The 144,179-nt window shown below is 42.2% G+C and overlaps 1 protein-coding gene and 1 long non-coding RNA gene across 4 annotated transcripts; both read right to left on the bottom strand.

Moving 5' to 3' along the window:
- Positions 1 to 19,994: 19,994 nt before the first annotated feature.
- On the bottom strand, positions 19,995 to 21,859 carry LOC108961518 (uncharacterized). Its single transcript, XR_001989841.3, has 3 exons — positions 21,775 to 21,859; positions 21,295 to 21,395; positions 19,995 to 20,750 (listed from the first exon to the last, which is right to left on the bottom strand). It is a non-coding gene; the product is annotated as an uncharacterized LOC108961518 (long non-coding RNA).
- Positions 21,860 to 83,654: 61,795 nt separating this feature from the next.
- Positions 83,655 to 141,530, bottom strand: DNAJB6 (DnaJ heat shock protein family (Hsp40) member B6). Of its 3 annotated transcripts, XM_030236849.2 has the most exons (10): positions 141,391 to 141,481; positions 132,583 to 132,691; positions 131,773 to 131,882; positions 129,031 to 129,090; positions 128,551 to 128,661; positions 117,218 to 117,352; positions 116,298 to 116,442; positions 114,780 to 114,850; positions 93,165 to 93,371; positions 83,655 to 85,275 (listed from the first exon to the last, which is right to left on the bottom strand). In XM_030236849.2, exons 2-10 carry the CDS (start codon positions 132,645 to 132,647, stop codon positions 85,193 to 85,195), a joined length of 987 nt encoding a protein of 328 aa, XP_030092709.1. In that variant the 5' UTR covers positions 132,648 to 132,691; positions 141,391 to 141,481; the 3' UTR covers positions 83,655 to 85,192. The 3 variants fall into 3 exon arrangements, with proteins under 3 accessions (XP_030092709.1, XP_030092699.1, XP_018764731.1); XM_030236839.2 differs by lacking the exon at positions 83,655 to 85,275 and having other exon boundaries at positions 85,282 to 93,371; positions 141,391 to 141,530; XM_018909186.3 differs by lacking the exons at positions 83,655 to 85,275; positions 141,391 to 141,481 and adding an exon at positions 140,439 to 140,624 and having other exon boundaries at positions 85,282 to 93,371.
- Between the last annotated feature and the right edge of the window lie 2,649 nt (positions 141,531 to 144,179).

Genomic DNA, 144,179 nt, shown 5'->3' with positions numbered 1-144,179 from the left:
AATACTATTCCCAGGGGAAAACACAGGCTGGGCATTAGGTAGGCAGGACATTACTGAATAGCCTCCCTCGCAGGAGGAAAGCATCATGAGATGTGGAAGGACTCCCACCTGGCCAGGGGCTTTAGGTCTCCCCTGAAAGCTGCCATTCCCAGCGTGTTCAGGGCTCTGAGCAGGGACACTTATCCCTTGTGGGAACATGGCACTGCCAACAGGCAGCTGCTAGACCCAGCTCCCACAAATCCTCACTGGTGTGCCAGCAGGACTGCAGCACAAAGCTGAGAGGGAGGATTGCCCTGCACAGGCCAGATTTGTGTGAGGATTACGAAGAACTGGCACTTTGGATTTAGGGGGAAAAAAGACATCTGTTTTTCTTTTTTAGCTAGGGACTATAAAACCAATACCAGATAGTGTTCCAGGACTTAGGTCTGCCCCTTGTACTGTGACACAGGTTTGCTCCTCAGCCATCTTCACCCTTAAATTCACCAGGTACCCACAGTGAGGGTGAAGGTGCTAGGCAGCAACTCTGGATCCTGAACCAGAGGGACAAGCTGCCCTGGCATGGTGTGAAGTGGCTCAGGAATAGATGGGGATGGAAGGCAAACTGTCTTCAGCAAAGTTTGAAGCCATCTGGGGGGTTTTGTTGCCATATGGGTTAACACTGTGTCCATGCCAGAGATGCAGAATCACCTCCTGGCCCACAGTCCAGCCTTCTTTTCACTGTGTTTTGGCCAAAATCTCACTCTTCTTCAACCTTTTGGTGAAGGATAGGGGAATGTGTTCCACTCACTCTCTGAGTGGAACAAGTTGAGCCAATGAAGGAGCTTTTGTGCAGTACCAGAATAAGCAGCTCCTGGTGTGAGAAGGGACAAAGGTGTGAGGTTTTCCATTGCACACTGTGGTCTCTCCTGACGCCAAAGGCTCTGAGACCAGACAGCAGCCTTTGACCTGAGGGTTGGAGCTGAGCAATGGTTTGCCCTCTTACAGCACCAAACACAGGAGGAAGGAGAGACCAGCACCAAGGAAGCTGAGCAGGGATTTGTTTCCCTGCCTCACCTCAGCATGAGATATGCTGACAGTGGCATCATTTTGTAAATAAGATCTTCTTCCCCTGGAGACAGGGGCATAAATTCATTAGCCAAGCAAAGGGCTCAGAGGTAAATCATGACAGGCTTGGTAATCTGATAAAAAGAAATGTTTCCTTATTAAAATACAAATGGAAAGCTTTGCTATTGTTATTTAAAACTCCTGTCCATCCCACTGAAAGGCCAGCAGGTAGAGAATATGGTACACATATTTTTTGTTGGCTCTGGGGAAAAGTGAGCTATGGACAGAGGGGACAGGGCAGGTTTGCACTTTTCACCTGGCTGGTCTGGAGATTTTATTGCTCCTATTCCTTAAGTTCCTTCACATCTGCCAGGCTACAAAAATCCCATCTACTTTCCTTTCATATTTGACTTATCATCAGAAGCTCTGCTGTCTCTGAACATCTTCTGGCACTTGAAGGGCAACCAAATGAGTTTGTAGTGCCTTGCTAACTTTCTCTCTGATATTTTTTCCCCTAAGCTTTGTTTATTTTTGGAAATGCATTCTGTTGACCAGTTGCAGCTAATAGGCCCATGCCTATTTTGTGTTGGTTTCTCTGCTAACACAGTATTTTCTCTCTGTGGACCATACCTTGCAACAGATGTTTATCTGCGCAACTATCTCTGGAGCTGTTTTAGAGAGATATACATCTCTTACAGATCTAGACATAAATAAACAACAGCAGGGAAAAAAAAAAAAGAATAAATAAGAGCACAGCTATGTGGACAGCCAACAGATGGATAAATGTCCCTCCAGACATTTGGATAAAATAGCACAGAAAATAGCTGATAAAATAGCATCACAGCACTCCTACCAGGCACATGTTCACTTACTCATGGTTGGACATCTGTAATTTTAGGTGTAGGAGACATCCAACCCTTCACTATCACATTGGCTCTGCTGGGATCTGGGAGTTATTCTGGATCTGCTGGCATCCCCACACCTGGTTGGCAGCAGTGTCTCTCCCACCAGTCCCCTCCAGTGATTCCACCAACACAAGGTGGTTCTAACTGGTAGGAAACTGAAAATCTGATAGGAGGGTAAAAGCTGGCAAAGTCATAGGTTGAGATAAAGACATTTCAACTGGCAAAGCAAAAGCTACACCATGTGCAGAGCAATTCAAAGAATTCATTTACCACTTCCCATGGGCAGGCAGGTGTTCAGCCATTCCCAGGAAAGCAGGGCTCCAGCACACACAGCAATGACTTGGGAGGAAAAACACCATCACTCCAAATGTTCTCCACTCCCTCCTATTCCCCCCTCTTTATGTACTGAGCATGATGCCATATGGTGTGGGAGACCCCTTGGCCCAGCTGGGGTCAGCTGTCCTGGCTGTGTTTCCTTCAATATCTTGTGCAGCTCCAGCCACCTTTGCTGGCAGGATGATATCAGAAGCAGAAAAGGCCCTGGCTCTTTGTTTGGCCCTGCTCAGCAATGACAAAAACCATCTCTACATTACCAAAGCTCTTTTCAGCACAAATCCAAAACACAGCCTCATACTGTAAACTGCGAAGAAAATTAACTCTATCCCAGACAAAACCAGCACGGTGATACACCTCACACCATCCTCCCTTTAACTCATTGTCTGACAGATACATTTACTGGGCATTTATATGTATTTCCTTGTTTTTCTGAACATTTAATAGAAGATTTGGGTCTGACTACAGTACTCACTGCCTTTGGAGCAGGCAGGACAAAGGGCTTTATTATTCCACATCCAATCCTGACACTGCCTAGTCCCACAAAAGGGTGGTTAAGGGTTCTATCCCTACACAGCCATTCCACATAAGAGAGCAGGTTTGGGACTCTGAACTCTTCTGTCCCACCAGCTTCTGCCTGGGCCAACATCCCACCTGCTTCAGTCACTAGGGAAAGGGCAGTCCTTTCCATGGACAGCCTGGGCTTGCACATGCTACTTCTTTTGCAGCCAACACTTGGAAAGACACCCCTGCTAGCTCCAGGGAGCAAAGTCCTCCTCCTGCAGCACGGGGAAGGGAGCACTTTTAATAAGGCTGACAGGACACTGCCCTGACAGTGGATTGCCCTATCTCCAAGGGCAATGTACTCTCCTTCACTGACTGTTCTGTGGGAGGTGTTCCCACCAGCTTCTTCCCAGGTCTAAAGTAGCAGCCTGAAGTTATTCACTCATCAGTAGTGAAATGCTGGACCCTGTGACAAAGCCCACCTGCTCCCATGGCAGCAGAGGGAGCTGAGATCTCGCCTGCAGTATTTAACCCAGACATCAAATTTTGTGGGAACACTGCTCCTCTCTCAGAGGGAGGTGAGCCTGGGCATGTCCCTGCCAAACCCCTGACCAGGTCATATTGGCTTGGCCAGCCTCAGTCCATCCCCAGGGAGTGCAGGAGCAAAGCAAGCTACACTGCTGGTTATTAGAGTGGGAGAATGAATAATTTTCACAGGTTCAGTTAGGAGATTTCAGACAAATTGCTGAGACATATCAAGTGTACGTGATGGAAGACTAAAAGGTGAAACTCTGAAAACATGAAATTATTCTTGCTCTAAGCTCCCCTGGGCCTTATCCAGAAAATGCTTAACTTGGCTTTTCTGTCTAGCACTATTCAGGAACGATGTTCACAGCGTGTTGTATAGAGCTGGGCCTTTATTTTATCCATCTGCATTTTCTCCTCTAATTTATTGACTTCTCCAGTTCTGATGATTAGGTCAGGCAGTGTCACATGCTTCAAGTACTGAGGCCAATTAACACTCTTTCTGGGTGACCAGGATTGCTGATCGATTAAGCTGCTCCATCCCACTGAGATTCCTTGCTGTTGCAAAGGCAGGCACACGGTCACATAAAATACATTGAAATAGAATTAATGAAAAGGCAGGCCTGAATGACAGCCAAGATGGGTTTTTTATTTTATTTCTGGAAGGAACCTAAGGAAGGGTTTATTGGACTCCTCTTCCCAGCTGTTGCAAAGAAAAAACAACTGTTATTAAAAGAAAGCTTTCTGGGGAGGGGGGGAAAGAAAATGGATAGAACCAGCTAAAATAATCTTTGAACAAAATAACCCTGTCCCTCCCAGAAAATAGTGAAAGTGGGAAATCATAGCAATAATAAAATTGAGGCTTTTTCCAAAAGATATACACATTCAGCATACTCCCATCTACCCAGGAAAGATGTATTTTTAAACTATATTCAAAATCTGTATAGCTCATGTTCCTCAAATCTTTTACATATCCAAATGAAAACGAAATTAACTGGGTACAGCAAGATACTCGACCTTGAAGTGCTGTGCTAACAATATTTGTTTTTTGGACAAAAAACATTCCAGCTTGCATGATGTTAAAGGGGCAAGAGTCTGCTGGATATCCTTGCACTAGGTAATGAGGGTGGGGTAGAAATGGAGAGGGGGCTTTGCTGCTGGAGGTGACTCTCTGCCCACATGGCACTGTCTGGCAGTGGATCAGACCAGCCTGATCAACCACCAGAGACACCCCTTGGACATTGATTCCATTTTTTCTCACTCCCAGACAGAACAGCTTAAAAAAAAATCCACATCATTGCATCAAAAGCAAACTCTTATCATTTTCTCTGACTGAATACATCAGAAGAGCACTGGGCATTTGCAGAACTAACACTTCAATGCAAGTGAAACTTGAATGAATAGCAGCACTAACTATAAGCCTGCATCAGAATCACTGGCTTGTCAAACAGTCTGTGTTGGAAAGAGCCTTTAAAAGCCTATCCCCACTGCAGTAAGCGGGATAACTTCAACTGGATCAGGTAGCTCTGAAAGCCTGTACAACCTGACCTTTAATGTTTCCAGGCATGGGGCATCTACCACATCTCTAAGCAACCTGTGCCAGTGTTTCTCCACACTTACCATAAAAAAATTCTTCCTTATATCAAATCTAAACTTATCCTTGTTTTTTTAAAACCATAACCTCCTGTCCTGTCCCTGCAAACCCTGATAAACCTCTGTCCTCATCTTTCTTACACACCCCTTTAGGTACTGAGAGGAGCTCCAAAGTCCTCCTGAAGCTTTCTCTTCTCCAGGCTGATCAACCCCAGCTCTCTCAGCCTTTGTAGGAGAGGTGTTCCAACCCTCTGATCACTTTTGCGGCCCCCTCTGGACTGACTCCAACAGGTCCATGTCTTTCCAAGGCTGGGAACCCCCGAACTGGACACAGCACTCCAAGGGAAATCTCATCAGAGCAGAGTAGAGGTGTTTACCCAAGGGCAGCCATGATGATGTCCCAGCTCAGGTTAGCACCCTCTGTACCAGGGACAAACCCACCACAAGCTTTCTCCAAAGAGTAAAGCCTAACTGCACAAGAGGCATGAAAGTTAACAACGGAAGGAGGCAAATTATTGCTTTAGTTAAGGTAATATACAAAACCCAAAGAGGTTCCTGGGCTGATAGACTGGCTTTGTGTGGCAGAACATCTTTCTGTGGGACAAGGTCCTGTTTCTAGTCTTGACCCCTCATCCTGGAATTTTCATGCATGGCAAATCCTGTCTCAGTCTGGCTGAAGATCTGACAGGCTGTGCATATACAGAATATCCTGTTAGCATCACTAAAGGTTTGGATACAACAGACCCACAGAGGACATTGTGAAAATGGGATTGCACTCTCTCCAAACCTTCTCTTGGGTATGTGCATGATTTCCCCTGTGATCTGTACCTTCTGGCTCCTTGGGCTGGATGGTCTCTAATGCCAGTCAATTCATCAGCTTTCTGCAAAAAGAGAGTAATTTTGGAAAGCTGAAACATGGTCTTAATTAACACGCTATTGTGGTTAATCTGTTTTACCAATCCCTTAATGCAGAGAATCAATAGTTACAGACATCAAAGTTGATGAGTTTCCTCACAGGAAAAGAAAAATCTATAAAACATAGATGGTTACACTTCTCAAAGCTGCAAATTAAAAACAATGAGTTTAGTTTCACTAAACCTTACACCAAGGTGAAAGTTGCTGATATTTTAAATAAGCCTACAGCTGGCTCCTGGGCCAAAATTATTGCACAGCCCTTTGAGCAGCAGAAAGACTGGGACAACTGCCTTCATAACCTTCCTAGCCTAAATGGCACCTCAGTACATGACTTGGTGGATTTGCAAAAGTAATATTTTTCTTAGTACATGCCAACCAAATGGCTGTGGTATTGATCTAAATACAACAAATCTTCCAGACTTGTTGAGAAAATTTACCAGGCACAGTATTTAATGGTCTTACAGAACTACAGTTATTGATGAAGGCCAACTGTGAATAATAAGATACTTAACTGCCAGAAAAATTCTATGTCATGGAGTATAATATTGTTTAGTTTCAAAGCATGCAAGACAGTTTTATCTTTGCAACATTTTTCATCTTCTTTAATATTCTACAGACTGAAAAAACCACAGAGACCTGGCTAAATTCCACCTACCCTGGAGGAGTGGAAACCCAGCCCTTGGAGGCAAGAGCTTAGTCCATCTTTGCAGTTGGTTGTTATGGTCTAGCCAAGATAAATGGCTCTCAAATTCATCGTCGGGATAGGGTTTGCTCCTTTGCCTCTGGCAGCTATGGCCACATTACTTGTGAAATGTTTTAAAATGTTTTCTCATAGCAGATTTTATGCAAAAAAAAACTTCCTTCAACCTTCACAAAATATGCAGGAATTGAGGTTTACTATCTGTGTGTAATCACATATAATTTTACACTTATAATTTATTTAAATATTTTACACTTTAGCTATTTTATTAAAAAAAAAAAAAAACCCACCAACCAATAAAACAATACCCATACTCCTCAGATAACCTGAATATTGGAGCATTTCCTGTAGGGAGGAGTTGTAGTTCTGGATCTGGGGAGACAAACAGCCATTGAAAAGAAACGTGTATTTTCAATGCCAAGGTTTTGCTGGATTCCTTATAACCTTCCTATGCTAAAAGGCATTTCCATTAGGTATTTACAGCTTAGAAAAGAAGACTTAATCTAGTAGGGGTTTTTTATGGGTATTCAGTGGGACACAAGGAGATTTATGGTGCCTTTCCTTGGACATTTGGCAGTGGCATGAATCCCTTTTGGTGTGAAATCACAAGATCAGAGCACATTTACCATAAATATCTGGGTTGTAGCAAGCAGAGGTTTTTCTTATGTTAGATACTTCTCACACAGAAATTCTGAAATTTTCTAGCCTTTAAAGATTTTATCTTTTCCTTGGAGAATAAATTTTACAGAGCTGCCTAAAAGCTAACCAAGAACTGAGTACAGAGCTCTGGGTAAGTGTAGTAGTCAATCCCTGCTCAGAAGAGCTTTTGCAATTTCAAATACCTTGTTTAAGCATTTTTTTTTTCCCAGCTATTGCTGTTTGAACACGGCTTTCAGTGAGGAATTTAAGCAAACAAGTACCTTCTCTGCAAAAGAACAGCAGTTTTGGGGGTCTCAGAACCTCTGGGCAAATAGCAGAGTTCATGGCTGGAATTCTTGCTGGTGCCCCTGGGGCATTCAAGTAACAAAGCTTTTGGTGCCTGGGAGGTGCTCAGGGTGAGTGAGGTGCAGCACCACAAATCCAGGTATCAAAGTAGACCCCTCATTGCACATCTGCTGTTATGGCAGCTTCTGTGTCAGAAACATTCTCTCCCAATTTTCCAGTGAATCCTGACTGCTCTCGGCCTGAGTTGGTGATTTTTCAGATTTTTTTCAGATTTCAGATTTTTTCACTGGGAGTAGGACCTTCCCAGGGTGGTCATTTTTACTGGACTCATATAAACACTCTGGTTTTGGTGAATCTCCAGCCTGGTGTGCCTTGATCCACAATGATATTTCCTGTGCTCCCACCAAGACTGATGTCATCATGACAGCATCTGAACAGGGAGTCCCAATGGTCTAGCTCAAGGGACTGTGTAGTCACTGCGGGAATTACAGATGTTCAAATTGAAAAAAAAAAGACAAAAAAAAAGTTAAGTACCATTCCTTCTGGTACTAAGCAACAAAATTCCCAAAGGATTTTTTTAAAACATCCCTCCTAATATCCATCTCTTCATCTGAATAAAACCCCTTCTTTGTTTAAAAATAAGTCTTGAATCCTTTCAGTTTTCTAAAAATATTCACAATTTTAGCTGAGATGCTGCTAATTGGTGACAACTTTGTATTCTGAGTCTTACTCATTTCTCATCAAATGTAAGAGTCAGGCTTCACTGATTCTTTATGCTGGTGTTAAAAGCTTTACACACTGGATGCACCTTCCCTGCTTTATGGAAAACAGAGCTTGTTTGAGTTTTTTTTCCCTTAATGTGCATGAAATTTTGAAGGTCATCTCCTTCTAAGGCTTCTGACCTGTGTAACTATTGCAGTTTTCATATGTTTCTGTTCTCTTTCTCTGGCATCCTCTTTATAACAGCTGAGAGAAGACGCTGGGTCTTTTTAAGGTCTGCTGGTGAAACAAAGTCACGTCCATGAATAATTGAGCCCAAATCCAGTGCTATAATCTATGTGGGCAGAATGCAGATCCATTAATTCCATTAGGAGTCTGTGTGTAGGACAATCCTGTGAACAAACCCAGGGAAATCAATGATTTCTGGTGAGTTAAATTCATTGACAGGAAGAGGACTTGCATATGGAATGGAAGTGACAGCACATATAGGATGAGATCCTCGCACTGTCCATGGCAGGGATGGGAGTTTTGAGTCAGTAGTTTAGGTTCCACACATGGCTTGCTGTTTTCCTCCCTCCAAGTTTTACAGATATGCAATTATTTGCACAAGTAGGACAGGGCTGGCAAATTCAATAAGGCAAGTTTTTGATAAAGGTCTTTGGCTAATTTAGTGCCAGACTTTGAAAAAAAAATATAGCCTTAGGTTGTTGAGATTAATGAAGTGCATTTTGGAGATGTCCTGAACTGGATGCATTAGCAAATAAGCCAAGAAAGCACCAGCAGACAAATCAAGCAAAATGCTTGACTTAGGGACTCCAGCAACTAAAGAGCTCACTGAGGAGCCAGAAGTAAATAAAGCTACAGTACAATAGGGATGCAATGGGCTTCTAATTGCTCTGGGCTGAGCAGATACAGAGCACCCTACATGGAAAGAGAGAGAAAATGGGAAATCCCTCTAGAAGGTGCCAGGCTGACGTTGTCCCTGTACAGCAGAGCAAGCCATCTCTTATTATCACTTCCATCTCTCATGCTGTGTTTTTTAGTGTGATAAAGAATTAGGTTTAGCAAATTAGGTAAGGGAAAGGGAATTTGGAAATGACATCCCCAGTGATTGATGATACTAATAAGTGTTGTGTCAAGGAGATCCCCTTCCCCCCTCACACAGGGCACATCCACACACAGCCTTGCACACTGCCTGAACACAAACGTCACTGCATTCCACATATATCGAGCTATTTAGAGAGGGGGGAAAAAAAATGTACACAACAATATTTATGCATGCAAAGTCTGTGCAATGCTGCTAAGTATACACACACCATTCATCCAAGTAGAAGAACGCAAAGAGGGACACAATTTATATGCACAGAAATACGTATATTTTAAAAATCCCCCTGCGTACATATCTCCCTTTACAAAAAGATAATGGAACCAAACCATGACAGATGATTGTTAATCTTGTGCTGCAGGAAACTCCAGCTCAGTTCCCTGGTTTTGCTTCATTTGAGGCAAAATTTGAACCATTCCCCTGAGGGGAAGGTGTTCTGCAGAGGAAATTTTTTTGCTTGAGCATGTTCATTCAAACAGGGAGAGCTGGCAGGAGGGTTATAGTAGGATGTGGGAGAGGAGTCATATTTCTCTGCATCAAATGATTCAGAGCAAAATTTGAACCCACCTGTCACAGATCAGTTCTTTAACCAGCAAGCTGGAGGGGGCTGCCAGGGTGGCAAGAGTGGCAGAGGTAAAAATGAATATAGGGCCATATTTGTCCCTAGGCCGTTCACTGGGTGAACCACAGCTCATTTAATCATCTTCCCAGGGTTTCAAAGGTACTGGATGGTGAAGTGAGGAAATTCTGCATTTGGGGATCTTTAAGTCTTGTTTCAGCTTGAACTGGAACATTTAGCATATTCTCAGCTATGGGCAGAACCTGTATCCAGGAACTTTGTATAAACACAGGAGTGTGTACAAGCTTAATAATCTTTTTGTGACTGCAATAGCACCCAGCTGACAGATTTGGGTGCTGAAGGATACCTAAATTCCATTTAAAGAGCTGGACCTCTGTTGCTATGGTGATGGGAACTGTATAAAAAGCTACACAGAATGGAATAAAATATTGTATTTAAATAGACCCATGGAGATCTACAAGTTTATTTCTTTTTTAGGTTTCATACACATGCACACTGCTGTGTGCCTGCCATAGCTGCAATTTCCTTCTTCAGTTTGACGCACAGGATTAGGTGACATGGAGTGCACTCTGTGCTACCTGTGTAGCTGCCTGCCCAGACAAAGACTTGGAGTACAGCAAAAACTGGAAATGTTACTTTTGCCTACTCAACAGGAATGTGTTCATCACACAGGAACTATGTGGTGAGTGGTGCTAAAGGGTATTTGAAAGACGTGTTTTTGTGTGTGTGTGTGTGTGTGTGTGTGTGTGTGTGTACAGCAGACTTCTTTGTGGCAGACTAAATTGGGGGCTATCATCACACCTGAAAGCCTAAGACTTCAGTATTGCAAGCTCCAAAACACAGTGACAGTAAAATTAATGCTGACTTCTCTCCTCAAGGTATTTCCTTCTCTCTCCCCAACATTTTATTCCAGAGCACAACCACTGTCAAGAGATAGAAGGGGCCCCACACACACTCGCTCCTTGGTCTCTGTGAGAATCATTTTAGAGCATAGAAAGACTTTGTTCTGCTGTCAGCTGAGAGGCAGCTTTTCACTTCAGCAAGCAGAGTTTCCTTCCAGCAGGCTCCTTCTGAAGTTATCCCTAACTCTTCACATCATGATGAGAAACTCACAGCCAGCCCATTCAATGTAATGGCAAACACACCTCTCCTCAGATTACAATAGCATATGGATACAATTCCTTCAATATTCTGCTGCATTGGTTTTCAGAGCAAAACTTGTGCTCTCCTTTCTTTGTGTTCTAGTCTCCTGCTCTGACTTAGTCTCACTTGAAAAGTCTGGAACTGCATTTCAGCTACAAAATGTGCTAAAAAATCTTCTAGATCATAGAATCACAGAAATGCTGGTTGCAATGGACATCAGGAGATCTCTAGTCTCCATCATCCTACTCATCACCCAAAAGGGACCAGCCTGTGGCTTTTTGTAGCTGAGATGTGCAAACTTCAAAATATGGAGGTTGAACAACCTTTCTGGTGAGCCTGGTGGCACTGCTGTGCCTCCTGCTGAAATCTTTTCTTAATGTTCAGACTAAAACCCCAAATCTCATTTTGTGGTCCTAGTGCTTCTTATAGTGCCTGGAACTACTAAGAAGGGTTTGAGTCTTCTGTCTTTGCAGCTGCCCATCAAGTCCTTTTAGTTACAAGTTTGTCCCTTAGCCTTGTCTCCACAAAGGCAGGACAGAGTCAACTCTCTTGGCCTCTTCTTGTGAGCCATGAGCTCCCAACCTTGTGCCATTTTGGTAGTCCCCCATTACACCTGCTGCTGTTTCTTCCTATCCTTCTTCAGCTGGAGCCCAAACCAGACACAAAATCATAGATGGGATTTCATGAGAGTCAAGTGCTCTGTTCACTGCCAGCTATCAGCCAGACATCAAACCACAGATTTCTCCCCATCTCTTCATGAAATCAAGGGCAACCAAAAAATCTGCAGGCACCACAGCTTCAAACACCAGTGTTCCTGAGGCAATTCATGTTGTATTTTCAGCTGTGCCCAGAAGTTTCTCAGTTTTAACAGAACTGAGCAGTTCAACATTCATCTTAGACATGACTCCTGTTGGTACCCACAAATGAGGCATCTGCCTTGCATGCAGGGAAGCCTAAGCCTGTGATCAAGGAGCAAAAGACCAGATGATTCACAGAAAGACAGCAAATAACCAGTGAAGTCTACTGTGACAACCCACTGCCAGTCTGCTGTCAGTGACCCAACAGATCTTCTCCTTTCCAGCATACTGGCTGCCTGTGACATTTTTTCTTCATCCAACACTCAAATTAGAATGATCAGAGGCTGACCCACAGAGTCTAGCTCATCATGAATTTTTTTCTTACTGATTGCATAAATAATCACAAGCAGGAAAGTGCCTTTTACATCAGTACACAATTGCATAAGTGTGGGTGCAACTGAGGGTTGCACGGCCGGGACGGACGGAGACGAGAGATTTTTGAAGTTAGGTCGTGGAACTTGCGGTTTATTGCAAAGGGTGTGGGTACAGGGCCCTGCTGGGAGCTGCCAGCTGCAGCTCGGAGCAGGCCCGAGAGAAGAGAGAGGATGAGAGGGTAACAACGTAAAAGGCAAGAGCTAAGAGCATAGAAAAGTAAGAGCAAGAGCAAAAGCAAGAGAACAAGAGAGTGAAGTTCTCATTACAATACAATAAATCATCTTTTGTGTTGAATATTTTGATTCTTGCTAACCAATCTAGTAGAGCATACAAATCTTATAGTATTTACATACAGCCTATAAGAATCACTATATTACTATATTGTGCTACATTTTAAACTCTAAATCTACTCTTCGGACCCCTTCTGCCAAGCTGGCAGGGTCTGCTCTGACCCTTGGACTTGCCTGCTTGCAGAAGGTATTGTTTCATCAAGAGGGGATTACTTTCAGATGGCCAGACTATTGTTTTCTCATTGTTCAGCAACTAAGGGATGTCAAAGCTTGCTTTCATTTTAATTTCGCTTATAGTTTCTATATTTTCAAAATCTCTTGCTAGGCAATCATATTTGTAAGGCTTTCCTGTTTCATCTTCCCCAACACATAAGCTTTTGTAAGAACATAAGGAGGAGTATGTTGAGTGGTAAAAGCATGCTTGAATTGTCTTATTTATCTTGTAAGTCTAAAGGCCTGTCATCTGCAAAGTGACAAAGCTGTCCGTTTAACCTAGACTCATCTCCATTTTCTAACCTATTATTGCATTTGGAGTGCATGGGTAAACAACAGTATTCAACACTGATGTTCTTTGGGATACTCTTTTCTCTGGGTTCCGAGAGATTTTGTCTATTTCACACTTTTTTTTTTCTTTGTGGGATTAATGGCAGAATCACGGGCAAATTCAAGGGATTAGGATGGGATTCTTTCTTAAACAAAAGAAATGTGCAAAAGCAAAGGAATAGGCAACCTGCTATGCAAATCAAAACTATGAGGTTAAGTACAAAATAGACACGGAATTGCCTGGAGGAATATGATGAAAAGAGGCACAGATCTGTGAAAACATGACAAGGATAAGGTTATCAGCTTCCTGCATTCAACAAAATACGGAGACTGTACTGTGAGGTCAGACTGATGGAAAAATCTGCCTTTTGTGTGACCCACCTCATCTTTGGTCTTCAAGGAGAGATGGACAAATGCAGCACAGAGGTTGCTTCATCTCAGTTAGTGAAATTTCTGAATTAATTCTCTCGGTTTCATCCGAGTGATGTGTCTTTCCAACAGATGATTGAAGGTCATAGGAAGGAAGATTGGAGACTCTGTTTGGTTATGCAGTTGGGGTAGCAAATAGAGAAAATGAGTCACAAGCTCTAATATTAAACATAGATGTCTTTCCATTTCCCAGAAAGTGGTCTTTATAAGCAGGCTCTGCAGCCACTCAGCCAGCTGGCACAGGAGCCTGAGACACCTTCTGAGCATTCTTTCATGTCACTGTGGCAGAATTTTCCTCTGTTCCCTTCTTTTCTGGCACAGCTATGGAGCCTGCTTGTGGCTGGCCAGTCCCTTCAAGCTTCAGATCTGTGCTCAGCATCACAGCTGGGCCCTGCTGCTACCAGAGCTAATTAGAGTCCTGCAGGTCACTGCCTTCATGAAGATGTTTTTGTTGTTTTTTACCAAGTACCCCATTCCCTGGCTACTGGCACTTATCCTGCTTTCAGCATTGAGCCCCAAAGCTCTAAAACACCAGAGAAGCCAGATTCTCACTACAATAATTAGGCTGAAATACAGAAGAAAAGCAATCCATTTTCTCCTGTCACAGTTAGCATCACATCTCAGGTCCTCTCTCCCACTCCCTCCCAGATTGCTGTGTGCTGTGTGCAATGGTAGCATGATCTAATTAATGCATGCTAGATAGGGAGCTGTGCTGGAAGGCTTGTGAGGTGGATCTTACAGAGGAATGACTTGTTCACCTCTAAGGGGGAAGTTTCACAGGCAGGGATGGCAAGTTCACAGCTCACTTCTCTGGGGTACAGCCCCTATCCCTGCACATCCCCTGCTGCTGGCAGTGCTGGCCCATCATAGGCTCAACTAGGACAGTAAACATCCACTTCTGCTTTTCTTCCAGTATGTTAATTTTTATTTTTTTTTCTCTGTAGTGATACAGACCGCTTGCTAAAAGGTCCAAAGATCAGAGTAAATGCAAGGGAAGTTGTTAAACCACAGGATCCGTATGGAAGGAAATAAAATTTTTGCAGACTGTGAACTGAAGGCTGAGCTGCTTCACAAAATCTTATTCTAAGTACCTGGGCTGTGATCAATTGGTGGAAAACAAACAAAAACTGACTCTGGTCTTAACCTTTTCTTGGGAATATTTAACATTGAAAATGTGTATGTACTAAGCAAAGACCAGCCCAAGAGAGAGATGCTATACCTCTCCATAAAGTATTTGTGGCATTCTCTTAAGGGTGCTACACTTATATGCCATATCTTATGCCAAGAAAATCACAGACTCATCACAGAATCAAAGGATAGTCTGGGTTGGGAAGGACCTTAAAGACCATTTAGTTCCAAATCCTTGCTCTAGGCTGGGACACCTTTCACTTGACCTGGTTGCCCAGAGCTTCATCCAACATGGCCTGAAAAACCTCCAGGGATGGGAAATGATCATCTTGAGCACAGGTAACATCAGTAAAAGACTAACAAGGGAAGAGTAGCTCTTAATTTTTTTGTATAAACTGTGGAGCCTTCACATATGAATGGAATGTCTGAAGAGGAAATGCTGTGGCAATGGTAAAGCAAGAGACACTTTCTTATGCAGGTGTATGGATCAGTCTGATGACAACTATCTGGTTAGGTGTGGAACAAATCCCATTGTCAAAGAGGCAAAAGTGAAACACTGTTTTCCTGATCACCTTCAATGATAGTTGCCAAGGGTTATATCCATGCAACATCCAGAATTAGGCCCTTTGTGATTAATTTCCAGGCAAGGTAAAAACCTTTTTGAATAATGAAAATATGTGAATATGGATTGCATACTGTGCTGAAGCCTCTGGGGCTTGATTCACTGGGGTGCTGGAGGTGTCTAACTGCTGGTCTATGTGCTAACTTCCAAACCAGCCATCTTCCAGACCTCCTTGGTACCTAAATTATACAGATACCATGGCTCTCCTCCTATACAGAAATCCCTGTGGCACCTGAATTTCAACTACTGCTGCTCCCTATCTCAGGCTCACAAATCAAACATTTCCCTGCTTGCTGTGCTCATGGGACCTGAGCTATTCCATGCTGCAATAAAAACATACATATTCATTAAGGCACAGGAACAAGAAGCTGTAAAGAGTTGATTCTGCAGCCTTGAGGGTTGGATCCTTACCTGCACTGGAGGAGAGGCAGGGCTGGCTGCCTTAGTCTCTACATACTGAGTTGCAAATGCAAAGGAAAAGGCTTCTATTACATTGAGAATAATTTATGGGATTGACTGAGATAGCCACATCCTATCTCAGTCAGGACCCCAGTGGCAGAAAGTTTCCACAAAGAGGGGAGAACTAGCTGTGGGTTTCTGTCCCAAAACACACCAAGCAGGGATTTCGTCTCAGGGATACTCAGAAGAGCTGGGGTTTGCATGTGTAGCAGGGAGGAGTGTTTGGCTGTGTTTTGTGAGAAGATGCAGGGATATGGAGGAAAAGGATGGCTTCAGGATTTGGTACTCTGAGAAAGAGAGAAAATTTGTTAGTGAAACAGATGTCAAGCACGTCAGAGTCACCAAATTGCAGGTGAAGGTCTATCTGTGCAGGCACAATCCATAGCACCTGGAAAACTGTCCAGTGGAAACATTTATATTTAGGGAATTAAATATTTCCTAAATGTTTAATTAAATTTAATTAAAGGGAAGAGAAGAGAGTTTAAAAATTTACATTTAGACTTAGAACATAAAATGACTGGCAGTATCCTGATCTTGTAAATCCGGCCCCAAAGCTTTTACTCACTTTTTTATTTTAAGTTAGTATTTATAACAACTTGTTCCTTCTCTACAGAATTTTCCAAAAATAGCAAGGATAATAATATGGGTGGAAAAACCATAAAATCTAAAGACCCTAAGGGGCAGAGCCAACAGCACACAAATGATCACCCTCTCCCCTGAGTGCATGGCAGGCAGTTATCAGTGCCAGCCTAATTCCCTGTCTCCACTCTTGTGATATCAGCAAAACAAAAGGGCCAAGCAAATCCCTGGTGTCACTCCAGGAAGTTGCTGAGCTCCCTCAGGCCTGGGTTTGCCCAGCACATTTAGCAGAGTGATGTATGCTAATGTGCAGGCATCTCCCCTGTGCATCTGCACCTGGCCTCGGGTCCACACCAACTATCTGTCCCTCACTGCATTTCTCTACTTGTGTTTTGGATTCCTGCGAAAAATATATTCTTGCCTTTTTTGTTTAACCTTTGTCTTCCAGTTTTTGTCTGCCTGGTGAGTTTTGCCTAATTAGGAACCTTTCAAATTCCCTTGTGGCCTTGAGTTTTCTCATGCAGAATTTGGAATTAGTGTGTTATTTTGTGGCTAGTTTTCAGGGCCAGGTTCATGCTTTTAAAGTGCTAAAATAACAATTAACAATACTTTGCACTTCCATAAATTTTTTTTTTCCCTCTGGGAATCTGAAAGCACTTTTTAAGCAGAAATTAATTAAGATTCGACATTATGAGGGGAGGAATGTATAGGGACACCTTTCTACTGTAGGAATGCAGCCATTTCTGGGGTAGCTAGTAATAACTAGCTTAAGAGAGTTATTACAACATATTCAATACCAGACAGCAGTTTTTAGACTGTAAAGTAAAAAACTAATGCAATACCTATCTGAATTTTAAAAAGACATTTGTAGAATCAGAATGAAACTACAGAAGTTAAATTTGGCTACGATGTCAAAGGCAAGAGCCTTATCACCCATGGCCAGAAGTACTGCTCCATGTCCTGCACAGAAGCAACCAGCCCTAATAACTGACTCAAACTGGGCCTTAAGGCTCCTACACATGGTGCTGGGATTCAGCTTTGGTCCTAAATCCAGAGGAAATAGTGCCACCTACTGAGCCAGCGCCCCACCAAGGACCAGTGCTCAGGGTGAGTTACTGTAATGAGTGATATCCACACCCAATATGTAAAATCCAGCCTATTTTCTGAGTGCTGTATATACAGCACATATACAGATAGACAGGGAGACAGCAGAACAGTCAATATGCTAGAGAAGATGCAAATTTGGGCTTGTGTGATTATATCACTTTTTTAAGACAGCAAGGAGAAAAGACCTGAGCATGGACTGAAGCACCAGTTGGGAGCTGCGTATTTGGAGGCCCCACAGTAACTAGCAGTCATGTCTTGCTTTTGCTTCCACAGCCTTCAGCATGTTAATGAAGGAAAGAGTGTTTATTATTTTCAACACTCCTCCTCCCTACAAGGATAGTATTAATGATGTAAGGAAGTAAACAACTCACTGAGCCACAAAGCTCTAACAGTTATTAATTTCCAAGGAACTATCCTCACACCAATCTAGGAAGTGGAGCATTGAAGAATGGTGTGAATAAATATGAACACAGACACATGCTGGTTTACAAATATCAGACACTGGTCCAGTTTGTCAAAACTGCTCCTTTTCAACAGTTTCATATTTGGATGATGACAGCTAAATCCACAGTGGTTTAGCCTCAGTTTTGCCCACACTCTTTGCTGCAGTGGCTGGTGCAAGCAGCATGGTTGAGGCTACTGATCCTAAAGCAACCCAAGCACAGACCAACAGGCACCTGCACCCTCTCTCAGCTTCCACATGAGCCAGGACTTCCCATACCACCAGGGTGGGTTCTGCAACCCTTTCCCTGTTGCTGCTGTGGTTGCACCATGCTGGGGCAGATCTGCTGGTGGAGTTCAGAGTGACTGGATAAAAACTAGGAGAAAGCCATGGTAAAACTTGTGCATTCCTGATGACTGACCATGCATGGTTGCCCCCTGCTTGCTGTCTCTTATATGTAACTCTTCACAGCTTGGCTGTACCCTGGTGTGGCTTGGAAAGAAGAGTTGGTGATTGCTCTCATCCAGGATACAGTAAATCAGGGCTGGGATCTGGGAAATGAGAGAACATTTTTTCCTGCATCAGGGGAAAGCTGAGAGCTAGATAATCCCCATCTGAAATCAGTGCTCTAACTGCTGCCAGACAGTTCATAACATAACAAATGGCACCATCCAGTACTAGAATGAATCCTGCCTTTCTAGAAAGGGGTGATGGAGCAGATTTCAAAGGCATGAAAACAACTAACATTTCCAGTGAGTTCATTCTTCCTTCCTCACACATCACCAATATGGGAGACAGAAACAACCTTTGGAAGTCTTCTTTATCACTGTTTACTGTTCACTTCTTTATCACTGTTCACCTTTGCATTGACTGCAATTAAAAAAAAAAAAAAATCGAGAAAGATTTAGGTAGCTGCATCCATCTCCTTTTCCTTCTGCCCAGGTCCCTAAAATTTCAACCATACATGCAAGCTAGAGCAGCTGGATTCAGGCCTCTTTCAGATTCATAAAATCACAGTATAGTTTGGATTAGAAGGGACCTTTAAAGTTCATCTAATCCAACCCCCTTGGAATAAGAAAGGATATCTTCCCCTAAATCAAGTTGCTCAGAGCCCTGTCAGCATTCTTATTTCCAGGGATGGGGCCTCTACCACCTTTCCAGGCAGTAGTGCTCATTACCCCTTTGTGGTACCACTTCAGGGCTTTCTGTGCAGTGTCAGGAGGTCTAGACCTCAGAGAACTCTGCAAAATTCAGGCCAAATCTGCAATTCAGGATCAGCTCTCAGCAGAGCTTAAGAGTGCAAAGTCAGCTAAACACAGATCCTTACTACAGGTAAAATTCAATTCTGCAAAACAAAACAAAAAAAAAATATATATAGAGAGAGAGAGGAAGACTATAGGAAAAGCTAGGAGACACCAGTTTGGGGGAAGATTGCATTTCTAAGTTGTCTCTGAGTTATCTACCTGAACACTTTGTGAGTGGGAACAGGAGATCAGGTGAGAAGGGGAAGGGACAAGCCTGGGAAGGAGAACCAGACTTGCTTCTTTAGTTGTTGCTGAGGAGGAAGAAATAGATTAATAATCATTGTCTCTAACAGTATCTGCCAGCATCTGTGCAATAGAGACTGGCCAGGCAGGGACTGGGGACCAAGAACTGGGGAGGCTTTGCCACGTGCCTTGTCCAAGCAAGGCAGTCTGCCAGCCGCGGCTGCCACAGGAACCACCAACTCTGCCTGTCTGCAAAGGCAGTGCTGGAGGAATGAAGACAGAGCAGTAAGTTTCTATCTTGGAGCACATTTTTCCCCCAAAGCTCTGTGTTACTGCAGGGAGTCTTTTAGAGATATAGGATCCTCATCAGGAAGCTCTGCTGCACACTGTGGCACCTGTCTCTTCTTTTCAACCACCTCTGTCTGAGGTCACTTATTGACCTGTTGGGAAAGGAATGCAATTTTTCTGAAAGGGAGTAGTTTCATCTTCTTATATATGAATCCACATTTATTTGCAAGCTTTTTGTAACATGGTACTGAGCACAGAGACCCTAATCTTCACCAAAGCCCTTGGGTATGTGTTCACTAAAGGAACAAACAAAAATAGTGATTGCATTAGTTACCCACTCAGCAAACCTGGCTGCCATTTAAAGATGCTGCTTCTTGCTGTCCTTCTGCAGAGCACTATCCTCAAAAATTAAAATAATTTCAAATAATCATTTCAGTTTCAGGTTGCTCAAAGCCAGGCACTTGTAAGGGCAGGCTGTCAACTTTCCTGCACCAATTAATGTATTGATAAAGCTTCTGGAGTAGTGACATTAACAGCATTATCTTACAAAGATACCTGCAGGTAATATCAACACAATTACTATTGAATCTGAAGTGGGGAAACTGGTGAGCCTGCCTTAACAGAATTACCAAGATACATTGAATTATTTCTACCAATATGGAAACTTATATAAGAACAAAGCACCGAGTGAGACGTATTTGTCTTTGTTGAGCAAAGCTGAAGCACAGATGTTCTCCAGGCCATTCTGGCCCATGCTGGTGATATATTCAGAGCTCTGGATGTTTCAAGTAAATACATCTTTAGCTACACTCCCTCCACTGTTCCTACTGCTTTTGCTTAAAGGAACAGACCCATAAAGCAAAGGTTTAGCCAGCTACAAAAGGTGATTTATATTTTTAGCACCAGAGCCAGGGGAGCAGGCTTAGCCCCAAGGTGGGATGTCAGAAGAAGGAGCTCTTAGCAAGGTATGGATGGGCACAAGGCATTCATCCACTTTCACTCCTGCAGCAAAACCCAGCAGCCAGACCAGTGTTTAACAACCTTTGGACTTGCTCCAGCCAGTGCAGAGATGTTAGCTTCAGGGTGAGGAGAGCGGGGAATGTGATCAGACAGGAACAGTCACAGGGCATCTCTGTGAAAACAAAGGAAAGGATGCCAGATAAGAGAGAGCTGGGATATGTCCATCTTAGCCCTACATCACAAATGCCTCTACTCTCAAAATTTGAGCGTGCCTTTATAAAATTTTAATGTGCCCTAGGCATGATCTGTCCCTTTTTCATTTAACCCATGTATGTATGCATGTACATATACAAACATATAATTTTAATATATAAGAAGTGACCCATTGGAGAAACAAAGGAGCAAACACTACACAGGGTAAGCAATCCTACTCAGAGACATTGCTTTCCCTGTTTCACTTGCTTTGGGTAGATTGCTATATTGTGCAGAGATATCTCCTCACTGTTTCCTCTTAATTATCCTTAATTCTATTAAACAGACAAACATCAACTGCAAATAATGCATGCTTAATTATGCAGTGTTGGTGGTTGATACTGTATTATCACCAGCTTTTCTTTTAATATTTTGGCAACACTCAAATGAAACTGCTACACTATGCTTGAATAGCCTCTATCAGAGTGATGGTCATGAATCCACTGCATGCACAGCAACCTCACCTCTGCCCACAGAAGGCCAGCAGGGATGGTGAAAGGGAGCAGTTTCCATCCCAAACAAGCTTCCAGATGCCCTTGCTTGATATGGAGCTGATGGCAGGAGGCTAGCAAATGGTTGCCAGGCGACCCCAGAGAGAGGCAGGAAGCACCACCATGCAACACAAAACAATCATTTTCAAAATAAAGCAAAAATTCTCTGGGTTTTGTCATCATTATTATTTGTAATTGCTTCTGAGGATGGAGAAGGCTTGTCAGACCAGATGGGACCAGAATATATAATGAAGGACACAGTACATTGCACAGGAGCCAGAGGTAGCTGAGAGCAATAGGGCCCCAGGACTGTCACTATTGCATTAGGGACAAACAAAACCACAGGGACACCAGTAAAGGATGCATCTATTTGCACAATGACATTGCAAAGATGCCATATGACAGACAGCATTTTTAATCACTAAATAATCATCTCATATAGACACTCTTTACCTGTCATGGTAGACTTGGTCTGGGCCTTCAAGGGTCTCGATCTTCCTGGGTTTCACTCTGTGTGTCATATTTGCCACAGAATCTGTAATTCAAACCAAAATTATTTGTTTTCTATGTTGAATACCTGCAGGAACAAGATGTAAAAAACTTGGTGAAGTGGGATTTCTTTTGCTAGGTGCTTCACTTTGCTTTCTTGTCTCTTCCACCTATGTACTGCCCAAGCAGAAGTTATACATTTTCCTGCTGTTACACAGGAGCTTAAATAGATCCATGAGCCACCTCCCCATTTCAGAGGACACAAAACATCTGAGGCATGGCCCTGTGCCAGCATCCAGGTAATGACAAGAGCTGAAGGCCCAAAGGAGGGTTTGGAAGAATTTAGATAGAACAGTCATTTTACAGTGAATTGTTGAAACTGTTTCAAGTAGATATATCCTCATGGTAATTTATAGGAGTCCTGCTCAGAGACACTGCATCTGCCCAGAATGAGGCTGTAAAGAGGATCTGGCCCTTGATAAGTATACACCATTCCAAACATAACAAGCCAGGTGCAGCTCTCCTTCCAGACCTCTCCTAAATACTTGAAATGGGTTGGGTAAAATAGGTCTCAAGCCAGTGCTTGAAATTGGAGTTTGGACTGAGTAGTGTCCCAAGGCACTTTTGGTGTGAACAGTGCTGGAGTGGTGCAGTGATGAGGAGGAAACCTGGGTACTGGGAAGCCCCTTCAGAGCCCTTGAAGCATCCTAAATTCATACTGGCAGAAGTGCAAGGAGTTGAGATTCCTTGCTTTGCTGAATCAGTCAAGTGCCTGAAACACCTTTAGGGTGCAGAACAGCTCCTGCATTCACATGGCTGAGTCACACAGGCCAGAGACAGCCTTGTGCCAACGTGGGATTGGCACAAAAGCTGAATAATGAAGAGATGTTTACACTGCTGCTGCTGCTACTGCTGCTGCCTTTACTCAGGGACTGGTTTTATTCTTGCAGGCTCTCAGGCAGTCACCATTCATGCACAGGTGCAACCATAAAGGGGCCAAATGTGGAAGGCAGGCTGTGACTAAGCCCAAAAATGAGCGACACAAATGCATTATTCATGCAGAAAGCTTACAATGCTCCACAATTCCTTTCTTCAGAGCAGATCACTCCACTATCAACGTCAGCTGCACAATTCTTCATTTCTGACACCTGCCTTTGTTCCTTTTCTACCTCAGAAGTGAGGTGACCTGGGTGTTTGCCTGAAATGGCTGCTCAGTACAAATTTTCCAGCAATGCTGGGTAACAGCCTGAGACATTTAGGGGGTAGAAGCAACACAAGTGACGACAGGGTCCTGCCCTCTTATGCTGTCTGCCCCTCTGAGCACAGGAGTCTGCGTGATGTCAGGAACTTTGCTAGAGAAATGCATTAGAGGAAAAGAAGGGTTTAAAAAAGCGAGAGGAAGAGACCAGAGAAAGCAAAAGGGAAGTTGAGGATGGGAAGAGAGAGAAACTTCCAATCAACATTAAAAAAAGATGGAAACTTGACTATATTGTTGAAAATAATAGGGGTTTTAACAGTTAAAAGGTTTTAAAAGGTCATTATGCATTTAGCAGCAAAAGAGAAATATGAATTTCTAAGCAGCAACATCTGGAAGATCAAAAGAAATCATACTTCAATCAACATGAAAATCTCTGCTCATTACACACAATCATATTTAGTTATTAATAGACACAGGCTAGACACTGACATTTTACACATTTCATCCTATGATGCGCCAGGGACACTTCTGGCATTTAGTTTATCATTTTCATCAGTGTCATGGAAAGAGTGACCGATATGACCCCAAAAAAATCTCACACTGTCAGTCATCGTAAGTGAATTTATCAACACATACGAAATCAGAACCCACATGAGAGTTTTAACTGTTTGCATACTAAATTACTTCATTCTTCACGCTTCAAAAAAAAAAAAAAATCAGTTTTGCATAATAAATAATGATAAGGGCCAGTGGACAATTATATAGGTGGAAACAGTATGCAAAATACTTGGAATTCAAATTTGACGTGTGAATATACCCAGAAGTTGCTTAAGTAATCAGCTCAGCAGCTGTATTAGCCATTGTTAGAGCTTAATACAAAAGCTCTTCAGCTTATATTAAAAGCAGCCCAACTTAAACTGCAGTTGGCACATGTCCTATTAGTATTTTTGTTTTATTAGACAGCTTCCAATGGATTCAGATGTGCAATTAGGTCAATATTAAAATTAAATGATCTGTTGTTTTAAGTCAGAATACAAAGAGGTCTTTGGAAGGAAGGAGTCAGTCCAAAAATAATGTTGACTCCAACATGAGCACAAAAACAAAGTGCTGTAAGCCAGCAGTGCCAGCCTAAATCTGTACCTTGTGGTGTGAGAGGGAAGGCTCTTAGCTGAGAATCGTTTGCTAAACTGGCATATTCGATTTCATGACTGATTTTTGTGTGCAATAATTGCATTAGAAAAATAATGAGAGTGGGTTTCTTTCTAGTTTTAGCAATCACTATGGCAAACATGCTGAGATGCTTCAGACAGAAATGTGATTTTACTTCTAATGACAATTATTTTTGGACTGAATTGTAATTTAGTTCGTTAATTAGATCTGTCACTGCATTTTCTAACTCGGTTATTGCATCCTTTGATGATTTTACGAGAATTATACTTCTATTTCTGCCACTTTGCATTCTATGCTTTAATAATTCTTCAGACAAGTATGCTAGGCAGTTGATTACATTTTGTGGCAGCAGTAATGTAAACCCTCTCCTGTGTTACATTGATTCAAAAATCACACTGGTCACTGAACCAACGCACCAAGCCAATGCTGCTCTGAACGAGTGAACCATTCAGAGGAATTCAGCCAGGGACAGATTGTGGACATGCTTTTTTAGTCATTAAATGGACATAAACAGTTACGAGGAATTGTAAATGTAACCAAAATTTTTTTTAAAAAAACACTGAATGCTCTGAAACTCATTTAGTTATCAGCAAAATGAGATTATACCTACTAAATAATTTCAGGCCAAGCTGGCGTAGGTTTATTATATATTAATGAACTGACAGTTTTTAAAGATCTTGCCATTTCAACAACTTTAGAAAATTGATTGTTTTTATGCAAGGTCTGGCTTTTTATTCACCCAGAACTGTGGGTGTCGTTAGAAATTCACTTTTGGAATAAAGACAATATGATCAAAATAGTCACATCCAAAAAAACTTCAGCACTCCCAAACTACTGATTCCCCCCACCCTCCCTGTGTACCCAGACATCTGCCAGTCAGGTGCAGTGTGACGTGGATTACAAGACAAAATCCTGCTGCCGAAAATACCCACCACTAAACATAGCTGGTAGGGCAGTGAGTAGCCCACTGGACTATGCTGGCTATAATTCCGCTGTCTGCCCTGCACAGGAGACAGCTTGGAGCTGCCCTGCAGCCCAGGCAGAGCAGGGGATGATCACAGTTTCCCTCTTCTCTTTGCTTGCTCAAAGGAGAAACATTTCCTCTGCTTACTTTCCTGGAATTAAACTGCTTCTGTCGTCTCTCTTTTAAGAGAGGGATCACAGAGCCAGAATTCCAGAAATTACCTAGTTCTGCCTGACATGTCCTTACTCAGTTCTGTCCCACTCCTAAAAGAATGCATTTGATGGAAGATTTTTATTTAACACATTCAGTGATATTTTTAATGCCAGTTTAAGAGCATTTTCATGCTTACTGTACAGCTGGATTTTTTTCAAAGTAGCTGTGCAGGCTCTAGGAAGATATCCTGTGAATCCAGTATTTGGTTACTTGGCTTTAGGGGTGCTATGAATTTCCTAGCAGTGACTAACCAGACTTCCAGGACACAGGGACCAGCTAATCACTTCCCAACAGTCTTCTTCCCACATTTCATTTAATTCGTCCAAGTGGGCTCAGTTTTCAATCCACTAAGCAACAGCACAGGGTAAAAATATTTGTAATTCTAATAGTTGATTTGTAATTATTTCTTAACCTCCATGGACTTCTTTTCACTTCTTGAAATGTTGGGCTGCAGAACAGAAATGGGTATTGCTTTAAAAGGTTCTATAAGCCTGGAAAATGGAGCAAAGCTCACGTACCAGGCTGGTGGTCAGAAAGGCCTTACTAGGGTATGAAGGAAACACTGAATCAACAGTGTTCAGCCCCATGAAGAGCCTGTCCATTATTCCACAGACCAGCCCAACTGAGCTCTAATTTTCTTTCTTTAAATGCTCTCCCATATGGTTTTTCATCATAAAAAGTGCACCTTAAAATAACCAGGCTTAATAATACACCATTTGAATCTCAATTGTTAAAATTTCTAAGGATTCTACTAAAAATAATCAATTATTCCTCATGAAGGTGCTTTCCAGTCTCAGAAATACATCCCAAGCTGGTGGGAATGAGTTCATGGCTTGGAAGTGGAGTTGCAAGAGAGGATGTCTAGGAATTTCTGCCTTATCATCTCCATGGGCTTTTGTCATGTTATCATGGTTTAATTTTGGCAATTTACCTCCTCCACTATATAAATACAGTTTAAAAACCTAAGAGGCAGTTCACTCATGGCTTTTCTGAACCAGTTTTTGTTGTTTTTTTTAATCTGCTAAGTAAAAATACTTGAATGTCTACAATGCTTTCTAAAGAGGCAAGACAGAGAAAGATAAAGCACATGGGCATGAGGAAGAGGTGGGATATTTGGCCAATTGCTGCAAAATTAGACACTTTGAACAAAACAAAGCTGTTTAAAGTATAAAGCTGTAGGAGCACCATATGAGCAGGGCAGGAGGAGGGTGGATTTGAAGGGCAAGAGCAAAAAAAATAATCACTTATCTTTTAACAACCACTACTTATAACTATTTAAGACTTGGAAAAAACATGTGCACAACTTTGGGTGGAGGGAGTAGCAAGAGAGCATCTTTATATCGCAGTAAAGCCACACGTGTTCCTTGGATGCAGTAGGGTGTTGGCCCTTGTCCCCACAAGTGCTTTTCTCCTGCCTGCTCTGCCCCAGACACTGAGAGGTCACAGCTAAGAACAGATCCAGTGAGGACTGGACATGCTCTTTTTCTGGGAGAGAAAAAAGCCCTGAAAAATCTTGAGGCATGACATCCACACTGGGTCAGTAATTGAATGGAAGAGGGGAGGAGGGGGAAAAGGAGCAAGAGGGTTGTCAGGCAAGTGGAAAAGCAAAGAAGCAAAAGCAAAAAAGGTTTTCTCTTGTCATGAAAAGTGCCCTGTGACATCTGGTCAGGATGCTTGTGGAGCAGTAGGATTCATGCAGGTAAAAAACCTATCCTGATGCAGGCCTGAAGCAAGGCAAGGTGGGCTAGCTGTGGGAGGACTGTCAGAAGGGATGTAGTCACTCTGAAACAAAGATGCCTCTGCACAAGACTTGTACCAGTGCAACTCATTCCAAAACAGAGTCATGCTGCTTCCAAAGTGGTTTAATTAAGGCAGAATCAAAATGTCAGCTTAAAATAAAGGAAAAAAGAAAAAGAAAAGAACATTTGTATGAAGACACAAGGCATCTGATGCCAAAAGAGGCACAAAATTACAGAGGAGGAGAAAAAACATCTCAACATTTCCATCTTGCCAAAGACCTTTCTCAGTGGAGGGAATTTCAGTTGAATTGTTGCCACTGTGAGCAGCTGGAGTTTCAAACTGAGCAGGGGAGCAGCAGGGTTCTCATTCTCTTGCCTTGCTGACCAAGGACTCTGACAATCCAGCTCATTATTTTCAAAAGCTCAGCTCAAAGCAGCAGTCCCAGCACTTACTGGGCCCACATTAGTCCATTTACAGCATTTGTACCATCCAGTGACAGGGATTCTGGCAAGAACAGAGATAAAAACCATCTTGGAAAAGAGGTTTGGTGAATGGCAGCACTAAAAAACACTTCTGGTTTTTCTGTGCAAGAGGAAATTCAGTGAGAAATCCAGCACAATGCTGCAACCAGATGCAGTTTTGGGGGAGCAGTGTAAAGAATGGGAAGCAAGAGCTTTATTCCAAGTGGAGTAGCCTTAGGTGCCCTTCTTCCATTGAATGTTTGCTGGAGGTTTATGAACCTCCACATGCACTTCAGAAGGGGAGTGAAGAAACTGAAACTGTGATTGCTGCTTTTGTTCCAGACTGGCTTGGGCATCTGGGTAGTTCCTCAGCTGCAAAGCAGCACCTGCCATTCCCTCATGCAAACCATAGGCAAAGGTCCAGGCAGCAGCTCCAGAGATGGTTTTGGAAATGGTACCCCAATGCCATATTGGACCAAACCAGTTCACAACAGAGACAGACTCAGAACACCTGCAACAAAGGTGGTTATTGTTGTTGGATGTTGTTTCAGCTTTCCTAATCTAAAAACAACAGTTAATAAAACCTAGCAAAATCTTCTCTGAGAAATTTCACCATTGTGCAAATTCTTATGCCTGAGTTGTAAGCCCAAGTAATTAACAGCACTCCAATGAAAATGATAGTAAAGACCATACTACAGTAATTCTATGGGGAATGCTTTCCCTCTGTCTTGTTACAGTTCTTTTTTCACAAGTTGGAAATAAATGTATAAGTTAAACAAAATTAAAATCCCCACCTAATTGTGCAGATGCATAGTTAATTAGTCACTTAATTTAACCCACTTAGTTTCAATGGGAAAGAAATGCAATCTGACAGTCAAGGCAATATTTTACCATTCATTCTAGTGTTTGAAAACATCTACTTTATTTTAATAGCACCTGAATTCAATGGATTGATGCTAATGTTTTTGCTGAATTTGGTTTTAGAAAGGTTGTATAACATTAAATAGGTAAAGAACATACCATGGGTAAAAATAACTGTCATTATATTTCTGGCAAATATTAAAAAACATTATTAAAAATAAATATATATACATTTGTTAATAGATTGATTAAAGAGGTACTTAGCTGGCAAAATTTGCTTTGAGATGAAAGTTGATTAAAAAAGAAATCATGTGCTTACGGCTCCAAAGAAGACACTGCTAGAAAACATTGAAGTGTGTGGTTTGTTATATTTGCAATCCGAGATTCCTGTGTTAATGGCTCCCCGGTATTCATTACCATAATGCAGCATTAAACAAGCTATGCTACACTGCCTCCACAACACTCTGCTGTCCATCAGCAAGGAGCAGGGCACTGGGGACCTGATCTGCAGCTCTGTGCAGCCAAAGGCTGCTCTGTTTGTTTTCCCTGCCTTTCATTTCACCTACAGCACGAGGTGGCACCTGCGCCCCAGGAGCACTCACTCTGGGCATCGCTGAGGAGGCTGTGCTGCTCCTGCTGCACCTCTCACTCAATACACTCTGTCCATAGATAAAGGCAAAGGCAGCCCAACCTGACCCAGGAGGCAGGCAAAACTGAGATATAGCCCCAGGGTGAAGGATCAGGGCCAGGTTGCTGGATCCATGCCCACCATAGAAGGCTTGGAACTGAATTTACCTACCCTGATATTGCCAGGTATGGCAGCAAGAACACCTTCTCCAAGAGCTGCGTCACTACTGCCCTCAGCACCCTATGTACCACTGCCAGCACACACATAACATCACCATGGCTGCCAAAGCAAAAGAAAATGTGGGGATTGGAAGACTACTAAAAGTGTTAGTAAAAAAATCCCACACTCTGTATTCATGGGAGATTTTTTTGGGAAAGACTTAAGGAAAACTTTCCCGCAAAGCTCAGTGCAAGATGCACTCAAATATAACTGTGTGCTTAAGTCTTGGCCTGAGTCCAAAGCTCTAAAGAAATAATATCCACAATAATGCTGACTGCATGCCTCTCCATGAGCTATAAGGAGCAACTACATCTGAGGGCAAACCCCTGTGGCACAATGCCCTTGTTTACAAATATAGGCTCATGCTTTCATATGGGAGCATATATAAACACACATACACATATATATATGTGCCAGCATCTACCATCTAAAGATCACAAGATGCTTTCAACATAACTCTCATGACTTAGATTCTCTAGTCTGAGCTTTACAGATAATGAGTTTTTTATCTCACTAGTGACTCTGGAAAAATGATGTTGAAATGACTGTCTCATTTCAAACTACTTTGTTACTTATCTGCATACAGAAAAATATTTTAAAATCATTATATCAGGTAAAACAAAATGCTTCATGTTTGAAAATATTTTATTTTTCATCTGATGTTAAGAATTTAAAACTTTTTTGGAATAAATTTTCATGCCATTTTTTAGCTGCAATGTACTTTCCAATTTAAAAAACATCAAATATACCACCCTGATATTATTACAAAGAAGCTTACTTCCTATGAAATTAGAAAGCAACATTCACAGTGAGATAACATTTTTTTTTACAAGTAAATATTTAGTATCATGGAAACTTCTTGGTTCACCAGAAGTTTTGCATAAAATAGTTCATCCAGTTATGTATTTGGGCCCAGTTATGCATATGGTTCTTGGTTTTGAAGTTGTAGACAGACTGGAAGCAGTTTAAGGTATGTCCTTAGTCCTCCAGCCTTTTTTGTGAAATTCTATATTATGTGCTGTTAGGGTAAGAGACATTAGGGAAGGGAATATACATGTCCTTGGTTCTTGAGCTGCATTAGTACTTGGAAATGAAATATTTACTTTGGCAAAGAATACATTAACAGTAAAAAGGGAAAGGAGAGTCATTACTTGTCTACAGTGTAGCAAACTCTTTTGCTGAATCTGCTTCTGGTATGCATCATGGAAAACAAGTTCCTGTACTTTGTCTCCCTCCAGCTTTGCCTTTGTCCAGAAGGAAACAAAACAGAAACCCAGTGGGTGAGTGCATCCTCCTGCCTCTGTCCAAGGGCATGGCAAAGAGGCTGCTACCTACACACTGCCACATGAGTGCAGGCAAGGGGAGGATAAACAGATGTGGCCCAGCTCTCCCTGGGACGCTGCCCCTGCATCCAGCTCTTCTTCTCTCACCTTCACTGAACAGCCAGGGAAAAGGGAAAGGAAGGGAAGGGAAGGGAAGGGAAGGGAAGGGAAGGGAAGGGAAGGGAAGGGAAGGGAAGGGAAGGGAAGGGAAGGGAAGGGAAGGGAAGGGAAGGGAAGGGAAGGGAAGGGAAGGGAAGGGAAGGGAAGGGAAGGGAAGGGAAGGGAAGGGAAGGGAAGGGAAGGGAAGGGAAGGGAAGGGAAGGGAAGGGAAGGGAAGGGAAGGGAAGGGAAGGGAAGGGAAGGGAAGGGAAGGGAAGGGAAGGGAAGGGAAGGGAAGGGAAGGGAAGGGAAGGGAAGGGAAGGGAAGGGAAGGGAAGGGAAGGGAAGGGAAGGGAAGGGAAGGGAAGGGAAGGGAAGGGAAGGGAAGGGAAGGGAAGGGAAGGGAAGGGAAGGGAAGGGAAGGGAAGGGAAGGGAAGGGAAGGGAAGGGAAGGGAAGGGAAGGGAAGGGAAGGGAAGGGAAGGGAAGGGAAGGGAAGGGAAGGGAAGGGAAGGGAAGGGAAGGGAAGGGAAGGGAAGGGAAGGGAAGGGAAGGGAAGGGAAGGGAAGGGAAGGGAAGGGAAGGGAAGGGAAGGGAAGGGAAGGGAAGGGAAGGGAAGGGAAGGGAAGGGAAGGGAAGGGAAGGGAAGGGAAGGGAAGGGAAGGGAAGGGAAGGGAAGGGAAGGGAAGGGAAGGGAAGGGAAGGGAAGGGAAGGGAAGGGAAGGGAAGGGAAGGGAAGGGAAGGGAAGGGAAGGAAGAGGCTCAAAACCAAAACTCACTGCTGTGAGTACAGCAACATACAAAAAGCTGTTTATGTCCTGTCTCACACACACTGATGTCACATTTGTCAGGCATCCTTCTGGGACAAAACATAGGACCATGGTTACTCCTGGCACTCTTGAGGTCTCCCAGGGAGCTGAGAAGGAAACCAATCTTGAGTAGCTGGAGACAGGTAAAGGAAATAAAAAACCTGAAAATTGTTATTGCCATAATGCATAGCAATAGATTTTAATGACTATTCAGCTGAAAAGATAAGTATCAGCACGAGGAAGAAACCCTGAGCAGGAAATAACAAAAACGAAAGGCCAGATTATGCTATCATTTGTTTAATCATTAATATAATGGTTGATGGGGAAGGAAAAGGTCTTGCCAGCAATGCAGTTTAGTTGGATACTTAGTGAGGCATAAGCTTTGCTCTCAGAAAGTCTTTCTTGAAAAATAAATTCATATTGGCTTGAATACAGGCACTGTCACACAGAGTGACAACTGGCTGAGTGGCTGTAAACAAAAGGTAAAGATAAATGACACTGCATCAGGTTGGTGTGTCTGCATAGAAATGATGGCCAACGAGATACCATCGAGGAGAGGCTGGAGCTGTCAGAGAGCTACCCTGGCTTTATTTCACATCTTTGCTAATTATCTGCAAAAGGAAGGAGAAATGCGCTGCATTTACTTCATTTGATTTTCAAGAAAAGAGGCAAGACTCTCACCTGCTCCTGGGAGACCCCTAATACCAAAGCAGTGTCGGCAGGGAGATGGATTGCTCCGAGGCTGCTCAGGCAATTGTTTGGGAAAACGCCCGATGGTGGAGGTGGTGGCAGCAGTACAAAAGAATATGTAGCAATTATCTGCCTGGCGAGGGGGCTGTACAGGAGCAATCCAGCTCTTGACGTAAGCAAAATGCAGTAAAGCAGATAAATAAATCTCTGTGTGTTGAGGGGGGTGTTTTCAATAAACCTTCAGGGATTTTTGCTCCAAATTATTTTAAGTATCTGTGCTATTTCCATGGGGAATTTCTTATCTCCTCCTTCCATTGTGGGGGCATTCATTCACCTTGCAGGCAGATGAGTGAGGAGAAAGAGGTGAGACAGCATTCATTACTTGGATGTCGAGGTTTACATCACAAGGAGGGGGAAGAGTAGCAAGAGGAGTGTTGGAGTGGGCAGCCCAAAGGAGGAGCAGAAGCAGAGAAAGAGAATGGTGAGGATTAGGCAGCAATCTCACAAAGTATGTTAAAGCCAGAAGGAAAAGGACTCTTTTCTTTTTGCCTTTTAGATGAAGGCAGGCCTGGCTCAGTTGCGTCCTGCACTCCTTACTGCCAAAACCAGAGCAACACAGTTTAAATAAGAGAGGGAATAACTAAATAAGACAGGGAAAATAGAGTCAATAGTAGATGAAAAGAAGACAAAAATAACCCTTCATGCTGGAGGAAGGGATAATCCTTCCATAGGACAACAGGCCCAGGGGATAGAGATTGCTTTGGTCTCCTGTGGCTAGAGGAAAAAGGATGAAAAAAGCAAGCAAGCGCTGATGGATTTCTCCTACACTGCATCTGAATTTTCTCATTCAGAAGATTGTTCTTAGCAGGCTGCCCAAGAGGTAACCTAACCACTCCCCTGATTTCTTGATAATTTCTGCTGTATTGCATAGGTGGTTCTATTGTCAGATGCTGAAGAGAAGAGAGACAGAGCAAGGCTAGGAAAACAAAAACAAATTATTAGTAATCTCTTCAAAAATTCAGCAAGTGACTCTAGAAAATAGGTCTGCACTTACGTCCTGGTTTTAGCAAATTAAGTGTACTATTGCCTTTTCTCAATTTTGTCTTATTTTCCTATAGGTATTTTTAACAGTTATTTCTCCTATAAAACAGAATAATATCCCTCTAGAGAGGGGAGTTCTGAGATTTCATTACAATGTGCAGAGGGAAGTCTGCTGTTGCTCAAGGTCAATCTACTTGCAAAGCCTTGAATGTTGAAGCTGAGAGGCAGGGGATGTTCCCAATAGCCTGAGTCTCATCCTCAGGTTGCAAAGGTAGAGCAACAGCTGAAGTGAGCTGATGCTGCTTCATGGAAGTCAGCCTGGTTGCTCCCACACCTGCCCTGAAAGCTGGAAATTATGGGCTTTCAAGCAATGTCACTCTGTATGTTTGCACCAGACATGTGCATTAGTAGGTGCCATTGGAGAACAAATAATTAATAAATATGACCATGAGTGTGTCCAGTAACTGCTTCATCAAAGAACCTCAAGCATCAGTATCCAACAGCCTTTCAAACAAATCTTTCTACATTGCCATTATAAAGTGAAAGTGGCCCTTTACTCTTTAAAAGGTTTTTTCCCTCAGCTCTGAGTGGTATAAATGCAATATGATTTCATATGACTTTAGATATGTGATACTGTCCAGGGCAGGCTGCTCTGTATCACTGAGATGCCAACATTTGGCTAGCAGAAGTGGAAACACAGCAGGTAACAATCCAGCAGAGGCAGGCTGATGGAACTATTTTATTCTGTGCTGTGACCCATGTTACAACAGGAAAATATTGCTGGTCTCTCCTTGTGATCCAAAAGAAGGGAAAGTTGTCAAGACACAGTCACAACCCCAGGTCAAGAACTACTGACATGATGGTCTAATAAAACTTTCCTCTTTCCCTATGGCTATCAGGTCATGCTGGGAAACTTCCACCTCTCTTGTCATAAGAGATTCAACAGTCAGAATTCAATCCTATTCCTATTCAAGGGCAGAGATGCCACTGGCATCAATAGGAGCAGCACTGGTATGAAATAGTTGAAATGTCAAGTGTGTATTTGCAGAAACTGATTCTGCTGAAGACTATGCAGATATAATTATGCTGCTCTTTTCCTCATTGCTCTCCTTTTATATTATCTAAGGCAAAGTGCCCACAGAGGACACAGATGCACTCTATTAGATGTAGAGTGAGTATTGTTAAAAATATCCTCTCTAAAACCAACTAGATATTTACTCCTTTGTAACCTCATCAACTGTGACACAAGGTAATTACAGATTGTTCAAGAGCCTTGTCTGCCCACTCAGTGCCAGACTGAAAAACAACTAAAGAAAACATAAAAAGCAAACCAGACAACTGAGCATGTGCCCTCCACCATGTTCCCAGGAGGCTCAGTAACCAAGTATACACTACACATCTCAGGGAGGAGAGGGCCCATCTACAACATTCTTCTCCTCCACGAGGCACTTTTACAACACTAAAGTTGCTAACAGAAGAAACCAGCAACGTGTGGGAAAGTAAAGTTTAGACAGAATCAGTGTGGATGAGTCACTTTTGTTTTATTCTTGCTGCACTAGCTTTCAGAAAAAGTCTATGGTTATTTTCTGGGTAATGATTTCCTCTCTCTTGCTGTGCTGGTGTACCCAATGCTGTGCCAAGGCTCTGCCTAAAGGCCCCAAGGTCTGTCCCTGTAGCACAAACTTCAGTCCTTGTCCTGTAATCAGCCCTGCCTGGGCAGAGCCTCAGTACATGCAGAGCTCTGCTGAGTTTTGGGAGCTCTGCATAGATGAGACAATCTTCCCACGCAGATCAAGGATTGAGAGTGGGGCTTAAGAGAGAAAATAATAAACAAGAGGATAAAACCCACTGTGAAATACTGGGTAATTTTTTAAAATGTAATTTAGCAGGTGTTTTAGTGATTACCCTGAAAATAAGGCACAAACACTTTCATGACTCATATTTGTGCTTCAGTTGAATTCTCTCTTCCATGCTACAGCTGTAATTTAAAACATTTGCTTCATCCTGAGAGGAAAAATGAAGATGTTTGAAACAAAGCACTGCTGCAGAACTTACACCGGTAGGGTACACACAAAAACTTCACCACCAGCAAAGGCTGAATTCTAATCATGGCTCCTCCTTGGGGAAGAGCTGCATTCACCTTCTTATTTTGAATTCCTCTCTTTTTTTACACTAAATTCTTAGACCTGGTCAGCTATAAATAGTGAATATTACAGTATAAGTGGCTAATATTACAGATCAACATTTTGGTGTTATGGGGACTGCATCACATTTTTGTCCTAATTGAGTGATGTTCTGCAATGGCAGGTCTGTCCTAATGTTTTCATCATGTGAAAGGTAAATGCTGATTATACAAATTAATAACTGGAGGGGTAGAGTGACAAAAGACTTCTTGACAGCAAATTGGTAGTGAAATTGTAACTGTTCCTTTGTGTTTAATATGACTTGCTAAATCAAGTGGTTGGGGTTTGCTGTGATTTCACTGTGACTGCAGAGCACCACCCAGGTTATCCCTGCTTTAGCCAGTGCTCCTGAACCTAATGTGCTTCTCTGTAAAGCACTTTGTACATCCCCAAGTGCTATAAAGAGCAACAGCTCCCCAGACAGGAGCTGACCCCACCACTGGAGGTTGGCTGGTTTGTGCCAGGTGTGGTCTAGGACATGGCACTGCTTATCAGTATTGCAGAAATGAGTTGAAATCAAGAGAAAATGCCTCTTCCAAGCAATTCCTTTTGAACCTCTCCTCTTTCTTTTTTAGATAATTTCTTCATCTTTCCTCATCTCTTATTAGAGGACAGCACTGGTTTCTCACCATCCAGCATATAGTATGAAGAAATCTCTGGCAGGAAAATAAGGGGAAAGCAAGAGTTAGGAAGTGATTTTTAGAGGCAGAACGTCAGGTAAGTTATACAACGAGTCTATCAGTTTATATAGGTATTCCCTGGTGGAAGAGATACCTAATAAAGGGCTTTCAATCTTTGTTGACAAAAGCTTGAACAAGATTGAATGGCTGGAAGTTAGACAAATTCAACCTTGAAACAAGATGTAACTTTCTGGCTGACAGGATAATTAAACACTAAAAGATTACCAGTAAAGGTGAGGGTCTCTCTACTGACTGGAGGTTGCAAGGCAATACCACACACCTTCCTAAAAGATGTGGTTTCAAAACACCTTGAGAGCAAGCCTGGGCTCAAAGGATCCCCTCCCCCTCTCCCTCTCATGCTTAATTGGTCAGATGGAGATGACTGGGCATTTGGAGATTGGGATTTTTTTTTTATTTATTTGACTGTTTGAGGGTTGGGGTTTGTTTTCAAAATTACAAACTTGCTGTACCTGACATAAAGGCACCAAAGATCTGGCTTCTAACCAGACAGAGACAAATGTTCCTAGATACTATGTATGTATTTCTAGCTTAAATGCACAGAACAATATCGATTAAAAGTTGGAAATAATTTCTCAGGTCAAATTGGAAAAAAAATTAGTTAAAAGATGGGAGAAAGCACTACTTTTACAAATTGTGATAAATTAGGTATATCCCATTTAATAAACTTCCATCATCACTGAGGCTTCACACACACTTGGCACTACAGCTTGTTCTTTCTGTGTTATGCCTGTGGCATGCAACTGCTAGCCCTGAAGACTTAAATTCTTTACTCTAAATAAAACCATCATTTAAACCATGAAATTATTTGTGTATCAACTAAAACTGAACAGACCATATTATACAGGAGATCAAACTAGAGGATCTTATGGTGTTTTCCTATTTCAGAAGAATTACTCTTAAGAAGTCAAGGACTGATATTGTTTTCCTTTATCACAATATGAGTTTTGATACCAATGCCAACAAAATTCCTATATATGCACAGGGATATTCAAACCTGCCACCTTTGCCAGTAGCTATAAGTTCAAGACCTGATGGAAAAGCTCAAACAATGCACAATGCAGCAGCCCACTGCATCACACAGGGATTGCTGAAGGTAAATTGGAGCTTTTGCTTGTAAATAAGCTGGGTAATGTTTTAACTATTACACTCCAATTATCTATGCTGCTTTTATTCACACAACCTGTTACCATATCAACATCTTTGAAACACAGGCACTTATTCTCTATGAAACATCCATAATTCTGGTACCATAGTCCTTTCTCCAGAAGGAACTTATCCATCATGGTACCTTTTCTTCCCAGGCCATACATAACAGTAGCTGTTTGTAATCTAGTAGAATTATGGCATGTGGGACCCACATCCAAAGTGCTGTTATTCCTCTTATCTCACTGTTTTATTTCAGTTTTGGATAAATGGCAACATCTTGACTGATTCTATTTGATCACAGAGCATGGACAAAACAGTGAGACATGTCACTATGGTAATCATGGCAAACACACAGTGATTTCTGGAGATTTATTAGACATCTCACTGCTGGCTGGCTGCAGCTTCACAACTCAACTGCCAGCTGTCTTGGAAAGCTGAAGCAGCTACCAAGCTGCTGTTAAAGCAGATTCTATGGCTCCACTTGCCATGATCCTACCAACAGCTGCTGCCCAAATAGTGGGGAGGCCAGTAACCAGTAGCTTTGGAGTAACTGTTCCTGGCTCATTCAGAAAAAAGCTCTTGCCAGGCTTGTGAACAGGTTTTGTGTGAAAGATGATTGTGTGGCAGACAGCAAAGAGTAGCAGGGATGAGATGTTTCACAGAATCTTTTAGGCTGGAAAAGATCTTTGAGATCATTGAGTCCAACCCTTAACCAAGTACTGCCAAGACCACCACTAAACCAGTCATTAAGTGCCACATCTACACATCTTTTAAATACCTCTAGGGATGGTGATTCCACCATTTCCCTGGGCAGCCTGTTCCAGTGCTTGACAACCCTTGAAGAGAAAACATTTTTCTTAATATCTGGTCAAATCCTCCCCTGGTGCAAGTTGAGGCTGTGCCCTCTTGTCCTGTTGCTTATTCCTTAGGAGGATAGACTGACCCCCACCTGGCTACACCCTTCCTTCAGGCAGGTGTAGAGTGATAAGGTCTCCCCTGAGCTTCCATTTATCCAGGCTAAACAACCTCGGTTCCCTCAGCTGCTACTCACAATATTTGTGCTTCTGACACTTCCAGCTTTGTTGCCCTTCTCTGGACAACATCTATCTTGTAGTGAGGAGCCCAAAACAGAATCCAGGATTAGAAGTGCAGCCTCACCAGTGCCCAGGACAGGGGGACGATCACTGCCCTGGTCCTGCTGGCCATGCCATTTCTGATACAGGCCAGGATGCCTTTCGCTTTCTTGGCCACCTGGGCACACCTGGCTCATGTTCAGCTGCTGTCAACCAGCACCCCCAGGTCCTTTCCTCACAGGGCCACTTTCCAGCCACTCTGTCCCCAGCCTGTAACACTGCCTGGTGGTGTGACCCAAATGCAGGACCCAGCACCTGGCCTTGTTGAACCTCATACCACTGGCCTTGGTCCATCAGTCCAGCCCCACTGGCCTTGGTCCATCAGTCCAGCCTGTCCAGATCCCTCTGCAGAGCCTTCCTGCCCTCCAGCAGATCAACACTCTCACCCAACTTGGTGTCTCCTGCAAATTGACTGAGGGTACACTCAAGGCACTCACCTAGATCACTGATAAGGATATTAAGCAGAATTGACCCCAGTACTGAGCCCTGGGGAGCACACTTGTGACCAGCCACCAGTTGGATGTAATTTCATTCCCCCCTGCTCTCTGTGCCTGGCCATCCAGCCAGTTTTTATCCAGTAAACAAAGCACCTGCTCAAGATATGAGCAGCCAGTTTCTGGAGGAGAATGCTATGGGAAATGGTGTCAAAGGCTTTACTACAGCTCAGATAAACATCTACAGCCTCTCCCTCACCCACTTAGGTCACCTTGTCATAGGAGGAGGTGAGCTTGGTCAAGGAAGGCCTGCATTTCTCAAACCCTTACCAGCTGGGCCTGATGCCCTGGCTGCTCTGTACAGAGATCTTTTGAAGCAGATATAAAGTGAGTTTCCTGAAGAGCCTGGATCACCATAACACACTGCCAAAACACTCATTTTGGCCCTGTGATCCCAACACACCTACTTCCAGGACATGGGCTTGTCTCAGTCCAAGGAAGACAGAATTAAATAGATCAAGCAAATTATATGCCAAATAATGTTTATCTCCAGTGCCTGGACTGACTAGATCTGCTGTAAATTTCTCCCCTCTAAATATCTAGCATATGATGAAATAAATGCTGTCACTGTGGAGAGAAAGGTTTGGATCCATGGTAGATTGCATCATATTGGCTGTTCTTTCTCACAGGACAATTAGTCTGCAAACAGAACCAAATCTGAAAGACTGTCTGGCTCTAATAACCGTAAAGGATTATGGCACCAGCAGCCTCTGAGTCACTCATCTGTTTCTTCCCAATCTATATCTCCCAACATCCCCTATTCAAACAATAAAATGTGAGAACATATTTGCATATTATGACAATTTCTAAATGAGTAGGCCTCATCAGATTGACTAATGCTCTGGCTGAACTTACATGCTTTGTACTGAAGAAGTTTGTCACCTCGTGCTGTATCATAAAGATGCACTAGTCATATCCCACAGAACATTTACAGTTTGCATGTTACAAAATACATTGCAGAGTCTTGTACTGGGATTTTTCCTCTGGTCCAAAACACAGCCTTCAAGAGATTAAAGAACATCAGCAAGAAAAGAGTCATACTGTGCTGTTAACCTGCACAATTCTGAACAATCATTGCAAAACTCCTTGTATTTTTGGTGCACATCCATGGGACATCTAGAGGAAAATGCCTCTTATGGCTCTGAATTTACAGAGCCAAGCTGCTTTGCTGTTCATTCCAGAGCAGTTGTCAACAGTGTTCTCATTTTGCTGGGGACATTTTGTCAAGCAGTATCAGCACATACCATGTTCATTCTCCCACACCAGCTACTCTGCTTCCCAGTCACATGAAAGAATGCCCCATTCTTCATGAAATGGTTACCAATAGAGAGGTATTTATCCAGTTATTACCCTGCCCACTCTTAGGTCCTATTTCCTCAGATGTTCCACCTGTCAGCTTAGTATTGTATCAAGAGGTAAAACTCCCTTAAGTGGTGATAAACAAGGTACATGGCATAAAAAAACAGGGGTGAATAAAATCCTTGCTGTCAAGACAAGTGAACAAAAACAGCAGTTGCCCACAATTTTGTTCACTTTCAAGGTCTGGCAGTGAGCCCACAGATCTCCTAGGAGCAGGATTTTCAAGGTAATCCTGGCCTTTAGCAAACCTGATGGGGAACATTAGAGAGAGCAAAGAGGGTATGTTTTGAAAAACTCCCATCAATCCCATAGAGGTGAGCCCAAATGGGACAAATTCATGTCTGGGAAGCCAGAAGGAGGCTCAGGGGTAGATTAAAAAGAACTCACCATATCCTTGTTCATACTAATAACAAGAGCTGCCTGTCTTAGGGTTTGCTAACAGACTGTTCCCAGTGCCCTTGACCTGAAACTCACTTTACTTTTGACATTTCCTGAGCAGCTGGCATTAAACAGAGGGTTTCTTTATCTGGGCTGCAATACTCTTCTTTATCCTTTGTTGATTCTCATCAACTTCATCACACTATACAATGTTTGTGGATTAATGTAAACTCTATGAAGATTACTGATAGCATAAACTGGTTGAAATTACTTCAGCAAAAAAAAATGTTTTAAATTACAGAAGAATCTTTGTGAAGAATATGTTTGTACTAAAGCACTATTTTAAAGCTACTATTGATAAAAATGCAAAGCTTTTTTGTTTATACAGTCCTAATAGAAAAAGAGCATTAGAAAGTTTGCATTTTTTAAAGCAAATTGAAAGAAGCCCTTTGTTTCTGAAAGAAAGAAACTTCCACTGAAACAATAACAACAATATCATTTAAATTTTGGGGGAAACTATAGCTTCGTTATTTTCCAAATAAATAGATTTGATTTTTTTTTCAATCAGATGCCACAGAAATGAAGAAAAAATATAGTTTAATATTTTTCCTTTGTTTCTCCTAGCTGCTCCTGCTTTCTGAAGATTCCCTCCTGCTCCACCCTGGCCACACACCAATCTCCTGCTCATCATGCACCAAAATGTTCCCTTTCCTCATTCAGCTCTTTCTTTAAGAGCTGCTTCTTTTGTGAAAGCTTCCTGCATCATTTTTCTCCCTGTTGGTGACTCCAGACCTTCTCACACTTGAACCATTGTCCAGCATGTATTGTATTCATTTGAGTCAGGTTGTTAGGTCCATACCCCAAAGGCCTCCAGCCCTTCCTTCGCCCCTCAGTGCACAAACACAGCAAAGGGAATTATAAAATCTTAATCAGGAGAACTCAGCAAGGTTCCTCTAGAGGAGCTGCCTGCAAAATGTCCTGGGGATGATGCCAAGCTTGCTGGAGTTGAGGTGTCTCTGTACTGTTTTGGTGTAGTTTGGACCGATGCAGGAAGGCAAAAGCTGTGCTGCAGACATCATTACAAGAGCTTTCCACAACCTGACAGCAGACTTACAGAAAAAGCTTGGCTGCTGCTCGTTGAATTTTTTGTGATTCTCAATAGAAAGCATGGGAGAGATGCTAAGGCCATTTTAAGCACTGGAAATATGGATTTGTTTAAATTGCTTATGTGCTTAAGAAGTCATTTGCAGCCTCTCTGCTGAACATTTAAGCTATCCCAAATCTCATGGTATGTGCAGCATGTATTTGTATGGGTGTGGGAATAATCATCTTCCAATGTCTTAAAGTATTGTATACAAAAGTGAAGATCAATAAATGAAAAGTGTAAGCCATAATTATTTGGTTCACAAAAACCATAACCCACATTTCCTGCAAGTGCAAACTGTTAACATATCTTTCGTTTTAGTGCATGTTGCAGGGAACCACTGCCACAAAAAAAAACCTTAAAAAAAATCAACAACATTAATACATCCATATATACAAATTTTAATTCTTTGTTTTCATCTAAACATATCTCAGACATTTCTCAGCTTTAAGCACCATCTCTAATTCTATAGTCTGGTATTTTTTTCTAATGGAATTTGATGAAAGCTCTTTCAAAAGTGGGTGGAGTAGACAATACAGTTTTGCCTTAATCATTTTCTTCAATAGAAAACATTTTAATAATAGAAAATAATAAAACATATTATACAGCTGAAGCTCTTAGGGACTGCCTGATGGCCAGAGCTCACCATAAGTGTTATCTTCTTCTGTATGCAGTGTTTAAGAGACTTTCTTATTTTTTAAGTGGTCATTGGTTTTTACACAACAGAACATTTTGTTTAACAATCCTAAAAACAAGGCATCACTCTACTCTGAATCACAGGAGGGTAGGATACATTTTCTCTTCATCTCAGAGCTCTTACTGGAGTATTTACTTTGCCCAGAGGAAGAACCATGAATCAATCAGGATCTGAGGTGCAAAAGGCATAAAATTCCACAATACAAAATATGTAGAGATTAATCTAATTGCTCTAGAATTTCTTTGCTGAGTAAACTGTTTAGTGTGGAATTCTCTGAAAAACAGGGCTCTGAGGAGGAGCAGAGGTATCTCATCTCTCACATGCATGATGAACTTTCAGGGTACAAAGAGACCTCTGCTGAAGTCACTATTTGGACAGCTAAGGGTGCCCACTCTCAGCTGTCTGGCAAAAACTACACCATCTGATTCAAAACAAGAATCAGGTTCATTATTTTTGCTAGAATTAAGAATTTTTCAAGTCACATTTGTCTTTGGAGGCTTGACACAGAAAGGATTGAAACAATTTGTCACTAGTTTGGAAAAAACCCCCAACCAAGACTAAACTCTGCCTGAGCACAGGAGAGCTGTCTCTTCTGACATCAGTGTTCATTAGGTATAGGAAAATATTATCATTTCTGTAGCATAACACCCACCTTACTTCTTATTCGAAGAGGATTAGGAGAAATAAATTAATGGTAGCAACCTGTGTATTCAGGTATGAAGCACCAGAAGCTTTGTTCAAGCGGGGCTGGGGGTTTCCAGCTGGGGAGCAGTCTGTGGGGAGCAAGGTCCAGTTTTGCTGGGAGTGAAGAAGGCATGTTACAGATGTGGCACTCGCTGGGAATCTCCACAGCCTAGGGATTCTGGCACCATTTCCAGAGGCCTGAGCCACTCAACCACAGCAATGGAAGGGCTTGGGTCACGTCTGGGCAAAGGTATCTTTCAGGAGGCCAGAAAAGCCAGCCTGGCTGCTGCTTTCCTCAGGCACCGAGGGGACAATTTCCTCTCCAACTGTCAGAAAATACCACTTCTGGTGTTTGTATCCTATTTTGTCTCCAAACCAGAGGGAAAAAAAAATAATACCCCAGCAGGTCACGGAGTTCAGTGAAAAATCCTACAAGCTTTTCCTGAACAAATAACAGATAGTGACCTCTGGCCCTGCCTTTGCATGAGAATTGCCATCGGCTTCGGGAGCTACTGCTGCGGCGGGGGACGCGCAAACGGCAGATTCTGATTTAAAACTGATCCCCCACCCCCCCCTTTTTTTTTAACTATTTTTTTTAAGATCCTAGAAGAAAAGGGGGGTGGGGGACCGGGTGGGGGGGAGGCCTGGCAGCTCATCTGCATTACAGATCAGGCCCTCTTTGAGCAAACCAAGCATCCATAATTCATTACATGTTTCCTGCAGGGCCTGGAGACGGCAGAGCCTCCCTAGCAACAGAGCCATGGCAACGGCGCGCGCCGCACGGCCAATCCGCGCGCGTCTTACAGCCGCTGCCGGGCCAATCAGGAGGCGCGGCACAAGGAGAGGGCGGGTTGTGAGGGGATTGCTTGGTTTCGGAAGTGCGTTCCTGCAAACCTTGACTGTCGTGAGGGCATTGCGTGGTGTGGGAAGTGTGTCTGTGCAATCCTGAACTGTTGTGAGGGGATTGCATGGTTTGGGAAGTGTGTCCTTACAATCCTGAACTGTTGAGAGGGGACTACGTGGTGTGGAAAGTGTGTCCTTACAATCCTGAACTGTTGTGAGGGGACTACGTGGTTTAGAAGTGTGTCCTTACAATTCTGAACTGTTGTGAGGCGCTTGCGTGGTGTGGGAAGTGTGTCCGTGCAATCCTTGACTGTTGTGACGGGATTGCATGGTTTGGGAAGTGTGTCCGTGCAATCCTGAACTGTTGTGAGGCGATTGCGTGGTGTGGAAAGTGTGTGTACCATCGTGAACTGTTGTGAGGGGATTGTGTTATGTGGGAAGTGTGTCCGTGCAATCCTGAACTGTGAGCACTGGGTGACACTGAGGGAAACTTGAGGGGTTTGGGCACTAGGAAGTGGATTATTTATCTGCTTGTTTGTTTATTTTTAAGAATTTCAGGATTTTTAAATTTGGTCTTCGCGAAGCAGAAATGCTCCTCGAGAGCGTGCTGTACTGCTCCATGAATGACGCATCACTTTTAGAGAATCAGCTGAAAAATCAGATTATTTCTTCCTCCACTGCACCCTCCAGCAATAATCATTGCATTGCGGCTTTGCCCTTCCAAGCCCATGGCTTGTCTTACCACACCACACAGTCATTGCTCTCGGGTGATACAAACGAGAACAAAGCAGAAATGCAAGTGACAGAACAGTGGCGGAAACAAGCCAAAAATTTGCTGTAGTAGAAGTTGTACCTGGAAACAAAAAGTGCTGAAAGCATTGAGCCTCACCGCATGCAATTCCTTTGTGGAGTTCTGTGAACTCTTTGTAGTACTGCCACTAACACGCAAAAATGTGTAATTTCCCTCCTTTGAGGGGGAGGAAAGGGATTGAGCTTTCGTTTCAATTCAGTAAGAGCAGTGAATGCAGAAGAGCTCGTTGATCACTGAAGGCACACGATGATACCTTACTGCAACCATCCTGTTCTGTATAGTTTTTCTCAGAATGGCATAAGGAAGTCGTTGCCTTTGAATATTTATATTTAACATACATTTTAAAAGAAACGCTTGATGTCCATGTGAGTAGAGAGGTTTGTAAATCCTAGTATAAAACTGTATCTTTTATCTTCAGGGAAAATGAAAAGCAATCATTTATCCAAACCTGAACACTGCACTTGAAGCTGAGATACTGTGGGTTATCTCAGTAAGCGCTTCACCCCTCAACCTAAAAGCTGATCTCAAATTCCACTCTAATGCATATGTTGCTCAGATAGTGAGAGCAGAGATCAGAAGATTTGCTATGGATGCTTCAAAGTACATTTTGGGACCCAGTGCCCCGTATTGAACTTCAAGAGATGATGCATAAATTGAATAAAGCCATGAAGGCTGCCAGGGGAAGATTGAAAAATACATTCCAATCTCCCCTCATATATTTTATAAAATGTTGCAATGTACCTGCCTTTTCAAGGCCATGCCTTCTGAGATGCCAGAGATGAAAAAATACTGTATTACTAACTTTTTTGATCTAATAAATGGCTGAGAACTCTTCTTTATCTTTCCTTTCTTTCAACAAATTAGTATGACTAATTACTATGTTTTCTGTTCAGAAGTGGCAGTTTCCCCCTTGTTTGAAGAGAAGCTGTGTTAGGATTTTCACAGCAGCATTTTGCAGCAGACAAACCTGAGATCAAAATATTTATTTTAGCTTAAAAAAAACCCAACAACAAATAGTCTGAACACATAATTAATGACCGTAATTTTTTTCTCATGTCAAGAACGATCAATTTACCAATTTTATATTTTGCTTGTAATTAGACACAAATGAAGATTTGAACATCAGGCCTGTGACTGTTCATTAAAATCATTTAATGAACCTTGTGGTCTGCATAGTTAAAAATCAGAAATTGCCTTCCAAGATGGTGAAGTTGTCCCATACCTTTATCCTTAACTTTGACAGGTTCCACGTAGGACTGTAGGCATGCTTACTGTGAAAGGCACAGTGCTCTCTAATGAGCTGTTACAATCACACAACTTAAGCTAATGAATTTCTTATCCTCTTATGTGGATAAAAGTTCCTGTTAGAAGTCAAAAGATCTCTGCATTTTAAGTGGATTTGTATTTGCATTTGAGGAGGGAGAGGAGGAAAGGATACTGCAATGAGTGAAATTCATTGCATTCTTCTTAACAAACAGCACTGTGTGGCAATAACAAAACCATCATAATTCATAAAGAATCTTCACATGCTCCATTTGAAGTGTGGAATGCTCCAGGGCAAAGACATGGATCCACAGGCACAGGTGGAAATAGGAGCTCACGCTTGAATGAGTCAAGTGAGTCTGTTCAGGAGAGAGGACCCTGTGCCCCCTCACATCCTTGAATGACTCCGTGTGTGGGGAGGAAGGCTCAGTGCTGGCAGAGGACCCCCACCTGTATCACTGCAACACAGTGTGTGGAATAATCTCTCACTTCATGTGCAAAGGCTAAAATCTTCATTCGCATGGGGGTTTTCTGATGCACTGATGAACAACATCAGTCCTAAGCTTCACAGTGGTGAGATTCTGTGAAGTAACAATACTGCACACTTAGACAGAGATCTAGAAGCACTTTGTTCCTATTTACTGCTCACACCTCACAGCATCACAGAGTTATATTTCACCTAGGTCATAAAAACTGTCCTCCACTTTTAAGGGCTACTGCTCCTATAGAAACTGTGTAATGTCAAGAGCTGGAAGGGAAAGTCCTGAATTATTTCAGTGCAGACTGATGTGCAGAATGCAGTCTGAAGTCCAGGGGTGCCTTAAAAAAGGAAGGCAGGAAGGAAGGCAGGCAAGGCAGAGAGGGAGGAAATGAAGGGGAAGGGGAAGGGGAAGGGAAGAGGAAAGGAGGGGAAAGGAAAGAGGAGAGGAAAGAGGAAAAGAAAGAAAGCCTGTATTTTATCTCCTGTACATGCTCTTGGAGTGTTTCAAAAGGAATTTTCAGTCTTGCCAATGAGATCACATGGAGGTTCAGGGCATATGTTAACTCATGCTGCTGAATTAGTTTCTCTACTCAGCAAGTGGAGAATTATTTTCTCTACACGTGTCTTAGGAGTCCATAGAAAGTCTGCACATCTCTTTTGAGCAGTTTGCTGTTTGTGTCATTTAAAATAGTGAAGGCTGAAATTGTAGGATACCTTAACAAGGTAAAAGTATTTACTAGTTACATCTTAGGTCCAAATTCTTGTTCCAAAGTAGGCACCTAAACGATGCTTATTTCCCTGGGGTCTGCTTTGGAGGCAACAGAATATTGCTCGTTGAGTTCAGTGGGAACTGCAACCCTTATCTGAAAAAAATTCAACCCAAAGACTTGAAAGAACAAAAGATACAATGAAAAGATAGCTCTTGACTCTGAATTCCACATTACCTCCTTAAAGATCTGCCCAGAGACTAATGTAAGGACAGAAGCCCAGTCACAGCCTGACCCAAAGCCAATAAAATCCAGCCAGAACATCTGAGTTATTTCAAAAGATTGAGATGAGGCTCTAAAGGAGCCACCTACAACAATTCAAATCCCAAACAAGTAGGATAGGTGGTTTTGTTTACTGTTTCCTGTCTGACAACACAGAACCTGAATTTTCCATTATATTTCACGTGATCCTTACTTTTTTAAAGTACTTCATGGAAGCTGTGTTTTGCCCAAATTTCGGGCTGATGTATAGGGAGAGGTCAGGATTTGCTGTGGATTTGCAGCTGCACTGAGAGTGTGACCAAAGTGGCTCGAAACCTGTACTTCAGCACTTCACTTTTATTTGGATTTTAAAGCTTTGCTCAGCTAATCCTACTGTGTCCCAGCAGCCTGGAAAATCCCCAGAAAAAAAAAACCCTAGGGACTCCCCTTTTGCTATTGTCTCTTTCCGAAAGGGGCCCAGGTAGTGACTTGTGAGTTCCCTGTACACAAAGCAGAGAGAGGAAAAAAGAACTAATCTCCCCTGCCCCCCGTGTGCGAGAGAAAGCCAGGGCTCAGCAGCGTGTGTGCGTCCCAGCGAGAGTGGGGCTGGGGCACAGGATGACCTCCGGCTGCCTACCCGCCACAAAGGGACCATGGCATTGACACAGCCTGACTGCTCTCCTTCGGAGGGGACAGATTGAGAGGAAGTGACCCTTGGTGCCCCCCTTCTGCAGGGGATCTTGTGAAATAAGTGTTGCTCTTCTCTTCCTTCCTTCCTCAGGCAGCTCAAAGAATTTAACGATGAGAAATGCTCGCTTTTTCTTCACCATTCAAAGAGCAAGCAATGAAGAGACTTCTCCCTTGAAAGGGATGAGAAGGAAGTGTAGAGGAGCTAGCCTTAACTATTTACTTCTGTCTTGGGAAATCCAAAACTGGTCCACAGGGTTCACGGATGACAGGGCAGCAGGCAGCAGCAGCAGGAGCTCTGGGTGAGACTGTGGGAGTCTACTGGGGGTTGTTTTCTAAGGGGACTCATAAAATGATCCCTGCGGCCCCATTCCCAAAAACCAGGATGTTCAGAGCTGTTTAACACAACTCCCTGATGGCATCTAGTTAATTCCAAGTGAAAGCCAGATCTGGGAGGACAAGAAGGATTCTGGGGACTGTGAAAAGGAAAAGGCTGATGTGGGGGGAAAGGAGGCAGAAATGGTTAGGCTGATGTCACAGCTGTGTGATCAATCTCTGCCCATCCGTGCTGAAGTTCACAGTGCCAAACTTAGAAACCAAGGCCAGTCCTGGGTAGATTTGAGCATCAAGGTCATCTGAGGGGTAGCTGGGGGTGTTCAGTTTGAAGAAGAGGGGAGCCTTATAGCTTTCTACAACAGGAGAGGTTGTAGCCAGATGGGAGTTGGTCTCTCCTCCCAAGCAAAAAGTGGTAGGACAAGAGGAAATGGCCTTAAGTTGTGCCAGGGGAGGTTTAGATTGAATATTAGGAAAAATTTTCTTCAATGAAAGGGTTCTCAAGCATTGGCACAGGCTGCCCAGGGATATGGTGGAGTCATCATCCCTTTAGGTATTTATGAGACATGTAGATGTGGCACTTAAGGACATGGTTTAGTGGTGGACTTGGCAGTACTGGGCAAATAGTTGGACTTGATGGTGTGAAGGTCTTTTCCAACCTAAACAGTTCTGGAATTCTGTGATAAACATTTCATGTGCACTGGTTCACATCTCCTGGCTGTTGAGGGACAGTAGGTAAAGCACATGGACTCGGTCTCTTCCCTCCCTCTTTAAGAGTTTTAAATGTCTCTCAGATGCACTTGGGGTAAGTTGGGGAGGGAGGGAATGACCTTTGGATTCTCCCTCCAGAGGGAACCTGAGAAAATGACCTTTTGGCCCTTAGCTCTGCAGGGGCTCGGGAGAGGTCGGGAGGAATGACTCTTGGTCCAATCTTGCTCACCACAGGGGCTAGGGGAAGGCAAAAGAGAAAGAACTCCAGGAATATGTGATCACGAGAATTTCTGTCATCTTCTGAAAAAGAGGCATGTTTACTTCACAGCCCCTGTAAGAAAAATTACCTGCCAGTGAGAAACAAGCAAGTCCATTTAAAGCAAGAAAAAGCCTCAACTTGGTGACCTAGAAATCAATGCTGAAAGTAAAAGCTGATAAATAAATAAATAAGTAAATAAAATAATCAGGGATGTCGCACAAAAATCAAGGGGTGCCCTCTGAAGAGGTGTAATCAAGGCTCTGAGCTTTCAGTTATAATGGTTTTGATTAAAGAAAGCTGTGCAGAAGTAATCTATTTTATTTTTAAATGGCCTGATTTTCCCTCACTACTCTCTTGGAGGCTAAACCTAGAACAATTTGAAGGAGGACATGAAGTGTTCAGTGAAAAACAAGAAAAAAGGTATGCATTTAATAAAAAAGAAGACCAACATCTGGTTAAGTTACTTTTGGGGTTTGATGGCACACATTAAAATTCACTGAAAATGGCAGTGCTCTGATAAAATAAAAACATGAAATCATGGCTGATCAAGCCACACAGTTCTGCACTTCTTCCCCAAAACCTGCAATATAATTACAAGCACAGTTGTCACCCAGAGCTGGGCATGGGGCTCATCATGTGCTATGCACCTGGGGGTTTATTTACTCTTTTTACTCTTCGCAATATAAAAAACTTTAAAACTTCCTTCCCACAAACTTTATATTTATTCACAATTTTGAACTCTTTGCTTGTTTTCATTATAGCTGAAAACTGCTTCAAGTTTGGAAATCTTCTGTTCTTATATAGGGTCAAACATATTTCCTTTGTTTGATAGATAAAGACAAATAGTAGAAAAGAACGTCAAAAGAATCCCAGCTTGGGAGGGAGGGGAGGGAAGTTTACAATTTCTTCCTCTCGAAGGTCAGATATTTATTCAAGCCTATCTGAGCCTTTTGAACAGAGCCTGGGCTGTGCTGGAAATCTCCTGAGAGCTGCATTCCTTAGAGAATGGAAGGGAGGGCTGCCTTCAGAAGGGCTGGCCACAGAGTGTTCTGCTGGCTTCAGAGTCTGGCAGTGCCAAAGGTGCACTGAAACACAGGATGCAGAAACAAAATTTTGAAATACTGTCAATGCTCAGCTCTTTCGCTCTTTATTTCTTTTATTGCTAAAATATGCTGCATTAACTATTAAAGCCTGAAAAAGCAAAGGGAATCCAAAACTTCTACCAAGTGTGCAACTTTGGTTTGGTAAGTTTACATGTTTTAGTAGAAACCCAGGCAACATCTTCATTTGCCTGTGGTCAAATTTTTGGGAAGATAAAGCAACTTTGATTACCATTGGTTTTCTTTTGACACCTCTTAATGCTTCAGGCTTACAACAGTGTTATTTTCACATTGGAAGTTTGACATACAGACTAATGTACACAGAAAGAAAGACATCATTGTGTAACTTGGCCTATAAAAGCTTCAACAGCACATTTACAGCACATCAGAGCTGTGCTGTTTAGAGCTGAAAATCTTAACACTCCTTCATGGGAGGATGGATGTGAACACGAGAACAGACAAGATGCTGATGTCCTCTTTGCAAAGGTAGGCAAGAGCATTAGACAGTGCCTGCAACCTCAGCTTCCTCTGCCAGGATTAGGGTCTGGAAGTAATTCTCTCCTAATAAAATACAAGAGTCCAAACAGACCTGCAAAATACAATTTTTGTAGAGGCTTGGAAATTTATCTTTTGCCCATCAATGAATGGGCAAAAGCTTATTGTTTCCTCCAATCCCCAGTCATAATTAACATTTGATTTCTAAAAGCAATCTTGTATGTTCTTTGCAGGAACAGCATGTGTTCTCTATTCAGAGGAAATCAAAGTTGTATGATGTTTACATTTCAGCAGCATGCTTCAGAGAACAAATTTAGTCATTCAAAGCATAGCTACTTTTAAATAATATTAAGATAACAAGGAAGCTGTGTAACAGAGGACCAAATGAAGTTACATTTCTCACCTGTTAAAATTACTTTTATAATATGCTGTCTGCTGCCTTAGCTTCTGAGGTCTGCAGGTAAAATAAGTGTCTAAACCAAAAGTTACTTAACCCATTTGTGAGGAATAATGTCATGGCATTCATGGCTTTGCCTGTATCTAGACCATCCCTTTCCCAAAGTGAGACTTATCCTCTGCAGCAGTCTGGGAGCATCCCAGCACAGCAGCCATGTAGCACTTTTTCTGCTGGGAGATCATTTTACATCTTTTAAAAAAACCTTTTACCACGTACTGCTTATGCATTGGTGTGCTGCCCAGTCTGGGGGACAGTTATGGGAAGGCACACCAGATGTCATTTATAAGTCCTGTGGTACCCTAAGGTTGCCTTGTTTATCTCTGCATAATGCTGAACTATGCTTTGCAGGCACATCTTTGTGTTCCTCTTCAGGAGAAAATTTACTCCATAATGATGAGGAAAAGCTGAACAAAATGTGATTTATCCAGAAATAATGTCCTTTTTTGTCCTCTTGAAGTCACAGTTTTTTATGTGGTAGCAAGAGACCTCTTTCACAAGGTGTAACCAGAACAGTCAGTTCTAAGAAACACAGTCACTTGAAATAAATGAGAATTCACCACATAATATTCCACATCAGTGTGGTGTTCAAATGCACTGGAAAAATCCCCATCTTATTAAGGGGGGAGAAGTTTCTTGGGGTGTCACCTAAAAAGCTCAGACTTGGCTTCAGCAAATGGTTTTTCTCTTGGTTTGTGTCCCAGGCTTGTTTAGTTCATGTGAACACTTCACAGGTTATGCAGGGATCCCTGGAGCTCACATTCCAAGTAGATGAAATGTAAATCCACTGAGTTTTTGCCGCTGATGATGAAAAATGTGTTTAGTACATTATTATTAAGTGAGGAAAAGCAATGTGTGATGGAAATCCATGTCTTTGACATCATTAAGTTTCTTTCTGTTAATATTCTGTTAATATTGGTGAGCAGTGGTTGTAAGTCTGTGTGCATTTGTGTGAACAGGATGAGAAATAATAAAAATATGATTGGAATCACGGAAGTGCAGGGATTCTAATACAACCACCATTCCTATACAGGAATTGGCTGCCATGCCCCTGGCATGTGTTTTTTGCCAAAATACCACTGAGCAGTGCATGTTTGCTGGGTAGGTATTGTAACACATCCTAACACAAAACAGGGAGGGGGCATTCCGTGACACATTCTGATTAATTGGTTAACAGGAGCCTCGTCGTACTCATTACAGCTATTCAGCCATATCACTTTTGAAATCTGAAGGCACAATTTTATCTGAGAGTCCATATGGCTTATTAGGAAACTGTGCATATAGAAAACTACCACTATCCTGAACCAAGATAATATTTATCTAATAGACCATAACAACTCAGAGACAGTCAATATGGTCTCTCATTTGAGCATGCATTTTGATATGCATTCTACCTATGCAAACACAAGTCATTTACATTGCAAGCTATCTGTCTGGTAAATCCATGTTTAGGTAATTCTTATAGCGGTGGGCCTTTTTTACAAGAGAGATTATGAAGATGACTTGAATGTACTGTAGTCCGTGGACTAATTTGGAAATTACTGAGTATTTGTCTGATAGATTGTAATGGACTCTGATGGAGCTGTTGGCTTTTATCAGCTAAACCCATATTTTGGTATGTAAGCAAATTTGAAAAAGCAAAATATTTGCAGAATAATCAGCCAGGCTGCTCTGTTTCACTTGCAGCATCCTGCCTGCTTTGAGCCACCAGGTTGATGGAGAGAGGAACTATCTGCAACCAGGGCACAGGCCTGGCAGAAATGAGTTATTACTGTAAATTCTCTCATGTCCCTTCAACTCTGAGCAGCCTGAGAGCGTGGAGAGCAGATTGCTGCAGGCTAATGGCTGAGGAGAAAGTGAAGAGGTAACTCTGCTCACTTAATCCCATACAGCTCTGCAGAGACTGTCCTATGGTGAAGCCATACTTGCCCTGAGAGTCCCAAGCAGATCCCTGGCTGAATGCTTAGAAAGCCTTTAACAGGTTAATTAAATAGCTTTAATCCTCCTCACACTCTCTGTGTTTTCTGTTCTGCTTTCCTTCTATTGGAAAAGCAAAGGAAATAAGAGAATGCAGAGAGTATTGGAATATGGAAAATATTGTTTAGGTATTGTTTAGGTTTTATTTCAGTTTGGATACTGTTCAAAGTGAAGGATCAGATGTTTTTCAAAGAACATGGGGTTTTGTGAAAAATACACTCAAAGAGATTTTTTTTCTTTTAAGACAGCATTTTTGGCAAATCCCAGCCAAGAAAATTAAGTCTTCCTCAGGAAAGATTGCCAAAATCACAGTGGCTCCTCAGCATAAGCTCTGAGAGGCCACAATAAGAGGGATGAAGGTGTCTCTCCTCTTCACTGAATGTAGAGGGACCCCACGTGGCTGGTGTAGACTATGTGCCTGCTTCCTAAATGCCTCCTGTTAGGGGAGTTGCAGCCTGCTCAAATTCTGCTTTTTCACCACATTGTCTCATTGAAGAATGAAGGAAAAACACTCAGGCAGCACCAGCCTTTTCCACAATTTTCTATAAGTTACCACAGTGGCTCTCCTCATATATCAATGAGTACAATCCCTTTGATTAAATTGATTTCAGTCATGTTTATACCATCTCCAAATCATTTGGTGGCATTTCCAGTAGAGGCAGGAGGGGCTGACACTGGATGGAGTAGAGAGAGTTTTTCTGTGTTGGAACCACACAGAGAATGTGTGCTACACTACAGTGATGCTGTGTGCTACAGTTTTGGTAGGTCTTCATGCAACTGTGCAGAGAGTTGCAGTTATTATCATTATGAGACATTTATTAAGTCTAAACTAAAATTCTGATAAATAATGTAAACTGAAATGTGAATTTTTATCAGATCTCATTTTCTGGAGTAGTATCAGTAAAATAGCTGTTGACATGGTGCCAATAAGATAGTATAATGGGAGGTAGTATTTAATTTCCTTGAAAACGAAGTTAGATTTGATTATTGAGGGTCTGTTGTCGGCTGTTAAGCTGCTAGAACAGGCTTCAAGACCTACTAGGTTGACTACAAAACCCAAACCCTTCCTTTTAGCTAAATAAATAATCTGTATTGCTCTGTACCTATTAAAGAAACAAGTTGCTGTGTGGCAGTAGTGAAGGTGTCACAAAGAAATGAAGATTCTGAGCACAGAGCTTGCACAAATCACTTCAGAGGTTTGTCTTAGTTTTTAAGAACAGGATCAAAAGGAAATATACTGAAAAGGAATGTGCTGATTTCTGCCCTGCCAAGTCTTGCCCATCTTCCAAAGTGAATGAGGGAGATGAACCTTTCCACAGTGTCCCTCACTTCTGCTGATGCAGCACAAGGCTATCTAGGAAGCTCCAGGCTGGTTCCTGTGTACTCTGCATGGTAAGTAAGCATGCTACATTTCATTTCCATTGAAACAGCAACACAGATTCAACAGTGCATCTTCCAGAGGCTTCCTACGTACTTTTTTATTTCATCTGTCACCTCCAGTCTCTGTTCTTGCTCTTCCTCACTTCCTACTGATATTAAACCCCAGTGATGGTTGTGCCTCAACACAACAATATTTCTCGCAACAATATATCTGTCTCAAGCCCATCTCTGACCCTATCCTGGCCTTCAACAATATGTGTAGCTTTTTACTCACCAGTCTAAATTGATGCATACTTCTGACCATAAAATAATTCTACGCACAGCCATCACATCATCCCTCTTTTAAGGAGAAAGGATTTGAGACAAACAGTTACTGAGTTCAGAAAAACAGTATTTGATGTCAGTGCAGATGGCCTGTGTTTGAAGGATATATTTAAGTGCTTTGCAGAATCAGAGTTCCAGGTAGTCACCTATGTGCCTCAGTTTCCCCTCAGTTTCCTCAGAGGAGTTGCCATTTTCTCACATTACTGATATGTGGTGAGCTCCCAGTGACTGTGTGTTCATTGGAAAATGCCACTCACTTTTCCAAAGGTCTGAATTGCCTCTCTTTAATTTTAACTGGTTTCATTCGTAGCCTCCAATGTTCTTTCCCTGTAGATTGCGTCTGTGTGATTTCTTTATGGGTAAAATTAAAATGCATCAGGAAAGTTCCTGAATAACAAAATGCAGCACTCCAGCCACCTGGAGTTTTACTCTATTTGTATGCCCACTCCTGCTTCAGTGACTCTTTCAGAGGTTCCCACTCACAGCTGCGGCTAAGTGGGCACATCTAAAGGTGATAGACTGAGAATGTATGTTCAAGTACATGTATAAGTATATATATATAGATTTCTATTCCTCCTTTGTTTCTTCCTCCTATTCACTGATGTTAAAGTCACACACTTACAATTTAAACCCCACCATACATTGTTATTTTGTAAAATAATAAAAATATTGCTCACCTTTGTCCCTTTCCTTTCACAGAATTTCACAACATCATTTCCCTCACTCCTGGTTGACAAGGGGCTCTCATAAAGCCAGTGATCCTCTTCTTTGACCATATCCTTGTCATCCCCGCAGAAGTATTTGCTGCACCACAGCTTTCCCGTTTAGGTCTAAGCTGACAGTTGGCTAGGAAGGCTTCAGATCCAAATCAGACTTTCTGACACAACTGATATGTTCCTCACAAGACTCTGTGGAGTGTCATGGCTTGTACTGCATTATATTTTCCTGAAAAATTCAGAATCTGATCAATACTGTAAAGCTCTCGAAGTTGAAGGCACTCACACTGGCGAGGGGGGGGGAATCATGATTCTGGGCTTACGTTTTTACATCTGTTCACTTCAACCACCCTAGTGCTGCTTTTGTGTTCACTTTCTTTGAATATTCATGTGATTGAATTCTGTGTCCATTAACATTCACAGAAAGTGAACCTCAGAGCTGCACATATATTTGCAGAAGCAGCGGTTTACATTTGCACACTTAGGTATTCATAGCAAAAAGCACTCACTCGAGGAACAAAATCACTACCATTTACCCAGCCAGTCCCATGCAAAACTGTTTATTACTCACAAAGAACTGATTTTTGATCCTGCTATAGAATTTTTTTTTGCTTGCTTTTAGAAAAAATTGTGAATGTAAATCACTACTTTCCATACATTTGTGCAAGTAGAAGAAAAGCTTAGATAGATTATGTATTAGGAAGTATTTGTTTAGAATTCGGATACTCCTGCCACAAAAGCGTGACCTCTAGTAGATCTTGGTGGTATAGAAACTATGACACACAGCTGAGCAGATACGGGCTTTTCAGCAGAGATGTTACACATCCACCTGACACAGTTAATTAAAATGTCACTTGTATAGGAGTAAAGGGAGATGAATGTGAGCCAAACAGCTGAGCAGAGAATTTTGTTTTGCCTTTGAGCAATTCACTGTAATTTTGTTTAAACACAGGGGGGGGGGCGGGGGGGGAGTTCCATTGTATTGATCAATAAAAAGCTACAAAAATTACCCTAAGAAACACTGGCATATTCAAACTATTTTCTTCACAACTTAGACTTATTGGTCCCAAACTTTCCAGCTAGTTCTGCACAGTGGCCTGACACTCTCATCCCTCCCAAGATCCCCTGTGATTTCAGTGGAAGTTATGACAATCTCGCCAATCTTGTTTAACATCCAAGGCTTCACTAAGTGACAGCATGGGGTTAAGGCATACTCCATCAGGGTGTGTGAAGTACCATGTGGTTTGTTGAAAATGTACCCTAAATGCAAACACTGAGTTGACACAAATGCCAGGAGTTTGATGTTCTGTGTTGATGGCACAAAGCGGGGAGGTGCTCCCAACAGAGAAGAACTGATATGGGGAACAAAGAGGGATTGCATGGTGCTTTGGACTGAAATAATGGAAACAGGGTAAAATTCATTCAAAGTGCAAAATATTAAGTGATCCATTTGAACTAATACCCAAAAAATAGCTCACCATTAGATGGGAGCTCATCAGTGGAAATGACTGAAAGGTCATGAGCTGATTGTGTGCAGCTGTGAGCCACCAGCCCTAGGGCAGTTCTGAGAAGCAGTTCTGCCTTCAGCTGTACCAGGAGTGAAATTCCTAGGAGAGCTAAGGACATATCAGGCTAACAGTCATGATCTTCTGGGCTGGTCTAATGGCTCACTCCTGCCCTAAAAACAGACATGAGTCTTGTGCCCTTTTCCTACACTCAGACGTGGCTCCCTCTGTCTCCTGTGCACCATCTCTATCCCCCTCAATCTCCTCTCATGGTCTTCTGCTGTCTATCAGTCCAGTCTCCTGCAATTTTTTGGTAACCAAGGAACAAAAAATTGGGTTTTTCTGAGTAAATGAGCTGCATCCATTTGCAGAGGGATTCAGAGAGCCATATGCCTACCACATAAGAGTTTGTAGCAGACAGAAGAGATGGGGGAAAGAGAAAGGAGTAGGCACTGATTCTACTGGGAAGGGGCTGTCAGGTAAGTTGATCCCATTTTGGGAAAACTGCTGCCACAGTGGCTTTGAGTAAGGCTTTGTCTGAGAGGAGCTCAGCTGAAGCATTGCACATGTGATGGTCACACCAGGAGGGGTCTTTTGGTGGTGTCTTTGCAGAACAGCCAGAGAAAGGAGGTTCAGACTGCCTCACTGCACTCCAGAGATGCTCCTGGGACAGTCAGGGTTGGGACTTGCCTGCCCAAGTTGGAAAACATATTGTGCCAGTTGGCAGCCCCTGTGAGAGGCTTGTTTCCAGATCTCCAGTTTGTGATAGCAACTTGTCAATGAAAAGCAGACTCCAGAGTGTGCCATGCCAGCACACAAGTGCTGCAAACACCATTATATGGTCCTTTTTATAAGCCTGTTAGAGTTTTTTGCCCTCAGCTGAAAATCTGGTCCAGAACCTGCCTCGTCTACTCAGTAGAAATGTAGTGATTTTCAGCTGAGTGTATTTAAGACCAGGGTATGCAGGGGATCAAGTAAACTCAATGGCAAAACAAGAGAAGGCAATTAGCAGGATATATGGCCAGGCTCTTAATTACCACATTGAAAGCAAATGGTCACAAGGATACAGATACAAAAGACAAATCTGCTCGGGGATAGCAACGGGTCTTCAGCTCCTAGACACCTCAAGAGCCTTTTCTGCTACCAGATCTGGGAATTAGGAGCTCCTGGAGACACCCTACCTTCCAAATTTCTCCCCCATTTCCATGTATCCTTCTATTCCTGGTGTTGTGCCAGCTTCAGGAGTGGGTGAGCTGGTTTTATCCAATAATCCTTTCCTGGGCATTCCTCAGGACCAGGTGCTTTCTCCATACAGCAGCTTACCCCCCTTTGTCACAGAGGCTTTGACACGTGTTGCACAAATGATGTCTGTCTCAGGATCCAGATCTGGAGCAGTGAGAGGGATCCTTTCATCCTTTCCCATGCCATCATCTTGCAGGAGCTGCGCTATGCAGTGCTCTCTCCCCCTGCAGATATTCCTTCGCTGCTGTGCCCAAGACTGCAGGTCTCAGCATCCTGGAAATGATGTGTGAAAGGATCCAGCACGGTGATGAGGAGTGCCAGGGAACACATCCAACCAGTCCAGGAGCATGAGGAGGCTGGGGAAAACATGAAGGATGAGGTGTTTTCTGCTTTTCAGAAAGAGAACTGGGAAATAGGTCTGGGAAATAGAGCAGGAGGTGTGAGAACTGGATGATTTATGCGTATGTACACATGAGAAAATGAGAAGCAAAGTTTCAAACTGACAATTCATTTGGGTTTTTTATTGATTATAAATTGAATCTGCAAGCTATAATTAATAACCTGAGCCTGAACCATACCTGTTAAAGAGGGTTGCTAACACATCTCTATAAAATGTCTAGCAAGGCAGTAGCTAAACATAAATTCTGTGAAGCTTATGATTCCCAGCATGTTACTAACTTCCTATAAAGGCAGTCTGTTGTTATAAAAAATGGCAGCAGGTATGGCCATGAAATGCTGCTTGAAAACATCTCTTCTAGCTACTATTTTCAGTGTTGCTACACTTTTTGTGTAGCCTTTAAGGTTTCTGTGGCCCATTTTCACCTCTTTCCTTTTTGTTCTTGAATAAAATAAATGCAGTAGTCATATGAGAAAGTATGTTCAAAGACCATTAATGTTGTTTTAATGCCTGTGTTTATGTCATAATTTATAGTTTTTCCCTTGGACACAGCTATTTATACCCACAGCTGTAAATTCAGCTTTGGACTTGGGGCTGTGTGATTTGGGCTGAAGTGGCATTGCAAATTTTGACTTTGTGGATGGGGTCTTTTTGTATATACATATATAGACAAAATTCTTTTGTCTTGACAGGCCTAAAAAGGGGCTAAAAGCACCCAAATGCTTTTCTCTCTTCTCTTACACATGACTCCAACAATAATATAATAATTTTCATTTTAAAGTGCACTAATGCCATTTTAATCATTTTTTGAGCAACTAACATAATACAAAGGAAAGGATGAAATGGAATATTTGTGGCTGCAGAGACAGATATCATTATTCAAGGGTAGAAGCATGTGAAAGGGTAAAGGGGGTTTAAAGAGATACTCTTTTGTTGTACTTAACACTGATAAATGACATACAAGTCAGGATAACGGGGCAGAGCTCCTGTCAGGGAGACAGTGATAAATGTGGAGGCTGGGACAGAAAGGTCCACTAAACAGAAATCTGTATATGACACGTTGTACATTTGATAGACTTGTCTGCATGGTCTGAGCCACAGAGTGTTCCTCTTGGCTCAAATTATCGCCCTTGAGCACATCTTATACAAGCACTGAGCTCATGTTTGTTTTCCCATTTCCGTGTGGCAGCAAAGATCAATTCCCCTTCTTCAGTGCAACACACGGGGCTAAAACCAGTGAGGGAAAAATGTTCTTATACAAATATAATTAATATCCTCTTTCAGGCAAATCATTGTATAATATGAAACAAAAAGCAAACAGACCTTTTTATTATTACTGCTGTCTCATTTTAGAAAAGTTCATCATTCTTTTAATCCAATGATTTATTTAAGAGAAAACAAAATCTCCTATTATTTCTTTATGAATGAAACAGAAGGTCTGTCATTTGTGCTTTAAGCTTCCTACATCCCATGCAACATGATCTGTACTTCTTGAATGTCCTCAGCATCAAAAATGAAGACAGAGGAGTGGAAACATCAGAAAAGGCATTTATGTCCTCCTGAAGCAACTTCAACAGTTCACAAAGAAAAAAAATCCAAGAATTCACTCATGTAACATTCACTGTGCCCTCCTAACAGAGGACCAAGGCTTGCACTTTAAATAGAAGGAGCATGCATGAAGGAGTCCCTGTGGTACCAGGTAAAAACACAAGGAATATTGAATGAAAGCAATTCTGCAAGATTGGTGGAGGATTAGAGACTGATGGTCAGTCACTTTTGGGTCCCTTTAGGGACATTTTGACTGCCATGTTCTGCCAGTCTCATCGGGTGCTGTGAGTCTGGTGGTGCAGTGGAGAATTGCCAAGTTCTAGGTGGGAACACTTTTTCTGTTACAGCAGATTGTGGATGTATCATAGCTTGGGTGGAATTGCCAAACATGTCCGTGGGGACCAATATGAAAGGAGCATAGAATGGTTTGAGTTGGAGGGGACCCTAAAGACCACCTAGTTCTGAAGCCCTTGCCATGGGCTGGGCCACCTTCCATTCAGATCAGGGTGTTCAGAGGCCCATACAACCCAGCCTCAAAAACTTCCAGAGATGGGGAATCCACAACTTCCCTGGGCAAGTTGTGCCAGTGCCTCACCACCATCACAGTAAAGAATTTCTTCTTATTATCTCTTATTAACCTACTCTCTCAGTTTGAAGCTGCTCCCCCTTGTTCTATCACTTCATGTCCTTGTTAGAAGTCCCTCTCCAGCTCTCTTGTAGCCCCTTTAAGGAACTGGAAGGTGCTCTGAGGACTCCCTGGAGCCTTCTTTTCTCCAGACTGGTCAACCCCAGCTGTCTCAGCCTATCTCCACAGGAGAGGTGCTCCAACCCTCTGATCATCTTTATCACCCTCCTCTGCACTTGCTCCATCAGGTCCACGTGCTGACACAGTTCAACAAAGATGAGTCACAACGGCAACATTGAAACCTGAATTTCAAAGTTATCCAGCTCCATATCTGCAAGTGTCCCCACTGGCTGCTTTTGTCCATTGCCATCTCCAGCACAGTCTCAGGGAGTGGAGAGGCACAGCTGTGCTCCAGGCCATGCTCACGTGTTCCTTACTGAATTTAGGGCTGGGAAAAGAGATGGGAAAGAGCTCCCCTCTCCAGCATTGTGCAGAGGAGACAGGGACAGCAACACAGGTGTCTATGTTCTCTTTTCTGCTGAGAACTCCCTTGTTCAAAAGTCTTCTGGGACTGTAGGAGGGATCAGCAACGCTGCTGTCAAAAATGTTTTATGGGGAAAAAATATTGGAGGCCTTCCACTGAAGTGGCTTCACTTTCCAAGCACTCACTAAGTTCAGGAACAGGTTGTCCAAACTGTTATGCAGAGGAGAGAGGGTAGAAACCATCTCTGCAGCCATACAACTGAGTTGAAATTCCAGGGAAGGGTTCCCATGAAGGTGGCCAATCTCAAGACCCTCTTATCAGTTATCAGTGTGGGAGGTGTAAGAGCCACAGATTTTGACACAGTGAGGCCAGGCAGATGGGTGCCCACACAGAAACTGTGGATATGGGGGTAACCTTAAGAAACAAGACCCTTTAATAAATCCTGCCATGTTTTAGACCCCTTCTTTACAGGAGCTGTGTTCAAATTTAATAACCTGCCCCTTCAAAGCATCCCTTTTCATAACACACTGCTTTGACACCACAGCTGACACAGTCCAAACAGATTGACTTGGGGAGGGAAGAGGGAGAAGGGAGGAAAATAATGTGTTGTCCCCCACATGCTGTTTTCTGTCTTAATTTGCTACCTCTTGCAGTGTGGGTGAGAATTGGCATCCTGATACAGAAATCTCCTGTTAGTCCTCAGAATCAAAGAGAGCATTAAATAACAGACCTCACCTCCATGGTTTTAAAACTATATTACAAGAGTTTCTCTGTTTAAAATGTATTTCTACTACCAAGTCTAAATATTGATTTCTGGCTAGAAAATTTTGCATGTTAGGATAGAAAGAGAAATATGCTGCATTTTCCCATTTTTTGACTATTATATTACCTTTTTTGTTATTAAAATAGTTAAAAAGGAAGAATTTGTCAACTGTTAGTTGTTGTATGTCTTGCCTTTTTCCATTTTAATCCTGTAAATTTTTGACAGGAACTGAAATAAGCTCTACAGGGATTTTTTGAAGAAGCAAAGTCTATTCAATAGTAATGTAAAATGCAAATTAAATATTTGTTCAGTGTTTAGTCATTCCTCAGAGACTAAAAGAAATTCTTCATCACGACCTCTATACTGACCTTCACATCAAATTAGAAAGTTATAGTGTTTATGTGGAACCATATACACTGTCCCTGTTTTAAAGAACTGAATATTTTACAGCAGTTGCAATTTGTTTCAAGGATCATTTTCTGAGATCTCTGCTTGTTGAAGACTACAATTTACCTTTTTACAATTTCATTTAATGATCTGACATTTGAGACACTTCCTAATTAATTCTGTCGCTGCCTAAGCCAGCTGTGATAAATATAACCTGTGCATACAGGATTACATTGTGGCTTTCAGAAAATGCATCCAGTGAGAAAAGGTGAAGCTTCCATCATAGAGTTTCACTCATCCATACTGGAAAGAGTGAAACTCTGGAGTAGCCACTGTGAAAGGCTGCACAAAGGATGAGAGCAGAGGCTGCTTTGTGCTTTCATGGTTTAAGTTGTTTTTTAACACACAGAACCAGCTGTTTCAGAGTTTGGCATTTGTAAGATGCTTCTTTATCAGTAGTTCTGGAATGGAGCTCATTGGCTAGGCTGTGGTCAGCCTGAGGCAATCCAGCAGGAACATGGGGTGTGTAATCCCCTTGGAAAAGCAGAGGGAATGTCCTGAGCTGGCCAGAGCGTGGGCTGCAGCTCATGGCTGGGTCAGCTGAGGGATGCTGTGGTTAAAGAAGTCAAGCTACAAAAATGGTCTTTGCAAGCCAGCAATGGGGTCATTTTTAAAATGGCTTTGCAAGCAGCAGCTGTGCCAGCCGATGACACAGTTTAGAGTGACCACTGGGCCACCAGGCTGAGCAGATTCTTTGTTCTGTGTACCTTTGTTCTGTGTACCAAGTCATGGACCTTGCTTATCAATCAGAAAATAAAACAGCATTTTTAAATCTGACTAACACTCCTGGACACTGCCCAAAAATTATGCACAGCATGTGCAAACTTCTTTTTTATATCTTTACTTTCAAGTAAATATTTCAAGCGTTTTTTCTCTTTTTGATCAGTGAATTAAAGCAGGGGTGTGAAAGAGAAGTTTTTCATGCCACAAAAGTTGGGTTTTTTTCATTAAAGAGCAAAAATATCTAGAATAAGATTATAAAAGATCTTGAACTGTTCATTATTTGTAATATAACAGATCCTGCTGTGGAGGAAATAGTAATTGCAACAACTGGAATAAGTCTAATACTTCCAAATTTCTGTTTCTATGGTGACTTCAATAAATATTCTTTTCAAGATAAATTTAGGTACTCAGGAACATAAATGCTTCCTGCCTTCTGTTTCAGACAAAAATAGAATCATGTTTGCACAAAGATACGTTTTACATACATTTGGCATATTTTCACCAGATTGTCACTTTCTTGGTGACTATTATTTTTTTTCTGGAAAAGTAGCAGATAGCCATAAATACTACTTCATTTAGATTGGAGAAACTGTGGTTGCAATAGCAGGAGTAGACGTGGTGTGGAAAAGGGAAAATCTGCAGCTTACAGGGACCCAGAATGAGATCATTTCACTTTTGCTGTGGCTATCACTCACAAAATCCTCAGGCTGCCTGAATGTGTCTGGTGGCTTCAGACTCGAGCTGTGGCTGTTCCCCACTCAGTCTTGGGTTCTTTTCTTGTGCCAGCACAGGTGCCTTGCGAGCAGGGCTTTGCTAGAGCAGGAATTCCAACATTATTGTTTCCCCATTGTTAAAGTTGTGAGCTTTAACTCTGGTCCAAAGTGGCACAAACATTTTTCCTTTCTTTCTTTTCCTCCTGTGCCTATAGAATCAATAACTTTATGTCACGTTAGTTCTTTGATTTTAAACCAGAAGTAATCTGCAACCGGAAAAATAACAACCGTGTTTGGAGTGTTCCATCCGGGAGGGAGCAGGAGAGACGAGGCTGGAAGCGCTGGAGCGAGGTTGCAGCTGGGTTTGGTTTTATAGTGGAGGTTTCCCTCCAGTGGCTTCTCCAAAAAGTGCAGCGTTGAAGAAGCAGCTGGGGTTTTATGCTGAAATAAGGCTGACTGAAATAAGGTGCTCTCACATCTCCCAAAGCTAACCCCATGCTCTGTTACCCTAGGAAAAAAGCCATTGAATGAGGCAAAGTGATGTCTACAATCACAGGTGATAAGGGAGCTCACAATAACCAGCCAACAGGAAACTTAGGTCTGTCTTTCTGTTGAATGAAAAAGTTATTGCCCTCCTTAATTTATCCTAATCATGTACTTTGTTTTTTTCTTATAATAAACTCCTGAATGCAGTTCATACTCCAAGGAGCTTACAATCAAAAATAAAAAATATACAGGAAATAAAAGAAATCATGAACAACTACATTTATTCTGTATAATAAAATATTTGTATAATGTACTATGTCTAAGGTGTTGTTTTTTGGGTTTTTTTCCTTAAGCCTTATGACAAAGTATAATTAAAATAAGAGCTCTGAAGGCAGATAATGATGTCATGTTGTTGCTGTTTGCAAGATGTCTCTCTCAAGCCCTAGGGCCTATGGAAGAAAGTATACAGGTTGTTGTTGGAAGAGTGAAACAGGAGTGATGGCACCCTGGCTGGGAGAAGGGCCTTGACAGGCAGTGGAAGCTGAGGCAGAAGGTTGGGAGCTGGCCAGGCTGTGCCCAGACAGCCAAGGCAAGAGGCTGATGTTCAGTGTCTGAGAAAGAGGTGTCAGTGTGGAAAAAGAAAGGTGAGAGGCAATCCAGGCTGGAGAATGAACTTTTGTAGCCCATGGGTAGGAGCAGGGTAAGATTGAATTTCTCAAGGGTAACAGAAAGAAACCTGCAAGGATCTGTGTGAAAATGGGGTGCCTGGAAGAGAGGCTTACCTGTGGGCAGTGCTGGGAAGGCTTGGCTGATAGAGGAGTCAGAAATGAAGAAACATTGAGATTTCAGTAATCACAGCTCAGCCAAATCCCAGCTCATACAATGTCTGGGCTGGGAGCCTGAGTGGCAGGCAGAACAGCCTTATCACCTGCCATGATTAGGAAAGGATGTGGAAGGGAGGAAACATTGTGAGGAAAGATTAAAAACTGAACAACTGACCAATCACAACAATGTGCCAGGGTTTTTCTGGACAGCAAAGGTAGGATCCAAATCCTGCTTAGAACACAGAATCCAAGGGATCTGTCAGGGTGGCTGCATGTAGGGCCCTGTTACATTCACTGTCAGGGTGAGCTCTGGAGCCCGGAGGGGGAATCATGTGGCCAAAGGCAGGTCAGAACTTCGGGATGATCTCCAATATTCCTGTGGGTCAGTGGATTGCCCTGACCAGAGCCCCACTGTCTGCTGTAGGTGCTCCAAGGACACAGCTACCTATGGCTGCTTTCCACCCTAGGAACCCAGTAATCCAGATGTTGTCAGCATTGAGAGGACACTGGGATCAAAACCAGTGACACCCCAGAGAGGATTGGAAAGAGAGAAAATGGAGGTAAATCAGGAGAATCAGTAAGGGGAAATGTTTAGTTCTAAAATTTTATGTAGCTTGAGTGAGAAGATTTTGAGTCCTAGGTGGAGTTCTTTGAAAGGCAGCATTTGTTTGTTTACTTGCTTTGTTTATCTCTTTATTAGATTTAAAACAGACACTTTAATCTAGAGACACTGTTTTCACATCACAGCATGACCCATCACTGGCCAGGTGAGAGAAATTTTGACCACAGTTTAGCAAAGCACCCTGTGTGCAGCTTAAAGACTGGTCCCTCTGAAAGGCAGGAAACAATTCACACATTTGAATGCATCTAAAGACTTAACTTGTTTTTAATCATAATCACAGAAGATTACTCATTTAAATACTACCAGGAATTAGAAGTCTCTTCCCTACGCTCACTGATTTTTACAGCACTTGATTTTTTATCATTTAACATTAAAATATAAGTGTTGTGATTTTTATTTTTGGATGTGCTTTTCTTTGCTCTAGAGCTGCTTAATTCTCTGCCATATCTGGAATGACATTTGCCATGGATGTCAGCCAGTAAGTTTGTCAAAGTTTTTCTGGTTCCCTGGAAACCTTCCCTAACATCCCACCCTGCCCAGAGTTTAGACAATGACACATCTCAGTGTTACATACTTCCCATGCCTCAGTTCTGAAGGGATTTTTCCCCTTTGCATATGAAGAAGAGCTGACATAGCCTAGATTGGCTTTTGAGACATTCTTGGAATAGTCAAGATGCTCAGTGTTTAAGAGAAATATTTATTTTACAGTTCACAGCCAAGGGCAGCTGGCCTGGCTCAGAACCCGTTGACTCCATTGGGAATTGGCTCTGGCTGAAAGAAGCTGCTCCCTGCCTGCCAACAGATACATGGCCAACCAAAAGTGTAAACCTGAGAACTGGAGGATTTGTGCTACCACTTAATAAAAAAATATGACTTTATACAGATTACACTAAGAGAACAGTGCTTAGCCTGCAATTTTAGAAGGATTGACTTTCCCCAAGACTTAGAGAGTTTAAAGAGCCCTGAAATGCAGATCTGAGCCCCAGTCTAGGGCACCCTGGGGACAGAAGAAGAGACACATATCAGTAACATGGAGTACCAGACTCCAACCTGAGAGACCCAAGCAAGGCATAAGCAGCCCCTGTGGCAACATTTCCAGAGGACAAGCACTCAGAATGAAAGGAATTAAAATCAGAATACAAGTTGGTGTACTTCAAGAAAAAAAAGCAACCCACAATATAATTACTGATCTATAATAATATTCCTCAGGTTTTCTCCACATAGTCAAGTCCTTCTACACTTCCTCTGACTGTCAGAGAGATTTCCAGCAGCTTTTCCAATTCCCAGCAGATTTCCCAATTTCTAAGCTTATTGCTCTGTCTCCTGTTTGCAGAGCATCTGTTTCTTCTTCTGCTAGTGCTATCCCTTTTACACATGAAATAACCTGGGTAGAACAATAACAACCAGATGTGATATATGATGTATCATAATCTGTAACAGCAACATCTCTCTCCAGCCCAGGAGGGTTATTTCATTCATCAGGTGTAACGAGTGTTCAAGCAGTTTATGACACATACTGCTTCACACAATCCAAATGCACCTATGTCATTATATCAGATAAATCTTCCTAAGCAAGAATCTGTGCTATCACACACACACACACACACAAATGGTATCTGTGCTACTCCAAGGGCTCCAGCTTTGCCAAATGAATTCAACTGGGATTTAGGTTAATGACTTTAAATACAATTATTCTACACTAACAGTGAGTTTAGGACTTTCTAATATTAGTTCTGCTCCTGTGCTTGGTCAGTAGGAAGGTTCCAAGGCCATGCAAAGAGTAAGTAGCTCCCATGAGACCCCTGGCAGACAGACTTCGGGGATGTCTTGCTAAGAGCATGATTTTATTCCAAGTCTGTGAAGTCTATAAACTGTATTTAGTAATAAAACCTGCACAGATTAGAAGTAAAGAGAAGAGACAACATGAGACTTTTCAATATTGTGGTTTCCAGGCAGGGGTCAAGGTCAAAGAGCATTTCCATAGTGAAATCAGCAGCCATCGTTTCCCTGTGCCCATTTCTTGTCCCCAGCCATACATGGTGCTGATAGAGCCACATATACATCATGAGCAGACTGGTGAGGGCTTCTGGCAATGCTCCAAAACTAGGCTATAATGAGCAAATGACAGCTGGGAACTGGCAAATTTCTGGTTTCCTTCTAAGATTTTAAAATATGAATGGGTTTTCCATGGAGGGAGGGAGTTACCAGTAAAATATTTCCCTGGCATCAAAATTATTAATCTGAAAGGTAGTGGTCTGCAAAATCCCAGTTAGAAGAAATTTTAAAACAGGAAAACTAGGAGGAGTAGGGATTAGAATCACTTTACTAACAATATGGAACAATACAGATGTGTTTATTTTGAAAGGTTATCATTAGTGCCAGTCATAATAAAATGCCTGGAGCTAAACATGTAAACTTGTAAAGATATGGAATCCATTGTAATCACATATTGAGCAATGAGCAATGGATTCTTTGATACAGTTTGCCTCAATACAGCCCCATCTATACCAATAGCATCCTTGAAAATTATTTGATAACATAATATTCATATCCTGAGGCAATTGATTGTAGAAGTCTTGAAGATAAAAAGAAGTGATGTAAATTCAAACTGCATTGATTGCCTCAGAATAAATTCTTATTTTAACTTGGGTGAGTTACTTAGATTTATAAGTAAATCTTGAGCACTCCAATGCCTAAAAAGCACTGTTGCAAGTCAAACACCTTAAGAAATGGCATCAAGATAAGGTAAACTTACCTCACAAAGTGTTATAGGGGAAGGGGCTAACAACACAACTTCCATATGAAGCTCTCCTATGGAGAGGACTCCACTGATGCCAGATGTTAAGGTCAAGCTTTCCCACATTTATGAAATCCTGGAAGTGCTCTTTGAGATATGCCCAGTTACTCTTCTCCCTACAGCTGCAGAGCCTTGTGGGCAGCAGATAATGCTGCTGAAGCCTTCAGGCAGCTGAGGGTGGTGACCTTGAGCTACTCCATCCCAGCAGGAGGTTTCATCCCCTTAGCATAAATCCAGTCCACCTTCAGGCACGTGGCTTTTTCAGGGCTGGCTCTGAAGGTGAGATTGGGCAGGGAGCACCTTGGTGGTGACCCCCAGCAGGAGCTCAAGCTGCTGCTCAGACTTGGTGGCTGTGTGTCTCTGAATGCAGAGCACGTAGGGGTGTTAAAGGAAATCTCCAAGGAGAACCTGGTGAGGCCCCAGGCTTTGGACACTGTCAGATTTAGCCAAGGAGGGTTGGTGGCTGAAGGCTAGGCAGGTAGACTTTGAGCTTTGGCTTTGGAATTACTTTTTTATCTCTTTCATGCCCTGCTCGTAGGAAGGAGATAACAGGTTTTTCTCCAGCTGTTGATAAAGTGGCAAAGAAAATTAAAAAAAAAAAAAAAGGAAAAAAGAAAGAGAAAGGGAGGCAGTTATATAAAGCTAGACAGACAGAGACACATTACCTCAACAGCACCAGAATCTGGGCTGAAAAAGAGAGAGAAAATTGTGTTTGTCCTGGAATTAATAACTTTCAGAAGAGCAAGTTGAAAGCCCAGTAGACTACAAATTAAAACCCTATCTGTTCTCTCTTTGGGGGAAAACTGATTAAAGGACTGAATCACAGAGGGAGAGTGAAGGACCAGTCACTGAACACACAGATCTGAAGATGGGCAGGTGAAGATGCTCAGTTATGCAGCCCTGGCACAGTCTACTGTCCAATGACAGCAGAAGCCAGAAACAAGAGAGACAAGGGATGCACCAACTTCTCTGTGTCCCTGGAAGGTGCCACCAGCCCAGACTGAGAAGATGCAGAAATGAAGAAGAGAGGGCTGGAGCTGAGCTGAGCCTGGAGGAGATGGTCCCTGGAAGCTCTCCTTGTGAAAAAGGAGAAGATCAGATCAATGAGGGGACTTGTGCCAGAGCAAGCAGGACTGCAGAGCAGTGATGTAACCAATGTCCTCCCCTCAAGGCTTGGACCCAAGGACACACATGAGCACAGGCACAGTCTCAAACTTGAGGGCTTAGTGAAAAAGTGCTGAGTTTTAATAAGGAATAATTTCTTCACACTGCAGTGGTAATTTGCCTCATTTCTGCTACTTGTAAGAGCAGTGGTGCTGTCTGTGGGACAGGGAGGTGCCCGGGGTTGAGCGTGGGGCTCTGCACGGAGCCAGCGAGCTCGGCAGAGCTGTGCCAGAAGGGTCTGCTCGGGCCATGCCTGGCAGATTCAAACAGCTGAACACTGATGTGTCTGGGATCAGGAGGCCAGGTCAGAGAAGATTAGGAGGAAGGATTTGTGGCTGCCTCCAGCTCTTCTGCAGTAGACAGCATCTGGGAGCCTTTGTCACCAACTGTGTCCTGTCCTTCTCACAGCCAGGCCAGCTCACTCTCGTGTTCAGCAACGTGGGACATGGGTCCTCAGAGATTTACCCAAAGGTGTTAAATGTTTCACATGCCTTTGGTCACTGTGCAAAGCACTTTTAAAATGGTTGAAGTGGATCTGGAAGGGGGACACAGGCACTGGTCCTGCTGGAAAGACATCACTTTAGGGGTAATATTGTGCATTTTTTTCTTCCAGTCTTTGCCATAGCTGGAAATGATAAAAAAAAATCCAAACCCAAAACTCCACCACTTTCTGTTTAAGTTGCTGTAAAAATCCAGTCCCTGTGTGCTTTGATAGGAGATAGCCTAATCCTCTTCTTGCTTGAGTAGTCTCTCCAATTTCTGCTGTAGAGCTGACAAGTCCCTTTGGGGTTTATGGTGAGGGATTTTTTTTAGTCCATTTTTTTTCCTTCTTTTGCTCTACTGATTTTACCTCAAGGGAAATCACTGAGGTTTTGGGGTTTTTTACAAGCAATAGCTTCTTATTTATTTTGCTAAGATATCTAATTCCATTAAAGATAGCTGCTTTAAGGGTCTTCTTAAACATTCCTCCTTTTGCTCTGGATTCTTGAGATTTTACAGCATTTTACCACACTGGTTGGCTTGGATAGTTAGAGTTCCATTACATTTGTCTAATAAGCAGGAAAATGTATTTAAACCTTCAGAGAGGAGAGTCCCAGGGTCTGTTCCACTCCAGTGGGACTCATCCCCTGTGCTGGGGCAGAGCTGAGGGAGAGCCAGAAGACAGCTGGGTACTTTGCCACAACTGGGTACTTTCCTCTGCACTAACCCTTGCCCCCAAAATCCCCAAAATGCATGTGCCTACAAAAGGGGAGGTCATAAATACAGAAGATAAAAAAACTGAAGTAGTTTAATAACTTAATTGGTAATGGATGTGCTGAAATTTTCCTATAAATCAAGATGGTGTTTTCCTGTAGCACTGTTCTGTGTCACATCCCAGAGTGGTGCACATCATGGCACAGGAACAGCTGGACAAAGCTACAGGCTGAATTATGCCAAAGGGCAGGAATGTGCTGCTCCTCCAAATACCATTTCAGCTGCTCAGTTTTGTTTTCTCTTGACAAACAAGGGATAAATTAATTACATTCTATTGCAGATAGCTGGGGGTGGAAGTGAAATAGAGCCCTTATCTCTGGGAAAGCCCTCGGATGTGACTGTGGCTGTACAAATACTTGCACTGCAAATACAATTACTCAGAATGAGAGGGGATGCAAGAAGAGCCACAGGCAGAGGGTGGAGCAGGGCACTTAGCAGACCTCACCCATCTCCCTCTGTGGTATGTCTAGATTTCAGGGACAGGGGGAAATGTGCTGTCTCAGTGTTGGCTCTAAGGAGAAATACCCTACAGGGTTTAATTTCATCTTTATAAGCTGAAACAAGGCTATTTATTGTGTACTATTCCACATTGTTTCTCTGTCTGTTTGCCTTGTGAAGCAGCATTTTTGGTTTCCTGGTCTGAAAAATTAATGAGCTAAATGCACTGAATGAAGTGCAAGAAATATACAGGGGGAACAGAGAGGCTGACTGGAAACCACTCCCAAACTGGCTCAAGAAATCAGGAGCAGAGTCAGGAACTGCATGAAAATCCTCTGAGTCCCAGTCTCTTAACCCTGAACCCCACCTTGTAAAGGACAGAGTTCTGTTTGCAGTGTGGCCATACATCACACATCAAGCCACTTTCTGCCTCAGCTTTGATTTTCATATCTATAAGGGCAAATTCCTCCCCCAAAAAAATAAAAAAAGGTTCTTCCAAAATAATATGTTCAACAACCCCAAATACTCAGGAATTGCAGAAAATCAGAAAGATTCAAAAGAAAGAGACACTGTTTTTTAACAAAGCTGATAAATGAGGCTACTATGCTGGGAAATTCAGCTGTATCAAAAAGGAGGTGATGTAGTAGCTTACAAAGCAGAAAGCACTTGGCTGATGCCAAAAAGCTGTTTCAGTATCAGTTTCCTTTTGACAAGAGTCAGGAACAGGCAACCTCTTCCTAGGGGGAAGGCAGACCTCTGCTTTATTTATGAAGTCAGGAACCTGACTGGAGTATGTTAAGCTTTGTGGAGTAAAGCTCCTTATAGGCTCATAAATGGTGCCAGGATTTGGGGGTTTCCTGTGGGTGTTGGAGTTCACTCATCACAGCAAAGTGCTCCACATTTGGAGCCATACAAATCAGCTGGTGAGGGCTGCTTTAGGGTAAAGTGCCTTGATGGGATTTCTTCCCCACTGCACTTGGAAGGATGCATCAAGAATTAATTCACTGAATATCAGCATATATTAGTGCAAATAGCACAGCAGCTGGCAGGATTAAATTAAGGAATGGTTAGCTCCATTCAGAAAATCATTGTGCACTCAACAAGGTTTAATTTAAATAGGAAGACCTTTCGGAGATCTTTTATAGAGGACACATCCTGATAATGTCATCAAATTATGACTGGATTCTGAGGTTGCAACATGGCACTTCTGTTACTTGGCTTCTCTGTTTTCTGATCAAAATAAAATACCCCTTAAGAGTGAGATTCAGGGTAATGATGCACATAACAATACTTTATGTTATGTGCATGAAGCCTTAAATAATTCCAGAATCTGTGTTGGTATAATTAATGTTTAATACCTCTTTAAGTTCACATGTCATTATTCCAGTAAAGGTCTTTATCACTGGAAATGCAGTGCTAAAACACACAGTGCTGAGTCCTGCACCAGGTGAGCCCACAAGTATACACACAAATACATCCCTTCCAAAAAGGGGCAGCAAAGTGGGAAAAGCTGCACCTGCAGGAAATGCATCCATGTGACAGAAATCCCAGACAGAAGGCAAGGGTCTGATATAAAAAGCATGGTATTTATTTTAAATTAATCTTCAAAGTGTAAGAATACAGCTGTGTCCTGGGGCTCTAATTTCAGATAAGGAAACAAAACTGTGCACTCCCTTTGACAGCTCTCTATCTCTTATCCAGCTCTTGCAAGTGGAAGAAATAAAATACACCAAAATCCCCTAAACAACTGTGTAATTATGTTTATCAAAGTCTGTGTAATTATAGCTACCCTGGAAGCTGTATTTATGCCATTTCCCCCACTAAAACCCATTCCTTGTAGCTATCTCAGGACAAACCCTGTGTTTAGTCCTGGCCAGAGATGCTCCTACCTGTGCAAAGACCCTGCAGCCAGCCAGGCAGTTGTGTAGAAGAAGCTGCTGTTTGTGGCACTGAGTAAACTGAAGTACCTTCTGTATGGGATGATGCTTAAAGAGATAAGTATTCCAGTTGTGGATGGGTGTTTCTCTATGAAATACACTCTGGGCTTGCCATGAGATCATAACTTAAGTGCAGGCATCATTAAGTGAAATTATATGGTCCCATGTAATGTAGCAGCTCAGATTTTCATCATATTTATTCCCCTCTTGACCATAAAACAAAGGAGTTCCACTGAGGAATCCCAGATCAGGCTTAGATCCCTCCAGTGTTTGGCACTGCCTGAACATAAACTCAGAGGCCTGAAAAATAAAGGCTCTGCCCAAAGATATGCAGAAAACTGCTGATTCCATTGCTTTGAGATTGATAAAGGCAGTTCCAGTTTGCTTCAGCTTCCTAGCTGCTAGGACAGTATCCATCTTCTTAGCCTAATAAAAGTAGGTAAAAACATCCCAAAAGATGCTTAAGGTCCATATACATGTGGATGTGTATGTTTGAATATTTATTTCTGTGAAGACAGAAACAACTTTAAGGTATTCACTTCAGCTTGAGGAGAAATTAGCCCCAAAGCAGAGCAAGCAGGCTGGCAGGAAGAAGGAGTAGAACCAATCCAAAATACAACTTTATCTGACAGAAAATTGGCTTCTTAAAATTAATGGTCCAACTCTTCCTGTCTGATGTACCTGCTTCCTCCAAGAACATTCATCTTTGTCAAAATACCTTAATGAAAATATCTTGATTAACTGTTTTTCTTAGCAGCTCAGTTCTGTATAGAAAAATAATTTGGTCCCTGTGTCATTGGTCCTTTGTGCAGCAGTAATAGGTGTATGTTCAGTGTGGAGCCTCTCCTGTACAAATGTGCAGCTGAACCTCTTTGGATGTGGAGCTTTTTTCACCAGTAATTTTGCAAAAATAATGTGGCCCCTTATGCATTGTAGAACAGAAGTTGTTGACTGATTTGTTGATTCCTATAAGGTGAAAATTCCCACCCTACAGGGAGGGCTTCTGTAAGAAGATTCTGGAAGCTTCCCCTGTGTCCAGCAGAGCCAGTACCAGGTGGTTCAAGGGTGGACATGCCACTGGCCAAGGCTGGAATTCCAGTTTGGTATCATAGTAATGCCTCTGGGATAGCAGATTCTAGAAGAGAAAAAAGAGCTATTGGGCAAATGTAGATGTGGCCAGAGAAGAGTGGGATGAGAATATGTAAGAACAACTCTGCAGACACCAAGGTCACTGGAAAGGGGGGGCAGGAGGTGCTCCAGGCACCACAGCTGAGGTTCCTCTGCAGCCATGGTGAGGCACAACCCCTGCAGTCTGTGGGGATTCAGGGGGTGCAGAGGACTAGGAGGAGACCCATGCCTGGAAAGAAGGCTGGGAGCCCATGGAAAGCCCCTGCTGAAGTAGGGTCATGGCAGGACTTGTGACCTTGTGGTCACTGGTGCAGGCTGTGCCTGAAGGACTGACCCCATGGAAGAGTGACCCCAAAGCTGGAGCAGTTTGTGGAAAACTGTCTCCCTTGGGAGAGACCCCACACTGGAGCAGGGGAAGGACCTCTCTCGCTGAGCAGCAGCAGAAACCATGTGGATGAATGACTGTAAGCCCATTCCCCAGCCCCTGAGAGCTGGCAGGGGGAAGAGAGCCCAGGAAGAAGGAGTGGAGGAGGGGAGCACATTAAGGGAGGGAGGAGGCCAGGTGTTTTAAGATTCATTTTACTTCTCATTACCCTGCTCTGATTCTGATGGGTAAATTCAATTAACATCCTCTAGTCAAGCCTGTTCTGCCTGGCTGTTAATCTGTGTGTGATCTCTCCCTGTCCTTATCTCAACTCATGAGCCTTCCTTGTATTTTTCTCTCTCCTGTCCAGTGGAGGGATTGGACAGTGTGGCTTTGGTGCATGCCTGGCAACCAGCCAGGGTCAACCCACCACACCATGGCTATTTTTAATTTTAAAAAAAATCCAAAGAGATGCAGGGGATTTCTTAGTTCATTTGCTCTATGAAAGGTAAAAAAGTGTTTGCAAATAGGTGAGACCTTTATTTATTTGTCCTTTAAGAAGCACAAGACATTTTCAGCATTGGCATTAGCAAGGAGAGGGCCCACTTCTGTTCTGGCTGGGGGAGAGCTGGCCCAGGACAGCCAAGGCCAACCAGCTGGCAGCAAAGATTGCTGAAAAGAGCAAGAATGAGACAAAAACCAGAAACAGCCTCAGGGATCTCTGCAGACATTTCTGGATAATGTCTTGCACAGCTCTTGGGGAAGAGGTTCTCCCTCCCTGCAGTTACATTGGTCCATTTTGTTATCAGTATTGTGGGATTTTAGTAATAAATCCTCAGGGCTGACCATCATCTCTACTCATCATGAGTGAAGTGACAGCAGGTCCCAGGTCAGCTTTCCCCTTTCCCCTCCTCCTTCCACCATCTCCAGCATCCACAACATGCTGGTCCTTCCCTGCCAGCCTGCTTAACTCCACACTTACACAACTGCTTCCTGCACAGGCAAGAAACCCTTAAAACTATAACAGATTATTTCCTTATCATATTTTTAAACATTTTTAATGAAAGCTGAGGTTTAAAAAAAAAATATATATATAATTGCTCTGCAGCACTAGACAAACAGCCTTCGTGCTCCAAAGGTAAAAGCCTTATTTCAGGAAAGCAAGCACCCTGATGGCAAAACACAGACCACTATCAATTGCTGCTCCCATAAATCACATTTATTTTCCAAATAATAGGAAGATTCATTGTTTTCTGCCAAGAAGTGTCAGCTGGTAATAGGAGCCAGTCAAAGCAACAGTAATTTTCATGCCATAAGAATAGTATCAAGACCATTCACTGAGTAGGATGAATGCTATTGATCAGGGGGAAAAAACCCCTCTAAAAACAGGAGACAAAAGCAAAGAAATTAAATAATGATGTATCGGGTGTGTAATGAAAGGTCTGTTAACATTTCCAATATTCAGCTTCCTTCCCTGGATGCCTCCTCTGAAGCATTTTAGACCCCACTAGGAAACCAGGGCTGTAAGGGGTTAATGGTGTGAGACCAGCACTTAGAGAAGAGCAGTTCAAACCATTGTACAAAAATGAAGGGAAAGGTCCTGCCCTGGCCTGTGTTTATTGACACAGCAAAAGCCCCAGAGCATTTCACTGAATTGACTTTTTCTGCTGCAAAAAGACACAGGGCTGAAGGGAGGGGACTGCAGAAGAGCTGTGGTCAGGACAAGGCACAGGGCTCTGGGAGAGAAGACACCTATGCTTACCCCAAATCTGTCCCCTGTATGGGGGGGCTGGAAACTACAGGGCCCCTCCACTGAGTCCACTAGAAGTCAAAACAAATAGCACAACAAGAAAAGCTGAGCATGCACATCCTTATCCTCGATATTTACCTAAACTTCTACCAAAAAAATGCTTTTCCACTATGACCAGATACTTCCAGACTGCCTGGCTGAGAGGCTGTTTGCTTGTGCAGCCTTGGCAAATCCATGGCCATTTCAGCTAGAAGCAAAGCACTTGGCTGAAGGTCTCACCAGACCAGTGGTGGAGAGGGACCAAGACCCATTGGTTTGCACCACTGCCATCATCCACATCCCACAGGCACGATTTCAGACTCAGACTTCTGCCATGTCCTGAAGGAATGTCCTTTGTCCTTGTGAATGACCACCAAGCACACAGCCAGCAGGGACAGAAATGCAAAGCCTACCTTGAGCACCTCTGTCTGTGTGCAGGTGTCTGTCCCTCTCTGGATTAAACTGAGAAGAACAGGGGCCTGTTCTGTGACCTCCTGGCTTCCCAAATGATACCTCCATAGTTTCACTTCTCAGCAGCAACAGGTGATGGCAGCATCACCCCTTCTAGTCAGTGCCAGCAGCAGGTACTCCTAAAATAAAGGGCATCTCAGAACCTTTCCCCTCTGCCAAGAGAGACGGTCCTATCCTGATGACTGGAGTTTCTGAGCACATATAATCCTTCCTAGCAAGAGACCAATGACTTTCCTGGGTGGAAAATAGATTCTGAGGCAGCTCATTGTTAGCAACTTAAAAAACCACATTGTTAAATGACAGACCAAAACCTATCTGCTAAACTAACCTAGGAAAAACTTACAAATTCCTGCATGAACCAGTGGTTGTTTCGTAATTGGGCTGGTGGAAACACCTATAGCTCTCTGCCTTTTTCAGCTGACACATCACAATAAAACATGATATGAGGTGACTCATTACCATCGTGTTCTATCACATCCATCTCATAATGCAACCTCAGACTTGCATTAAATGAGCTGAATAATATTTTCCTAAGAAATCATGATAGAAAAATCTGTGGTTCCAAGGGAAGTAATTTTACCGATTAAAGAAAATGCCACCACCAAACCTGAATCCTGCTGAGAAAAATAGGGGCTCAGGTGCACCCAAACACCTCCTCCCTGTACATCCCAGCAGGGCTGTCTGCTGGAGCAGAGGCACAGCAGGCAAGGGTCACCCATCACCTGAGTCTGTGTCTGCACTCAGGGCAAAAACATATTGAGCAAAATCGCATTTACAGTGGAGCTGGATCTGACCCAGAACTGTAGAGCCAAACACACTCTAGGCTTTGACAGGTCCTGACACAACCTTTTGGGGGCTCAGCTCAATGAGCTGGTTTTGCCTTTGCACTTTAGCTGTCACTGTTTGCTGCCCTGTTCCCTCCCATCTCTCTGGATGTTCCTATCACTGACATTTCCTCATAACTATTTCCCCAGACGTAAGATTTCTCAGATGACGTGGATGACCCAAAAACCCAGTAAGTGAATGCTTGCATGCAGCTGTCCCTGCACAAAATATGCTGATGGGAACAGGGAAACTCACAGCCCAGATTGCTACAGAGAGGAAATACCTTCTGCATGTTGAACAAGAAGGGGTTGGCAGTGGAAAAGCCGTTGCACTGCCGAGGGCAGTGCTGCAGAAATCGGGGACACGTGGAGTGACACCGCCCAGGACTCCCGGCACTGCCTGCAGGGATGTGTCAGGAGCACGGTGCCTTCCCAAGGTTACTGGACCCATCTCCCTGGCTGGCAGGGATCCTTCAGCCAGTGCCAGCTTTCTGTGGGAGCAGGCAGCCTGGCAGTGGCCACAGACCCCAGCCCGGGTGCTGCCAGCGGGCAGAGGCACAGACAGCGAACGCTTGGAGGAGCAACGAGTGAGGCAGGAGCTGAGGCTGAGCCAGGAGGAGCACATCCCAAATGCTGCCAAGGAATGTCCCATGACGTGATTGCAGCTGAGGGGGAGGGAAGGTGTGTGGGACCATGCTCTGGAGATACCATCACTGCCATGAGCTCATGCGTTCGCACCCCAGAGCCTGTGAGAGCCTGGTGAGACTGAGGACAGCAGAGCCTGGCCCCAGGTCTGCCCTTCCTGCATCCCAGGCTGTGCATGGCCCACTTCTCTTCCTGTCAGTGGAGTATTAGCAAGCTGATAGCATGCTACTCATGCTTGTCCAGATGGTCAGCACAATTTATGGAGCTGAGCCACTGTTTAACCATCTTTCCCCATTCTGAGAGGGTGATCAAAGGTAGGAAAGGCTTTCTGCAAGGAATGGCTCAATGGGCTGAACCTCTTGAGCCATAAAAGAGTTAACCAAAGGCTGGCATGAGTGTAAAATCACGAGTGCCATGGAAAAGGTGAGTGAGGACAGGTGGTGGGCAGTGTCTCTTCCCATGCTAGGATGGAGGAGGGGAGGAAGCCAAAGGAAGATGTAGGAGAGAGTTTTAAAACACAGCACCCATCTCATTACCCAGTGGAGTCACATGAGGAATGCCTTGTCACAGGACAATGAGTATTGAGCAGATTTCTAGGTTAACAAGTCAATAAGAAAAAAAACCTGGGTAACAAAAAGGCCATTTCTGGATCCAGGAGCCTCTGACCCCCAAAGTGCCATGGCTGGGAAAACACTTTGGTGAGGTATAACACGCTTAGCCTGTTCGTGTGCTTTCCCCTAGGCAGCCACCATTAGTCACTATCAAAGACAGGACAGTGGGCCAGGCAGCTGACAGATCCTTTTCATGGGTACAAAGGGTGACTCACAGCCCAGGGAAGGCTCCAGTGCGGGCACCTCCTCCCCTCGTGTCCCGTGAAACCCGTGCTGTCACAGCTCCACCAGCATGGCAGGTTGGAGCTTGTGTCTGCTGCCAGATTCAAGTCAACCACCTGTGGTGAATGTCCCTTCCAGGTAGTGTGGGAACTGTTTTTTTAGTGCTTCCTCAGTGCTCCTTCCCTTCCTTGGCTCTGAGTGTGCAGTCTGTTACAGAGGCTGCAAACCATCTCCTGGTCTGATCTAGCAATATGCAATAGCACTGCTCATCTAAACATATCAAACTGTCCAAAAAGCCACACATCTGAACTCAAAAAATCAGGTAGAAACACATTTTACAGGTTTAACTCCATTACATTTAAGGGGTGTATGTGCATAAAACTTTGGTGTGATCCATGATTTTGCCATCTCGGTTTGCCTCTCAAAAGCCTGGAAGTAAGTTTTTGTTTTTAAGTTAAAGGAATTTTTTCCAGCTGCAATCTCTAACATTAAAATAATGTTCAAAAAAACCCACCTGCCACAGAAGACTTCATTAAATTTCAACCACCAGCAGCCTAAAGAACAAGCAAATTGCTCAGCATTGACCAAAGGATGAGCACTTCCCAAACAAGGGATGGAAAAAATGACATCTGCTGTTTCAGTAGAAAGGTGCATGTGTGTGCCAATGGAAACAGACACTGAAGAGTTGCAATTACACATCCAGCCAGCACAGTGAGGTCCCATTCCCTCCTTGAACACATCCTAGAAAATCCGTGATTGCTTCCAGGCAGATATTGAGGCGTTTCCCTGAAATCAAAGCACTCAGACTCATTGTCAGCACAAGTGCTTTAATCTCCCTCTCAAGCTCACTTCTTACTTTTTGGGCTGGTTTTGCAGTGACAACATGAGGCCTTCAGGAAGAGGCAGGATCCTGCTTATCTCAAGTCTGGAATACTTGAAACTGTAGTTCAAGATATGCCAAATGACATGGTCAGTCTCTTCTTGTCATGATGAGAGCAGAACCATTTCCATGCTTGGAAATGTCCTCTCATGTCAGCTCAGCCACTTTGTAAGTGCTTCAGGGGTTAACAGCCTCTGCTGTCAGGAGTTAACAGCTGGTGGCTAAGAGGGCACCAACAAGGTACATAACACATCAGACACCCCACCTAATCCTTTTGGGCTAGAAGAGCTTGTGAAGAGACAAAGTGTGCTGACACAGGGCAGGTCAGTCAATCATAGCTCCAAATATGAACATGTACTGAGATCTGTATGTGGCTCTAAGTGCCCTCTTAATTCTCATCAATGGGGAGGAAAGTTCCCTTGCCTTGAGTTTTTAGTGCAACAGGGAGCAATGAGAAAAAACTTTCAAAGAGTGATAAAAAGTCTCTTAAGTCCAGCTTCCCCCTTGTCAAAAACAGAATTAAATATAGCTAATCATGGGCAAATATGCCACCCCCACCCTGCCATCAATGTGTGAGTTACAGGACAGCAAGGTGTTCTGTGGGCAAGAAAATGTGAGAGAGTCCTAAAATGTGAGCTCAGTTTGGACATAAATGAGAACTGCACAAGATAACCAAGATCTGAAATGCAGGAAGGACTAACCTGTGCATCCAGGGAATCCTGTGCAACTAGTACACAAAAGGGAAAAAATGGAAATTAATAGAATAAAACAATGGCGTTTGATATAGTAACAAGCTAATCCCACCACTTGATAGGCACCAGTTTGGTGGCACATGGAGGGGAACATTCCTGAAGAACAAGTGGGTACAGGTCAAACATTTCAAATGTGGTTGGGAAAACAGGCAGGTTAATGCTTACCTGATGATTACTGCACATTTTCTAGATATTTGACTCATCGTCTTTTCAGTTTGTTATTTCAAGAAATACATACAAAGACTCATGAGATAGTTTGAAATTTGGGGAGAAGGGAAGTCTCTGTAAATGCAGCCAAGCTGACAGAAGGAAACAGAGCTTTGTGTTACCTCTAGGAGCAGGATGTACAGATCTGCAAGCTGCTCATGAAGGTGGCACCAGCAAGGAGGAGATGAAAACTTGAAAAATACTTTTTTATCATTCTGACACCTACGCACTCTGAGATCATCTATTCCAGGTCAAAGTCTTGCCAAATCTTGGTTCAAAGAATAGACAGTGCACATCTCTGAAAGGTGTGGAAAAACAACTGAATTTAAACCATTTTCATAGTGGCAGCTTCCAAGTGAGGAGCAGGAACATTTATCTGTCAGCCTTGTGTTTGTTTGCAATTGTGTCCCCTCTATTGCAAAACTGGGGTTTTTCCAGTGTTATCTTTTTAAGTGTCCTTCCTGTTACTCAACTGTTACTTACCCTAGAAAATGTATTTTCTTATGGGATATATTTCAGGTCTTGGAGCCCAGGTATCTGCTCCATAAAGAAACATTTTGCAGTACATTTTATACATCACATCAGGCCCCATATTTAAGGTAGCTCTGTTTCTGTTCTCAGCTCTTCCACAGAAGTACTGAGGGATGGGCAGGATTCATTTCCCAACTTTCACAATACATTTATTCACAGCCACTCTTGGGCCAGCATCATCTGTTATCAGTTGTGGTGTCTCACACCCACCTGCATTTTTTCCTACCCTGACACATATTTAAGTGCCCACATCATCAGGCAGCCTTCACCTGTGGCAGATGGATGCACTGGGACACAGAACCATGTGCCTGCTCCCACAGACACAGCACAGCTCCAGGCTGTCCTGGAAGCACCACAGACATGAACACAGTGCTACAGCCACGCTACATTTGAGCAGCTCCCCTTCAGCTAAAATCCAGAAATAATTGGGCTGAGAAAGAAGGAATAAGGCTCAATGGCCACAGGCCCACATCTCTTAATTTCCAGGCAAGCTCGGACAGATTCTGGGTAGTTATGGGAGAGATGACGCCCGTGGTTCCCTCCTCTGGGGACTCTGTTTCCCAGGAGTTTCTCCCAGGGGTGTAGGAGGCCACCTGCAAGCAGGGCAGCTTCCAGAGGGGTAAGGATGCCTTTGTTGAGACAGGCTTTTCCTCACTAATTTAGAGCCTGCCTGCAGGTCTCCTAATTAATGCTCTACCCACCTCCATCGAGCCTAACACAGGGATTGAGTCAAGGAAATATTTATGCACCAAATCCCTGTCTGCTCTAGCTCTTCAAGGCACATTCCTGATCTGGAGCCACTCTGTCCCATTACGTGAGGCTGCTCACAGCACAGGGACAGCCCTGGGGAGACCAGCCCTGTGCTGGCGTCACCTCGCCCTTCCTCCACCTCTGCTGCTTTTCCAAAGCATGCACCATGTCCCCAACAAATAATGAGCAGTAACAGCTTTAAACCAACGTATGTATGGGGGGCATTTCTCCTGGAAATATGGAAAGCAACCTAACCAGGATGCAGTTCAATATTGTTCATTATCCAGGATGAATATTCCTTGCATGGCAAATGTGCAAGCTCTGCTTGAAGTATACTCTCCTCATAGTGGTGTTTCCAGCCAGAATGAACCCTCATTTTCCAGTATCAGCCATTTGACACAGGGACTGCATTGACTTGCTCATGGATTTAACAAAAGGAATTACCTGGAATGCTTGTGGGAGTTGTGTGAATGAGGACTGTCCCCCTACGCTTGCAGCCTGAACTTTAATGGAAATGAACCAGACAACTGATGCCAGTCTACAGTACAGTGCAAGAGGACAAAGTATAAAGGCAGATTTTCTTTATTTTTAAATATTAGTAACACTGCACAAGAAAAAAAAAAAAAAAGTGGTACTTAAGTGACAGAAAACCGGTACTCAGTCCTTATTTAATTTAACCATAATTTACAGACCCTAAGAGAGTTCACAAATGGTTATTGTGTGTTACATGGTGCCTGCAGAGGGTTACATTGGGTAATTGAAGCTAAACCATTCAGATAGCAGAGACACCAGAATCTGTTATATCAAACCATGCTAGAATGAAGACTTTGGCTTTTCTGTTTAGCTCCTCTCTTAGACCATTGTGTGCATTCCTGCATCTTTGAAAAGTTAGGATGAGTGAGTTTCTCCAGGAACTGTGGACTTTCAATATTGCCAGGTTTAAGGCTGTTAAATCAACAACATATTGGCAAGAGGAAGACAAAAGAAACAAAACAAAACCATAAGCTGCTAACTCCTACCTGGAGGTTAAAAAAAGGAGACAACACACTGACAAGAAACATGCAGGTAAATGCTTAAGGCAACAACAGAGGGGCTCTGTACACACTAAAAGGTTAAGAGAAGCAATGTGTCATGCACATGAGACGAGTATGGGAAGCAAGGAAGTCATCTTGCCAGGAAATATGTATTTCTTTTAAATCTAAGACATCTTTTCAAGCAAAAAAAAAAAAATAGTCCTGCAATAAAACTGATACAAAATGCTTTCATACATAAAGGTATAAGTTCTTTGCAGAAACAAGTTGATAAAATCTAAAACGGATGCTGAAAAAATGTTTGTCATCTAAAACCTACTCAGGAGAAACAAAGAGCAGTTTTAAAGTAGCACTTGCATCATTTGTCTCTAGGTTCTGAAAATGAACTTTTAAAATAAGGAATGATTTCACTCAGGAGTCAACTAAGCCTAAAGAAATCAGTAGGAGTCCTTACAGGAAACCATCATTACACTACATTTCTTAAAATCAGAAGATATAACTTCAAGATACAATTTAATCTGAGGGAACATTTTAATAGGGACAGAACTGCCCAGCCTGGGGGAAAAAAAATAAAACCAAAAACCCAACCATAAAAGTCACTTATAAGTCTTGCATAAATTACCCTATAAGAGCTCATGTCTCAGTCCCACTCCCAACAACATGAGTGAACAGGACTCTTCTTTCAGCGGGCCTGATTTGATGCCAGTGACCAAACAAGCAGGCATTTGCCTTTTATATCCTACAAGACAAGTAACAAACACTAGACTAGAGTTGCCTTAGTCCCAGGGAAGGGAGAGGTAAGAAATTCTGTAACTCTTTCCAATCTTCAAACTTAACACACGTCTAACCACGACCTGCCTCGTCTGAATTCCCCAACCTGAACGGGCAAGAAAGCCACTCCGTGAAACTAAAAGGAATAATATAGTGCAATTTTAGTACAGTTTTAAACATGAGTCACTTCCTTGGTAGCAGTGTGAACAATCAAAAAATATACACAAAAAAGAGGTGTGCTCGAGGGTACATGAAGTTGTTGTCATTATTTTAAAGGTATTGGCATAGCAGAGAAGTCCATTTTAGTAACTCGCTTTGGTTGACTTCTTCTTCTTCAGTTCCTCTCTCTGCTTCTGCTTCCTCCTCTTGCTGCCTTCTTTGTATCCTGAGGAAACATGGCTTGTAAAACACTTTTCACAGCATTCACAGACTTTTCTCTCTAGCAAAAGCACATGTTCTCTGAATGGTTTAAAGATTATTAAAGAAAAGGTCTGGCTTCCTAATGTGTTGTTTTTTTTTTAATTGCCATTTCCACTATATCCCCCATTCTACTATATCCCTTACATAGGATAGAAAGAAAATACTACCAATCTTTGAAGTTTTAAAAGATCTGGAGAACTTTCAAAATACTTCAAAGCCATTCAGGAAAAGCTTCAAAATTAGAGCACATGCAAAACCAGAATAATTTTCAAAAAGGAAGCAATAAATAAGACTTAGGCAGGAGGAGCAATTTAAGTACTGGCATTTCCTGCTCACTGTAGTCAGAGTTACCATGATATTTGCATTTCCATTTTAAGACTAGGGAATGCCAAGAATCCTGAGTAAATAAGAAGGTGCTCAGTGTTTACCAATATATATTTTATATGCTGGTCATCAGCCTGCTCATGCTTAACTATGCACCACAGGTTATATTTGACTGCAGCCCCAATGGTGCATGAAAGCATTGAGTTCAAGCAACAATTATTTGCTACAGGGTCAGTAGGCACAAGCTTCCAGCCATGTGATCATCATTCCAATGGTTTATTACCCCTACAGAAATGTGTGTAAAACAGGTCTTGCTCAGCATCACACCTTTTCCTCCAAACTTGCAGTAAAATCCACCTTGCTGGCAGACTTGCACGGGCAGTGAACTGTGTGAACCACCACATCTACCCAGGTGCACTCATAAATCTAAACTGAGAGCCAGTAAACATTTCCCTCAGACATTCTGTGGTGTTTTGAGACAGCTGGAGGGATCTTTCAGCTCAGTGGTGCTCTGTCACTGGAAATCAGCACAGTCCAGTGACCAGGGCCACACAGAGCAGAGCAGCCCCGGCAATCCAGCCGAGGGGCAGGGCTGGGAGTCAGAGGAATGGCTCTGTGGAAAGGCACAGCTCTGCCTGTCTGGAAATCTCTTTTCTTCCTCTGTCCTGTCAGCAGGCAGGCAGAGATGGCCCCAAGGGAGCAGTTTCACCAGAGCACCTGGTTCTCAATATCAATATCAATAGCAAAATTAAGATGGGAAGAGGAAGTGGTGGGAGGCCAGGGGAGTACAAAGCCACACTGTGGCTGCAGTTTGCTCCTCACCAGAGCTCCTCCCAAGCACAGTTAGAGATGTGCCCACAGCAGAGCTGAAGTTCTTCAGTTTAAGTTTAAGACTTGGGGAGAAGCACGAGGTAAGTCTTTTGGCCAAAACCATTTGAGACATTACCAAAAGCTTAGAGGAAATACACTCACTTGTAGCAATGGGAAACTGTTCTAGGTTATCACTCTAGCTCCTGTGCTGTACCCACAGCATGACTTCATCTTTTGCAATTATCTGAGTCAAGAGTCAGGATATTTACTTAGAAATTCTGCCATAAGCGATCAGCCTGCACAAAGTTAGAGTAGAAACCAGTTTTCTTGTTTAAGGAAGAGAGAAACTGGTGGTGCTTAGCAGGATTGCAGATGACACTGGGTTTTCCCTGCACTCTGTCACCCCCTGAGCTAAACTCCTGTCCCTGTTCACTGTGTGAACATCTCCTCACTAAGAACTCCATCCAGGAAGTTTCCTGCCACGTCAGCCCCTTGGTCACCTGTACATCACCAAAAATTGGATCCTTTTGCACTTAATTCACTGCGGAAGGCACCCATCCCTGAAGGGCTCCAGAATCTCCCTGCTTTCCCACAGAGGTCAAGGGAGGCAGAAGAGCTGTGCTGACTCCTGAGAATCAGTCACCTGGGGGGTGTTAGTCAAAGGATTCCTCCCTTTACTGGAAGGAAAAGCAGCATCATATCAGCTCATCAGAGCTAGCTCATGTAATAACTATGAAACAATAACACAGGTATTTGGGAAAGGATCATTAAACCCTAGCAGGTACTAGCTTCAGAATGTTTTTCATTTTTTATTCTCAAAACAGTGTCAGTATTTCTAAAAGGTTTCCACAATCAGGCATGATAGCATTTGATGCTGCTATTTTATATTATAATACTTTTTTTTTTTTGCAATGGTCCATTTTCTTCAAATGCTTGAGATTTTGAAAGCAATTCTAGCAACTGTTTCTTAAAAATTCTGAGTCAATGTAAATTATGACTTGAAGTGAATGCCACATAATTTATTGTCTTATAATAGAAGCAACTCAAATGTTAAAATATTGTGGTATGAAGATATTTAGGCATTTGACAACATGGTCTCCTACGAGCCTCTGGTTTGATAAGGCTGAAAAGTGGAAATCTTTCAGGCGTTATCACTGACACACAGAAAGAGATTGCCCAAAGTAGGAGATAACACACAAACACAGAGTACTCCTCAAGAGAAAACTGCCAGGTCTTTTCTGTTTTGAGCCTGCTGTGATAAATAATTTCACTGCCTGCCATTTCCTTTTCTACCCCCACCTAAGAAGAAAGGATAGGTCAAACTTTGCCAGTCTGTTGCTCCAGCGATGCTGGGTGATAACAGCCAAAAAGCTGATCCAAACAAGTGAAGCAGCTCCTAACATAAATAAGACTTGCACACTAAAGATGTAACCCTTTCGGTGTCCATTTCACTCCAATACTTCAACCAGCACTAATTAAAAGTATATTTAGCTGCCTTGGTTACAAGACTAGCCCCAAAGTCATGAGACAATAAAATCTGAATTAGAAAGCAGCAGCCCCATGACTGATCACTCTGCAGTGAGCCTGGCAAGTTGCCAGCATCCCAAAGTGTCCATAGAAACTTCCCATAGTAAGTGCCAGCCTGAACTGGCTTCAGCCAAGCAGTGCTGGCCTTGGAGAAGGCTGCTCAGATTTCCACCCTTAGCAGCAATCTTTAGCCACCCAAACTCTAGAAATGCCTCACGGGGCAGAGGGAGAACAGGTTGCCAAGAGCTTCACCAAGCTGTGACGTTTGGAAAACAGAATCACTCACATGCAGATAGAAATCTCCCTAAGCTGGTAGTTCTTGCCTTTGTCAGCTGCCAGGGGCAGAGATGGGGTAAGCAAGAATCCACACCATTTGGAATTACACCTGCTTTACTGCTTGGATAATTCTTGTCTAAAACAAACAGCATCAGCTAACTCACTCCTTCCATGTCATCCCCTCCTTTTCTACTTCAGGAAGAGCCATAAGGAGCACATTCAGGAGCTATTCCAGCTTTCATAAAGCTGCTGAAGGCTGAAAACAACTTCCAGAAACACTTAGGTGCAACTCCTTCCAACCATCACTCAGCAAGGACCCAAACAAACTGGGAAACTTCTCTTCTGTGTCCCAGATTGACTTTCCTGCTGGCTTTCTACTTCCCTGCCATCTGCACCTCCCAAAGTCACAAGTTTGTTCAGTCACTGGCTATGAAACTCATCACACCCTTGGGTGGCAGCTGCAAGGGAGGCGCGCAAAGGCACAAGTGTCCTGGGGAAGACACTCCTACCCAATGCATTCCTGGTATCCTGCTTTTTCCTGCCCTGCCTGACATCTGCCTGCTCTACCAGGATGCAGAGAGGGGCCACGGGTCTGCTCCACCTTCCTTCTGCCAGCACAGAGCAGCGTAGGAGTGAGCAGAAGGAAACAAGGGGTTCAGTCACAGCTGACAATTAACACTCAGCATCGCTGCTGCTTGACCCACACCAGCGAGCAATAAAGGCCACAGCAGGATTTTTATAGAAGATCTGCCAAGGTGAAGACTTTGGAGGAGCCTCCTTCCAATTTCAGAGTGAAACACTGAGGTTGGCAGTGGGACAGATTCCTATTTTCTGCTCAAGTTTCAGAGAAAATGGTCTCCAAGATTTACCAACTTTTTGCTAAGATTGTGGCCTTCTTTCAAAGCATGGAAGCAGCCATGGCCCCAGCACCCACAGAGCTCTAAAAGGGCAGTGAGGCACTTTCAAGCTGGGGTTCTTGTAGTGCTCTTTCTAATTTTCTGGTCTTAGAAATATCTCTCTAGTCAAAACAATAAACTGCTGTTTCAAAGGCAGCTGGCTTACTTCTGAATTGCAGCCTCCCTCTGTTATTTTAGACTGACCACACTCACATATGCCATTGTAAAAATTCACCCCAGATCACAGCTTGAGTATAATTTCATGTGTGACTCAATTTGCAATTACATCTTTGCACTTTCACATCCCCTCCCCTCAGCCTGAGCCACTACCCAGCACACAGCACAACCTGACCCACTAATTCCCTCTCCTCATCCACAGCTCCTGCCTGTGCCACGGAGCATTGTGGAGAGGGAGCCTTCAGTCAAGACCTGGGGTGACAAAACATCCCACCCTGTCTAGGTATGCTGTTCCACTATTCAATTATCCACACTGTTAAATCCAAGGTCTGAGTTCTCCAGTTTCACTGGCCAACCTGGTGATGTAATCCCAACTTTGATGTTTTAGGAGACTGAAAAGCTTTAGCAGCTTGCAGAAGCCTTCCTTCCTGCTTGCTCACCATGCCAGTTTCTTTACCAATTCTGCCTAGAATTGCCACAAGAACAAACCAAACCAGATATCACCTGTTTGCCTCCTGTTAATTAGGGTAACACAAGCACTGAATGGATTTCCAAAGTTTTACTCCCAAATAGCAAGCAAAATCTTGCAAGGCTGTGCAGCCATGGAAGCCCTTCCACACACAGCCCAGCTGTCTTTGATGGGTAACAAGATGATTTTGTACCAGCAGCCAAAACACCATGAGTGAAGGCAGCTCTGGGCTAAGCCTGGGGGCAACCAGCCAGTCTCCAAACCCACCAGCCAGTCTCCAAATCCACCAGCCAGCCTTTCCAGCCCTGCCCCACATGGGTACAGCTGTTACCCCATCCCACTTGCACAGTTACAGGGGATGTGGAGCAAAGGGAGGGCAAACTCCATCTCTGCACCTCCAACATTCCTCATGTATTAGACTTCCACAAAAATCAGTGGCTTTGCTTTCCTTTCTCTTTCCATTACATGCCCAAAACGAAGTTTGTGATGGAATTATAAAGTAATTAGTTTGGATAACAAAGCACATCACTGTTACTAGTTAGTAAAGTATAATTCAGGAAACTGCACATTGGTAAAAAGAACAAAGACTGAATTAAAGATGAAATGAACTACAAACAGTTCGACTTTCCAGCAGAGGAAACCATGCCAGGAAAGGATCAAGATTAGTTAAGCTAGTTCTTTTAGAGTGGTTTCCTCTTCACAGATGCCAGCAGATGAAAATGCAGCAAAAAATGAATTATTAATGTTGTAAGTTGCAGGTTAATGCAAGCTATTTCTTTGAAAAGGAAGAGCAAACCTTGCAATATTATCTTCCAAATAATGACATTTGTATCATATTTTTTTACTATTTTAACAATTAAACATTTCAATCATTCTTGCTGGATAAAGGTCAAAACTCCCAAATCCAAAACAGTAGTTTTTAAGGGGTAGTTACCACCACCTCTGGCATTAACAGCTGCCATCCCCAGGTCTCTGCTGGCATTAGCACCACTTTGACACAGCTCAGATCACCCCAGTCAGCTCTGTATCACACTATCAGGGAGCACATAAATTGCAGTATCTGAATTCTTCTTTCAAAAATTCCTTTATGGAGCTAGAGAACTGTTTGATATATGCAGCAGCTTCAGAGCACAAAAGGTGAAGTTTTATTCTAAAAGGCCATTATGAAACCAAGAACAGTTTCCAGAGCAATTTCTACTAAAACACAAAGTGTCCATGGTAGATGGAGAATTAAATTAAAGTCTTAATTTTTTGTTAAATACCCACTGTGATAACTGGCAATCCAGACTAAGGAGAGGATTCATCTCACCTCTGGATATTGCCAGTCTAAAGGAGTTGGCCAGCCTTTCCTCTTGGGCACTAGAGAGATCCCACAGAGGGATTCCCACAACATAGCCAAGATGAAACCTATCCCCTTCTCCTTCATTTAAATTTCCTACAGACTTACAAATCAAAACCCAAACAGTCCCATCCTTAAAGCTGGGAAAAGAGAACCACTTCATTGCAGGTGAATCATCAATGGCTGAGGGTTTGCTTGAGATGCTCCAACTGGGACAACATCTAAAACTGCTGTGTGGTCCCACTGTCAAGAATCCCACACTGGTGGTGGCAAAAACATCTGATTCAAGGTGGAACTGCACCTGCTTTGGGGCCATTGAACTCAACTGTTTCCCAGTGAACTGAGAGGGCTTTGGAGCAAGGCAGAAATGATGCCATTCTCTCCCGACGCCGGCCCGTGTAAGCACGGCAGTGATCGATGAGAAGCCAAGCGAGTCGAGTGGTCTCTGTAATTACAGAGCTGTGCTGGTGAAGCTGCTTGCTGGGCAAGGCACTCAGCAGAGGTGAACACCCATGAAGGGAAATGGCATTTCTGGCCAGGGCTCGTGCACACACTCCCCAGGGAGGGATTAAGACACTCACGTAGGTTTTTATGACTGACTCGACCAGTCCTTCAGCAGCCCTGTCCATCAGAGGAACAGCAGGCAAAATATTTAAAGCAAGAGTAAAATCTTAGTCTTACTGCAATCAAGTTTTCACCCTGAGTCTGTTTTGGCAACTCACAATCTACTGGTAGAAGACAGCATTTTGTGATTGCTAATACTTCTGGAAATTAATTTTAATTGCAAACTTGTGCGTCTTGGAGCATAAATAAATTCACAGCAGAAAGTCCTAAGCAATCTTAAAAATTGCTCCAAAAATTGCACAGTGCATGTCAAACTCAGCTGCTTCTTGGAATCCATTGCAAAATATTGTGATTGCAAAGACCCTTGTGTGTCCAAAGGCAGAGCCAAGGTTTTGTTTTGTCAGCCACAGACAGGGGAGACCAAACCTGTAGCCCTTCCTTGTGTGGGAGGCTTCAGCCCAGAGGTTACATTCAGGCCTCTGTAACTTTTTGCTTTTTGCTTTTTTTAAAAAAAAAGATTCAACTTGTTCATCTTTAAAGACACAAACTTATCAAGAAGACATTAATCTAAATTATTCTGTTTTTTCAATGTGTCATCTATCATAATATCTTTACGTCTTCCATACAGAAGACATTGTTAGGTTTAAAGGCTCATAAACACCTTGGAAGTTAGTATAGCACTGGGAGTACATGAGCACCTGTTGTGGGATACAATGCATGTTTTTCATGGGCTGTGTGTACCCTGAGAAGCCTCATAGGCTCACACTTCCCAGCACTTCACTTGATCTCACACTACTGAGAAGGGTCCTTGCTTTGGACATCCAAGTAGAAAGGCATCTTTCATGTTTCAAAAACACCTGTCCTCACAGTCCTGGATGATCTCTGACCACAGGTTCCAATTAAATCAAGTAATTACGAGGACTTCATTGTCCAAGATAGCCTCTGGACTACATTGCCAAAAAATTACAGACTGGAAATATATCAAAGGACTAATTACTTCCAAAAACAACCCAGACAATTGCCACGTTGCCACGTTTGCCTGAACATTCTCAGCCTCCTCTATTAGGACCTACTTGCCTAAAACTGCAGCTTCCAGAAATAGCATCAACTTGCTGAACTTCTCCTTGGACAAGGAAGCCAAGCACAATTTAAGTAAATGAATGTGCAAAGTATTGTGATGAGTTAACCTCTAAAAGGCCTTCACTTTTAACAACAAAGAGCACAGGCACTTCAGCAGCACAACAGTATTTGCCCTGGATCCTTAAATATCTCAGGGCGTTAGTGAATCTAGGCTAAATGGAAGATCAGAGCTAAGCAGGATGAAGGCAAACAAGCTGCTGTTTATTATCTACCAGGGGACTAACATTAAGTCAACACACAGCACCAACTTCTTGCTTGGCTTTTTGCTTTTGGCTTTTGACTGTGTGAGGGGTCCTTCTCTGCACCTTTCTCACCAACATGCTTGTGCACACCTGATAAATAAATAGGGGTCTCGAAGCTGCTCATAACCCGGCTCTTGTCTTGTTCTTCCACCTCATCACTACTGTAATGGCTGGGAAAGCGGGGGGAGCTGCCAGACTTGTGGGGCTTCAGCAGGCGGAGGTTGGTGGGCTGGGAGGGCAGCGCGTGTTGTCCTCTCCGTCTGCACTCCTCGGCAAAGGCTTCTTCATCTGCCTCCCCTGCAAAAAGCAAAAAGGCAAGAAAGGTGAGCTGCACCCAGAATGCATCCATTTAGCCTGGGAAAAAGCCCTCAGAAATGGGCTGGGCGTTAGGGGTCGCTAAGGTCATGTCTTGGTCACATACAATCCTGTGTGTCTGCAACTGGGGAGTGTCCGGAGCAGAAAGCTCCATCAGTGGTACCCAAAAAAGTCCACTAGATATGATGACTTGGGGGCCACTGTTCCCTTTTTCCCAAAGGGCAGGGTGAGGGAGCTGAGCACATGGCCCTGGACAGGATTTCTGTCCTGTGCAGAGCATGTCATCCCATCCCACCTCACCTGGACCGTCCTGCTCAAGGAAAAGATAAAGGGAAAGGAGTGGTAAATACCCAAGATGGCTACAGGGGTGGTGAGACAAGAATTAAGCCAGCATGGGTTCAGAGGGGCCAGATGTTGGACATCACAGCTGGAAGGATGGTGGAGATGTGTGATGGAACACATGAAGACAAGAAATCATGTTGAAGCTGTGAGAGGCAAACACAGCCCAGAGGCAAGGCAGGCACGCACAGAACAGGCCAATGCACACAGTGGAAATAAAACCCAATGTTTGCAAAAACTGGTATGAAAGATGAGATACTCCTGTCATACTCATGCTGTTTTGCAGATGATACTTTCCTTTGCTGCAGAAACTGTAACAGTACCACTGCTGCAAAGCAGAGAAATCAACTACCATAACACACACAAAACTCAGCAAAACCACACACTGGAAAACAAACAGATCCCAAAAAGTCAACAAAAGATGTTCAGCTGGGAAAATAAGGGGGGAAAGACTTGGAACAAAGGTGTGTACCACATTGGTCTCTTAAAGGCTTTTTAAAGTTTCATTAGTTCAATTACTTAAGTACTTCTAATAGAGCTGATGAAATATGGCATCATTTTTTTTTCATCAAAAGTGGTGTGTCATATTCTGGAAGTTTTTCCTGGGATGTGCCCAGCATCAGCTGCTCAGGGAGGGGTGTGTGCTCCCAGCTAAATGCGTGTGCTCTTAGTTCATGGCTGGAAAATGCTTTGAAGATGAAGAAGGCCCCAGGTACACAAGACGGGACAGAGCAGGAATCCCCGCTCTGTGTGTGCCCCACACCACCCCTCCCAAACACAACGGGCTGCATTGTCTTTACCTTGTAATCCTACACAGGGAGATGCTTCTGAGGGCATGAGGAAAAGGAGGCAAGGTGTGTTTAACAAGTCATTTCACAGTCAGTGAGGTACCCGAGGCCCTGCAGCAGAGGACTCCGGAGCACACAATGGGCTCTGCTTGGGTGTCAGCAGAGGATGCTCCTTCCCGAGTGGTCAAATGCCCATCCCCACCTCAACACTCCTGCTTTTGTACCCTGAAGTGCCCCACACTCCAAAGGCACAAGCAAACACCACAGAAACACGAGTGATGACAAGACAAGGATTTCTGCATTTAGTCTCTGCCTGCCTGCATCACACCGGTGTAAAACCCTGGGAGTGTGATTCTCCTTGCAGTAGGAGAGGGCTGCCAGGGTGGAACCAGGACTTCAGCTACAAGAGGCAGGGGGCAAGGAAAAGCTCAGGAAAAGCCAGATGCAGAATTGCCATCATGACCCATAAGAGGCTAGAGGATTTTACACACTATACAAACAGCACTGAAGAAGGTATCAGGCTGATAATACCTATGAAGATAAGCCTATAAAATGCCAAGACCAAGGGAAAAAAACCACATGGAACCTGTTTACATCAGATGCACATACAAAAAGTAGTCAAGAGAGTTCACTTCCTAACAAATTACAGTGCACCAGAAACAGGGGACCCTCCTCTCCCAAGGAAACACAAAGTGCATGGATTTCTTTTTCATGTGCAAAGTCCTGCTTAATGTACGTTTAAAATTTATATTCACAAATAGATGCAGAAATGGGAAGCATGCTGAGGCCATCCTTGAGGCTCTGGGTGTGCTTGTGCATCACAGAGACATCCCAGCCTGGCACACTCACACAGCTGCTCAGCACTGGGCTCAGGGAACCAGCACACCTTTACAATCACAGAACACTTCAGCTGGAAGGAGCCAAACTTTAAAGCTCATCTGGTCCAACCCTCCTATAATAAACAGGGACCTCTTCCACTAGATCAGGATGTCTCAGGGCCCTATCCAACCTGACCTTGAATGTTTCCAGGGATGAGACACCTACCCACTCCCTGGACAACCTGTGCTAATGTTTTACCACCCTCACTGCCAACATTTCATCGTTGTATCTAAGTCAGCCCTCCTTCAGTTTAAAACCATTACCCCTTGTCCTGTCACTACAGGCCCTACTAAAAGGTCTGTTTCCATCTTTCTTATTAGCTCTCTTAAGAATTTCAAAGGATTAAATCCATCTTCATCACCTAACAGAGTCCTTTAGTCTTCCATATCCCCAAAGCAAAAGGAAATTTTATTTCAACAAGTAGACTCCAAAAAATTGCCCAAACTTTTCCCCCCTTATGAGTTGTGGGAGAGCAGGATGGCACCAGAAATTAGTTACATGGTGCAATATCACATCAGCTGTGATTTAAATACTGAATTGACTGCAGTGCTATGCATGGCATGAGCTGTCAGATCTTCCTCTGATCACCCACCTTTAGCATACCTGGCACAGCAACACTGAAGTGTGATTTGCATCAACCATTCTCTCCTGTTCTACATACTTGAAACATTTGAGCCAGACTGTGCCACTGTAAATAGAAAACTTGAACAGAATTTACTCCGGGAGAAGTCAGCCACTAAGGACATCACCACCAAAAAGTGCTTGAATTCTGCTGGAGCTTTGTCAGCAGAGATGTTTGTGCTAGAAATGGCTTTTAGGAAGACAGCAGGTATTGGGGATAGGGACTGGGTGTGGAATTCCTGAGTTCTCAGCAGGACTCCACCCAGGGAGCACCTTCCAGGAGTGCTCAGGCTTTAAACAGCCCTCAGTTCCCCCAACACCTCCTTCTTGCCACCCCCTGCTCCTCCACACCCACGTGAGAGCCTGGGCAGCCGCGCTGTGACCCCAAGCAGGGACTGAGCCAGGTTAAAAATAACCCTTTTTGCCAGCTTATTTTTAACCCAGCTCAGGGCCTGCAGCCAGCTCATCATGCAGCTGCCCCAGCTGGGGCAGGGAAGGGGGAAATTGTTGAGGGCAGCTGGAATCTGCATCCAGGTTATGGTGTTAAGCAAAAGATCTTATTCTACAAATGCAAATAATAATTAAACTCCCAGCAGTTATTTCACTTGCAAAACCAGTTTGAAGAAGTTACATTTCTAAAGGTTAGTTCTAAAAATTACTGATTTGGCATTAGCAGTAACATTTAAAAACAATAATTAAGGTTTGGGTTTGTGCTGCAGCAGGTTCTCTGAAATGAACAGCAGCTTCTAGGGAAGAAAAAGCCAAGCAGGAGCTGTAGCATCCTAAAAAGCTGTGCTAGGGCTAGGAGCTAGCAAGAGGGGCTGGGAGATAACTTCTCATGGCAAAGAGGTGCTGCACAGCCGGGGAAAGCAGGGCTCCTCGGAGCTGAATAAACCAGCAGAGGGCAATATTGGCTGTCGCCAGCTGTCCCAGCGGAGCGGCCGCTGCCAGCCCGCACTTGGGCGGTCACACGGGGATTGTCCCCGGCTGTCGCTAACCAGGACCAGGTGGGGGCTTGGGGGAGCCACCAGCTACGCCAAAGGCTCTGTGCGTGATCCTGGAAATTTGTCTTAGCATAGTCTGGTGACATATCTCAATAGAGCAGTGTCCTAGGGTGACTTTAGATGCTTGTATCCCCCCGTTATGTTTTGCTGATATTATATTCTGAGGATGACACACAGGAATGAGAACACCGGCAGAAGAGATGCAGGTGAGCTGGGACAGGTGAGTCTCGGAGCACTTCACACCAGAGCAGTCCTGCTCAGGCTACCACCATTATTTGTGTTCCATGTAAGTAATATCCCTGTATGTCCAGGAATTGAACTGAAATCCTAGCAGGAATCAGCAGTAATTAATGGCAGGACAGTAATGACAGAACTACGCTGAACAAACCAGGGTAAACATCCTGAGGAGATGGAGCTGCTGATTTGCATTTACCGCCTCACTTCCCGCACGGCAGCCCTGCTGTGCTCTTACACACCACACCAAGGAAATACACCCAGAATCGGGGTTTTCCCCTCTATTACGAAATAAAAAGCAGGTGCACTCAGTGCAAAGGAACACTTCCCTGAGGCCACAAGCACCAGAGAGCCCCTGGTGGCCCAGGCAGCACCAGGAGAGGCAGCTGGTGAGGGACACCCGGCTGTGTCTAAGGTCACCGCAGCTCCCAGCCAAGCTCCTGCCCCCGGGAATCCCAAGGCGGCTCGCAGGAAGCTTCCCCCATTGGAATCTTCTCTGAAGGATGCCCTGCGAAGTGTCTTTCTAATACTTCAAGACTCTAAAGTTAAGGGGCCGTGTAAACTCAGAGCAAGGCATCGTACTGCTGCTTTAGCCAGTCTGAGGTTCCCTGAGCTGTTCCTGATGCAAGCTGACATCACAAAGAGAGCAGAAAGCTGGGGTGGGAGGGGAGGTTTTCTTGAATTTCTTCCCCTCTCTGTTACAAGGGTTTGGAATTTACCCCGTGCTTACAGAGGAGTTTCTGATGACTCAGCTACACCCGCTGCTGCCACGGAGAGCTGAACTGCAATGGAAGGAGCAATCAGAAGTGAAAGAAAAAGGTCCCCATTTAAACACACTTATCAGAAGTCGATTGCACTGTAATCTTTGTAATCTGTTGATCAGATTTTTCTACCAATGTACTTTTCCATGATTACAGCAGCTCTGGTATTAATATTTACCTTGGCAGAAGCTACCAGGGTTCTTCCCAAAGTCCACCAGTTGCTGAGAAATCTTGGGCTTTACAGGAACCAGTTTAATCTGAGGACCCATCTAACTGATCTGTCTACAGGCCTGGATTACCCTGGGCTGAAAAAATCCTGGGAATCAACTGGATCTTTTGTTTCTTCTCATGAAAGCTTCACATGTAATGTATGATAGCACAGAGAAGACAGCAGGAGACCAAGTGACTCTACTAAAACACAGAAATGGTCTAATTTAGGGGACCACACCTTGAAAGTTGTTTCCAGAAAGTTGCCAAATCATCAGGTTTTTTTAATTCCTGTTGGAAACTAGGGATGCTCATTATAAAACACCCAGCCCAGGGTATTTTCCAAAACCACGTGAACACACACACCCCTCACCTCTCCTGAAACTGTAGACAACATGCTCGGCCAAGGAAATACTCCCTCACCATTACTAGAGGCTATGTTGAGCAAGTTCTTCTGATTAATTGTTCTTAAACTTGTTTCTAAATGCCAGGAAACACTAACACTGTGACGCTCAGCAGGAGTTATAAAACCCTCTTTCAGCCTGGGCTCTCTTGGGTTTGTCAGACTTGATAGAAACCAAAATTTGCATTGAGCCCTCTTTGGAAAACGTCTCTGAGTTTGACAGTGACAGCCCTTAAAAATCTCTCTCTTGCTATTTGATGTGATGCTTACAAGAAAAAGCAGCCATTTTAAAATCCTCTGATTAAAAAGATGCACTTAGTTTTGAAAGCTGAAAGAGCCTGAAGTCACTCAGAAACTATCCAGGGAATGCTGGAGCAGCTGCCCCATCTGCACCGTCACTTTTGTAAACTGTAAAGGGAGTTTATTTCAACAGTGACGTTTACCAGCCAAAGCACAGGACAAACAACGAGGTTTTGAGTCAGCTCACAACAGATCAGTGTCTTTCACCAATTATTGGCAATCATATTCCTTCCAGAGCAAGTGCACTGGGTGTTACAGAGAACACAAGGCGATTCAGGGTTTCCTGGTGTCTGTCTGAGACTCCTATCCTGCAGAATTCAAGGAAATATTTATCCAAAGCGGTGCCTGGAGTGCTCAGCTGGGTAGAAACTGAAGATGCCAGCAGCTCCCAATCCAGAAACCTGCTCCCAGTATCCCACCCCCTCCTCTCCCTGTCTCACATCCTGCACTGGCTCTGACAGCTCAGCTCTCTCAGCACTGCACTCTGATGTGGGTTATGTCTCCCTGCTTCAACCTAGAAACTCATATTGAGTTTATAATTAGGGGATTTGGGCTGGCCTTTCCCAGGACCAGCACTATTATCTTGCCTGCCATACAAGCCAGGCATTTCCTGCCAGGGGGGAAGAAAAACACAGAAGTGGCAGGAGACGGCAGGGGAGGTGGTGGCAAAGTCCTGGGAAGTGATGATAAAAACAAGGGTGTGGGATTTGGGAAAAGGGACAGGCTGATGGAGGGCTATTTCTGTCCTGGAGAGGTCTGGTGCAGCACCTCCAGGGTCCAGGAAAGGGCAGGGCTCAATGCTTTCTGCTCCATGCTCAGAGCAACCCTCTGCCCTCCTGGCTTTAACAGCTGGCAATGGACTTGCTCCTTTCATTTTTGCCCTCGTATTCATCTGCTCCAGTGCCAGCTCACACTGCTCCTGCCCAGCTGTACCCCTGCAGCACAGACCAGAGCATGGAAAACCCCATGCCGGCTTCTCTCACCTTCCCTGCCCTGCAGCAGCTCCCTTAGAAAGTTCCAACTTTAGATCTTCTTTTTTTTTTAGGTGGATTTTACCTATCACCTCCATCCACGCCCAAGAACCCCATGATATCCTGCATTCAGCTCAGCGTGTCCCAACACGAATCCTGCACTCCCAGCACATCACAAGCTACTCAAGGCACATTTCACCACAAAGATTCCCCAATCTGCAACAGACTGGTAAAATAAAGTGAGTTTTCAGCACACATCAACCACAACAGTGCTGCTTTGACAGGAAATGTGATCATGCTGTTCCCCATGGTGACTATCAGGGATCAATGGCTACAGCCACTCCTGTTGGACCAGGTCGAGCTCTGGAGCCTGGCCCAAAGAGAGGGAGCTGCTGGGAGAGCCTGGAGTTACCTCCTCCCTGCCAAAACTTCCTCATCAGAACCTTTTAAAGCTCAATGAATTTGCCCTACATTATTTCTGAAGCAAGAGAGAAGGCACAGGCTGAGCACACCCAGGTTTCTGCAGCCATTTTCCTTCTGTTAAAGCACACCAGGGCATCCATATGGATAATGGCAGTTGCTCTCATCTTAAAGATCTGGGATGTTGGAAATGCAAATGGCAGGAGGTAACAACATGAATCCTCACGTTTCCAGCAAGCAGAGAGATGACCCAATTTGCATGCTCAAAGGGAATTTTATTAATTTTAAAATACTTTATCAAGCAGGGGCCTTTTATTCATTTCTGCATGAATTTTGAAAGGAAGCAAAGAATGAGGAATGAGCTTCACAGCTTGACATATATAAATACAAATTAGCAAGATTTCAAGCTCAGAGCTTGACCAAATGAACCTGATTTTTAAACAGCAATCAAGATTACTTAAAAGATTATATTTTCCACACTGTTCAGGGTCATGTCAGAGGTCTACCCCAGTTTCCTGCAAATCTCATGGCACAGCACTGCATAGAAGTGACCAGACCCCTTTAACAACCTGTACCAGGGGCTCCTGCTCTTGAGGCTTCTCTCTCCAACACACCTCACACAACTCATGGCTGAGATGGAGCTCAGAACACTGCACCTCTGCCTCTTACATGGCTCCTCTTCCTCTAGAAATTGTATCATTGACATCAAGTTCTTTAATTTGGTTTGATACTTACAAGGGCAGACAGTGATAGGACAAGGGGGCATGGCTTTAAACCACTGAAGGGGGCAGGTTTAGATCAGATATTTGGAAGAAATCTTTACTGTGGGCATGGTGAGGCCCTGGCACAGTTTGCCCAGAGAAGCTGTGGATGCCCCATCCCTGGAAGTGTTCATGGCCAGGTTGGACAGGGCTCTGAGCACCCTGGTCTAGTGGAAGGTGTCCCTGCCCATGGCAGAGGATCAGAACTGGTTGAACTTTAAGATCCCTTCCAAGTCAAACTGTCCTGAAACAAAGAGGGTTTTTTCATCTCAGCTCTATTTCAACCTCAGACAGAAATCCCCGTGGGTTTCATCTCTGCCATGAGGAAGCCTCACAGCCCAAGTTTCACTTTGAAATTGTATTTGAAGTGCAAACCAAAATCCTACTGAGGAAAAAAAAAAAAAAATAGAAAGAAAACAGCCCTTATAATGAAACTTAATACTCATTACTAGAGGAAAACAAAGAAATAAAAATTCCACAGTGCAACTGCATGCAGCCCCTGCCGGGTCCTCCATGCTGTACCCAGACATGAGGTGCCTCCACAAGTGTTTTCTCTGCCGCTGTGCCCAAGCAGAGCCCCGTGGACCTTCACATCTCTCCCACTTGTTCTCCAGAATCTCCCAGTTCCACATGAAACAGCTCCTTCTCTGCCCCCAAAGACAAAATTTTGCTTCTTGTCTTCAGCCCTTCTAGGAGTTTCCACCACCAGGTCAAGCAAAATTGGCTTCTAATTAAAAAGCTCTTCAAACAGCAAAAGCAGAGGAAAAGTGCTCTTCTACTTTTGCAACAGATCTTTATAACTCTTAAAAAATAATGAGTTGAAGTATCAAGACGTCATCTTATATTCCCATTAGTGGCCCTCACTAAAGGAGCAACTTCAGAACAGTTCTGAGCAAGCCCTAATTTGCAAATTGTGCAGCTGTGTTACATATTTTTCCATTGATTATCAGCTTTAAACCAGACCTTAATGCACAGCAAACCCAGATCACCGTAAAAGAAAAAAAAGATACATCAAGAAAAAGCCATGCAGTTAAATTTAAAAAGAAAAGAATCTCATGAGTGACTTCAGAAAAATGTGATGAATGACTTCCCCAGCTGTTTTGTCAACACTTCCATAGTAATTTGGCAAAAGCACAAAATCACTAAGTTTATACTTTCATCAAATGGCTATTAGTGCTGTTGAAATAGCACAGACACGAGACAGTGAGTGCAAGCCCCACGTTTCATATTGCACTGTCCACACTCCGTTTGCAAGGGCTCATCTTTTCAGGTTAATCATTTGAAAAATATTCTCCCTTCTACCCTGAGGCTTAAATATGACACTGTGGCTCTGACACTAAGGGTTCCACATATTAATTTTAAAAAAAAGAAGAGATACCTGCCCTCTCCAATTATACCCCCCAACATGCAATTTATTCCTCATCCATCTATCCTGGAGGACTACAGCAAGCAAATCCCATCTTCCAGTGTGAGCACACATCCCTGATTTACAGAGCTCCAGAGACCATCATCTTTTAAATGACCCTGAAAGCATCACATGCTCACAGTAACAGGACATCTCTTCTGAGGCTCAGGAGGTTTCAAAGTATTTCATGAACTTTCACCACAAAAGCCAGTTCCTAATGACAAGAACACTAAGTTGTTAGCTGCTGTTCCATTTTTGACACAAAAATGACAAGCCTGAATTTTTAAAAAATAGTGTTTCAAGTTGACATTCAATGGTTGTTTTGACTAAATGCTATATTTAATTATGAAACCTGTACACTTGGCCTTAGAGGAGACACGACTCACAGACTGCATCAACTTTTGTTGTTTGGCATCTCCAATCCATCTCAAAGTTTCCAAGCATTCTTCCTTTCCCACCCATAGTCAAGATCTTAAAACCCACCACAGTTTAGAAATACAATTTTTCAAATCCTGTCAATAACAATGTTTATAAATGTAATGTATGCACACATAAACATGCAGGAAATTTAAACAGATAAAAATAAATTGTTCCATGTATGCTTCTCAAAATGAACTTCTGACCAAACAACCAATAAAGAGAGCACAGAAATGAAGATTTTCTCTACTGAAAAAACCCCAAACACCAAACAAGGAACATGACTACTACCCAACACTACCAATACTTACAATTCTCTTTTGTGCCTGGAAACAGTATCATCAGTTTACACACTCCTTCTGCAGAGATCCAGTGGGAGCAGGCAAGATTTTACCAAGAGGGCTTTGTGAATTTTGGAAAGAGAAGGAGAGTTTAAAGAGTGACATTAGTACCTCTGAGTGCACCCAGGAAGGGCAGGTACCTCCCAGGAAGGCCACCTCAGGGCTGCCCCCATCCTGTGTGGCTGCAGTGGCACCATGCCACCTTCTCCTCTTCTTACACACCCTGAGATCTGTGGGATGAAGCACCAAGGACAGGAACAACCACAATCTCTGAGGCCAAAGCAAAAAAGGGGGCACCAGTATTTAAGAACTTTCCATAATGGCAGAGAAGCTGGAGTGCTCCACGTTCCAGAAGGGTGGAATGCACACTGGAGAGCCCACTGGCTCTTGGTGGAGAAGTGGGTGTGACCTGGGGAGGGCTGCCCCCACCAAAACTGCACAATTGAACAGCACCTGAAGTTGCCATAACCAGCTTCTGCTCAAAATCACCCAGCATAAAGATGTACCCTCATCTCCTGTAATTCTGTGATGGCAGTGAAAGATAACAGTGAAAGTGAAAGCTTTATGAAAGAATGTTTAAGTGACTATTTGTCAGTGGGATCAACAGATCATGGTATAAATACTTGAAAAATTATAAAAACAAGTGTCAAAACTGCTGTGGTTTGAGCTGTGTAACTACAATTTTGTAGCAGCCCAAAGTGCAGCATCCAGCAGAGCTACTCCACCTCCTCCTTGAACATCAGCAAACTCAGAATCTTCTCAGAAACACTGACCAAAAGCTTTACTGAGTGTGAAGGTGTCAAACTCAATTTACACAGAAGCATTTGTCCTCAGCCTTGTGAACCAGTGTGGCTCCCTTTGCAGGTTTGGAAATGTCCTGCAGACAGCCCTGTGACAGAGAGAGCAAACCTGGAACAGATCCACAACAGGTAAGGCTGATGTTCACCTACATTTGTTATCATGCAGGTCAGTGACTGACAGAAATAGTCCCAGATTTTGAACATTTGAGAACACTTTGTCACTTTCCAATTAAAATTCTGACCTTGCTTGAACTGCTGGTATTGGATACAGCCTGGTATCTCTACAGAAACAATCTCCATTTACAGTAATATTTAAAAATACTAAATAAAAGAATCATGAACTGTTTTTCTAAGGAGAAAGTTGCTTAGACAAGACTGAATAGTGGACTGGAAACAGAATTGGAGCCAAAAGGGCAGCAAAATTGCCTTCCAGGAGATGGAATCTGTTTGCAAAAGCCTTCAAAGCACTGAATTCAATTGAGAAGATAAATCAACAAATAAAACCACACTGTTGCAAGAGCAATAAATAGACACAGATGACAGTTCAGTTAGGACCTGAGTGTCCACCTCTACTCCAGTTTTAACTGAAAATCTAGAGGACCTAGATTTTAAAAGATTAACCAAAATAACCACAAAAACAGAAAACCCAAGAGGTTTTGACCTCTGTTAACAATCTATCATCTAACCTACGTGAAAGCTGCACTCTAAGTTGCCAGCTTGGCTCTGTGCCCCTTACAGGCCCAAACCCAACAGCAGAGACACTGACAATTTGGGTAATTTTGCCACCACACCCAGAAAACGCAACAGCAATCTGAATCCAGAGCCAGCATGAACCAAGGGCTGGCTTTTGGTTTCAGGAGGAGCTGGGAGGTGCAAGACAAAATTCCCCCCCACAAACAGCTCTCATAAAAGAACTTTCCACTACTGGAAACTATTCTGTGCAGGGCAACAAGCACCTCCCCTGCAACAGAGCAGCACGAGCATGCACTTGGCTTTGTGATTTATTCCACAAAAAGGGTTACCAGGGATGGAGTCATCACCTTCTATAAACATTTCGAGGGCAAAACCACACATGTGATCTCAGAGCAAGCACTAGAGGAGAGGGAAGAGTGGAAACCATGTAAGAGTAATCAGTTATTCTTATGTTCTCAATTTGGTTGATCAAGAAGAGCAGGGAGGTTCGAACACCTGTGTCTTCTTAGAAAAAGGTTTTATTTCCCTGAGTTGAGTTTCTTGTTTTTAGGAGTGATTACAAGAAGCATCTTCTCAATTAGTCACTGCATTAGAAGCCACTTAAAAGTCACTTTCTGTTCTATGACACTTTTCAAGACAGAGTTATAGCTATTAATAAATAAATTATTAATGGCTACAAAACTGCTATGAGAAAGCTTCAGAACAAATTACTCTACTTTCTTTTAACCTTTAACCAAATGGACTTTCTTTCAATTCTTTCAGGCTAATGCTTTCAATATAGATCAAAAGTAGGTCAATAGCAATATTTCAAAAGTACTTTTGAAATTTAGACACCCCCCCTTGCAATAGATCCTGCAATTTAGATACTATATAGGAGTAGCTGACATTGATATGTAACACCTCTAAAATATGAATATGCATAGTAAAGTACACATACTTTTGTTTTTACTTAACAGGGGTAAAAGCCAATCATCTACTTGTCGTTTTCTACCTGCTTCTCAAAAAGAAAGGATGTTTAGTCTACAAACACTGGGCAGTGACTGTAACAGGGGACTCAATTTGTACAGCAAGCAAAACTGCATCCTCCACCTCTGGAATAGGTTCCACACAGAATGCAATGCAAATCTTTGAAGATCATTGGAAAATACAGATAAAATTGATGGTATTGTTTTGCTTTGACAAGTTCCAGTTCCTGTACTTTTAAAAAAATTTGTTTTTAACAATTTTTAAGTTTTGAAGCTGTTTACTGCTAATGAACCTTCAAGGTGTGCACTGGCTACACACTTTACAAACTACAGCAATGTTTCTGTCCAAGCCTCCTTTTAGGCCAGAAAAGAGCAGAGCAGTACAGCACGTCCACTTGTTTGCTTTTCCATTAACAAGATTCCTTGTGTCACTACAGCTGGCTCTGGCCCTGCTGGTGACTGGAAAAAGCCTTATACTTTTTATTACTTGCTTCAGAAAGGAGACTGCACAAGGGCTATTTTCAGGGCTGAATATTTACATCTCAAAATATGGTTCCTTTGACCACTGAAGAATAACATTCTGGAGTTCTAGTGCTCTTCAAGCAGGATACCTTTCCCAGAAAATTTGGGGGGATTTTATCAGGATTTTACCACACAATAGCTTACCTTTTAGTTTTGTTACAAACTGTGTCTGTTCCTTATATGAACCAAATGCTGATGAATTACAATTCTAGGAAGTTGCCTTTCCTCAAGTTCTCCTTAGAAATAAACCTAACAAATGCAGCTCTGGGTATATACAAAACCCAAAATATCATCCACAGAGAGGTTTTTCACACACAGCCCTGTAGGACACTTCCCTGGCTATTCTGTAGAACCATTTTTCTGACACAATGCAGTCTTAAGGCATTTAGCACACTACCAAAGGTGATTCCATGAAAAAAAAGCCAGCTCTTTTCATCAGTCACTTAAAATTCAAAACACATGTATTGCTAGCCACTTGAGATATAACACACAATAAAAAAAAAAAACTTTAGATCATTAAAACATTGCCAGCATTCGAGCAAATGAATAGTTTACTCTGAAATGTGGATCTTTGCTGTATCATTACACTGATTAACAGGAGACATCCTAATCCTCAACTGAGGAGTTGGAATTAGGCTGTCTCAAGGTGTGCAGTCAGTAGCTGGTGAGAAGACAGGACAGACACAAGGGCTCATTGTATTGCAAATTCCAAATCTAACTCCCTGGCACAGTCATCACCGACCTCGCCCTGGCTCCTCCTCCTCCTCACTTAGCATCCAATTCATCCATTACAATAAAGCCACTTACCTGAACAGATCCAGAATGTCTTCTCCCACATGAAGTCCACTCTTGGCACCTACACATCCCAAACTGGATGCTTTAGGGCAATAGTCATCAGGCTGCCCCAGATGCACGTGGTGTTGGCACCTCTCTTCCCAGCTCCCCTGCTTCCTCAGCACCTCCCGAGAGACAAAGCAGCCCCCACATCACAAAAGCATCCCCCAGTCTGAAAACCACAGTAAGGGAACATGACCTGTGCATCAATGTCAACACATCAGGAGGGAGGAAGCCAAGGTACAGCCCATGGAGGAGGGCTGGAAGGAGCACTGTGCTCCAAGGTGCGTCTCGCTCTGTGCCCCAGGCTCCCAGAGAAACTTCCACTACTTCTCTGTAAAGCCCAAGCAATCTCTTCTCACTAGGAGATATTTTTCAGAAAGCTGGTCTTGAAGACGTGAAAGCCAGAGAAACTACTGCTCTTGGCAGCTTCTTCCAACAGTTAATCATCCATGTGTTAAAAATGTGTGTTTATCTTCTCATTTGAATTTGTCTAGCCTGATACAAATATTTATACTCTTCTTCCAAACAAGGCAACCTTTGATATGCACAGTTTTTTCTAACTGGTGTACACATTTTTTAGAATCAAAGTGGAATTTGGCACACCATCCTCAGGCTGCAGAAGCACCTCCCTTGCTTGTGCTGGCAGGGAAACAGCCTCTAGAGCAGGGCTGAGCCTGGGCAGCCAGAGAACAGGCAGGGTTCACTCAAGGAGGAGACACAGACAAACAGCCACCACTTCTGCATTCACTGTGATAACTCGTGATCATGTTTTCCTGATGAGAAAGGCAAAAGCCAAATGAGGAGAAAAGTCCTTGAAATTTATGCCAACAGCACAAAACAACCTGCATTGTTTTCCTGCTTCTCCCTTACTGGTTTCAAGGACCTTAAGATTTGCTGTCCTTCTCAGGGGTATCCATCCAATCCCAGAAAAGACAGAAGTAGCACTAGAGGTGTTTAATAAAAGAAACATTTTGGTGGTTGTCCTAACTCTCAAGATGAAGGTCCCCAAAAGGACAATCTTCTACCTCTTTGCAGTTACTCAGGAGCTCAACAAAAAACCAAGGGCAGGAGGCTTGTGAATGCTACTCCTGCTTGCAGGCAGTGCCAGATACAGCCAAAATAGCTCCAAAGGAATTTCTAGCTCTCTACCACTGTCCTGGACAGGCAGCTCCCACTTGGTGTAGAAGAGATGAATAATGTCCTTTCATTATCCAAGTGCAGTACATTTGGTGATAAGGACCTGACTGTATTTCCACAGGCACCCAGCAGTAAAAAAATGAGATTAGCAGAGTAATTCTCAGGGGTGTCTGAGTGACTACTCAACAGGAGATGCCCAAGTAACTCAAAGAACCCAAGTGCCTTCTGACAAGAGGCAGTGATATTACAGAAAGCCTGGCCAAAGTCCTCTGGAGACAGAAGGCCTTGTCCTCTAGCTAAGAAATGCTGCAGGAAAGGCTGAGCCTTGGCCATGTGAGTTTTCTCCATTTTCCTTCAGAAATACTTTCACAGAGAAGTTCAAAACAATTTTAAAGCATCCACAGTCTAGCTCCCCCTGGAAGGAGAATGACAGTGACTGATACTGCAGAATGCTCTTACACAAAAGCAAAGCACAGTATTTCCATTGCTGAGTATGACAAATATCACAACAGGATGACAAATGCAGATTTAGTTTCTGTGAAGAGTAAGAGGCAGCCTCCAACTACATGTCTAGGAGAAAACTTTGCCAGAGGTGGCTATGGTGACAGTTATGCAAATGTGTGATAAATTAGCAAGTTAATCTTACTCAGTGTATCAGTTACAAAGATTAACACAAGCTTGACATGTATTTCTGGAGGGAAACCAAAAGATGGATGAGGCTGCCCAGCTTTTCTATCAGATGTCTCAAAGCCTCTGCAGCCTTATGACTTTTTTTATTATTGGGAGGTAAGCTCCTCTCCTTCACCACAATTTAATCAAGCTTGTGACTGGAACCAAGACAGAAGATTCCAGAGCTACTGCTTTGCATTTTCAGCTGGTTTAGCAACACCTTCGAGCAACTCCATTACAGACACAGCCAGGTAATTCTCTTTTCTGGCCATCACAAATGTGTGTTCCTCAACATGAATACTATGACCAGTCAACCCAGGCTGGATTCCTCTCTCATTCCAGTAACTCAAATTCACAAATAAGAAACAATGCAGAAAATGTCAAATTTGACTTTCAACTTCAAAAAGAAGGAGGAACTGAAGCGTTCTCAATGTACCATGTTATCTGTTCTATCAAGTAACAGACCAGCAAGCTCACATGAGCTTTTCCAAACTAGGTGTTACTATTTCATCTCTGTCTAACATTCAGGTAAAAGAAAGGATTCATCTTTATTTTCACTGCTGGTAAACTAGCAGCTACATGGTTTTGTTTTTTTCTATTTTTATGAAATTCACTTGAAGTTGGTTGCATTGAAAAGAGCTAGAAAAGCCCTCATTTGAGAGTCAGAGGTAAATATAAGCTATAGGCTAAAGACAAATTTTAAGAGTTATTACCAGAAGCTTCTAAAAATATTTTTTCTTGACTGTCAATTTTAAGTCAGGTTCAAAAATTACCTCTTTTTAGTGAGCTTAAAATTAACTCAATATGCTGCAAAGTTAACTTTATTGTAAAAGCCAGAGAAACTAAAGAGAATTCTATTTAATCGTGTCCTTCTGATAAAATGTTTTACTTGTCTTCTCAATTAAACACACTTTAATCCCCACCAAAACATCTGAGAGTCTTCCACTTCCTTTATTCTTTTAGAAGGTAATTAGCAGTCAGGCCATCAGTGCAATCTACCTCACACCAGGAGAGCCCAGCTTTCAGGCCTGGGCACTATCACCTCCAAACTCCTGCCTATCTTTTGGCCACAGCAGCATGACAGAGCATAAAGTATTTATGTGGGGTTTTGATTAACTTTCTACCAGCTGTTTTAAGTGAGATAACACCTAATGCAGCACTGAGTCTGCCACCACAGAGTTTTCAGAGAAGTTTCAGTGACTTTAAATCAGCACAGCTTGCAGAGGCTCAGGGTTATGGCTCTGATCATCATGGGATTTTAATTACTTAATTTTTTTTTAATCTGACAGCAGCATCTCAAACATAAGGTTTACTATTTTGTGAATGTATGGCCTATATAACAGAGTATAAACCAACCATCTTCAGCTTTAACCTTTCAGGAGTGCACTTCACTCAACAACCAGCTCTAGCCAAGGTATATTTTTCAAAACCAAGTAGGAAATCCACTAGAATTATAAATTCAAAGATACAGTTTGTAACATTAACAAAGCCAACATTCTTCATTCCAGCCCTAGTGCAATGTAAGGACCATTTCAGCATTTCAGGTGGAAGGTAAGAAGTTCTGTACCTACAACAACCACTTTAAGACAAACAATAACAAGAAAACCCAAACTGTCTATGTTGAGGCAAATCAAGTCTGTGGTCATAACTCCATCATAAAGTAAACAAGCCCTGAGGGAGCAGACAGTGCAAACAGGCTTTCTTATGTTAAAAAAGACAAAGTTTCAAAATTTGGTTACTGCTGACTGGCAGATTACTGATGTCCATATTGCCATTAGCCCATGAGAATACCATCACTTAAGAATAAGCCTAAACACCAGAAAATCCAAAAATCATAACCAAAGAAGCAGATTTTCCAAAAATACTAAGAAACACTTCCACAAAAAGGTTAACAAGTATTTTATGTACCAAGCCCTTTTCAAAGGTTCTCTGACCACAAGCATCAAACAGCTGTAGCATTCATTCTGCAACACAACCATCTTCAGAAGCACTATCCTGTTACAACTACAGATTAAACTCAGGCAAAGGAGCTCACTGCTCAAACAGAACAGAAGCAGATTCAGGAACTCACATTTCCTAAAATAAAAAGTAAAATCTAACTTTATCACTGGACTATCCCACAGATGGTCTGAAACACAGCACAGCTAAATACAAAAGACAAACCTCCAGTTACACCTAATGCCAAAACACTGAAGGAGTCAAGGAAACAGGATAACCAAACACAAACACTGAGAAGAGATACAAACCCTCTGGGCTTAGAGATGATGGGTTTTTAAATCTTTTACAATCTTGTTTTCAGCATTCTAACTCAGCTCATCAATTAATCACAAGTTCATACAGGATCCACCTGACAAATGCTATGCACACACTCTCTGGTCACCTACACCACAAACCAAGCCCTCTGATTCTCAGCAGAGAAGGTATTGTGAGAACTGAGCACTGCAGGAGTGCAGCCATTTTACAGTGTGAAGCATTCCAACACAAAATCCCAAACTCCTTCAGTAAAGCCAAGTGGAAGGAGCAGATGCCATGCAATCTACAGAGAAACTGGGGTTAGTGTGCTGCACTGGGATTACTGCCATGCACAAGGGATGCAAAGAGGTTGCACCAGGAGAAAGCATTACAAAGTTCTTGTATCCACCAAAGAACTTTGAAGCAGAGCATGAAGGACTAAATGACCTGGCAGGTTCAAAAACTCCATCTTGGTTTTTCCAAACCATTGTTTTTCCAGGATACTTAATTTAAGTGGGATGGTGTCCCTAAACATTCAAAATTAATCCCTCATGTATGAAAAGATGGCACTTTTAATCCAATAGCACCTGGTTTTGAGAGCTGCCTCATCCCACTGTACATCTGTACCTAGCATTTGCTATCAAGAACTTTTTCTGTTGTTAATTTTTTTTTTACTATTTTGGCTAAAACTGAAGTTTAAGGAAATGTGCTGCCCTTCATGGTCTATCACTTCTAATAAACAGGTCTCGTACATCCATGCAAATTATGTATTAGAAAGGAACAACTTAAATATTTTTTTCAAAGCAACCTAACAAGTGGGGTTTTAGGAGAAAACACCTAAATTCAGCAAAGAAATTCTGAATATAATATGGAATGTGAGTTTATTTTGTGTTTTAAAAAAAGTAGCTGGATGCAAAAAGTTGCATCCAAAAAAATGTTGGATGTGATGTCATTTCAAAAAACACTGAGAGAGATGGAGACTGTCAGGTTTAGGTCAAGTGAACAATGACAAATTTTTCAACCTGGAACTGGAATTGTTGGTCCAATGACATATTTGGACCAAGACCACATATCCAGTTCAACTACCAGCCTATGGAGATGCTGGTGTGTGGGTATCTCGCTCCTGCAGAAATCTACTGCCAAATTCTGCCTTCTGCTGACTCATTCTCTGTGTTTTGCCAGTTTCTACCAAAGAAATGCAGCACTGCCACTTCAATGCTGCATTTTGGCCAGCTCAGACAAGCAGCTTTAGGGATCTGAAGGCAGAACAGAGACTACCCAAAAAACTGGATCTTGAGCAAATTTAGTGTTAAAAAATCTTACTATAGAACCCTGGTGGGACCTGTTTGTGTGTAACACTGTGAGAAGGATCACACTTTCCTAGGTAAGAAGATAAGCATGTGGATACAGATCTGCCACCCTAATTGTGTTCTTAACCTGAGCAAGGTAATTGAAATGTTACAGAAGATGACTTGGAATAAAACTAGAAGGCAAAGTTTGGCACTTTAATATAAAATCTATGGGTATCCAGAGGAAGGCATTCAAACTCAACTCCAGATTGTCCTAATTTTATTTGACTTGGTTAATCAATTTTAAAGCACTTTTTACAATTTACATAATTTAAAGGAGCACACTGCATCCTATAATATAAATTAACATTTTTAATAACTCAAGACATCACAACAAAGCCAAATTTTGAAATAAATTTCATGTTTAGTTATCTGGATCAAGAAGCAACATACATAGAGAGGGGAAAAAACAGCATTAACAAGAAAACACTGTTTAGTTCTAAACTAAGTTTGTGCTTCTACATCAAAAACACAACACTGAAGTGACAGGAACTCAGCAAAGAACTTGAAAAGGTATATAACTGCTTTAGTCCCAAAACCAAAGTATATATTTATTTTTTCTTCTACTTTTTTTTTTTTTTCCAGTTCTATCAAATTAGCATTAATGGTAGCGGGACAAAGGTACAATACACTAACTTTACTGCAAATACAAATTCTGTTGTAGCAATTTGTTAGCTCGGTTTGGCTTAAGTTGAAATGGTTTTCCTGCATGAAAAACAAGAGCAAATCTGTTCAATGTATTTAATAATCAACACATTTGTTAGTACAAAGCAGATGGTGTTCAGCAAGAAGGCATTAGATGATCATTTGAAAACACCATGCTTTTTTTTTTTTTTTTTTTCATTTTAACCACTAAGCCACCCTGAAGAGTTTTGTGCAGGCCAGATGTTCAAAGCCGGTGCACAAGTGAAAGCTGCACATCCATGACCTATGCATGGAACTATCCAGAACATGGCAGGTGTTAACATACACCATTAGTTACCTGCATGCTTTCTCTGTGACACACCAAAACCAAATAATCTTTCACTAAACTTTGAAAATCTGGTCTTAGTTACAAATGAACACTTTACTTCACTCCATTAATTTAACAAAGGGCATTAATCCATCTTTCGATTTTTGGTTGAGGACTAAAAATAAGAGTGAGATATCACAATCCTAATAATTTTGTCCAAATCTCCAAATCTTTGTTCTCAAAATAGCAAAAAAAAAAATCTCATAATTCTCAGTCTTTTTGTAATTATTAAATGTTAAAGAAATAAACATTCATCAAATGTATATTTATATTTACTACAGATTATTTTTAGGCAAATCTCACAGTAACTTCAGAAAACTTTTTAAAACAGAATTGCTTTAGACCTAGACTTAAAATAATTACATATTAGGGAAAAAGATGGAGTTAGAGAGTCAGCCTCTGAGTGCTTCTTAAAAGTAGGTGCTTCAAATACAGGTTTAGAAATGAAATTAAAAAGAATGTTTTCAGTCACATTGAAGAAAACATCTGTGAAGAAAAAAGGCCCTCATCCTTAAGATTGAAAAAAAAGATGGTAAGGGGGGAAAAAAAAAAAAGCACCGTTTTCCCAAGTTGCCCAAATCACACACAGACACAGGAAGGTTACAAATGCCATTCATGAAAGAATGCACCACAAACATCAGCATTTATTCATTTTGGAATTTTTTTTTTAGCAAATGACAAAAGACTCAGCTCACTGGCTTCACTTTTGTTTACCTTTTGCTTACATTACACATTTAAACATTTGTCAAAACTTACTAAAGTTGTCTGCATTCATGCACAACTAGAAAACATCCTTAATTTATTTAAACCAGAAAAGCATTACCAGAAATGTATTAACATTGTTCACTACTAAACATTAAAAAAAAAAAAAAAAGTTGAAATTATTAAAAAGGTTATCCTGGAACTGTTAACTTCACAGCAGACTTGAACTACTAATTGGCTCACATTTCAAATTGGAAAAAGCAAGATTCATGCTAGTGTTAGTGTACATCTCGCCCTAGGACTACTGAAGGATCATGGTTCACCTTGATCACAGAGAAGAAAAGAAAAGTGCATACAGAAGTTTACAACAATTTAAAGGACAAAAAATGGTCCAATTTATGTGGTCCCAACAATTAACTCAAAAGTCTATGACAAATACGAGCTTCTGTGAGCTACTTATACTACTTAAGATTGAGTACGGATATACAGAAAGTTGAATTCATTTGAAATCTTCAAAAAATGTTCCTGTCAATCCTCAAATGGTGGCTGTTAGAGCTTAAAATTTCTGTTAAATGCGTGCGTTGAATTACTTGTTATCCAAGTGTAGCTGCCGCTCCTTACCATTTACTGTTAGCGACCTTAACTGGCCATCTTCTTCAACTTCTACTCTCTCTTGTCCATTCTCAAAAATCCTGTAGGACAAAAACACCATGAGCCATTTTAGAGCACAGCAGGCAGTTTCAAACACACACCAGACCTCGGGTTTAGATAACAAACTGTAAGGGAGCAGCACCTGCTTAATGCAACTGTACTTGGCAAGCTTTGGTATTTACCAGCACCAGAGCTGGCACCAGCACCCATCTGTATTTCCCCACTGCTTAGTCAGGAAAATTGCCTTCTGGAAGCTGGAATCCTCCAGGATGTGGAGTTCACAGTTACAGCTGCCACCTCATACATTGTCACAGTTGTGCTCACACTACACACTCTTATCTAGGCCTAAATGCCTTGACAGATCAACTGCACAATCTTGACACTGCATTTAGTCCCTACCCATTTGTTAAATATATGATATTATAGACCCAATCACAATTTTGCATACAAGACAGTCTTAAATCCATTTTTAATTTGATCAGAGCAAGTAATTTGTAGACCTACTATACACCAACTTTATGACCAGCATGCATGTTACAAAATTTAAGTATCCCTGATTGAAAAGGGAAATTATTAAAGAGCTTTTGAGTTTTCTGATTTTTCTGGAATACAGTCACAGAAATGTATGATGACCACAACAGCATGTGATCCAGAGGCTGTTTGTTATTAAGTGGTCAAGATGATAGGAGCTCTCCAGTACAACAGTTCACAGAAGAGCCTTGCACTTACAAGTATAGGACCAAGTTAACAAACAAAACCAATTCATACTCCCTCACTTTTCTGTAATGAAATTGCCTTTAACTACTTGCTCAGTACTCCAATATTGATTATAATATTCCATGTAGGTTTTTCTATAGTTAACTAAGACGGGCTTCTCAAACACAATGACTTCCCCATTACAAGCATGAAATGGAGAGAAAGTACACTGTGTACAGGACTTGAAAATTCCCTGTCCAACAAACAGGCACCTTTTTCTCCAAAGCAGGCTGCAGTTCCTTGTTTCATTTAACAGACAGACTTCACTCAAACAATGACTAGTAAAGCACACTAAGCAGATGCTAGAGAAAATTCTTTCATAACATCTGCAAAACTAAAATTCTTCCCAATTCCCAGTCATAAGCCTCAGAATCAGTAGACACCAAGCACACTTTCGTTCCAGAAGTTCAAGCTGACTGGGCAGACCACAGTCAAGGACCATAATAAAAGATGCAGGACTACATAGGAGGTTCTAAAGCCTAAAAGAGCTCCAGCATTAAGTAACTCAACAATGCCAAGAAGGGACAGAGAACCCAATAAAGTATTTCAAGATGCTTTTAAGCATTCAGAGAAATCCAAGTAATATGATGAACATAACAACAAAAGTAAAACATAAAAACATGTATCACTATACATGTGTGAGTGCAAAGATACAATGTATTTATATGCATGTAACTATAGGTATGTAAGTCTCTACATATAGTTTCATACAAATATATTTATATCACTTACCTCTTTGTAGTAATTTTTTTGCCATTAACTATTTTAGTTGAGGTTGATACTGATTTGAAGTTTCCCATTCCACTGCCACCAAATGACGTAGAGGAGAATGATGAAGTAAGGCCTCCATGTCCCAGGGAGCCAAACGAAGTAAAACCTATTGAAAAAGAAGGCATTTGAATAAAATGTAATTTTGCATGGCTGCGGGATCCAAATTTATCATCCACTCAGACTACATGCTACTTTCAGGAAGCCCTCAGCTGGTTTCATCACACAGCATCAGTGACTAGATGGCATTAACACCAGCCTGAGAATAAAACCACAGCTCCAGCCCCATCCATTTCTCATATATGGACCTACAGTTCAAGTTCCAAATGCACAGCATTGTCCAAAAAGCATTTGTCAACTCCTGCCCTGAAAAAGCATTCAACCTTTATCCACACTTTGCACTCAGGGGAAAGCCAGCAAGTCCAATGAATCTGATCATCAGCTTTAGTGCAGATGTCGGGATGCCCTGAGCTGGCAGACAGAACAAATCCTGTATCAATAAGACCCCAATCAATGCAAAGATTCCCAGCACTCTATGTAGTACCATGGGGTTTAGGCACATGTTTTTCAGGACCCGTAATAAAAGCCATCACACTCCTGAAAGCAAACAGAACAAAAGAATTCTAAACCATGAAGAAACTGTAGCACCAAAACAAAGAAAACAGAAAGTTCTACTTCTTAGAGGTCTGTTCACTCTATATGAACTTTCAGGTAGCTCAAATACTCTAACTATGGCTAAATTTTCATTTACACCTTACAGATGGCAGCTTAATTAAAAAAAAAAAAATCAGTCACAGAATTGCCTGAATGGAGAAGCCAGCTTGTTGTATTGCAATCCTTTATGAGCCAAAATTGCATTCTTTCTTAAATGTAATGATACTTACTTGTGTCAAATGGAGAGAAACCACTTCCAAAAGCAGGGAATCCGCCAAAGGCAGAGAAAAAAGATCCTCCACCACCTCTGCTTCTGCTTCCCCTTGGACCCCGCCTGCCACCGAAGAAGTCCTCAAAAGGGTCTTCTACAAAACAGAAGACAACATTTAAGAGTCAGTATTACTGAGAGATTCTGTATTTAATCATTAGGAATTATTTATTTAAAATTTTTTAAAAAATTGTTAACAGGTAAGATTCTTCCTTTGAAACATTTACTAAGACTCCCCCAAAGGTGATTGCTATGCTCCTTCTGGACTAAATTCTGCTTGCTTCTGGACCTAAAAATAATTTTATATATATAAAGTAGCTTATTTCCTTATTTTACCTGTTTAGCATTAAAAACTAGTAAGACTAATGGAAAATAATGCATACCTGAACTTTCTAGCTTATTTCTATTCAAGATTCATTGTGGATCACCATGATCAGAAAACTAACTTCCAGATAGGTTGTATTAATTATTGAAATCTAAAAACAGCAGCCAGGGATTGATGACTCATAATCCTAAAGTGTTCCAAGTGTTTAATTTAGCACTTGCCACATTAGATACTCCAAACACGTATTCTGATGCACATTTAGCAGCAAAGCATGGAGGTTTACACACAGTGTCCCAAGGAGGCATTCACTCTGTACCAAGTAGGAAGGAGAGGGCAATAACAGAGAAAAGAGGTCATGAAGAAAATGTTATTTCAGATTCTAGTTCCACTGTTATGTCATTCAGAACAGCTATTGTTCCATCCCCACCAGGAAGACAATAGTCTCTTTATAAAATAAAAAGGAAAAAAAAAAGATGGGGGAGGTGTCAGGCCGTGGGGTACAACACCAGCACCTACACATACAGTCTTTATTTACTAGAATTATCAGAAAACTGCTTTTCTCTAATTCTCCTGAGACAAAGAATAACAGAAAAAAATTGCAATCATAAACCAGGAAGTCAGTAAACATAATATTTGCATTAAAACCAGAAAAGTTTAGGAACTACTCTCTTCATCAATCACAACTCTTCCAGAATGAATGTTATTGAGAACACCAATGATTCTACCAAGTTTTTCAGTATTGAAAGTTCAGAATAAGCTTTTAATGAGAACTGAAGAACCTGGTGATAGCAGCAATAGAGGTATGAAAAGAAGGAAAGACTTGTGACTGCCTGACTGTTCAGAACTACAGGTAACAAAGTGAAGGTCAGAAATGCAGTATTTGTTCCACTTCAGGTACCTCCACAAAAATCCAAGCTGATTTATGATAAATCACCAAGTTAATACACTATGCATTATGCATCATTAAGTAATCAATATGATAATAAAACTATGTAAGTTACCATCTGGTTTTGTGCAATTACTTAAACATGAAACGTCCCAATGTATTTATGTTGAGCAAGGGCAGCTGCTAAAAAATACCCCTGCCCCCTCCTAACCTCCATAGTTATTGAGTAAAACAACACAAGATCAAACTTTTATCTTGCATACACTGGCAAGCAAGTGGTAAGAATTTTTACTACCTTTGTCACTTTTTGTTTTGTAACTTCTTTTCTTTTCCATGTAAAACAATTTTTCCTCAATATAAAGATGACCTATTATTACCTTTATAGAAGTTAACTAACACCTAAGAATGGAAAATGGGAAGTATTATAATTTCCAAAACAAGCACTATGTCCATTTTTAAAATAGGCTAGTTTTGTCAGTCTAGCATATCAACCAGCAAGTACAACCACAGCAGTTAATTGTTTTGTAGTCCAATTTATTCTCACAGGAATGACTCATAGGTTAGTTATGAAGGTCATTCACTCACGTGTACAAATGATCTATATACTATATTACTCCCACTGTTAAGCTTTCTATTTATAATCCAAATTTTCTCGTTACCTGGAGTTTGAATAAAAACAAAACAACCTATCATGTAAGCTCTGAGTTTTTAACCTCCCACAGTGTATCAGCCTATTCTGCAAGTGAATCTCTCCTCCCCAGCACAACAGCTGCAGAAACAAAGTTATTTAAGGGAAGATCATAGAGATCCCTGATACCAACCCAGCTCCTCACTGAATTACTGCCACACCAAAGCCTAACCAAGACTTGGACATGACTTATCAGCCTGCACAGCAAAGGAAGAGGTCAGCACTTGGTATCAGCACGTGTTCAAACCTCAGGTGATTGCTGTCAGCAGCCTGGGAACAATTTTCCAGTGCTCTTCCTGTAATTCTCTCAAGTGAGACACAGCAACCACTCTACCGCAGTGCAGTGCAGAATGCTCAGCATGATGGATTATGCTGAGACAAAAAAAGGGGCAGGACTTGTCAGAGAAACTACTCCTTTATGAGTCTGACAGCCAAGTACAGCAGGCAGAAGAAAAAAAATACCAAAAACATTGAGAGAAGGCAGCAGGAGGCTTCATTTATTGTATCTACCAATAAATACACATTAATATAGCAACCTCACAGCTAGGCAGACCCTGTTTATGCTTTTACTGCCTAAATCAGGATGATTAATAGCACCACTCAGCAAAATAATAACATTTCAGCCCTCTAAGTCAATTTTAGTAGAGCCTTTCCATCCCTGATAACCTTTTCATAAAAAAAAGACCCTTCCAAACAGTTCAAATGCAGGGTGTTGGGGGTTTTTTTAATGATTCCTCTTACTAGTCATTTTGGTACTCCCAGTCCATTTTTTTACTGAATGTGAGCAGCATATCAGATTAAGAAAACTAAGCAGCAAAAAGAGAAGAAAAAAAACAGTACAAAATAAAAAAAGTCAAGGCCTTTCTAAAAAGGGGAAAATACTATATAAATACAACTTCCAAGCTTCAGAAAATCAAAATGTTAAACCAGTGATACTTAAGAGTATTACCAACCACCGTCTGGAGAGAAATTCAGTATATTATAATCTAGGTATTACCAGAAGCTTATGGGAGGACAGAGTATTACATTCAGTTTCCAGTAAAATGCTGGAGTATGCTTCTAATGCAGAATTTGTGGTGCTGTAAGAACAGCAAAGATCAAGAGAGAAACCTCAAGGAAGCTAATGAGAAAGACTTCTTTTCTACCAACAACAGCAGATGACACGAAACCTTTTGGAAAAAGGCAAATGCTTAAGCAAAGAACTCATGGTAGCCCATTACCAAAACACCAGGCAAAATGAAGGACTTCAGGACTCTTGCTGTTACTAGATAGCAAAACTGAAGTTACAGAAGCCAAGAAGTTAATGTGGAGATTGGAACACAAAACCCCCAGCAACACAGAAGACTGCACACTAACAAACATGTCTGAAAATAATTACATTGGAGGTAATGTTTTCAGGAAAATTTAATTTCTTTAGAAAAATTGCCAAATCAAATGCAACAACTGTCTTGATCCTCTGGGTAAAACATTAAACCTGCTCCCTGCAAACCATGGAATATTACCTTGCTTTTCTGTAGTCACAGGAAAAGCATTTCACCTCTAAACAGGTCAAATAACAACAACTACTGTAATAAATATCACACTGCAGCTCAAAATAAAGCAGGTCGTGATCTCTCCACTCTGAGGAGTCCCCAGCTGTAACACAGAAACAGGGTTTTTTCCCTTTTAGCTCATGGCAGAATAATTATACTTAATACTTAAAATATGTGATTGTTTTCACTTCCTGCCTTGTGATCATAGAACCAAATAAGCTGCACTAATTCACTGATCCAAAAAGAAAACACTTTGTTGTTACTTTCTGTTGCACCCATGAGCTAATCTCTTTCAGCACTGGAAAGACTCATGTATCAGAAAAAAAGTAGAAAGGAAAGCACCATACAATAGGGAATGGAGGAAAGGAGTCAAACCCCACAATTTGAAGCAGTCCACAATGCAGCTGAAACTTGAAATTCATTATAGCAATCTAAAGCATTAGCTGAAATTACAATACATGATAAACTACAAGTGTCACATTTCCTATGACAGTCACTTCTGCCACTTCTCTGTATGCTGGCTGTTGGTTGGGGAACTAGACCAGGAACTGATATGCTGAAAAGAGCATCTCCAAAAGAAATTAAGTTCAGCCACATCAATTCTTTGCTAGAGTTCACAGCATGGCTGTAAAAGCAACTGTGCTGGTTACAAGACAGGCAGCAGCACAAGTGCCCAAGGGACACAGGCAGCACAGGAAGATTCTTTCAGCCACAAAATGATGGGCTGAGTGCTGAGCACATTCCACTGCAATGCCATCATTCACCTCCAAAAATCAAAGGTGTTGAGATAAACGGTGAGCTGTCAGCAAATGCTCTCCCATGCATGTACTGTCACAATCAGAGAGGTTGATAATCTTTTCAGGACAGTGTGCAGAAGAAATTACCCTGTCCAAGCAGGGCCACTGCTCAGGCCCCACTCACAGCACCACCTCCCCAGCCAGTGAACTTCTTTCCTTTATTCTCTACCACCAGAGCCTCACCACTGCCTCTGCCAAAACACAGCACCTGAGCTGAGTGCTCCTGCTGCAGATGCAGGAGGGTGGCACAACACAGGATAATGGAGAAAGGGGCTGCACAGCATCCTTTATCCTATGGAAGGGCACAGCCAAACCCAACGGCATTGAGCATGGCTGCAGTGTTGCAGTAAGCAAAGGCTGCCTGCCCCATCCTTTCCTTGTATCAAAAGCATCCTGTAATGGCTTTATACATCCTTTCAGAATAGGGTCTCAAATGCAGGTCTGAACAATGTGTTTATAGACACAATACCCAAAACACAACAGAATTCTTGGAGTAGGTGTTTTCTACCTTGTATCCTATCTGAAAAAGTTTCAAATATGCAAATTTGCAGTAAACACACACAGAACCTCATGCTACAGCTCTGGAGAGCACTCAGGAACTAAAAAACATACCATCAGAACTGGAGGGGCCACCTGGAAGCACTTCTGCATGGAAATATTTTCTTTTTTACAAAGTAAGCACACTGTTGATGCCCCTTACCAAGGGGAGACACCAAGATGCTGTTGCAAGCACGGTTGCTTCATGTGCCTAATGTTTCAGCATGATCTTTGTAAATTGGCCTTTGGTCTTTTCACAAATTAGATGTGAAAAAGATGTTTGTCCCACTCATATAATAAATTACAGGAGAAGCCTTTGAAAGTCCTTCTAGTGATTTATTGCAGAGATCTCGGGATTCATTAATTTTTAGAAAAGAAGACCTAAAACACCACCTTTGAATGCCATCTACATGGTAAGTACAGAGATGCTGGAGTACACTAATCAGCATTTCATACTTATCAAATGAATGCTCATAAGATCAGCCACACCTTAAAAATGGAGGCAATTTCCATTACCTTCCATTCCTTACGACCTGCTCTCCTTAGAGGTTCAGCATTTGTGCTCTGACCAATTTAACCAGCTACCTGTCCAAAAAAACCGATCAAAATATTTTCTTGGGGACTAAGACCCTCAACTGGACTGGGATTCCCAAGACAAACTTTGGCTAGTATGCTATCAAAAAGCTTCTCAATCTATCTAATGGGACATTAGACAAAGATTAAAATTTTAGGATAAACATAAAAATTTAGAGTAAGGCCTCTCCTTCCAGCAGGGCTAACTATGCATTAGAGTTTGGTCATGGAGCCCCAGCACTACCTACTCCTGTCTGATAATGCTGTCTGAGTGAGACAATTCCTGTGTTTCAAAAACCCTCTTCGAACCTATCAAGTAAATTTTGAAAAATTCATAGTGAGATTTGGACCATGCAGTGGATAATTATGATCTAAGACTGGTGGTTATGGAATATAACTGCATATTCATACCAAAGCAATGAATGCACATGCAAATCTGTGAGCACTTCATAAACTGCACCAAAAGCAGCAAATTTATGTCAACAAAAAGATTAATTACCAAAAAGACACTGCTGTTCAAGCTAGCTTTAAATGAAAGCCACCTCCATTTTCAGTTTTAATAACCCATTTTACTAACAAAAACAAATACATTTTGCATTAGAACATTTAAACAATCAATTATCAGAAATGGGACAGCACGTGAATTAAAACTATGATCCCATTCTTATGTGAATATTTTGCCACAGCAGGACAACTTTCTGTCCTTGAGACAAGTAGTTTGATGAAGCTGTCCCATTCAGAAAAAACATCCTGAAATACCTATCTCGTAGCGTTTACAATGATGACTGCACATAAAATTTCCTCTCTTGTCAGGTTAAGATTCTTTTGCCTGGGTACTAAAAGTAACTCACTGTACTTTTCCAGAACAGTCCTGCTTCTTTTTATGTAATCAGTATTACAGTTGTCAATCTGAAGTAATTCTGACCTTTGATGGAACCAAACTACATACCAGATAACCAGCTAGCTGACATTCTCTGTGACAAATATTTGTATCTAACTAGTTGTATGAAGGTTTTAAGTTTCATTTTACTTTTCATTTCCAAGAGTAATTTTAAAATATCACATAAACCAGAATTCTCAAGGGAAAATTCCACAGAATCCCTATGGGCACTTATGCTTTAAAGTACATTGTGAATTCTACTTCATAATCTAAAAAAAAACATTTAAGACATTTATATATTACCATCTCCACATGTACATTTAGAAACCACAGCAAAACTGTCAAGACTACAGTCAATCTTTAAAGAGATCCCACAAACAGACTTCTCTTGGGACATCAAAGTCTAGAGGGGGCATCCACCAGGAGCAATTTATCATGTTATCTGCCATGGAGAGAAGCCTGGTTCGTTGTGGGATTTATTTAACTACACACCCAGGCACTGGAAGCAGTAGAAATGCCCTAAACCATCCTGTCAAGCTTGTAGACACTGCTGCTGGAGGTTACTGGTCTGCTGTAGGCCCTGAGTTGTATTTCCTAGCTGATACACAAATTACTGAAGCATCCTGGATACATCTGGAGTCAGCTGAGATGGTTTGTACCTGTGTATGCAGCTTCCAGTCTAGAAAAAAAAGAATTAACTCCTTAAGGAGTTTCTGTTGGGTAACATTCTGATCTTGTTATACCAACTCCATCTTCCACAGTAACTCCTCACTGATAACACGTTCCAACAAAGAACTCCCTCTTGAAGTGAGAATCTGGAAAGCCTCTAAACCAAAACCAAATCAATTCTTTAACAGCCCAGAAACACAGCCCAGCCTACACCAAAGCACATCAATTTCTGTTTCTCAGCCTGAAGCATCAATAAGCTTCCATTACCAGTGGTAACACTGGGATCCTTCCCTCCTGTGAACTGTTAAATTACCGCAGAAAAAAAGTCCTTGAAAAGTTAACAAGTAAAATACAAATAAAACACAACAAGGAACACAAACCAAATCAAGGCAAGCATCACATGGAGTAGGATATAGCTATAAATAAAGTGGGATATAGCTATACTCTATAAATGGAGTAGGATATAGCTGAAATATAAAAGTTTAAGTATACTGACATGAGAAACCAACCCCTACATTAAGAGTAAACAGTCAGAGAGCCAGAGGTGTATGGGACAGGCTGAACAGCAGATCACCAAATACTGCTATACCAAGGCAGTACTTTGCAGTGCAAAGAGTGGTGCTGCATCAGAAGCACCAATTTTTCTTCCTGTCACAAGGATCAGCATCCATCCATATGTCAGAGGCTAAAAACTGTCCCTAGGAGAGCTCACCAGGAACACACACTCTGCTGTAACCACATGCCACAAAAAGCAAGCCCACAAATCTCAGAGTAAGAGCTCAGCATCTGACATAGGACCAGATCAAGTTTTAAAAAGTACTTGCCTTCATGCACCCCTAGATTTACAAAGAATTTGCCTGGAAAAAAACAGCAAAAATAATCTGTGACTGTCTCCAGTGCGACACACAGCACATAACATTAACTTTGCTCCATTTGGAAGTGTTCAGAGCTGTCTCTAACAGTATCACAGATTTTCATTTGAAAAGTCATCATTTAAAAATCTACATTCTCCTCTTTCCTACAGATGAATAAAGATGCCTCTGTTTATAAAGAAAACTTTCAGTAACTGCAAAAGCAGTGCAGTATAGTTCAGCACAGTTTAACAGACTCAATTCATAGCACCATTTCAGAAATTCTTCACATCCATAAATTTACAGGAATATTATGCATATGAATGCTGCTCTTTACATACTCAATGACAATCAGGATATGGAGAGTCCCGCCTGCATTCTGTGGGCTTCACTACATGCCACTTCAAACTGCATAAAAAGTACAAATGTTTTAAAGTATTTTTTTCAATTCCATCTTTGATTCCACCAGTACACATTTTTAGAAAACATGACCTCAGTACTTATTTAGTGGCTTAGAAGATCAATTATAACCTGAGTAGCTCCTTAAGAAGTTACTAATTCCACAGAAAACTCATCAACAAGTTCAAAACTCCTCATTTTTAGAAGATAAATTATCTTATTATTCAGGACAGAACTGTTCCATTAGTGTTTCAACACAGCAGAACCTATAAGGGTTGCAGTTCACCAATACAAATATTCCTGCTATACAGGCAATTTTACTGCTTGCTTTTGGAATAACAAAATGCACTACATTCAGATGAAAGCACAGATATTTTTATGTTGTACTATCTTGAAATATTCATGTATGTGCAAAGACCAATTCAAATACTTTTTACAGAAATTTGGGAAAAAAAAATTGTTTGGAGTCACAATTACCCATGTTAGAGAATGTCTTAAACATCTTAAAGAAAAAAAAATAAAGTGCTCACTTTGAAACCTTCCAACTAGAAAAATTTCAAGAGTTTATGCTCAAAATCCATAACTTAATTGACGGTTTTAGGCCTCTGGTCACTGACACTGCAACTATCCACATGAAGAGGAGAGGCAGCTTAGGAATGATTAGTTTTCACTAACTGGAGTACACACAGCACTGCTGCCACTGTCAGAACCATGGCAAGAAGTAGTGCCTGTGCTCAGTGCTCTTATCTTTCAGCTGACAAAGACAGTGATCAATACATGAAGTAGATAACATGCTTCTAAATAATAAATAAATAAATAAATCTGTGTGGTAAGCAGGGGGAGAATGTCTCTCAAGGTCACTAGTGCAGAGATATGTTGTTAAGTCCACTAATGCCCCAAGGCAAGATGGATCACAGCTTCTGCAAGAGAGGCTATTGCAGCTACTACAGCTGCAGTATCCATGGAACACTGACAGCACTGGTACCTCCATTTGATAAGATGGATAGCTCTGTGCACTGTGCTCTACAGCCTTCCTTCTAAGGAACCTAAAAGGCAGGGCCTCAGCTTTCTTTAAGCCTATCATTTCTTTAACAGCAGAACTAAACTTCATGCCTTTAAGGCTAATCGTGAATAGTGACATTTTCAGAGACAGCAAGTTAAGTCTTCTGCTAGTGTTGATGAAGTAAATACAATGAAAATCAAACAGAGTCTATGTCAGTCTCCCACTAGTAGCATCTCACCTGTACAATTTACTATAAAGATATTGGCTTGAGAACCAACTGTTTTGTTTAATAGATCTTCTATCAAAAAATAAACAAAAGAACCAAACACTCTCTCCCAGCTCCTCCACAGTAGCTTCCTACTCAACACCTTGCTCAGATTTTTCCAGATTTTCTACCACACAATCACAAAACAACAGAGTTTGACAGGACTTCTAGACCTCATCCAGTCCAATCCCCTGCTCAAACAGTATCAACTGGAGTGGGATTTCCAAGACTACTCCATATGCCTTCTGGCCAACTCCAAACGTGGAGATTCCACAACCTCTCTGGACAACCTGCTCGAACACTGAACAGCTGTGCAGTTCAGGCAGAGACTCCTGGGCTTCCATTTGTGGTCATTGCTTATGATCTCTCCACTCCCTTCCCAATGCACTCTTACCCTGAGCTTTCTCTATACTGAACAATTCCAGCAATTCTCTCAACCTGTTCTTCATGTGAGAGAAGCTCCTGTAATGATCTTAGTGGCCTTTCACAGGACTCTATCCAGTAGCTCTGTTTCTTTTACTGTGGAGCCCAGAAGTGGACCCAATACTCCAGATGTATCCTAACCAGAGCTGAGATCATTCATCTAAATTGAAATCCTTGTCCAGCACTTCCTAAAATTCTTATTCTACTACAGACAGTGAAGAAGTTGCATTTACCCAGTTCAGAGCCCATTCCACTCATCAGTATTTTGCTAGAAATTTCCTCCAATCTTCCCTTTCCTGCTTCCAGCTGATTTCACACTGGATTCAACTGCCCAATTCAGCTGCCTATCTTCTACCAGATTCTTCCTCTAGCTACTCATCTAATTCATCAACTACCATTCTACTGCATTCAACCTCTAGTCCTTCAACCCCCATTCTAATCCTTCATTAGTCATCTAACAGCTGATGATCCTGAAATAGCAAACCAGAGAAAGATATAATTAAAATCTGAGCTGAACTACCCCCTTAATGCTGCCAAAGAAAATAAATTACTTTTAAAAATACTAAAACATTTACAAGCTTTATTACAGAGCTAAATCAATATCTACATACCAAACAGCAAGAAAGCCTGGTTTTTCAAGTACACTTCTTGCAGTTTTCGTATGGAACTTTCTCACAGTAAATACTGAACACAGGATCTGTTCTGCTTTATAGGTCAGCATTTTGCTGATTTGAACATGCACAGAGAGATTGCATAAGAATCCCAGCACCTCTGAAAAGACTTTCACTAGAGCAAGCAAAAAGACCTTTAGCATGAGGGCAAAAAGATTACTTTGACAACTTTTATCACATATTGCTTCCTTTAATGAATGCTTCCTAAATGAAGAATTCAGGTCTCAAGAGCTGTTTTCTGAGTTTCTAAATGCTCTACACCCCAAGCAAACAGGTGAAATGGATTTGGGAGAGTGTCCAGATTATGTATGCAACTGTTCCTATTCTGATAGAAGAAAATCAGTCCTGCTAGGACACAAGTTCACACTGAGAGTTATGGTGTAACAGTTATAATTAAGCTGTCCCATTCAGAAGCTCTCAAAGTTTTATTTTTTAATTTATTTACAGAGCAAAAGAGAGAAATCAACAGAATAAGTTAGCCTGCTCAAATTCTCAAGAGAAAATTCCAGTATGCATATTTTCTGTTGAATATGATTTCCTTTCAACTTAGAGACATTGCAGACATCATTTTATGGTCTGGCAAACCAGGCCTTCAACATTAACTGGCAAGCCCTACCTGTTCTGTACTATAAAATTAACCAAGAAATCGGTATGCAACACAAATTTCAAATATACCAGTTGTTTGCCTCATTTTCAGAACTATTTCTATTAAAACTACATTACTCTGTTTGTTTTGTAAGAGTAAAGCTTTAGCCACACTTTAGACACATGTAACTAAAACCACGGGATCACTTACCGAAGAAGTCAAACGAAAAGGGGTCCCTTCCACCAAAAAACTCCCTGAAGACATCCTCTGGGTTGCGGAATGTAAATCCAAAATCAAATGGACTATCATGATGATTCATACCTGCAAACAAAAAAAAGAAAAGGAAAAAAGTTAAATTTCAGTTACCTTCACATGTTCTTACTAATAAGAAAGTTCAGGCCTATAGGGTATTGGAATCATCTAAAAATATAAACAATTTCCAAAATTTCTCTTTCAGATATCATTTAACTTAAGTACGTGTATTACTTCATTAATTTTTATAATAGTTTCTCTGTTTTCACATAACAGCAATACCTTTTATAATAACTAGAAAAACTGTAAAACAATTGCAATCTCCATTTTTAAAAGACTGAATTTTAGGCCCTAGTACAAAAGCATTTCCAGATTCCTGTCTTGAAAAGAAAGCTACAGAAAATAGAGAAAGCAAAAAACTGCTGGTTGTCCACATACCTCCACCTCCATTTATTAGGCCTTCTTTTCCATATCTGTCATAGATGTCACGTTTTTTAGCTACAAGGAGAAGTTGTACATCATGTTAGTAAACAGGTTTGTTGGTTTTGTGAAAAAATAAAAACACTTAACCAGCATTCTCAGTTCTGCATCTTCTCAAAGCTAGTTTATTTAAGGAAGTTCTGGCATATAACTGCTGAGCATCTTCAACGAGAACTGCCAAAAGCAATTTAGTTCAGAAAGAACAGCTACTGAACGTCAAACTTAAGACCAGTAAGTTGAAGAAGGTCCAGTCCTGAGAAAAAGTTTGGTTTAAGGACAAAGTTCAAATAGAAATTTGCTTTCAAGAAGAATATGGCAGTTTTCTTCTTTGGACAGCTACTATGAAAACCTTTAAGGCTGTGAAGGACCTTTGGACTTCAACCTGCTCCTCTACACAAGTCTAATTGTGAAGTTGGTCACATCTTGCCTGAACAAAATTGTGATCAGATCACTTTCTGAGATAAGATTCCACAGTCTCTCTGGAGAGTAGTTCCAGTGCTCAAGCACTCTCTTCCTCCTCTCCCACCTGCCAACCTTGAACATTGCCTCTTTTCCTTTTCTTGCACAAGACCAAGTCCATCGTGGGGGAGTTAAGAGAATGAAGACCAGTGTTAGTAAGAGTGGCTGCAAAATCCCTAAAATTATTTATAACCACTTCTGCTGGCTTAATTGTGGGATATGGAATGGAGAATGAAGCGATATTCCAAAATGCCAAGGAAGGATGTGACTCAAACTGCTTGCTCTCTATTATTTTAGAAGGCATGGAATGACTATTAACTTCACTGCAGACCAGCCAGTATGAGAAAGGAGAGAAAAATGAACTCTACATTATTGCACAAGATCAGATGGCACTTGGGAACTGTAAGAGAACCTGAAGACCTTAAAGAGACAGACAGACAGCTCACTTTGCCTGCACTGTTGAGGAAGTATCAGTCAAAAACCAATCAGGGCATTTAATTTTTTTTTTCTTAATATTATTATGCTTTTCCCAGTGGAATCTCTTCAGCGAAATATGTTTTTCTAATTTAAACAGCATCACTGAAAGAACATGCAGTTACCTCAAACAGATGCTGTAAAGTAAAATACTCCTAACAGGAATTAAAATTTTATAAAATGGTTATCATCTCAAATAATAGGAGCTTGCAATAGGTTCACATGCAGACAAATCCCCAAAGCCTGATACATTATCTCTACTGCCTTTCTAGACAGCAGTTTTTAAAGAAAGGAAATTAACCTACCCATCAAATTATGAAGAAGAAAGCAGCAAGGTAGAAAAACTGTCATGGGCAGGAAACAGTAAGGGGGCCCTGAGGGCTCACAAAGACCAAAATTCATCTTGAAAAACGTTCCATTTTTGAAACCACAAGGTTTCCCACAAGGGAAGTGTGTTCAATGATCACCCAATTTCAGTATTTTTTTGCTTATGTAATCCCTTACAAAACTATTCTTCTGCCAAAAATCTGTCATCATTCAAGCCTGTAATGGTGTCAGAAAATTTCATTAAGTTTGCAGAACATTTGACTGCCTCACAACCACTGGGCTCAGGATTCTGGTATCCCTGCTGCACAAATGATTGTTAAGACACCAGTAACTTAGGATTTGGCATAGATCCAAAAACTGGCAGCACTTTTAGAAGCTATTCTAAAATTCTAGCACTGTACTGTTTCCAAAGAACTTAGAGATCTGTTTAACAACCAGACCAGTATCCTATTTTTATCTTGCTCAAAAAAAAATAGCTTAAGAAGGATAAAGTACTCTAAAAGACATGCATACAATGAACTAATGATAAATTAAGTTCTTTTTCTCCCCTGTTAATTAAGTATCAAAACCAAGCAAAGAAACACAGTATACAAGACTGCAGCTCACTAAATCAGACTGAACTCTGAGAGGTAATCTAGATGCTGCTAGAGCTTTAAATATAGCTTTCCCATGCTCACTGTCTCAGGTGAAATCAAGGACACTTCAGAAATAGCATATAGACAGCTGCAGTCAATTACACAGGAAAATAATCAAAGTAGCTTAAATCACTTTGTTATGATTCAGGCTGCCTTTGTCAGAACATTGTCAAAAGTTAATGATACTCTTCAAGCAAAAAGACATGGGTGAACTGTAAACTGCATTCCTGCACTACATGGGTCAGCCTAAACATCTCTTTCAGAACAATTCAAAATAAACACTATCTTTAGTATCACAGTTGACTGAATTTACAGAACTCACTCAAATGAAATCCAAACTTTCAGCAAGGTTTACGGTATGCTTGGATTTGTCAAGACCAATTTACTGTTACAAAAACTAGGATCTGTAGGCCCAAGAGTGGACATTTCAGAGTTGGTCTGGCCTAATTTTAGAGGATAAACACAATGCCCCTATACTGACTGCAACACTGGCCTCACCTGCTAAGATAAAATTAATCTTGGGATTCACAGAAGTGTCTACAGAAATTTCTGGCAGACACTGAATTTCAGTTTCTAGTAGTTTGGTTACCTATCTAGGGAGATCCTGAAATTTTTGTTTCAAAATTTCTGCTTATTCTGTCTTATCTGCAAGCAATTTTCTCTTTCCTTGCCTTTGAAAAGGAAGCAGACAAGTTGTATGGTGAACCAAAATTACAATATCCCTTCAAAGCACCACAGATCAACATTTTCAGTCTGATCCCTGGTACAGACACAGGCAGTTCAAGAGCCCTTTTGAAATACCTACCATCTGACAAGACTTCGTAGGCCTCAGCTACTTGCTTAAACTGCCGTTCCGCCTCATCTTTATTGTCTGGATTTTTATCAGGGTGCCATTTCAGTGCCAATTTACGGTACCTGAGTGGAAGGAAAACATAGGATATTTTACTCTGAAATAACAGAATATGCTATACAAATAAACACAATGTTGTTAGGTTAAACAGGTTGTCAGAGACTGAAATAAGAAATTCTTGGTGCTTTGTATCTTGCATCTAGATATTGGGACCAATCTGCAGGTACACAAAGAACCACCTACTCAGATATGCTTGAAATTATAAAGTAGGTTTGGGTTCCTTACTTATTCTTGTGCATTTCTGATGATCAACATCTGTGAGACCTAAGAAAAACATTCCAAAATATCTCTGCTGCAGGCTTCTCCTTGGAGCTCTGTAATTATTCAGTACTACAACAACCTAGGGAAGCGTCAAGAGGGATCTGGTACATTAAAAGTTGATAAAGCTCCAAGAACACACTGACTGTGACATCCTAACATCAATGCCTTCTTTGACAGCTACACCTGCACACAATGCCTATCCTCAAATGAAACATTTTAGGCAAAGTGTTCATAACTTCTTACTTAGAGGGGCAAAGCTAAGCTTGCACTTAGATTGATATGCTTTGCAATCATCCAAGATCACAGTTCAAACATTTGAGTTGATAAAGTAGCATGTGCAGGAATTTGCAAGAGAACATGGGAGGACAACGAAGTGTGACTCCAAAAACCATGTAAATATATGTGTCCCTCAAAATCCATAACATCTACACCAGTGACACTCACGCTTTTTTGATATCCTCTGCTGAGGCATGCTTCTGCACTCCCAGAACTTCATAATAATCCACCATGTTTCAGGAGTTCTTGCGGTAACAACAGCCGAATCTTTCCAGTCCTGTAACAACAACAACTCGTAAATGAAGTTTGTCCAGTACTGCTACTTCATAGAAGTCAGGTAGGAGCCTGGTACTGCCTTGAATCAAACCTGACCAAAGAAAGACAAAGTTCAAATTTTCCAAACCCCAAAAAATAAAACCGCTTTACTTTAGGTCAAGTGATCAAACAATTACTTTAATTCGGATTTTTATGTTCTTTAATCCCACTGTTTTATGTTCTTTAATCCCACTGAAACACAGTACACAAACACATAGAGATATAGCAGTTCCTGAAACAGATTAGACTGATAAGCTAAGTATTTTAAAAAGGGTATCTGGATTACAGTTTTAATGTAGATATTAATAACTCTGAATGCAAAAGTTCACCTGTTATCTGTGACACCTGTCATGTCTAAAGCACATATGGGCATAAACAAAGGGACCCATCTTTCACATCTGTTCTTCAGAACATTACCTCCACTAAGATGCTCCCTTCAGAAAAGCAATGGATGTACATGTCTTGGAAATTTAAAAGTCAATGCGTCCATTTGCCTCCTTTACATTTAACAAGAGCGGCACACACCAGGCAAGATTGCTCCAACTGCAAGGTAACCAACCAACTCAAGCACAAAGGCACCTAGTGTTTGTTAGTATAAAAGAACTGTTACCTCAAGAGTCCTGAGAAACCTAGAAGTTAAAAAAAGCAATTTACAGTTTCTTGTCAACATTGGAGAATAAATTACAAGGAACAGTTACATTGATCATTACTCCAATTAAATGACCTCTAAGATGAAAGAAGCTTTCTAAAAAGTTTCAAGAATGTTTCATGTCTTCAGGCAAGGCTGCCTTTCTCTCCACCACTAAAAATCTCCATTTTGGCAAAACTTCCAATCCCCTTTCCATCCTACCACTGCTGATTTGTTTCAATTTAAGGAACAAGGAAACAGTGACCTTTTCCAGTAGTTATCAACTTGTTGCAGGGAAAGTCACCCAAATATACTCAGAACATAATACAGCATTGTATTAGTCACATTTTCTTATCTTGCGCATCAAGAACAAAAAATCATTGAAATAACCTTTCCCCCCTCAAGTCATTCAGTCTTTTTCATTTTAGCCCAGGCAGTCTCAGTTTTCTTTCCCAAGAAAACCAAGTATGATGTAGCCTAGTGAAATATTCTGAAATTAATTTATTGTACTACTTTTACATGTATCTTTCAACATCCTGGGATATAGACACTGAAAAAAGACTTCCTTTTAAAATAAATTGGTACATCTTCAAAATATGTTCCTGCTGTAGGTTAAAGCTTAATTACCTTTACTTATGGATTATGGTTACACACACATTTCCTCAAATGGCAAAACCAGTTTAAGAGATACTCTGCCATGCTTCCTCCCCTCTCCAAACCACTTACAGAAACAAATGTATTGGAAGACCCACGTATTCAAAACTTGGTTGGTTTTAGCAATCCACTTAATCATTCAGTCCCACAAACACAAAATTAAAGTGCAGCAAGTAAATAGCACTTTGAAGAAATCTCCACATCAAAAAAAACATAAGGGTATAGTTAATACTGTGACCAACACCAAAGGAAGTTGGGGGACGTGCATTAAAATTAAGAATGCCAACAATAATATACTAATGGCAGGGTTCAATATGTAAACATACAGATTACCAAAAATATCCCAGGATATTTGCTATCAACTGGCCTCTCTAGTTTTGCTGTTTCCCACACAACAATTAGAAGAGGTCTGTGAACACAGAGGTGAGGAGCAAAGTCAGAATGGTTAAGTATGTTATCAAATCCCACAGCCAGCCTTATGCAGAATAGCATATATGGAATGTATAGTTTGCAAAGAAATAAGGAGGGGGGAATCCAGTATGAGTCAAGCTTAAGGCCAGAAGTCAGAGTCCCTCCTAACAAGAGATACCAGCCTAAAACTAGGAACCAACCAGCAAGAAGCCTCAAGACAGGAGTATATACCATAACACTAATTGTTCTTTCCATATTCTCTTTTTCTTACATACAGATTAGCTCTCCTCTCAATTCTGGTACCTATCTTGGAGGGAAAACTTAAAACTCAAGCTTCTAACTAGAAAAAGCATGTAGGAAAAGCAACTTAGATGTAAAAAATAAATCACATCCTTCTTTGTACACAGAGGTAGTCATATTGATTTCAACACAGTTTTTTTTTTTTAACTTTCCTTGCTTATGTAAAAGCAATGCTGCAGATCTGTGAAGTTCAGACTCAGTATAAACACCATGTATCCTAGATAACAGAAGCTTGAAGTTGGGACAAAAAAACAAAGCTGAAGCATGATCACCTCTTAACAGATAACTCTGACCCTAAAAAGCTACTCCTTCAAGATAGAGAAATTATTTGTTTCAAAGCAATGTATGGGGATTGTATATTCTTGGGGATTGTATGTCTTCAGTGAGTGTTACTGCTCAGTTTTAACTTGTCACTAGTACAAAGTCGGGAAAGCCAAGAAAACAAATTCTCAATATTCTCCTTCTCCTAATCAAAGTGTCATCAAAGTCAGGTGACAGGAAGCATTAATTTCTGATAACCTGTTATTTCTATCTGCTAGTTATCATAAAGCATAAACTGTACTGCTGAAACTTCAGTTATCATAGGAACTTTTTGTATGTAAAAAGGTTTTAAAAATATTTACAAGAAAAAAACTCATCTGCATCTTCTTTTGTCCAGCCAAAGAAAAGAACTGTCAGCTAGTATTTAGCCCCTCAACAGCCACTAAGACTGACCAAAACAAAACCACGCACACCCACAAAACCCCCCTCTCCCAAAATATCCAACAATATTCATAAACTAAAAAAGACCTCTATCTGCAGTCTTTTCAGGACAGAATTATTTAAAATAGTCCCTCAAGGAAACAGCCACCATCAGCTCCACCATCAGCTTATAACAGAGCAGAATATGAATGACCATTGACTTAGAAAAGAGAAAATGGCCAATTAAAAAAAAAAAATCATCACTTTTAAGGCTAGTAGGAATGTGCATGGTGAAAATGCCTAAATGTTTTAAAGATGCAAACCATATACCTCCCTGAAAGAAACCACCCAACTGTCCTAATCAAAATGACATGACAAAAATCTTCTCCAAACACTCAATCTGCCAAATAACTTGTCTCCAAATATACAAGCAAGGCTCATCAATTAGGCACTTGAGAGTTTTTTCTAAAGCCAGGAGGAAGCCAGCCCACATTCGCTGATTTTCTGCCTCCATCCACAGTAAATCTTTAAAATTTCAGAAAACAAGCCAAAAAAAAAAAATAAACCAGCCGAAAGAAGATGTTTGATGGCCTTCATGTTTGCTCACAAACAACTGTAGAGCCTTGAGCAGGGAACTGCACTGTGTTTACAGTGTGCTATCAGCTACTCCAACTCCTTCTTTCAGGCATGAAAATCAAACAAGCAAATGTTTATGTGAACCAAAGGTTTCCCTAGTTTATAGATTTCTCAGGCATCACAGGAGAAAGCAGCTCTGTTCTGTTTACGGAGCAGTGGCCCTGAACTACTGGCTCAAGGCAGTGACAGGGCCACATGACCAGGCTCAGGCCCTCCCCACACAGCTCAGAGCAGGGCTCAGCCAGAGTTTACCAAAACCTGGCTCATAAACTCTCTTTACAGCACAGTCCCCAGCTACATAAAAAGCATGAGAAGTATCACAGAAGACAGCTATGTAGAGAGCTCCAAACTTTCATAAGATCAGATGTCAGAGAAAAGCAAGTAATCAGACAAACAACCAGCAGGGATGACAAAGCAGCACCCCTAACTAAATACGGAATGGGGGAAAGCATCCAAACAAGAAATTCTTTAGAGCAGCCAGGAGGGAATTCAGACAGCAAGGGGCATGCGACCTTTGCAGTCAGCTTAGTAAGAAAAAGTTATCTATTTCTGGCCATGAAGCAATGGGCAGCACAGAGAGTCCTTAAAGATGCCAGAATAGCTCGAGCTTAGCAACTCCAGCAGTCACCTGGAGAGCAGGACGGAGTTCCAAACTCCTGATTCACAAAGTTCACAGAGCAGGCACCCATCAACATCCTCTGCAAGCCCCACAGCCACCCAGGTGACAGCACCTGCCTGCTTTCCATGGAATTAACTAAAGGACTGCATCCTGCTGTCAACTCTAAAGGAACAAACACCCTGCCCTGAATCCCAGTTCACTCTGGTTGAACTCACAAAAATTCACTGAGCTAACACAAAAATTCCCACAGTTTACCAGAAAAATTTTTAAGAATGCCAAGGAACAAATAAAGTTACCTATGAGTGCAAGAACACAGAGCAAGAAAACCTGTGTAAGTTTTGCGATTAATAAACCTGACAAATACATTTAAACAAGGCACCAGCATTAATTTTTTCATCCCACTTATACATACACAGTGCAGTGCAGACTAAAGCATATTAACAACTTCAATACTTTTAGCTTTTACTTACCTAAGCTTAGAAAAACTGCCACAGTTTAACTTCACAGGCTCCTGAAATTTATTGTTTCATGGAAAAATGCCAATTTACCATATAATTTAAATTAATACGATGTACTTAAATAGCCATGTTTATGCTCATTATTTTAATACTCCTTCAGTATCCTCAGGAGATGAACTTAATAAAATGCACATTCCAAAAAGCTTAGTTTAATCTCATGTTTACAGCAAACATCCTGCTTGTATGTCAGACAGCAGAGTGGATTTGGATACAGTTATTATTATACAAGTTCACACAGGGAGAAGGCAGCTGGGCTGACTGCTTTACCTTGCAGCTCATGTTCCACCGTAGAAAAGCCAGCAACAATAAAACTCCACCACAGCCAGACAAGAGGCACCTGTACAGAACACCCTCACCCCTTAAGGCAGGAAACTACAAAGAATCCTGTCCACTCCTCTCCTCCCCAAGGGCAGCAAGACACAACCCTGGCACGAATTACAAGATTTGGTCTGTACTGCTGCCTGGCACATGGAAAGCCTGTAGAGGGCAACAAGTAAGAAACCATTAAAAAAGTGTGAACCAACCAAAAATGGAAACAGAAGAAATCCAAAATCTTCATCTGTGAAAGAAATGTCAACTGGCTAACAAAAAACAGGAAAGGATGTTGATCAGTCAACAGGCCACCCTCATTCCCTTGGCTGAGACTCTCCTGCTTATCCATCTCATCTCTGATAAAAGGGGACTTACTCATGATCTTTCCTTAAAGCAAAGGAACACTTTTCCAAAACAACTCAGGTGTCCAAATTTGGAATTGTGTCACAAATATCTGGAACACTGTCACTCTCCTAAAACTCACCATAAAAGGCGATTTTATATGAAGTAAAATTTATATCTTATTTTACAAAATATATGATCTGCGCATGATTAAGCAATTAAAAACAGTGGAAGCCTCAACTGAAAGACATGGCCCAGAATGTTTTGGGCCAACAATCACATGCAAACAGATGATCCTTCAGGGAAAAGAAAATAGTTCAAAGTTTCCACACATTTCCCCTGAAGTGTTTTAGAGTCATGATAACTTTATTTAAGCCAAAGAAAAAGAAAAAGGAAAAAGAAACTTCATTAAGCAAAGAGCAAGTTCTTTTTCAGAGTGTTGATAGGCTGTCACGGATTCAGATTACATTTTAAGAGAGAAAAAAAATTTCTAATCAGAAAAATTAAAGTTTTTATTAAAACTGACTACAATGTAGCTATGAAAGGCTTCAGACTTACTATATGGCCTTTAAGATGCTTGAGTCCTCACTAATATCAGTGGGATTTCAGTATTCATTACAAATAGAAAACATAAAACCTACAACTAGTAACTGTAGGAGTGAAATGCATATGCATGAATTATTTCTTCCCTAGCAGTTAAATAAATAAAGCAGAATGATTTCATTAAGTCTAAAGTAAGGGAACTCTACCATCCATTCAAATATATTTCATTCAAAAGAAAACAGAACTTAAACTACTAATACCCTCAACTACAGTTTTATTTTAAATTATCTTGAAAGAAACAATCATCATATGCAAGATCCAACAAGTTTTGACAAAGCTAAGTAATTTCTCACTAATCCTTCCACTGCTTGAATAAGACAAAGGAAAAGCTTTGTCAGTTAATGTTTCCAGGACACAAGTGACGAGCTTCTTTACAAATGCTATTAGAGAAAAGGAGCACTTCCTACTTAAGGAGCATAATGCTTAAACATAAACCTCACACAGCTAAGTCAAAAATTACAGCAACGAATTCCCTTCAAAGCAAGGGTGACTCCACGGCTCAGAAGTAGTGGACGCGCTCCTGGAAGCCTGGAGAGCCTCCTGCCCAGGCAGCAGCCCCAAGCGGCCTCGGCTCTCACGGGCGGCTGCGCCCGGCGCCCAACCCGCGCTGACATTTCCGTCCATTCCAGGCCACGACTGCGACGCCTCCGGACTGGGGACAACGCAGTCACCGCCCTCGGCCCACGCAAGCTCAGCTCACAGAGCTCACTGCGCCAACGAGCTCGGCACAGATGCAGAACAAACCAAAAACCTGGTATTTATTTCTCGTGTACTGTTAGGAACTCCTATATCCTACATATGGCGATGATGATTTAACATAAGTTATTCCCTCTCCCCGCATACATTCCAAAACTTTCAATGGATAAAAGAAAGAATACAGTCGGTAAAGAAATCTATTTATCTATTAAAAAAAAAAAAAAATCAGTAGCAAAACACATTATCCCTCCAACTAAAACTTCAGTGTTACACAAAAGTGAAGCCTTTACCTCCTTCTTCCCAAGCCCAGCCAAGATAAATTAGCAAACTGCATCGATCTGGGAAGGACAGAGAATATACCAGAGAGAGAACCTGTCTGGGTAAGAATCTGCTGCAGTTTGAAAGCACAAGTACTTAAAAGACGAGCCTGATGGAGAACAAGGGGAACCCTGCAGTTTACAGATATAGTTTACATTATTAGTAGCACTGCAGTCTAAACAGTGCTGCCAATAAAAGCAGCAATTTAAACTTCTACTCCAAATAGAGATTATTTAAGAAAATTTAATACTAATTTAACTTCCACTTTCAACACACTCTTATTTTTCACTGAGAAGTCAGCACAGGCGCCAAGGGGAGTACACAAAGTTAGACCCGTCTTGTGCAATAGTTAAAATTCTGGTTGTTTGCAATAAAAAAAGTAATCACAGAGACAAGATCTGTAAATACATTTACTCATTGGTCCAAACAAATCTTCTTTGACAACACAATCCATCAAACTAAATGGTATTTTCACTACTAGGCTCTTGATCACCAGCTGAACATAAAATCCCTAACTAGAGTACAAGGATCTCCAAAGAGTAAACAAAAATTAAGGTCAGCAGGCAACAGCGAGTGCAACCTCTGCTGCAGGACCGGAGAGGCAGAGCCTTGCTTCATCCCCGTTGTTCTCTTTGTGTCAGCACCTTGTTCTTATCGCTTTTTGACACTTTTACCCTAAAAACTCTTGGGTTTGGTCACTACAATGACACAAGCCTAACCATTTGCTCATTATAAACACAGTTTTCACGTTACCGTGTATAAATAAGGAGCACTTTATTATTATCACAATTTAGAACAGATTTGTTCCGTTTTTGAATGATTTCTAACCTCTGTTAGCACGGCTGAAGCACACGTTTTCAGCAGCCAAGGAGAGCTCAGACAACAACAACAAGAAGGGTTGGTGCAAACAGGAACGCGAGTCCAGTCGCAAACCCAGCCCACAGCCCCCTCCGAAGTGCAACAAATACTGACGACAAACAGCGTTCCTTACCTGGCAGTGTCAGTTTTCAACTCGGCTCGGAACCTGGCAACAGCGAGTTCAAAACACCCGACCTCTGCCGACCTCACCCACAACAAACCTCCCTCCTGCCCCAACGCCGAGCAATAAACACTGAGCGGAACGTATCGGAATTGCTTCCATCGGGGGAGAAACACAGTGCGTTTGGCTTAGGATCATCGGGGGTGGAAAATGCCTCTGAGATCATCCAGCCCAAACGTGCCCCCAACACAGCCACTGTCCCTCAACCACTAACCCACCCAGCGCCACATCAGGCGCTCTCAAACACCTCCAAGGATGCTGACTCCACCACCGCCCTAGGCAACCTATTCCAATGCCTGACCACCCTAAATATGCGAAATATCTAATACATTATCTAATCTGAATCTCCCCCGTCTCATCTTAACGCATTTCCTCTGGTCCTCTCACTGCAGGCACCCCCATCTCCTTTCAGGGACTGTAGGGAAAGGAGAACGCAATACCGCTCGCAAGCAGCCAAGGCAGTACCCTGCGACAAAAGCGCTTCAAGGACAAGGTCTGTTTAACGAAACGAGGCTCGCCCTCATGCCCTGGAAACTGACACCACTGTGAGCAAGGAATGGAAATCCGGACATTTTTTTTCTGCCTTGCGGCGAACCGGCGGCACCGCGGGCTGGGACCGAACGTACCGGGATTTGTCCCGCTCCGAGTGCCGGGGGAGCCCAGGGCAGCCGCTCCCTCCCCGAGCTCCCTGCGATCCCCGAGTCCCGCCAAGGCCAGGCAGAGCTCCCATGCCACCCGGGGCCGATCCACCACTGCGGGGCCTGCGCCGGCCGCGCCGCGAGGCCCCGGTACCAGGGACGCCGCTGCCGAGCACCGCGGCCCGGCCAAGCGCCCGCTCCCCGCTGCCCCTGCCTCCCACACGGCCGCGGCTGGGCAGCCCCGGGCCCGTCTGCCCCGCACTCACCCGCCGGTGGCTCCGCAGCGCGGCCGTCGCTCCCGCCGGTTCTCTCCCGCCGCTCCCGCCGGGACAAACGGCAGCGGCCGCAAACAGGAAGCGCCGCCAGCGCGCGCCGTCACTTCCGCCCCGCGGCTTCCGGAAGTTTCTCGAACGGCCCCGCCGGGCGTCCCGTGTGAGCGGAGAGCGCCCCCTGCCGGCTGCCGGCGGCCCTGCGCAGGACTAGGGGCGGGGCCGAGGGTAGGGCGGGGCTTGGTTCAGGGGCGGGGCTTGGTGCGGGGGCGGGGCTTCCCGAGGGCAGGGCTCCGGGCGGGGCGGAGTCATGGTGCGATTGCTTGTGCACCGCGCGTTTCAAACAGCCATGGCTGCTGCCGGCTCCACAGAACCACAGCGTGTCTGCTGGGGCACAGTGGTGTTCAGTCATGGGCTGCAAACAGCCATGGCTGCTGCCGGCTCCACAGAACCACAGCGTGTCTGCTGGGGCACAGTGGTGTTCAGTCATGGGCTGCAAACAGCCATGGCTGCTCCCGGCTCCACAGAACCACAGCGTGTCTGCTGGGGCACAGTGGTGTTCAGTCATGGGCTGCACTCTCAGAGGTTTTTCCAACCTATCTGACAATGAGATTTTGTGAAGCAATGCCCCGGTGTGCAGCCGAGGGGAAAGGAGAAGGAAAAAGAATGATGTTAAGAAACATTATTTGAATAGGTGAGTTCAGCTGCTAGAAGTGAGATGACAAAATTTCTTGCCCTTTTGTCTTTACTCTCAAAAACTGGAGGTGCCAAGAGGATGGACCAGGCTCTGCTCGGTGGTGCCCAGCAACAGGAGATGAGGCAATGGGCAGAAAATGAGGCACAGAAGTTCCACCTAAACATGAGGAAGAACTTCTTTAGGACTTACATCTTCTACTTCAATTCTTTACTTTTTTACTGCACTGTTCCAGTGCAGGTGAGCGTGCACTGGAACAGCCTGCCCAGAGAAGCTGTGGAGTCTCCCTCACTGGATATTCCAGAACCATCTGAACACAATCCTGGGCTGTGTGCTTCGGGTGACCCTGACTGAGCAGGGAGGTTGGACCAGATCGACCTTTCCAGCCTGACCCATTCTGGGATTCTGTGAGGGGAAATGCAAAAAGTGATGCCTGGGTGTGGTTCTGTAGGAAAAGCTGAAAAAATAATAATTTTAAGAAACATTCTTTGAATAGGTGAGTTTGGGTGCTAAAGGTGAGATGACAAAATATTTCCCCCCTTGTGTGTGTAGTCTCAAATGTTGTAACTCCAGCACACAATTCCTTTGAGGTCAGATTCCTCTCCATACATCTAGCACATGGATACAGCCCTTCACTGGGTGAATGTATTGGAGCATCTTTGTGTTATGTTCAAGTATGTGGTCTTCTGAGTGCCATGGCTGAAAGCAAAGTATAGGGCAGCAAAGTTATTTTTTCTATTTTTAAAATGTGGACTTCATCCATGCTTTAAATTGCTGTAAAATTATATTTCTTGCTCCTTATTTAAAAAGTGGAGGCATTAATTTATAGATCACCAAAGTGAAGTTAGAGAGTTTCCACGCCTAAAATGTATGCTTCCCAAATAAAGTCAATTAAAAGGCTACTCATTATTTACGAAGTGTTTGTGTGGGAGTAGAGTCAGCTCAAAAAGACAAAAGCCAGCTTGGAATAAAGCAGAGGAAAACCTAAAACAAATCAGCAGGACAAGTAGTAGGACAACCCTAAGTATAGGCTTGGTGCTTTGGGGAAATGCAAGCTTCAAAAGAAATATTGTTGATTGTTGATGCTAAGTTGTGGTTGTGGAAACAATTCTTCAAAATTAGAGCAGAGAGACAGCTCACTCCATTATTAGTTTCTCATCAGCAAGGAGCTGTGAAGTCCAAGTCGTTGATCCACTTGGAAAGACAAAACCCAAAGGATTAGTAGACTAGACTGGCTCTTCCTAGTGGGTGAGGTTCAGACCTCAGGATTCACAGCCTGCAAGTGCAAAGGCAGGTCAGTTCCGTGATGTGTGAGAGGAGACCACATAAAGTTTTAATTTAATCCTTTAAACATTTCTTGATGTGGAAATAATGTTTTCTCCCCAACCTTTCATAACTGATTACAGGGGAGAAAAAAATTGAAGGGTCCTAAAAGCTGAGCTGCAGTAAACAAGACAGAAGTTGCACGAGGCAGTTTATTTCCTTTAATAATTTAAAGAGCAGATTTTATATTTACAGTTAAGGTGTGATGGATGCCAACCATAAAACTTTCAGTTTATCCAAGCAAACAGAATATGGCAAAGAAGCATGATTCCATATGGAACTAGAGGGTTGGAATCAAAACACTGCCTGCATCAATGCAACCAAGACCATGGCTTCTTTAACACAATTGTTATCATTACATTAATCTGCCCAGAGATTTTCTAACACTGTTCTGACTCTAGACAGCATAGCCCTGCTTTAGCATCCTTCAGATATAGGAATAATATTTGGGAAGGCTTAGAGACCAATTTTGCATTTGGAGAAAGGAAAGTGCCTGCTCATAGCTGAGCTCAGGGCAGTTTGGCATCTTCTACTGCAAAACACTGAGAGTGTAGATAAATGTTTCCTAACAAAGTCGTAGAAGAAAACAAAATAATTATTTTTTTAAAAAAATCAAAAATATTTTTACTTGGTTTATGCTTGTCTCTGAAGAAGATATGAAGACATTTCCCCAAACTTCTCAGAATGGGCATTTTACAGAGCCACCAATTACAAATGTCATTTATTAGGGCACTACTTTTTTTTTAACTTACAATCTTTGATAGCTCAG

The sequence above is a fragment of the Serinus canaria genome, chromosome 2 (assembly GCF_022539315.1).
Source record: "Serinus canaria isolate serCan28SL12 chromosome 2, serCan2020, whole genome shotgun sequence".
Taxonomy (NCBI): domain Eukaryota; kingdom Metazoa; phylum Chordata; class Aves; order Passeriformes; family Fringillidae; genus Serinus; species Serinus canaria.
Note: the sequence above shows the minus strand (reverse complement) of the source record. Positions and strands in the feature narration are given on the sequence as shown.

Excerpts from the sequence above, each read along its gene's own strand:
- DNAJB6 (XM_030236839.2), bottom strand. The coding sequence starts at position 132,647 with ATGGTGGATTATTATGAAGTTCTGGGAGTGCAGAAGCATGCCTCAGCA. Across the intron at positions 129,091-131,772 it reads CTACGAAGTCTTGTCAGATG|CTAAAAAACGTGACATCTAT; the intron begins GTAGGTATTTCA and ends TTCTCCTTGTAG. Across the intron at positions 117,353-128,550 it reads CTTTTCGTTTGACTTCTTCG|AAGACCCTTTTGAGGACTTC; the intron begins GTAAGTGATCCC and ends TCTGTTTTGTAG.